At 52.0% G+C, this 123,354-nt stretch overlaps 3 protein-coding genes and 5 long non-coding RNA genes across 12 annotated transcripts; 3 read left to right on the top strand and 5 right to left on the bottom strand.

The window, feature by feature from the left end:
• The first annotated feature begins 7,561 nt into the window (after positions 1–7,561).
• On the top strand, positions 7,562–20,986 carry LOC120407611 (ras-related protein Rab-17-like). The gene is given in 7 exon segments (XM_039543357.1): positions 7,562–7,761; positions 11,312–11,395; positions 11,398–11,462; positions 12,844–12,969; positions 17,763–17,856; positions 20,544–20,688; positions 20,834–20,986. Coding segments are annotated over 6 exon segments (549 nt in total). The 5' UTR covers positions 7,562–7,601; the 3' UTR covers positions 20,564–20,688; positions 20,834–20,986.
• Positions 20,987–25,836: 4,850 nt separating this feature from the next.
• Positions 25,837–108,194, bottom strand: LOC120407614 (prolactin-releasing peptide-like). 4 transcript variants are annotated; one of them, XM_039543361.1, is made up of 3 exons: positions 106,883–108,194; positions 28,418–28,578; positions 25,837–26,351 (listed from the first exon to the last, which is right to left on the bottom strand). In XM_039543361.1, the coding sequence occupies exons 1-3, from the start codon at positions 106,963–106,965 to the stop codon at positions 26,188–26,190; spliced, it is 408 nt and encodes a 135-aa protein (XP_039399295.1). In that variant the 5' UTR covers positions 106,966–108,194; the 3' UTR covers positions 25,837–26,187. The 4 variants fall into 4 exon arrangements, with proteins under 4 accessions (XP_039399295.1, XP_039399298.1, XP_039399296.1 ...); XM_039543364.1 differs by lacking the exon at positions 106,883–108,194 and adding an exon at positions 35,166–35,448; XM_039543362.1 differs by lacking the exon at positions 106,883–108,194 and adding an exon at positions 30,493–30,759.
• LOC120407620 lies at positions 53,728–54,672 on the top strand. Its single transcript, XR_005600141.1, has 3 exons — positions 53,728–53,961; positions 54,322–54,464; positions 54,550–54,672. It is a non-coding gene; the product is annotated as an uncharacterized LOC120407620 (long non-coding RNA).
• On the bottom strand, positions 56,808–59,950 carry LOC120407619. The gene is made up of 3 exons (XR_005600140.1): positions 59,921–59,950; positions 58,921–59,061; positions 56,808–57,179 (listed from the first exon to the last, which is right to left on the bottom strand). It is a non-coding gene; the product is annotated as an uncharacterized LOC120407619 (long non-coding RNA).
• LOC120407617 lies at positions 61,555–63,187 on the bottom strand. Its single transcript, XR_005600138.1, has 3 exons — positions 63,128–63,187; positions 61,786–61,974; positions 61,555–61,614 (listed from the first exon to the last, which is right to left on the bottom strand). It is a non-coding gene; the product is annotated as an uncharacterized LOC120407617 (long non-coding RNA).
• On the bottom strand, positions 64,007–65,136 carry LOC120407618. The gene is made up of 3 exons (XR_005600139.1): positions 65,074–65,136; positions 64,525–64,630; positions 64,007–64,066 (listed from the first exon to the last, which is right to left on the bottom strand). It is a non-coding gene; the product is annotated as an uncharacterized LOC120407618 (long non-coding RNA).
• On the top strand, positions 83,846–97,416 carry LOC120407616. 2 transcript variants are annotated; one of them, XR_005600137.1, is made up of 4 exons: positions 83,846–83,991; positions 94,329–94,514; positions 96,984–97,128; positions 97,264–97,416. It is a non-coding gene; the product is annotated as an uncharacterized LOC120407616 (long non-coding RNA). The 2 variants fall into 2 exon arrangements; XR_005600136.1 differs by lacking the exon at positions 83,846–83,991 and having other exon boundaries at positions 93,770–94,514.
• LOC120407615 (prolactin-releasing peptide-like) lies at positions 102,380–104,907 on the bottom strand. Its single transcript, XM_039543366.1, has 2 exons — positions 104,799–104,907; positions 102,380–102,772 (listed from the first exon to the last, which is right to left on the bottom strand). The coding sequence occupies exons 1-2, from the start codon at positions 104,896–104,898 to the stop codon at positions 102,609–102,611; spliced, it is 264 nt and encodes an 87-aa protein (XP_039399300.1). The 5' UTR covers positions 104,899–104,907; the 3' UTR covers positions 102,380–102,608.
• Positions 108,195–123,354: the final 15,160 nt, after the last annotated feature.

The following is a 123,354-nucleotide window of genomic DNA, read 5'->3' as shown; positions in this document are numbered from 1 at the left end:
CTTCCCCATTCTGCAGGTGTGGCCTGCATGCTTTGCTGCTAGGTGTAGGACCTTTCCTTTGGTTCTTTTCAAACTTGTTTTCTTTGAATGGGTCCAGCTTATCACGGGATCCGATTGCTCTGCGTCACTGCCCTGTCCTCAGCATTAATTACCACTCTGCTAGTATTTGATCACCCACCCACGTTAGTGGCAGTGATTTTATATTGCGTTGCAGTTCACTGATATTTATTTTCAAGAATTAATCCTTGAGAGATGTTAGGGGGCTTATTCCTTCACCCTCTCACTTCCCTGGTCCTTCTCGCATGAACAGAGAGCAACAATACCCGAAGTCTGAAGGTGCAAACAATTTGATGTTTATTGGGGTCAACTTCCAGCAAGCATGATTCCAGTTTCCTTCCTTAGTGTCTCCCTTCCCAGCTCTGACACCACAGAGCCTTGCCTGTGTCCCTGTTCCTATTCCCTGTTCTCATTCCCCCCTTAGCAAAACATGATCCCAATTCCCCCACCCCCAGCCCCTGTTCCCATCCCCCCCTTACTTCCTGACTGACTGCAGACTACATAGAAAAACTTGAGTTCTGCTTAGCTAGACCTTAACCAGTCATTGTACTGACATTTAACTAACCAATCCTAACATACTGTAACATGGTTATTTAACCAATTATATCCCACCAGCCTCTCTATGGCTCCCTCTACACCAGTGGTTTTCAACGTATTTACCATTGTGAGCTGCACATGCAGCTCTCTGTGTTATGTGGGCGCATCCACACAACATATATACTACCTGAATGGCTCTGAGGATGTCACATGGGCTGCAGCTGTGTGCTGATTGGGCCCTGGGTTAAGAACTACTGCTCTACACTGAGAGATCTGGCTTGTTTCCAGGCCCCATTGCAAAACCCCAGTGTAAACAAGGTAATGCTGCTAATTGTCACCAGTGTAGCTTAGCCTGGTTTCATGCAGAGATAAGCTACACCAGTTCAACACACCATTTACCTTGTCTACAACGGGACTGTATTAGACCAGCTACACTGAAGACCGGAATCAGGGCAAAACCTCAGGATATGCTTTGCTCAGCTGGAAAAGCTGGATTCTAAAGGTCTTGGCTACAGTGGCAATAGACACAGATACTGCTAAACTAGTCACAGCGGGTGGGATATTCCCGCCAACGGAGCCTTGACGAGGAAATGTTACTTTATGGAAGCGCTTGTCCTGTTCCAGAATTGAAAGCGCACTGCAGCGTTGAGAGGCGAGGATGTTTCTCATGGAAATTACTGTGTAACTGTAGTTAAGCTGCATAAATCAGCCGTTGTGTCCCGCAATTTGTAAGCCAGTCGTTAAAGAAAAAATGACCACAGCCCTTCTGGTTTGTGCATCCAGGAATCCTTTCATGGTTTTCAACTTTACAGCTTGCCATTTTGAACAGCTCACCAGCTCAGCTGATGGGATTCACCATGAAACCTGCCTGCTTGCAAACTGCATGAGCCCGAATTAGATCACAGCATCGGAATGTGATTTGTTTGGTCTTTGCAGAGGTGTGGCCATTCAAATAAGCAAAGAACTTAATGCACCAATAAATCAAACCTTTTTTGTTGGGGTGGGGGCAGGGTTGTTCTAAAGAATTTCTCCTGTTCCTACTTCCTTTTATGCATCAATCCCATTTGTTAATCCGCGGATGTTCTGGTAGCTCCTGTGCTTAAAACACAACGGCACAGGCCCCAGATAACAAAATGCAGCCAATAGGGCATGTATGGTATGGGGCATTGTTTAATAAGTCTCCTCTGTAGCTCCTGAATGAGTGTGAAAACACAGGCCTGTGATCCATGCCAGGTTAATGAATGTATTTCTCTCCCCCCCCCGCCCCCCAATCCTCTGTTTCAACGCCACAGCTTCATTTCCTGTACTTTAACAATTGTATTTTGCAAATATGATGCAGTTGCACTGCCTGGTTAAGTGAGGAAAGTCAGCGGAGAGGCAAACAATTCTGCCGAGATCAAGAGGAGGAGCAGACGCAAAATGGGGTGCTAGGATCTCCTAACACAAAATCGGCTTTATTGTAAGACTTAACATATGTACAGATATATAGGGACAGAGGCAGATGAAAGCAGATAAATCAAAATGGCCTGAAAGCTAGAGTCTTATTTTACATTGCCGAGGTTTGTCATGAGATTCTGATAGACTGGTACTGAACTAAAGGGGGAACTGCGGGTGACGGTGAACCCCATAAGGCTTCATGGGAATATGCTTATGAATGTATACATGATATAACTGGAATATGTTTTATGCTACACATGCCATGTAATATATCTACGTAAAGGTTATGATCTACTGAATACACTCCTCCTATTTGTATGCATGTAGCATTTTGAAGTTAGGAATATTGGCTGTATACTTGCTTGATTTCTAAGTAGCCTCTGTAAAGCATTTGAGCAGCTTCTTGAGAAAGGAATGTGCAAGTTAAGTGCCCAATCAAGAAGCACTTAAGAGACAATGGATCTTGGGAGGCTCCAATCCACATAAGAAGTCTACACGAGGACGTTCAAGGTAGCAGGTAAGCCATGGCTGCTGCCTGTAAAACTTGAGTCATGCAGGGACATGTGACTTGCCCATGTGACTCCAAAGCTCCATCTTGGAGCTGGACTTTGTATAGGAGAGAGGAGGAGGCCTCCACCCACAAGAGACAGTCTACTTAAACCCCTGGGAGACCCCTCCATTTTGTCTTCAGCTGGCTAAAGAGAGAGCCTCTCCAAACCCAAGGATACCCGAAAGAAACTGGAACAAAGGACAGTAACTACAGGGGGGGTGAGTGATTGCTGGACCCAGACCAGAAGGAGACTAGTCTGTAAAAGGAAGCTTACTGGAACTGGTGAGGTTATAGCTGTATTCAGTTTCTTAGACATAGACTTGCGTGTTCTATTTTATTTTCCTTGGTAATTCACTTTGTTCTGTCTGTTACTACTTGGAACCACTTAAATCCTACTTTCTGTATTTAATAAAATCACTTTTTACTTATTAATTAACCCAGAGTATGTATTAATACCAGGGGGAGGGGCAAACAGCTGTGCATATTTCTCTATCAGTGTTATAGAGGGCAAACAATTTATGAGTTTACCTTGTATAAGCTTTATCCAGGGTAAAATGGATTTATTTGGGTTTAGACCCAATGGGTTTAGACCCCATTGGGAGTTGGGCATCTGAGTGTCCTCAGCTGGTATAAATCTGCATCATTGTATTGACTTCAACTGAGTTGCCTTACACCAGCTGAGGATCTGGGTCACTGGGTTATGCTTGATGTCAGCTCAGTGGTGAGATATATACACAACTGGTCATTTAATTGACTTGCAGGGTGCTGTGATGACATGGTTGTGGCTAGAAGTTGGTTTCTAACAGAGAGATAATTATACTGGTTTCTTGGAACAGCCTAGCCATATGCCAACTTAAAGAGAACTCAGGATCTCAGCTTGGACTATACTAGTGAGAATGGAAATGACTTCTAAAGGGTCATGAAGGGAATCTGAGCATTTAAGTAGCTTCTCCATGAATTATACTAAAAATGAGGCAGCAGCTGCGGAGAAGTCGCATTGGTTCATTTCAGCTATCGTGACCAAGAGAATAAGAACAGTAGGCTGATGATACAAATACCATTAGTTGGTCACAACTACAGCTAGTTGGAAAATTTTCATCAAAATTTGCTTTTTTTAACCCCCAAAATGCAAATTTTGTCAAATCAGAATGTTTTGAAAAACATGTCGATTTTGATGAATTTTTTCCACATCCCAAGAAGCATTTTAATAACATTGAAACATCCAATTTTGGCATATTGGGACTAAAACATTTTCATTTTTCAGTTCAAGATGACTTTTTAAAAAACAACAACTTTTTTATCTAAAAACATTTGAAAGTTTTGAGATCGAAATGGGAATTAAAGGTTTCAGTTTTATAGAAATGAAACGTTTTGATTGACCCCCAACCTTTTTTTGGAATTTGATTCCGCTGGAGATAAAATATTTTGTTTTTGTTCCATTTCAGAATGGTAAAAATGCCCCAAAGCACAGAATTTCCTGTGACGTGGTAACTCTGGGTCCAGCTCACTGCTATTGCAATGAAGTGACTGCAGGACGGATCTGCAGAGGTTCGGTGCTTCCGCTCGTGACCAAAGCCTAATGCAATGACATGTTACTCACACGAGGATTCACATGGATCATTCTTAAACTAGATGTTTCCATTTTAAAATACTGAGGTGGCCTCCAGCCCTCTTTTAGGAAGCTTCTGTCGCTCCTGCCCATGGGGGCGAGAGGGGCGAATGGAAAGAACTTGGAGAACTGCAGAGTGACCTTTGCAAACGTCTAGCCGCACAGTTTCAGAGTGTTGGGCTGGGTTTTAGGCACATGACGCTCATTCAAGGCAGTGGGGAGTGGGCACTTTAAATCCACTGCAAACTCTTGAACACTGCTGGGTCCAATCACTGACTTCTCTGCACCAACCCAAGAGGAAAGCAACTCACTCCACTGAAGCCACCAGAATTACACCCAGCATGTATCTGGCCCACTGAGTTAACCCTCCCAGCTCCCAGCCTTGACAACGCTGCTTTCAAATGCAGACAGACGCCCTGGTTTCACAACAATGGAGACTTGCGGAAGAGACAGAGTGGGTGTGTGCTGTAACAAAGAGCTGGGGCTGCTTTGCCAGACACTGTGGGCTGGAAATCCTGTCAGGAACAGGCAGCAAGTTTCTTTTCGGGACTTGATTGCTTGGGTAGCGAGGTGGAGCCGGAGCTCTGTAAGCACAACTCGGCAGGATTTCCCTGTCCCACGGGACTGCCTCCTCCTCTCTGTCCAGCCCTTCGGAGAATGTGTTGAGGGAAATAAAGATGAAGCTCTGAGCTGAGGCCAGGCATTGTTAGTAAAATTGCAGTGTCTTGAGTCTCCATTCAGGGTCGATGGGTCATCACAGGCTTCTGCAAGGCACCAAGACACTGAACTGAAAACCTCAGGGCTACAGGATCGAACACATGAATCTCATTCGCCCCGGGACTCGCACTGTTTGCTTTCCATTTCCCTTCTCCCAAGCTGCGTGCCTCTCCTCCTGCAATCTCCACTCGCCGTGGGCTGCCCTCGCTGCCCCTTCCAGAGCAGGAGATGAAGCCACCAGCATGGCTCCCGGGGGAGACGTACCCCTGGAAGATCCAACTGCCTCCTTTCATCATGCCCATGTCATGGTCTCGTGTGTGCTGCTGACTTAGGCACATGCCTTGAGATCGGCTCTGCACTCAACAGCTCCATTTCTTGCCTAGCAGGCTCCAGTGACTGCACACTGGCCAAGGGCGGGCAGGCTGAACCACACCACAGAGGAGTGGTTGCTGCTCTCTGGGCACCATTGGTGTCTCATAGGTTTCAGCAGTGGAGCCCCATGGAGGCACCATGCAGGGGAGCTGGGCGGTTCCCACAGGTTCCCAAGAACCGGTTGCTAAAATTAGACCTCCGTGGAGAGCCGGTTGTTAAAGGGCCAGGGGTGGGCAAAGATCTGTTGCTCCCAGGAGTCCCAGCTGGGGAGGCTGAGGCTCCCCCGGCCCTTCCCCCGCTTCCCCCCAGCTGCAGCATGGCCAGCCGCCGGCACCAGCTGGGCAGCTGAGCTCGGGAGTCGTCCTGCTGCCGCTTTTTGAGGCAGCAGGTGTGTGTGGGGGGGTCCTGCTGCAAGCTCCAGGGCTGGCCAGGGGGGAGGGGGCAAGTGGGTCCATTGGCCCAGGCCCTGCAGGGCCCCTGGCCCCATGAGGATGTCTCCCCTGGGCCTCCCCTGCTTCCCCCACCCCGCAGAGCTGCAGCACGGCCAGTAGCTGGGCAGCTCAGCTGAGCTCTGGGCTGCCGGCAAGGTAAGGGGGCTGCAAGCGCCAGGCCTGTGTTTGTGGGGGGGTAAGTGGACAATTTGCCCCAGGCCTCTGGCCCCATGAGGATGTCTCCTCCCAGACCCCCTAGACCCCCCCGCAGAGCTGCAGCATGGCCAGCAGCTGGGCAGCTCAGCTGAGATCCTGAGTCGTCCTGCTGCTTTGAGCTGCCAGCAAGGTAAGGGGGGAAGGGGCTGCAAGCTCTAGGGTTGCCGGGGGGGCGAGTGGGGCAATTTGCCCCAGGCCCTGCAGGGGCTCCTGGCCCCACGGGTATGTCTCCCCCTGCCCTGGCCCCTCCCCCATTCCCCCCTCTTAAATCAGAACTTTTTATAGGGAACCGGTTGTTAAGATTTTGGCAGGTCATCACTGGCACCATGTGTATCTTGACCAACATTAGAGGGGTGAAATACAGTTTGCTAAGACTTCTGTGCTAATTTATTGATGTAGCGAAATGCCCAGACCCTATATGGCCAATCAGCAAGAACTCTAAGCAACCCTCCGCTCCTAAAGTGCAGGACAGGACCCCCAGCTGCAGGAATGACCTCTTTGCACACCCCTCCCCCCCACACTCAGTTGGTGCACTGAGCTGAGCCAGACCAGAGACTGAATATAGCCTTGAAAATGTGGCCCATCTTCATAACACCAAGCACTAGAAACTGACTTCAAGAGAAGCTATTTGCTAGGGTTGAAAGTTCAGCCACTGATGCTTCCCCACCCCCCACACCCCCAGGCCTCTCACCATAGCCAGCCTGACCTGGCCTTTGAGACTCCTGAGAACCACAGGTATGGGGCCAGTGAGGTTTCTTGGTAAGGAAAAAGTCCGACTGATTCAGGGCTGTGCATCCGGACTGCCCCTTGTGAGCCTAGCGCTGGAAGCTTTGGGACCACCTGTATCAAGTTGGTTCCAAGAGCCCAAGCCAGTGTATTGACGGAAGAGCTCTCTCAGGAGGTCAGGTATTGGGGGGGAAACAGGTTGGAGCGCTATGACCAGTATTTAGGACAGGGAGTCTGGAGTTCACAGTGCTGCTATGAGAGGCCACCTGACATTGTGACTGTGGCCACAGCAGCTCAGGCTGTTGATGAGTCTATGGATTAGACTTGGTCTACACCTAAGTTAGGTCAGCACGTTGCCCTGTGGTTGGCCACACTCCTGCGTGACATTGCCATGGCAACCTAACCCGCACGGTGGCTGCAGCTGTGTTGACAGAAGAAGGCTTCCATCGCTGAAGCGCCTGTCTGTCGGGGAAGTGGTGGCCTACACTAAAGGAAACCCCATTTCTGTTGGTGTGGGCTGTGTCTATACCACGGCGTCATACTGGCCAATACAGTGACAGAGCTATGTTGGTACAGCCCCCTGTACTGTACATGTACCCGTAGGGTTAGACTCCCATTAGGATTCTTTTAAGCATGTTGAGCTTGAATGATTGGAACAGGGGTGCAGGGAGGATCATAGAATATCAGGGTTGGCAGGGATCTCAGGAGCTCAGCTAGTCCAACCCCCTGCTCAAAGCAGGACCAATTCCCAACTAAATCATACAGCATCATAGAATAGCAGATAGAATCATAGAATATCAGGGTTAAACTGGAGCCACGTCTCCTGCTACGCTGAGTGGGAAATCGAGGCCTGGGGCCTAACTCTTTAGAGTGTACGCAGCTAATCATCCGAGGGCCTGGAGCGCACTGTCAATGCCTTTTGAACAGGGTTCTCTCTTCTTTGCAGAATATGGCCCCGAGAAGAACGCAGCAGGTGGGGGCGGGGCCGTCCACGGAGCAAGCCTACATCTCCAAGGTGGTTCTGCTGGGGAGCGCGGCCGTGGGAAAGTCAAGCACAGCCTTCCGCCGTGTGAAAAACGACGTCAGGGAATCCGTGCCCACTGTGGGATGTGAGTGAGTGGCAGCAATGAACCAATCCTTTGGTGCAACACAAAGGGCCTGATCTGCGTCTCCCTTGTAGCAGGAGTGTCTCTGCTGAAGTCAGCGGAGCGACGCTAGCGTGAAGTCTGGTTTTGCTTAAGCTCTCAGGCCCAGCAGAGAAGCAGCAGGACGTCACTCAGCAGGCAGGGTTAGGGGCTCCAGCTGGCAGCTCTGGCGGCTAACGGAACGTGACCCAACAGACCCCCAACGGTACAGCCCGTGAGCACGGGGTTAGTTTGGTTTCTCAGCTCAGGCACAGGACTGACAACGGCGAGATCCGGAAAAGTCTGGTTAAGGCGGCGCAAGCTGTGCAGGCTGATGTGCCCATTTTAAAAGCTGGGCCTTGTCTGACGCTGCTCTTCAGAGCTGGATCTTTAGGCACCAACCTAAGAAGCACGTCTGAAAAAAGTCAGGCCTCAGCATCTCCTGCTCCACCGACACCAGTGGCAAAGGGCCTTTGGAGTTCACTGGCAGGGAGGCTCAGGCCACAGGCAGGACACATTTCTCTGCTGGGGTAGATTGGAGACAGGAAATCATGAACAGGGGACCAGCAACACAGCTGTGTTCATTGTGGAGTCAGAGTGACAGCTAGCGGTTCATTGCAGGTAGTGCAGCATTTAAATAGGTCACCTCAGCGGAGAGTTTTGGTCTACACCTGCCAGTTCTGAGTAACCCAAGAGAGTGTTCACCATTTACTATTAAATGTTATAGATTTTCCCCTCTGCGTTCTCTCCGTGCTCTCCCCCTAGTCCTGGCTCTCCCAGCTGCCCCCACAGAAATACTACCAATCGCACTGCATTATCTCTGGATGGGTGCCAGTCCCAGTCCCAGCGCTCACTGCGACATTGCACCACGTTCTTACTCTCGCTGCAGAAACTGACACAGGCGCATCCTGGAATCCCAGGAACTGCGCTTCAGAGTCCGATCTAGTGGGTTTGGGTTGGAACCACCCCTTGTAGAATTCCTGGGTGTCAGAAAAACAGACGTAACACTCTGTTCTGCCCTGTTTGTGACAGAGGACGTATGACAACGGAGCCTCCAACGGATGACATTTAAAAGGCTATCTTCCCAGACTCCCAGCAGCTCTGCCCATGATATCGCTCCAGTCACTCTAGTCAAAGCAGCCCATCTAGCCTCTCCAATGTGATCAGCAAACCTGCCTTTGACATTTTCCTGGTGTTTCAACAGACACCCACTCACACTAGAACTAGGTGAAATTTCAGCAGAACATTTTTTCTGAAAAAGCTGCAGATCCAGGGACACCACCACATTTTAGGAGTTCATGGTAACAGTGTTCATGTAGCCAGGTTGGTCCCAGAATATTGAAGAGACAAGGTAGGTGTTTTATTGGACCAATTTCTGTTGGTCGAGAGGACTAGGGTGACCAGATGTCTCAATTTTACAGGGACAGTCCCAATATTTGGGGCTTTATCTTATCTAGGTGCCTGTTACCCTCCACCCCCATTCCGATTTTTCACACTTGCTGTCTGGTCACCCTAGAGGGGACAAGCTTTTGAGCTTTACAGAGCTCTTCGGGGTCTGGGTAGGAAGCGGAGGATTTAGCTGTAACACTCCGGTTCCTTCCTCAGACCTGAAGAAGAGCTCTGTGTAGCATGAAAGTGTGTCCCTTCCCCCAACAGAGGTTGGTCCGAGATAAGATCTTATCTCACCCACCTTGTGAGTTCATGGTAGTTTCACTGAATTGTTTTTTAAAAAAATCACAATGTTTCATTTTTTTGGTTTGAAATGACTTTCAAAAATTCCTTTAGTCTTATTTTAAAAAAAATTATTTAGAATGGTCCAAGTTAAAATAAATGTTTCATTTGACCCAGAATAAAATTTCTCTCGACGTAGAGTCAAAATCTTTGAAACATTTCATGTGGTGTTGGACTTGCAATCAATTTTGTTTTGACTTTTCAAATTGCCAACAACAAAACCAAACCACCATTATTCACCCAGTTCTGCTACGCGCTCCCATCATCAGAAGCAAAAACATTCATCTCAGTAGGCAACATTGGTGGAAAACATGGCTTTAGTTTTTAGTGGAGATGTCAACACAAGGTCGGTTAAGTCTCTTTAGGAAGTTTTGCAAGCTTACAGACCCTGGTATGAGCTAGGGAGGCCATTGATGTTCATGGGACTGATCCCCACCTGTTAGATGTTGACTTCAATGGAGGCAAGGCCAATTTACATAAGCAAGGATCTGGCTCTGTGTCTTTACGTCAGAAATAGGCAGAAAGACCCTTTTCTTCCTGTTTTAAAGAAGGGCCCCGACCTTTGCCAGGAGAGTGGGGATGGAGGGCCCAAGGGGTCTCCCACGCTGCCACACACACCAGGCAGTCACAGTGCCTACACCAAGGAGTGTGGTGTCATTCGCCTACGTTACTTGGCACTCAGAGAAAGCTTCTGTCCCTCCCAGGGCTCTCTGGAGAGCTTTGGCTCTGTACTGCCCCCTTTACCTCAAGCCCGTGTATTTGTCAGACAATCTGGCCCTTAACAGATGGCTTCTGCCTGGCTACTGTGCACAGCCGCACATTTGAGCTGCTATAGCACTTTCAGACCAAGGATCTTCAAACATTTTGCAGACATTTGCTGGCTTTCGCAGCACTCCAGGGAGGTGGATTTTAATTAGACCCATTATCCATCTGGGCAAGCTGAGACAGGAAGGTTAGGGGCTAGGCTGGGACTTGGCCCACACATTTGCCTGGGGGAGTATGGGAGAGCAAAGGCCTCTGCCCCCCTTTACGCCTCTGGGCCAGGTGTGCAGGAGCAAACGTGCACCTCTCACTTCCCTAGAGCAGGGAGAGAGGGGAGCAGGCATGGCCTTGGTGTCACCCCCGCCCACTGGCCAGCAGAGCCCTGCCAGTTTGGGGGTGGGGCAGGTTTGCTGGCATGGGCTAAGAGCAAGAACAAGCAGTTGTAGCTCAGAAGCATCTGAGCACCTCCCCGGGGCTACTCCTGGGACAGCGCTGCTTCTGTATAATCAGGGCTGTGCTTAGGGGCCCACGTGAGCCTTAAGTGACTTGCCCAAGGTCATGCAAATCAGTGTCGGGGAGATTGCAGTATTTCTGTTACAGCAGCACCCAACAGGGGCCAGGCACTGTACAGCTGGATTAGAACTCAAGACTCCTAATTCCCACCCTGCCATCACATTTCCTCCAGCTAGACAGCTGCAAAACCAAAGCTTGCTAATGCCACTAATATTGATGGATTGAGCAAGAACCATTGTTCTCATTCCTCTTCCCCTCCCCATCTCCCAGCTACACCCTGCTGATGTGCATTGGTGTACTACCGGGCTGTGATTGGGTAAGACCAGTTCACCAGCCTGTTTGTTACATTGCTTTTGGTGGGGGAGGGGGTGTTTTAATTCTCTCTCTCTCATCCTCCCTCCCCCTGCAGCCCTTTCCAACCGAATCTCGACACCCATCTTTCACACAGATCACCGAGATGAAGGTTAACATTAATTAAGGTGCATGCTATGGCTTTCTCAAGGAGCTGTCCCATCTCTGTCACTTCCAGGTTCTTTCTTCACCCAGCTGGGATGTTTAGAGACTGCCACGATCAAGCTTGAGATCTGGGACACTGCAGGACAGGAGAAGTACCATGGGTTTGCCATCTTTATTACAGGGGGGCGAGTGCTGCCCTTCTTGTATTTGACATAGCCAGAAAGGTAAGAGCAGCGATGGCTTGTTCTCCTGCCTCTCTCCTCCAGAAGGGTTTGCCTTTATCTTTCTAAAATATCCCAACTGAATCTTGATCATGCAGCCACGCCGCTGGTAGGCTGCAATAGTTCTAGTGTAGGGTCGCTTCCCAATACGTCTCCAGACATTTCAACCAAGACTGCTTTTTCCTGCACACATCACGTAAGGGCTACACATCATGGGCAGGTTTATCCTTCTCTTCTGGTAAAGATGGGTGAAGACATGCAAGGAACTGGTACAGACATTTCACTGACAGTGGACAATAAATGCTCACGTTTCCCCATAAAAGCCAAGATTTCTCTATCTACCCCTGCCTCCCAGCCCAGTCCAGCTCACCAGCCAAGTAGGTAATGAGGGAACATCACTAAGTGCTCTTTGTTCCCCTACCCTCATGTAACCCCACACCTGGGTGTGGCGTCCTGTCCCATCTAGTGGCACCGACACCACTTAGAGCAGAGGTAGGCAACCTATGGCAAGGGTGCCGAAGGTGGCACGCACGCTCATTTTCAGTGGCACTCACACTGCCCGGGTCCTGGCCACCGGTCCGGGGGGCCCTGCATTTTAATTTAATTTTAAATGAAGCTTCTTAAACATTTTAAAAACCTTATTTACTTTACAGACAACAATAGTTTAGTTGACATATTATAGACTTATAGAAAGAGACCTTCTAAAAACATTAAAAGGTATGACTGGCATGCGAAACCTTAACTTAGAGTGAATAAATGAAGACTCGGCACAGCACTTCTGAAAGGTTGCCAAGCCCTGACTTAGAGAGAGATAAAATGAGTTACACTAATGTCTGTTTCTGATGGACTGTTCCAGGGGGACATGTCGCATGATCTCCCACTACGTTATGAAGGTTTTTTCCCTTTTACTGGTAATACGCAACACACAGGAACCGCAACACCGAGGGCCATATGTCTGTATTACTGCCATGGTAGTTACAGAAGGAGGAGACCATAGGCTGCTGACGAGTAACATCTCACAGTAACAGAGCTTTATTGAAGAGGTAGACCAAGCTACTAAGAATCCTTGCCCCATCACAAGAGAGCCCAATCACCTCAGCCCATCACCTGTAGGCTGGGTCTACGACCCACTGGGGATCCATGGTGGTTGGGTCATGTCTGATGGAGGAGAAGTCATCCTTGGCTTTGGGGAAGCAAGTATATTTAGAGCTGGTTCCATGCTGAGTAGTGCTCCTAGCATCACTATCTGTCAAGTGCATTACCCATTTGTTTCTACCATTTTTACCCCTCACCTGCCAATCTCCTTTGGGCCATGTGACAGCTGCTGAGTATCTGTTGGTTTAATGTTGGTGTGTGTGTGTGTCTCTCTCTCTCACCTTTCCAGGCAACTTTTGCGAGAGCAAAGCTATGGTTGAGGGAATTAGAGAAGGAATTTCTTCCCGATGAGCTCGTGATTGTTTTAGTCGGCAATAAGATAGATCTTGCTGCTCAGCGGGAATTCACCTTTGAGGTAAGTGCACTGCAGTAAGATCTCAGCACTTGGCAGATTCTCTCTTTCAAAAACACCACGGCAGCGTGTTTCCCAAGTGCTGCACTTCAGGCTTTCACACTGAACAGTTTATAAGTAAATGTTTACGTGAACGCCATTCTCCTAGCAGTGAGCAATATAGCAAGGCCCCACTGGCTGCCAGCGATGTTAGAGGTCATAAATCCCATTTTGCCATCTGTTTCAGCTGCTAACTTTCTTGGATCTTAGAGACTTTTCTGAGCTTTGGTGGGTTTGTTCAGAGGGTTCAGAGTGTGCATCGGTAGGTTTCCATGTCAGACAGAATGTTCCCAGATGTTGCTTCAAAACTTGCCATCGACGAGTCGATGCAAAGAAAAATATATAGAGGCTTTGAATTACATTAAAAAATTCAGCAGCCTCACTAGAAGCTGATGCTGCATCACTGACCACCAAGTTCAATGAATGAGAACTGCATGGGACAAAAGAAGCTCGAGGGTTTAACTCTCGGATCCGTGTCTGCACTCCTCTGTTCTTTCCTCTCACGTTGGCACCATGATCGTAGCCCTGACCTCTCATGTCAGCTATCGCAATTCCTGTATCTTCCAGCTTTTTAAGAAGCACATTTGTCATACCAGCTCCTGGAGTATCATCAATGTCAATAAATTCTAGAAAATGCTCTCTGACCGTCACCATTGCAAGGACATTTTCACTAGGTTCTTCTCTTGTTACAAAATGCACCATTAAAGTCATTTATTGCATATGGCTGATGTTAGGTGTGCAGCCCAGAAGTCAACTGCTGCAAATGGACCATTTTGAGTACCACTACAAATTCTTTTTCCCCTCTCCTGCTGGTAAAGGCTCACCTTAACTGATCACTCTCATTAGAGTGTGTATGGTAACACCCATTGTTTCAGGTTCTCTGTGTGTATATATAGCTTCCTCTTGTATTTTCCACTGCATGCATCCCATGAAGTGGGCTGTAGCCCACGAAAGCTTATGCTCAAATCAATTTGTTAGTCTCCAAGGTGCCACAAGTACTCCTGTTCTTTTTAGTAATATCTTGCTGACTTCAAATCTGCCACAATCTTCTGTTTGATTTTTGTTACCAGTAACTATATGATCTCATTTTGAATGGTTTTTCCAAGGTAGTGGTGTATGTACATTTCTTGAGTGGTGACTCTTCTTAGATGCTCCTGGAGTACAGCATCAAACTCAGCCATCATCAGCGCCACAGTTTTAAGGAAGTTTCCATTGTTTGGCCCAGACAGCTGATCTGAAGTGCTAGGTTTTGGGTCGGAAGCATTTTCAGAACATTTTGCCAGTACAGAGACTCTGATGCAATCTTCTCTTGATGCTGATCATCTAGGGTGGCCTTTAACCTTAGTCTCATCTCAAGCTCTTTCCACCTATGCAATGCTCTCTGGTGATTTGCTGCCTTCTCATGGCATGCCAGATTTCTTGCCAGATGTTTCCAGTCCTTTGTTTCTGTAGAACCCAATGAGGCTGGAACATTAGACTGGAAGAGTTTGCAACAAAAACAGTATGCAGCATTCTGGGTTTCTGAGTACATAAGCCGTGGCCTCTCCACTTTGTCACCATTGGGGATTTCACGCCAGTAATGTGTTGGATGGAAACTTCTATTTTCATTGTCTTTGGGGAACATGAAGTTTCACTTGCTGTGGGCCATGCAGAACAAGGAAGTCTCTCAGGCTACTGCTCAAGTGGGTCCATAATCCTGGATCATCTAGACTTAAGGAACTAAACTCAGCAGCAGCTGCTTCTTGTGCCTCCACCACACTCTTCTCTGATCTACGCTTTTCTTCAGGAATGTGCTTGGTTACATCCATTTGAGATGGGAGATATGGATGCTGCAGTAGCTGCCAGGTCACCTGCACTCTGACTAACTGGAAGATCAGGCATCTCCTCACCACTCACATCATCACTGGGGCCGGAAGGCTCACGGTGAACATTTGTGTCTATGTATCTCAGGAGAGCTCCTTCCTGCTTAGATAGAAAAGCTTCCTTTGCTTTCTTTCTTTTTCTGAATGCTGCCCCAGAGGGGCGTTTTCTTCTTTCACTCATGACTGCTGTTCTGTGCCAGCTAGAGTGGCTCTCAACACTCAATGGAAGAGGACAAATAAGCAGGCTGGTAGCAGGGCCTGAGTGAGGGAAGATATCAGCATCTTAAGGGCCTAACTGGCTCCTATTATGTCAGGTGACTGCCTGTTCTCCTCAAGCGGGTTCAGGGAAGCAGCAGGAAACAGGAAGCTCCCTAAGAAGCTGGTGTGAATCAGTCCAGGCTCCTGGGGGTGCTGGAGAGGTACATAAGAGGCGCCGCCTCCTCTCTTTCCCTGCAGCTCATGCTGCTTTCTGTTATTCCCTCTCACCTTTTCTCCTGCCTGCCTGTTAAGTCTCTTGTGCCCTCCTTCCTCCGGCACAGCACTCCACCAGCTCTGTGCATCTAGAGCAGGGAGAATACATATGCACCAGCACCAGACACATTTTCTACACTCTGGGTCCTAGTGGTGCCCGCCCACAGTCTGGCACCTGAGGCTGCCACCTCAGTTTGCCTCATGGTAAGGCCAGCCCTGGGAATGAATATCTGTGATTTCAGCTACAGAGTTCTTCCAAACATTTCACAGTGACGGTGCAATGTGGTGTTAAATTTCAAATGACATATTCCACATCACCTTTTAAATAAGTATCACTCACCACACTGGTGAGTATGTCATGCCCGACAAGAGTCGCTGACACAGAGTAACAAACCACTAGTGGGCCTCTGTGTCAAACATGGGTAGGTCTTCAGTGCCGTTAACCCCCCACCCATCCACACACAAACCCACCCACTTTGCAGCGAGGGTGCAGAATAAACGATTCCAGTGCTGATAGGCCTCCAGTGTCTTCCCACAATTCCCCTGGTGCGCCCAGAAGGAGAGTGCGTGGAGTTCTCCCACAATCCCCTGGGAAGGAATTAGAGTGGTTCAGCGTACTGCAGCAGACAGAACCACGGGCTGTGCCTCCAGAAGCCAGAGCAACACAAACGGGAGTGCGCAGCACCAGTGGGGACACAATTTGTTAGGGACTTGCCATGTGGCTGCTGCCAGCCAGGCTAGGCCAACTGAGGTGCCAGTCAACTGAGTTAGCTGCTTTGAAGACATACAAGGGTGAAATACAGCTGTAACCGCAGGCTGTGTGTCAGCTGGACACGTTATCAATAGCACGTGCCCTTGCCTAGCACCATTTGATCATGCAGACAAAGGTTGTTGTGATGCCTCTTCTCCAGGGCTCTGGTGGGAGTTAGGACTGGCTGGAAAACAAGACTTCCATTGTGTGAGAAACAGAGGCACCAGGCAGAGCAGGGATTCAAACCTGGGCTTCCCACACCCCCAGTGATCGCGCTACACACAGAGCTGTTGGCTAGTCTGGGCTGGGGGGAGGGGGAGAAATGGGTTCTCACCCCAACGCCAGCCTGGACTTGAAGAACATTCTTGAGGAAAGTTGTGGAAACGTGCGTGTTTGGCTTAAAACCACGTTTCTGCTTTGCCACACCAGCATTTTCCAATAGAAACACGTTGGCAAAGAATCCCTGACCAGCTCTAGTGGAGATTGGAGTAGGGTGAGCAGGGGGCAGGGAGGCTGTGCGCAGTAGCCTTATCTGCCAACTTCCTGGCTTGTGGGCTTCAAATCTCAGCCCAGGAGAGCCTGTTAGTGCATCTATGGTTGCAGTTGTGCTCCTGCTTTGACCCTGTGGTATTAATGTGTTGACACCTTTCTTCTCACCCCCCGCCCACACACTTTGGACAAGATCTCGCTCTGAATATGTCCAGTCCAAACCAAGCCGTCTGCAAGGCTAGTGCATCCAAACCCGGTGAGCCAGGGAGTTTGAACAGGGTCCAGTCAGAGAGCGGCTGCAATGCCTTGAGCTGTGCAAGAGAGAAAACAAGCGTTGCCTAAACAGTTCGGCTGCAACCGTGTGCCTGGAACAGAAGGAGCGTGAGCTGGGGAAATAGGAAGCTTTAGGCTTTGCAGCAGAATCTGCTGGAATGCAACGGTGGCTCTATCACCGGACACGCTGCTCTTCAGAAAGGTGGGGAACTAAAGTCAGTGTAAACTAAGAGCTTGTCTGCACGAGCGGGGGGCAAGGTCTAGGGTGCACTTGTGTGTTGTGCACTAACTGGCCCATAAGGACCTGCTGGCACGCACGGAGAGTTCCCTAGTGTGCGTCACTGCAGCACGCACAGGCCTGTTAGTGCACAACACACTGGAATGTGTCCCACTCCAGTGCAGACTAATGCACCATGCAGATGAGTTCTGAGCCTTAAGGCTCCTTGTACATCATTAGTCTGACAGTGCAAGCGCTGGAGCTAACGACGGGGGTACGAGGCCCTAAGGCAGTTTGCAGCATCCGGCTTGGAGATTTGTTCCAGAGCCACCCTTGCAAATAGCTGGAGATTTCTGCATGCTCCTCTTCCTACTTCTCAGCCACTAGTCAGGAGAACCACAACTTGCCCTGCTACACTAGTGTTTGTGTCCATTCCGAGATTGCTTCTCCAGGTTGGCACCCTGCAGCCCTGTCCACACTGGGCAGGGCCCTGTCACGCCTGCGGTGTCTAATCATACAGGGAGGAGCTGTGCCTCCCTGCCAGGCCTAAGGACAAGAGCCAATACCTTGTAAATGGAGCCCTTATTTCCACCACTTTCCAGGACATTTCCCAAGCTGGATGTGATTACCGTGCAGAACACACCTACGTCTACTTTGAAATAACCCTGGTTTTGTACCTTCCCCACCCAACTAGGAGGCGGAGGAGTTTGCAAAGAGTGAAAGCTTAATCTACATGGAAACATCGGCAAAATCCAACCACCAAGTGACCGAGGTGCTTATGGCCATAGGTAAGTTCCAAGTGAGAAGCCGCTGGACAGGTAACAGCACTAGAGAGGTCTGTGCCAGCTCTCTGCCTTGTGAGCGATAGCACAGCACCGCTTGTCTGCTCCCAGTTGCTCAGGGGCAATTAGGGTTGAGTCACTTGACCTGAAGAGGTCCAGGAACTGGAAAGTCTTTACTGTGACTGCAGCAGTGCCTTGCCTGTAGGCCTAGACAAGAGGTGACTGGTACACTCTGGCCTGTCAAGCCTCACAGCTGCCAAGAGCGAGCGAGACAGATCCAGAGCAGTGGCTTCCCCATTGCAAACACAGACAGGCTGCCCCCCTGCTGCCCCCCCCAACTTCTGAGACAAGCAAACTTCTGGAGTGGTTCTGCCTTTGCCGCCGGGGTGAGGGTGGAACCTGCTGAGCGCTGAATGGGGAGGAGGTTCACCCACCCTTTGGAACACCAGCCACTGGCCCTAGCAATGGGGAAGTGGGAATTTCTCCCCACTCCCCAGATTCCTCACTGTCACTCCCAGAGGATCTCTTCTCTCCGAGACCCATTCCCCTTGGCCCCAGTTAGGATCCCCAGACAAACCAAGCCATGTTTCCTTCATCCCTCAGGCCAGAGATCAGAGGCCTCACCCAGGCTGCAAAACAAGATCCCTGCATCCTTCTTCCTTAGGGGGTAGAATAAAGCCCTCGAACCGGCTAGGACAGTGGCTCTCAACCTTTCCAGATTACTGTCCCCCTTTCAGGAGCCTGATTTGTCTTGTGTACCCCAAGTTTCACCTCGCTTAAAAACTACTTGCTTGCAAAATCAAATATACAGCTGTGTCGCAGCACACAACTACTAAAAATTGCTTACTTTCTCTTTTACCATCATTAATTAGAATATAAATATTGTACTTACATTTCAGTGTATAGTGCACAGAGCAGCATAAACCAGTCATTGTCTGTATAAAATTGGAGTTTGTACTGACTTAGCTACTGCTTTTTAATGTGGCCTGTTGGAAACCTAGGCAAATATCTAGATGAGCTGATGTTCCCCCTGGAAGCCCTCTGCATATCGCTGGTTGAGAACCACGGGGCTAGGCAACAGAGCCAGAGGCTCAGCTAGACTGAGTCAGCCTCGCTCCACTGGACTGGCCCAGAGAGTCTTTGAGGTTTCTTCTTTCTTCAGAGGACAGACACATCCAGCCCCCTCCCAAGAACCAGTTATGCCCAGAGACAATCCCGAGTGGTCAGTCCTCCCTTCACACCAACGCCGACTACTGCCAAGCCCCAACGACGCTGGGTTCATGGGAGGCTAACCAGAACCAGCAGTTTGCAGACACTTCTGGCGAGCCGTTTCTTCCCCCCATGCAGGCCTGGAACCCTGGGGCTCTGTCCCACCCATCCCACTTCGCCTCCTGGGCCTCTGATACGTAGCTTACCCCACAGACGTTAGCCAGCTGACCCTGTATTGCCATATGGGGATTCAAACGTGGGGTATGCCTCCCGCTTGACCCTGCACTAGTGCACAAATGGCAAACCGCTGCCATTACCTTGGCAGTCCGTGAGATGGCACTAGAGTCTTCTCATGTTTGTTCCTATTAATGAAACCGCTTGGAGAAAGCTCTAGAATAATAGGACACAACTGCAGCAACAGATTCCACCTACAGCATATCATGAACCAATAATAAGCATTTACTACCCCATAGATATTCTTGGTCCTTAAGAATGCTAGCAGTTTGAGAGTGACAATTCATGAGACACCTAGCACCCATCTTATGCCAATTTCAAGTTAGGGTCTCCTACTTCTACTTCCTTTTTAAAAGAATTTCACTAAAGCTTATAGAGATGTGATTTGCACATCATCACCACCATTCTATCTGATAATGGGATTTCCTACAGACAACTTGGTGCAATACAACATTTGCTGTCCTGAGATGTTTTTAGGGGGATGTCCATGATGCAGGTGTGGTGGAATCTGTAGATGTTCTAGGGTGGGGAATGAAGAGGTGTATGGGAGAGTCCTGAGGGAGGGACCATTTTCCAGAAAGAACAAAGGAGCATGAGGAAAATTGTGGATGGAAGTTTGTTAAATAGTAAGTGCAGGAGTCCTAGGCCAAGAAACATATGGGTCTCAAGGTAAAAAAATAGGAAGTTAATAAAGTTAAAATGTAAACTTAACTTAAATCAACATTATAAATAAGAACATACCGGGTCAGACCAAAGGTCCATCTAGTCCAGTATCCAGTCTTCTGACAGTGGCCACTGCCAGGTGTCCCAGAGGGAATGAACAGAACAGGTAATCATCAAGTGATCCATCCCCTGTTGCTCATATTTAGATATTTTAAATCTTAATAAATTTAGAGGGGCAGATCCCCAGGCCTAGCCAAAAAGCTCATGAGGGATGGAGAAAGTGGCTCCTAAGGTTCCTTTTCCTCTCTCTCTTGCTTGTTGTGGGTCAGTCCTTGGCATAAATTGAAAGAGCCCTGGGGCTGCTCTAAGTTTCACCACCAGGAACCATTCTGCTGGTTGGGGATCGGGCCACACCCCAGCCCACTGCTGATGGGAGGGGGACACAGCAGGGGAACCTGTAGCTGCTCCATTAGTGGATGGAAACTTGCCCTAACAAAGTCAGAGCAGGCTCCGAGTATGTAGCACAAAATGGTACAATAGCTCAGCAGAGAAGGACCGAGAATTTCTTATTCTGAGTTTCTTCACAGCTCCCGAGTTATTGAAATAGGAACAACAGAAGGAACCAGCCCCTCAGCCTCAGCCCTGGAAGAAGTCACGCGTGGACCTGCGAGAGCCAAGCAATCACACTAAGAAGTGTTGCATGAACTAAAGGAAATGGCAGACTGACCTAAGGTTACCATCAAGTGTGTTTTTATTGGGGGGGGGGGAAAGGGGGGAAGGGAGGCTGGCCCTATGTATTGTGTGCAGGCAGCATGGTTCTAGGGGGCAGCTGGTGTGTCAGACCGTGATTATTGCTTTTATTTTTCATTATTGTCAGTGTTCGATTGAAGAACTGTACGAGAGGAGATATTGCCCAATGCAAGGAACCTGAAAAGCGCTGCAAGTCTCCTCTCGCTTGTGTTTGCTCAGTGTTATCATTATACAAGAATACAGTGCAAAGTAGCTTCACAAATAAAAACAGCAAAAAGGAGGAGTAGTCTCTCTCTCTCTCCCCCTCCCCTTCGCCTTTGCAAATTCTATAAAACTTTTACAGAGGCTGTTAACATTAAGGTCACCAAATCATTAAATGCAAGACATGGAATAGCCAGAACATGCAGCTCGAATTTAATATTGCCTTAAGAACTCATGATTTTGTCATGAGTCTTGTGATTTTTGGGGCGTTTCTTAAAGCTTCAGCTGCTGGAGTCAAATGATCACTTGGGAATCTTTAAACAAACAACAAATCCAAAACTAACATTTTCTGGCCCTCCTGGTTGTGGAAAAAACTGAGAACATGAAACAAGCACACCCTGAAGGTCCAGAAACCAGATTGTAAATAAGGAGACTCTGAACATTGTTTAAAAGTCTCATGAATTTCTGGGAGGAGATGGGGGCTGATTTCTCATTTGAGTACCTGGGATTGGCAATACTTCAATAGTATAGATTTATAGAAATAAACCAGGGCCTGATTCTCCTCAAACTTACACACTTGCAACACTAAAGCGAACAGCGTTAACTTACATTGGTGTAAATAAGAGAATCAGACCTTCTCACTTAGGCCACGTCCACACTAGAAACTCCATTTGGCACAGTGGTGCTGCATGTACACAGAAAGGGTTTGCCAGGATGCTACCCAAGCCCAGCAAACTTTTTCTGTTGCAGACTACGCAAAAAAATCAAATTTTGTCTTGCGCTTGTCAGGTAACCAGTTTACTAACATATCTAACCTTGTTAATTTCAGCACACTTAGTTGTGAACTGATCACCGATGCCTCAATGCTAAGGGCATGTCAAGATTCAAAGATCATCTACTTGTGAATTCAGCAAAGAGTCCTGTGGCTCCTTATAGACTAACAGACGTATTGGAGCATGAGCTCTCGTGGGTGAATACCCACTTCGTCGGATGCATGTGTATTCACCCACAAAGCTCATGCTCCAATACGTCTCTTAGTCTATAAGGTGCCACAGGACTCTTTGCCGCTTTTACAGATCCAGACTAACACGGCTCCCCCTCTGATACTTGGGAATTGTCCCTCTGAAGAGAGGCAGTAGTTTTAATGGTGTGTGGCGGGAGGGAGTTGATTCACTTATGTCTGAGGAGCACAAAAGAGCTGAAGGGACTTTGCTCAGGTTTACTGAATTTTTTACCTAAGTTCCAGTGGAGACCAAGCATGGAAAGCTTGATCTGAAAAGGCACAGGATCATGAGCTTGTGAAAACGGACTTTAACTGAAGCCATTTTACCACCTGAGCTACAGTATTTACACTGCAACCAACGTTGCAAGATAAAGCCAGGGTGAGATGTACTGTTGACAGGAGCACTGCACATGCAGCGAGAAAGCATCCCAGCTGAGCGTCTACAGGGCATTTGCTATAACCAGTGCTCAAGACTCAGTGAATTGGTTCAATGACCCCACATTTGGGAAGTGCAGGGGCTCATTTCACTGCAGCTGTAGCAGCCACCAGCCAGTCTCTGCTATTTCAGGAGGGTGAAGTCATCCTCCTGTACACATGTGCTTACAGCACGTCACATGATCTCACCGCTAAACTCCTGCTGTTGCTTATACACATCATCCCACCCCAGACAGACTCAGCCCGGGGGAACCGTTACAGAGTTCCATGGCTGAAGTATGCCACATTGACTCAGCTGGGGCTGAACCTAGCAACTTTGCTTGCACTGTGGTGGGTTCACCGCAATTAGTTACTGACAAACGGCCACACTCCTGCACTGAGGTGCTGCATCTTGCAGCTGGTTTTGAGCTTCATTGCTTTGCAAAGGTGTCAATTGTATACGAGCTTCTCCTCTAGACAGACAGTACGGAAAACTTCCCAGCTTGCTTCCCTATGTCAGGGTATAGGGAATTCAGAGGCCGTCACTGGCCTGTGTTGAGATACAGCAAGGGGGGCCACCTTGCTATTAGCATCAGACATCAACTCAAGTATTACAGACAAGTGCACTTAGCACCACATGGAGAAAGAGGAACCTCCCATCACCTGTGTTGAGGCCAGGACAGCTCCTAGCAGTGTGCAGGCTTGGTCCTGGATGTGTCACACAGGCATGTCAGGCGCCCCCATCCCCCTGGTGTATTTTCTCAAGGAGCCAGGGTGGATCTGTTTCGATGGTGGACTAAGCATGCTTCTCTCTTCCCCTCCTGCTTGGGTGGCACATTAGCCCCCCTTGCAGTGGGTTTTGTTGTAAAGACACATTTAGAGGCATGGGGCAGTTCACACCTCTCAGGGTGGTTGTTTCTGGCCATCTGCTGGCTCAAGCCAGGTCTACACTACAGCCTTCTGCCAGCATGGCTGGATCGGGGGGGTGACCCCTGTGTAACACACCTGTGCCTGCACCAAGCCTGGAGTGCCGATACACAGCAGAACTGCACTTCTACTGGGACAGCTTGTTTCCCCTGCGGTGGTGGGGAGAGTCTGGAATAATCCATGGGGGCAAAGCCTTTCAAGGGAGGGCCAGACCCCAGGCAGACATCGCCACGTTGGTTAGTCTCAGGTCACATTTTCCATCCACTGCCCTGCAGCCAGGAGGGTCAGAAGTGGGACCCCAGGCACTGAAGCCTTAGGCCTGGGTCTATAGTTTGTCTATGCACTGATCTGGCTCTGGGAAGTGAATCAGCCCTGCCTCCAGCATAGACCTGTCAGGCACAATCCATCACCCACATCCCAGGCAGCTCAAAACCAAAAGGGAATGGAGAGGCTTATCTGAAAGGGTCTTCAGGAGACAGGCCACCCTCCAGCAGGAGCAGATCACTGGCTGGGCTCTGGGTCACACAGAGAATCCAGGGGTTTGTCTAAGGGGCTTTCCTCTTAGGAACTCCTAGGCTGCTGCCTCTTCCTGCTTAAATACCTGCCCTGCTAAGCCCAGCTGGAAGCTGGCTGCCTCTAATTGGCAGGCTGAGCGGGGCCTCTGGGGCCTGGCTCCCTTTGCAGAACATTAACCCTTTTCCTCTCTGATTGAGCGTGGGACACATTCACCCCAGCGCTGACACACTCCAGAAGCCTTCTCAGCCCCTGGGCTGTCGTTCCATTTGCTTCCTGCCCAGCAGCCTCACTGTGCGCAAGGCTTGTGTCACTTTTGGAGGTGGAGAATTTCCCCCACCCGCTTCAGTGGAGTGACTCCTGAGTTACCCTGGGGGGAGAAAGGAGAATCCGGCCCCTAATTATGTAGTAGTTGCTGCTTTCCCCAGCAGCGGCTGTTCATGCTGCAGGAGCTCAGGGCTGGGCTTTCTCCCTGGGCTTCTGTTTCCCCGCAGGCTGCACGGTGGGGCTCTCCATGGTCAGTAGAAGCAGAGGCCAGTGGGCAGCTCTCAGCACCCAAGTTGCTCCCCCAGAGGACAGAGCAGCCTCCTGCCTCCTTCTGTGCTGCCTGCCCAGCAGCCCCCTTCCTCGCCCGCTCCAGCCCTCTCTGCCCCGGAGCCGCCTGAGGCGCAGCCAGGGAGCGCCGGCCGGCTGGGGGCAGCTCGTGTTCCTTCCCGCCCGGGAACGTTCTGTGCCTGCTGAGAGCCCCTTCCCCACTCGCCAGGGTCCCGCACGCTGTCTCCTGCCACAGCCCGCAAGCCAGGCTCTGCAAAGGGCTGCCTGCCGCCAAGCTGGTGCCTGCTGCCACGGGAGCCGCCACTTCAGGGCTGGGTAACAGGCTGCCACTACCCCCCCGCCCGCAGTAACCAGGCTGTTAGTGTCCGGTCACTACGTCTGACCGAACACGCCAGGTTCCCTTTTCAACTGGACTTTCCGGTCAGAAACCGCACACCTGGCAACCCTCATTTCTGATTCTGTGCTAGCGGCTGCGTATTGCTCCCACTGCCAAACGTGGTGCGCGACTCGTATCCCCCTTTTCCAGAGGCGCTTGCAGCCCCACTGAAGCCAATGGCGCTAGGCCGAGTTTCACCCGCAGCGGATCTGGCCTACTCCGCAGTGTTTCTCAAGTACCGTAGCGCAGCCTGGCACTCCGGGCTGGCTGCCAGTGGGCCGCAGACGGCAGGATAGCAGCGGGGAGCTCAGCCCAGCCAGCTCAGTGCGGGGCAGCAGGCATGCAGTGTTTAAAAGGAGAGCAGGGACATTGGACATGGCAGTTTGGTGGAAGGAGGAAGTCAGGCCTACGTGGATTCAGCAGAGGGTGACCAGATGTCCCGATTTGATAGGGACAGTCCCGATATTTGGGGCTTTTTCTTATATAGGCTCCTATTACCCCCCACCCCCATCCCGATTGTTCACACTTGCTGTCTGGTCACCCTAAGTCAGCATCTTCTAGACTTTTAAGCCAGAAGGGACCATTAGATCATCTGGTCTGACCTGACTAATAGGCAAATCTCATGCAGAGCGGCAGGGGTGGCCCGCAGTGAGTGACTAACAGAGCTGGGAATTAGAGACGCCAGCTCAGGCCTCAGCAGAGCAGTAAGTGTTTGTTGTCCTAGGAGGTGGGTGGAACTGCACAGATGCGCAATGGCAAGATGGCTGCCATCTGGACTGCTGCAGAGCCAGCTGTGTGGGGCCTGCTGAAATGGTCATCTTGATTCGCCAGCGTATTACTCCTGCTGGCATGACACATTGGTCAGGGGAGTAGGGCCAGTTATATTCCACCTGCTTTCAGATGGATTCAGAATCCAGACTAAAACGCTGGCTCCTCTGCCCGGTGATCACGTCAAAAGACTTTATTGTGTGGAAGAGAAATTGTTCAGGAAAAGAGACGCAATCTCAGGGGAAAGTGACGCCACTCAGTTCTAAAGATCCTAGTGCCCAGGAGAGTTGAGACAAGTCTGATACGTTTCAAGTCACAGCAGAGACATGCAGGGCTCGGTTTCTCAATTTTTGTAATTATTTTTTTGGTTTGTATAAAAGAGCCCATGTTCTAGGAAGATAATTAACATGGGAATTTGTATTTCTTTCCCCCAGCAATTTTCTGGCACAAATCACGTTAGATTTAAGAGCAAAAGCCAGAGATGGGGACAAATGGGGAACAGGGGAGAGAAAAAGAAAAAACAGACAAGAGGGAAATTGTCTGCAAAAATACTGGAGTTATCAACTGCTCTTTGGTTTCTATCATTTATAGCCACAAAGATACTGTACATTGAAATGAGACCAAACATTTTCATGTGCCTAGAAGAGAGGCTGGGATGTGGAAGGGAGAGAGGAGAAGGGTCTTTTCTTATCATCATTCAAATTCATTCTTTGTCTTGGCCATTTCATTCATCTTGAAGGGATTCACTGCTTTCTTCTAGAGGGAAGCAAGCTTGCCTGTGTCCATAGCCCGACTTCCGGGAGCTCTCCACGACAGCTCTCCTCTGGCCAAACCGTCCCACGGGGCTGATCCCACGCCCCGTGTACCAGGAAGGGTCGATATCAGGGTCTAGAAGGCAAAGGCCAGGAAGTCTTTAGAACGTGAGGCTGAGGACTAATTCTCCTGAGCATGTGTCACAGCCACCTGCTTGGGATGGAGAAGGATGGACTGGTCCAGCTGGAGTTAAAGCTCCCAAGCTCTAGGCTGTGATCGCTCATATCCTCTGTGGCTCAGGCCCCGACCTGTAACATACACTTGCCAGTGGTTGCACCTGCCTTGTCATTGCCAGTGGTGAGCAGGTGGCGTGGCCTTCGCTTATTTTAAAATGACAATGTCTTTTGCATAGTAATGAAGGAGGGAAGGGGGTAGCCATACAGAGGAGGGACTGGGTGACTCAGGGCACTGGGAATGGGGTGCAACCCTCTTCCCCTGTCTGGTTCCCGTTGTGCCAGGCCTATGGAGAAGCACAGGACTCGATTCTCCGGGGACTGCCGTCCAGCCCCTTTCACAACCACCGCTGAAAACCAACAGCAGGCACCCTGAGCCACGCAGCGCAAACAGGGCCCTGCTGGGGTGACGGGAACCAAGGGCCACATTCTCGGCTTGGAGCAGATCCGTTGAAATCAGTGGGGCTCCGCTGATTCACAGCCGCTGAGGATCTGGCCCATGTGCTTAGTTCTCTGGCTCTGCAGTGACTCACTTGCTGACATGCGACCTGTGCGTCCTCGCGGCAGTTAGAACATGGGCTTTGTGCTATGAGCACGTGGGGCCCTGTCATCCTGAGACTGCCGACAGCCCGGTGTGTGTATAGGCTGCCCCACCACCAGAGCACCAGGCAACTCCATTGCCCAAGCTAATTCAGGTGGGCTGGGGAGTCAGGAGAGCTGGGTTCTAACCCTGCCTGTGACCTCGAGAAAGTCACCGCCCCAGTGTCTGGTGTGTTTATATTGCAAACTCCTTCAGGAAGGGCTGTTACTGCCAGGGGTGTGCCTGGCGCTTAGCACAGAGCGGCCTGATCGCGTCGGGTGCCACCGGGTGCTGCCGTGACACACGTTGTAGGAAGAGATTTGCTGGACAGGCTGATTAAAAACTGCAAGTTTTTGAGTTCTGCTGTCTGGAAAGTTCCTCTAGACTTTTCCTGGCTCATGGAATCTGCAACGCGGCTGGGCCAGGAAACTCCGTCTGTCGGCCCTTTGTAGGCCTTGCTGGGGAGAACGGCCTTCGGGGTGGGCGGGAGGAAGGGGGTGAAAAGATGTAAGGAATTGTTTTAGAGTGTCTGAAGTCCCTCGAAAGGACCGTTTTGAAGTCCAGCTCCTGGACTGAGCCAGAGCGGAGTGGCTGGGTGAGGGGGAGGATGGATTGGGTTGCAGAAGATGAGAGGGAAAATGCAGAGGCAGGAGGGGGAAGCTATGGGGAGCAAGAGGGGGATTCTGGAGGGAGAAGAACAAAGCCTAGATAATGAAAGGACAGAAAGCTCAGCCATCTCACGCTGCAGCCTCTAGCCTGGCAGTGACCCGCAATGTTGCACGTTCACCGGCAGAGGGCGCTGCTACACAGGCCCGAGCACACTGTGGCTAGCAATGACAGCCTTAACCCAGAGGCCTTTTCAAAAACTTTTGCTGAATTTGAACAACCCCACGTGTTTGGGGTCAGGTTGGGACAAGTCCTTACACAGGCGTGTGCGTGTGTGCAAGGAGACCCTGCTCCTGCCATGCCAGGCCCACGCCCGGCTGCGGTCAGTGTGCACGGGGAGGTACAGGGAGGAGGCAGAGCGGCTTGAGCTGCTCTGAGTGCGGGCAGGCTTCATACGCGCACAGCGCTGCTCCTGCACCTCGGCACTACACCCTGTTCAACGCCTGGGCGCTCTGGAGACTCTCCACCCTGTGACTAAACCAGGCTCTGAACATAGGCTACCATGGGAGAGAGACAGGAGAAGCCTCTCTATTAAACACTGACCCTGCCATGCCACCCACTGATACCGTCACCGACCTCCTAGGCTCTTCTGTGCTGGGTCCAATTATCTGGGGAGGGCAGAGATAACGGGGGTGGGGGGCAGCAGAGCCATTTGGGGTGGCTCTGTGCCAGTCTGCACCAGCTGAGGAGCTGGCCTGGCTGCTGCAGTTACAGGGACTTACTCCTGATTTCCATGGATCGCTCGTGGAGTCGGCATTCGGCTTTGGGCAGGGCCAGACAGGTGAGCAGCAGGTACATGAAGCAGGCAGCCAGCAGTTTCATTCCCTTCAGCTCCCCCAAGGCTTGTGGCTGGTGCCGGAATTTAGCAAGGTGTGAGTCCAGCCTGCAGAAACAGAGACCAGGAGAGTTAATGAGACGTCATCTTGGGTGGGGGTGGGGGGAGCAAATCAATCCACTCTCTGGAGAGACACCCAATGAATAACAGGAATTACAGCTGTTCCCGGGAAACTGGAGCAAACATGGAAGTGCCAACGTTCTGAAACGGGTTTTTGTTCCAAATTGGACTGAAAAGCTGAAATTTCCCACAAAATAAATTCCAAAAATTTAAATTTGGAACCATTAAAATGTTTTGTTTAGTTAATGTCAAAACAATACACACTATTAAACTATCAATCTTAATTACATTAAAATTAATGGTTTAATATAAAAGTCAAAGCAAACGAATCAAAATGAGGAGATTCAAAGCGCTGTGTTTTGACTCTATCAAAATGAACCACTTCAACATTATCGAAACAAAACCAGAAAGTCAAAGCGGTTCATTTTGGTTCTTTATGCATCAAAATGTTGTCAGAATTGACACATTCCATAAAACAGCTAGACTTTGACAAAACTGCATTTTCCAATGGAAAAAAGGTTCCCCTGAAAGTGTTTTGCCCAGCACCAGTGGGAACGGATGCATGATCAGCATTGTCAACCACACCTTAGCCATTCTAAAGTCATGAGTCAGGTCCCCCCAGTTATGAGATGATGATATATATATATATATATATATATATATATATATATATATACACGTTTGTTTTTATTTGCCAGTCTGGTTTCTGAGCTGCTACAGTGCACATGGGTTATATTTTCAAGCTTTTCTCCTCAGCCAGTAGAGCGAAAAACCATTTTTGATGAAAGCCAAGACTCTCGTGCAATCTCTGGATTCTGAAAACTGGATAAAACATCTCGAGAGTTGGCATCACTCTCAGCAGTGAGTGAGTAGCTGCCTTTTTGGAGCTGCAACTAAACCTGAGACCTAAACTTACCTGTGAAACCACACACAGGTGCACACCTGAGCGTCTCCTCTGTGGGCATGTAACAGGGCGGCTTGCCTGGGTTCTGGAGTCTGGGCTAAGCCAGGCCGGAGTACAAGAGGAGCCTCACCTGAGTGGATGCAGGTGATTTAACATAAGAGGCAGGTGTGTGGCTGGCTGAGAGGGAGGAAGGAGCAGGAGGGCAAGCAAAGGAGCCACAGGGCTGAGACCCGGCGGCTTTGGGTACAAGACTCTCTGGGGTGCTTAAGGGGCCCATAAGGGGCTGCTAGAGGCAAGACACTGCAGAGGCATCCCTGGCCACAAGGGGGCGCTTCGGCGGCAGCAACACTCTAGGGCAGCAAAGGGCAGTGAAAGGGCTGCAAGCCGTACCACCAGAGTGACACGGGCACCGATGCCTTGAGCTGGTAACTGCATCTGTGACATGGGTCCAAGGAGCTGGCTGGGGTAGAGGCAGGCAGTGGGGGGGGGCAAAGGGGGCAGTGGGCAGGCCAGCATTGTCCCACCCATTTGCATTGCTCATGGCAGAGATGTAACACAGCCAGGGCTAATACGTTTCTGCTGCCCATCCATCCGTAAAGCCGCGGTGTAGCTGCTCCCTTTGGAAGTCCTGGCAGTGCAGCCACTGGGGAGATCCGTGACCTTTGCTCCCTCCATCAGGGGTGTTGGTGCGAGTGAATGCCCTGGGCCCAGAGTTTTGAGAGTACTCTGCCCTGGAGATGATTGAGCCCTGCACCAAAAGCTACATATTTTGAAGGCACCAAGGACCATAAAAACTCTCTGAGCCCTCGTCATCTCTGGCCTCGATCCTGCAACCTCCTTTCCAGGCCTCCCCGACAGCCAGGTCAAGCCCCTCCCTCCTGTCTGACGGCTGGGATTGTCTTCTGACCTTGTAGCTATGACCACGTCACCCTGCTTCCCTGCAGTCGATTAAACATCTTGTTCTCACTGTTAATATCTTTCATGGCTCGGCTCCTTACCTGCGCTTCTTTTTGTCTGAGCCTACTGCTTCCACTCTGCCGACGATGCCGACCTTGTCGGCCTGTCTGTCCACTTCTCCCATGCTTCCCCGGTGCAGAGAGTTCCTGTCCCAACTAGCCCTCAGAACTGCCACCCCAGGCCTCCTTCTCCTCAAGGCCTACTTGTGTGTCACGAAGCCACTGGTGGTGACAACTGCTAATGGCTCATTAATGGACTGTGGGGATCGCACAGAGTATTTTGTGCATTTGTTTGCATCTCAAAATTTATTTGATCTTGTAAGACTCAGACCCATCTACAGTGCACATTCATCGGCTATGCATCCTTCGGTCACCTTATCTGTTGTTCCATCACCTCATTCCCTCACATTGTTTACTACGCCTGCTCGATTGCTTTTGACTTTCTCTGGTGTGTCTTGTCGTAAGTTGGGCCCTTACCCTGCAAGCGGCTGTGTGTGACCAGAACCCTGCATTGCGTGGCCAGGGTCAGGACCTCAGACCGAGTTCATCGGGGCCTGGTCTGTCTTTTACCGTGTGTTTGCCATAAGACATTGTAAGAAAGGAATTGCTTTGAAAAGCTTCTTGGTCTATTACTTCTGTTCATTGTTATTTTCTATCCAAGTTACTGACCTGCTTAAAACACTGAAGTGGTTCAGAAATAGACAGAGGTCTTCAGCCTAGGAAATAAATGACCAAGTCATCTGGCTGCGTGAGCGTCAACACAAGTGTAAGTGTTCATTGTAACCTCCAGTCTCAGTGGCAAGTCCTACTACCTTGTTAATTCTTTCCCTAGCACATCAGAGAGGGCGTTTTGGAAGCCATTTCTTATTGATGTGAATAAAAAGGAAACTTGTGCTGGGGAGTGTGTGTGGAGCGGAAGGCCGACTGTCATTTAATGAAGCAATGGTTAGAAAAATATAGGGAAGCTGTAGGGGATCAAGCTCTGGCCCAATGAGCCCACGTGCATGACTAAGGCCAGCAGAACCTCAAGCTGGATGGGCTAGTGGTGAGACCATTGGGCTGGGGCCCAGAACTGGTAGATTTCTGGTTCTGGTTCTATCGCTGACCCTTGCCAGGCCCTTACTCTCTTTAGTCCTCACTTTCCTGTCTGTCAAACAGGCATCACAATACTTCCCGACAGCAGGTTCTGAGGCCTAATGAACGTTTGTTAAGCAGGCTGAGATCCTTGGGGGGTGGGCGGGGCTGTACACCCGCAAACTATTGGTCTGAATCATGCTAGGAAATCCATGTAATTGGATGATGCCATGAAGGTGTTCGGTGGGGACGGCTACCTACTGAAAGCTGTGCCTGGGGAAGGAGCCACGCAGTTCCCAGTGACACCGAAGGCAACTGTCAGACTGACTCCTCCTGCACCCCTACGTCTGACACTGCAGACACTGGAGCTCTCGGGCCCAGCCCAAAGCCCACTGGGAGTCTTTCCATGGATGGCAGCAGGCCCTTAGCGGGCATCCTAAGAAGGGTTTCAGGTGTCTTAGTGAAGGGCTGGAAGTCAGGTGCTTTAGGACTTGTCTGCACTTGAAATGCTACAGCAGCACAGTTGTTGCGCCGCTGTAGCGCTTTGGTGTAGATGCTCCCGATGCTGACAGGAGAGATTCTCCCATCGGTGTAGTTAATCCACCTCCCTGAGAGGTGGTAGCTAGGTTGATGGTTCCAGCAACCTAGCACTGGCTACACGGGAACTTAGGTCAGCTTAACTACCCGCGGAAGGGTGTGCATTTTTCATACCCTTGAGCAACGTAAATTTTCTAGTTTAGACTAGCCCTTAGTTGCCACCTCCTTATTTCTCTGAATCGCAAACCATTAATTCCTATGAGCTGCAGGAGCACCCCTTTGGGAGAGCAGGAGGAGTCCCGTGACAGAGCCGCACAAGCCCTGACTCTCACACCTGTAACTGGCCGAGCCGTCAGTGGATGGCGGCCCTAGGCTGGATTTGCGTTTACTCCGATGCCTCCCACCACCGAGCTGGTGTGTGGCTTCAATTTGTCAGCGTGATTTACTCTGACAAAGTCACATAGCCCTTCCCCTTGCCGGGAATCACCCTGGGACTCCAGGTAGAAATGAAGTGACTCTGTTTGGCAATCTCTTACCAGAAAGGCCAGCTGATTGCAGTTATAGCGCTGCCTGCAGGCTGCTGAGTTTGAACCTTATAGCAGCAAATATCCAATGGAAGGAAATGTGCTAATCGTTAGAGAACCTTCTGTCCATCCACACCTGTTCTTTTCCCCTGGGCTGTATCACCATTGATCGCCTCCTTTTTAGCACTCACGGTTTCTCTCCTGCATGCGGCGATAACTGTACATGAAGTTATGCACCCGCCGCTGGGTGCACTCCATTTTAAAATGTGAAATTCTGTGCTACAGATAACAGATGCATTCTGGCACCTTGGGAGAGACGGACTCTGAGCACTGAGGCTTCTTCACACCCCTTATGGCACAATTTACACTGTGCTTCTTACGTTCTCGTTTAAAGTGATGGCAACCATGCAGCCGAACATACCGGGCATGGGAGTCAAAACTCCTCACCAGTGCTTCCCCGTGCAACTGGCACGCTCTCACTGCATTGCCCTCACCATTCAAATGGAGTATGGACATTTAAAAGACGGCCACTGGAGCCGATGCACTAGGAATGAGAGTGGGATCTGGCTGCATGTTCTGCTGCATTTGTCCATTGCCCCATTTGGACAAAGACAGACTTTTGGGCAGTCCACACCCCACTGCTGCAGGACATGGCCCGGGGACACCAGTTAACGTGCAGATGTTTAGGTGGTAACTCTGAGTATCAGTGGAAGAACAGCATTCCCACCCAGCCCATTTCTAGTTCCTACGGCTCCTGGGAGGCTCAAGTGTCATATAGTTGACCTCCCAATGACAGTGATGCCACCTGTGGCTGTTCTAGCTTGAGCAGAGTGCTCAGTTCAATCAAAAGGCCGTTTCCCCCTGCAAAGTGTGAGACCTGAACGTCCAAGCCAGGCTCTGAAAATCAAAGGGCTTTTTACATGAGCAATAAAGATTCTGCCATCAGGACGTCCAGAATTTGGCAATTCTGCCGCTGATGCAACAGACAGAAGAGACTCCACCTTGCTTTTCCAGAGCTGGCTCAATCTGCAGTGGGAACTTCATGCAAAAACTGGGTCAGCGAAGGAAGCAGGTGTGACCTAAGACACACAGGGCAGTTTTTAAAACCGAGTGCACCCAGCTGCGGGTGCATAACTTCATGCACAATCAACACCCTTGCGGGTGATAATATGATCCAAACTGAACACATCATTTTAATCTTTTCTGGCTTCCCCACTTTTTTTTCCAGTTGGGTTTTACTAGAGGTTTCATGGGTCTTAAACAATGAGGTTAATATCTGAGTATAAATGCACAGGCTAGATGCCTAACATGTCCAGTGTTGTTTTCTTCCACCACCTGGAATTCAGGAGCTAACCGAGCATGTAAAACCTACAAGGGATGAGAGGTATTGTTTCAGAAGTTCTTAGCATCGGCTGCAGACTCAGACAAAGTCAGTTTTCCTTTGCAGGCCTTTTGAAAATTCTAAGGCTCTGAACTGAATCGACAGAAAATACCTTTTTTCCCATGCAAACAACATTGTAGTAGTGGTTATAGTTCAGTCACGGGAAAACAGAATTAGAACCCATTTGGATATAAGCTCAAAGGCTCGCACTGTGTATGGACACTTGCCTTTCGTTGCAGGCTTCATGTACTTTCAGCAAAGAGCACTTTATGGGAAATACTGTTTGCTGAACGTGTAACACTGCTCACATGGATGGATAGGACACAGACATTCATGTGCAGAAAAACTCACACCAAAAACTTCAAACATGCGAACAAGCACATTGCCACAGCACACAAGGGTCACTGCATGAAAACACCTAGCTGCGTCCCCAAGATAACGCATCACACAAGCAAACAAAGAGTGGAGGGAAAAACCAGTGGATTCAAATAAGGTGCAGTTCCAACCCCTTCCAGTTTACCTCTGGCTGCGAGTGTGTGGCTGGCACACAGACATGCTAAAGTACTTACTGTGTGTCAAGCAGGAGTTCTGGAGTGCGATGCTGCTTCCTTCCTCCGATGATTGGACTCTGTGAGCCAAAGAGCCCCTGTTTGCCTGTTTTATGCCTTGCCTTAGTGCTGATGTCACAGACAAAGCCAGCCCTGGACAAAGCCAGGGCATTTTCACATCAGCTCCCCTCCCCATAACCCATTATGTTAATTTGTATCAAATCAAGAAATGGATTTTCATGACTCATGAGGGCGCCTATTTTATCTTGGGATTCGAATATTTTCTTCATTTGGACAAATCAGATAGCTTGGAAATACGCTAATCTTTCCCCCACGTGGGCCATTATTTCCCACGTAAGGAGCTGGACCTCATCAGGGAATGTATGTTGTGCAGACGCATTCCAGAAGGCGCGCACTGGTACGTATCTGCATGTGGTTGCTGAATTAAGCTAAGGTGGTGTAAATCCCACTTGGTGCTTCTATGTTAGGAGTTTGTATCAGTGTCAATTTCTTTACTGCCGACAAGCCTGTACAGTTCCTCCATCCCAAACCTAGGCCCAGGCCCGTCCACTCCATTGGGGGTCAGCCCAGCTCCCTGAGGGGCTCTCAAAGTGTCCAGTTCAGGTACTGACCAGCCCCAAATTTTGTCACCTCCTACCCATCTGGAGCTCCTCAGTCTGGGGCACGGTCGCTGGCTTAGCAGATTTCCCTCTGTCTCTGTGTCCAGTTCAGTCAGTCCATCTCTCTCAGGCTTTCATCTCCCAAAGGGGTGGGGGTGGGGAGGAATCCACGTCCCTGCTGCTGGAGAAACCCTCACAAAGCTGTTGCCGCTCCTGGCAAAGCTCTCAGCACCAGCCTTGTAGCCTGGTGCCACATGCAGCTCATTCCCCCTTCCCCTCGGCTACCGGTGTCCTTTTAAATTCTTCCTCCGCTGGGAGCAGGCCCTGCACCTGTTGAGGGGCAGGGCACCTAGTCCAATACTGGATCAGTGAGGGGCCCGTACACCCCATCACCGTGAACAGCGTATCCCCCCTTCCTCCTCCGCAAATCAGCCTGGGCTGACAAAAGCCAAGAGAGTAACATGCCGTAAGAACAGCTGGTCCAGGGGAGGAAGCTCATTCAGCCCTGAGACAGAGCCTGCTGGGACTTTTAAGAATCTGTTCTGATAGCATTGAACAGCTTAATCTTTAGCAGAATGCTGCGTGTCTAAGGAATGGCAGAGTAGTGATGCTTAGTGCTACAGAGTAACCACCTTTGTGAGGCCAATAAAAGATAAAGTAGCTACAAAGCTAGAAGCAACTGATTTGAACTAACCCCAAACCTGGGAGGGGAGTTAACATGGAAATAGGGTGACCAGATGTCCTGATATTATAGGGACAGTCCCGATATTTCGGCTTTGTCTTATATAGCGCCTATTACCCCTTACCCCGTCCCAATTTTTCACACTTGCTGTCAGGTCACCCTACCTGGTAATGAGAAATGTCTAAGAAAAGCTTAACAAAAGGGATCAATACATTTGCGAAACCAGCGGAAGCTGAAGCTGCATTGTCCGGCACTGGAGGCAAGTGTGTGAAATCACTGCGTGTTTTGCCGTTATCAGGATCTGTTAGACCTATTGGCTGAGTAAGTGAATGTCTCTATCCAACAAGCGGAAAACATGCTGGAGAAGGAGGCCTGTTCGTGTATGTAGCGGCGGGACAAAATGACATGGCTGGGATATTGACCGCCTTTGGAAATCTGTCTTCAGCAAGAGAGACAATGAGAAGATGTTTGGGCAATTAATAAGAAATGGCGACATGTTAGAAACCTAAACAGCAGGTCCTACTTAGCATCAAAGTGGGTCCAAATAGTTAAAATTGCTCCTGCCAGCGAGGCCAGTCCTGCCGTCTGCAATAATGATTTTTCTGTTTGGTTTGCTGATTTTTTTGTGTGTGCGCAAAACTGCCAGTGAAGCAAAAAGTCAGTTATTTGCCCAATACTAAGTGCAACTAAATAGGCTCCAGTGGTGAGAGTATCAATTTCCAAGGAGCAATTCCTTTCCTTTCATAACAACCATGGCTATTCTGGTCCGGTAACAGTCAGTATGGACGTGACTGACATCCATGCCTAAGAGCTATTAAAGTTGCTGGGCATCTGGATCCTGAATCCCCACTGCAGCTTGAGATCCCTTCCGCTCTTGCCGCCTGCCCCAGAGCATTTCCCCTCACAGCACCATTTGGCTTTCACTCTTCAGTTGAGTTTCCCGCCACTTTCTCCAGGCTTCTGCCCTTACACTGGTTTTACTTTATTTTTTCTCTTTTATTCTTTCATTTCTTTCCCCCGGTTGGGTAAACCTACCCTGTACTTGACCCTCCACACCCTCTAACCGCTTCCCACTAGAGCCTCCCTTCTCTCATGACTTGTAGGTCACACTCTGCAGTTTCTGGGTCTCCCTCTCCCAGGCTCCCTGCTCCTGGGAGCCTCAGCTTCTCCCCAAACCCCAACTCCTAATGCATTCTGTGTCCCTGCCACCGCCACATCTGCCTGTCCCCAGCCCGGCTGTCAAGTCTCCTCCTCAACCCTCCCATCACTTCTGTCCCAGCCCCTCCTCAGTTCTGCCCCTGCAGCCCCACGTCTGCCCTCAGGGCCCCTCTGCTCCTGTTGTGGGGGCAGGGGCTGCAAGGTGGAAGTTTTGCCTAGGCGCAAAATATCCTTGCACCGGCCCTGCTGCTTGGGCTGCTCCATCCTCAGCGGCAGAGACACAGCAATGAAGGGCCAGAAGCTTTTGGTGAGGAGGGATCAGAAGAGGCAGGTACCAGCTTTAAACCCCAGAGGAAGCTCCCTCCCCTAATGCAGCCTCAACGCCCAGGCCAGGAAACAGAGACTTATTGGTACTGTTTGAAGACAGGATACTGGACTATGTGGACCTTTGATCTGACCACTCGGGCCATTCTGATGTTCTTATAACTAACCGAGCTGTATCTGCCCCCCACTGTAACCCACTAGACCCCAGTCCCCTCCTAGAGCTGGGATCAGACCCAGGACTCCTGGCAGGGTCTCTCCGACAGAGTTAGTAATAAAGGAAGAATATACAGTCACATTTTAACCAGTGTCCCTACAGTGATTTTCAGACCACATTAGTATTAGAGCTCAGTGGGTCTAATATCGATTTAATTTTCTTTCTTTTATAAAGGAATTAGATACAGGGCTCCTGCCAGCTCATTGCTAACTTCCCTGCCAAAACACTGGAGTTTTCAGGTGCGCAAGTAGCCCCTGGAATCATGGTTAAATTACCCTCCCCCCCACCATTTGAAATGGGGCTCCTGTGTGCACAGTCCCCTACCGTGCTCCCCCAGAAGAGCTGCATTAACAGGCAACTCTGCAATTGACCCCCAGGCCTCTCTAGTTCCTTGGCCACATGTATCCTGTCCCTATTCTGGCGGCTAATCCGGAAAAAGAGCTCGCCCCTGCTCCCACCTGAGGACGTGTTGGGTTGAGATCACCTGATCCAAGCAGGCAGTAGGGACAGAATCTGAACTTGAAGCTCCTAGAGTGACCTCTTACCTTTATAGACCTGCCCTTCAGCCATCCCCAGCTATTTTCAAGTGTAACGTGATCGTAACAAGACCCATTTGAAACCCTTCACCACACAAGACAAAGCCTGTAGGATTCCTCATTAACTATTTATTTCTCCTCCCCTGGCTCCCTACAGCCACTAGCCACCTTCGAGCTTTCCCTCTTCTCTCCCAGGCTCTGCTCACTTGATTGCAGCAGCTCAGCGGATGGTCCAGCTTTGCTCTTTCACTTCCATTCTTCACTTCTTTGGGTGGCTGCATTTGCAACCGAGCAGCCTGATGGAAATCCCTGAGTCCTCTGTCTCGGCAGGCAGGCCAAGCAGCCACGGGCGGTGAGCCTGAACTGTCAGGAGTGGAGGCTTGGCCCATAGGGTAGGGTTACCATATTGGAACTGTCAAAAAAGAGGACACTCCATGGGTGGGGAGGGTTTAAATGCTCCAGACAGGCGCCTCGCAGGTAGGGTTGGGGCGTGTAAGAGTCGGTGTGGGGGCTCGGCCCTCTCGGGTGTGGCCGGGAGCCAGGCAGCGTCACTGCACGGCCTAAATCAGCAGTTCAGTCTCCGAAGGTCAAGGGCTCAGACCCTCAGGCAGGGCTGAGCAGAAATAAACAGTCAACGAAGCCCAAGCCCTCAGTCAGGGTGGGGCAGCAAACAGCAGTTCTAGGCTCAGACCTTCAGGCAGGAGCTGAGCACCCAGAGTCAGTAAAGCCCTAGCCCTAGTCAGGGCGGGGCAATAAGCAGTAGTTCAAGGGGCTCAGATCTTTAAGCAGGAGCTGAGCAAACAACAATAGTTCAGGGCTCAGGTCCTCGAAGCAGGAGCTGAGCAGCAACAATAGGTGAGTCCAGACTTCTGGGTCTGAGCTCCAATGTGAGGGGGAGACTGCCACCCGTGAGGCGGTGGCAGGGGGGGACACAGGCCCACCCACTCCACTGTGTCCCAGACCCAGTTAGTCTGCTGCTGTGTCGGTGGGGTCCTGACCGCAACACACCGACATCGGCTCGAAATCTGCAGTAGCCAGACTGGGGTCGGCTACCCCCGGGCTACATCCCATCTCCCCCTCCATGGGTACCTGCTCATCGCGGGTGTCCGCAGCGGGGTCCCATACCATGGGCTCCTCGTCGTGCTGAGGGCTGGCTAGGTCGGGCTGCTCCTCAGGACACGGGTCGGGGGGACGCTCGGGCAGCTCCTTGGGGTAACGGGCTCGGGGCAGGCTCGGCCAGTTCTCCTCGGGGTACCGGGCTCGGGGCAGGCTCGGCCAGTTCTCCTCAGGGTACCGGGCTCGGGGAAGGCTCGGCCAGTTCTCCTCTCGATACCGGGCTCGGGGAAGGCTCGGCCAGTTCTCCTCTCGATACCGGGCTCGGGGCAGGCTCGGCCAGTTCTCCTCAGGGTACCGGGCTCGGGGCAGGCTCGGCCAGTTCTCCTCAGGGTACCGGGCTCGGGGCAGGCTCGGCCAGTTCTCCTCAGGGTACCGGGCTCGGGGCAGGCTCGGCCAGTCCTCCTCAGGGTACCGGGCTCGGGGAAGGCTCGGCCAGTCTTCTTCAGGGTACCGGGCTTGGGGCAGGCTCGGTCCAGCAGGAGCTCGGTCAGGAGCGTCTGTCCTCTCCGGCTGCCGGGCTGCAACTGAGCGCTGGGCCGGGGCTTTTATACTTCCTGTCCCGCCCCTTGACTTCCGGGGGGCGGGGACAGGTGGCAGTGGCTCCGCCCACTGTGGCAGCTGTTCTGGCTCCTCCCTCTCGGGTGCGGCCGGGAGCCAGGCCGCCTCACTACACGGCCCCCCCCTCAAGGCTGGCTCCCGTGCAGCGGGGCCAGCCTTCCATACCCCCAGCCGGGAGAGGAAGTCCGCGTTAGCATGGTCCTTCCCAGCCCGATGACGCACAGTGAAGGCATAGGGCTGCAGGGCCAAGTACCACCGCTGCAGCCGCATATTATGGTCCTTCATGCGAGCCAACCACTGGAGGGGAATGGTCGGTGACCAAGGTGAAGGGGGCTCCCAGGATGTAATACCTCAGGGCTTCACAGGCCCACTTCACAGCGAGGGCTTCCTTTTCGACCACCGCGTAGTTTTCTCTCGGGGAACAGCTTCCGGCTGATGTAAAGAACGGATGCTCTTCCCCTCTACTTCTTGGAAAGGACGGCCCGAGTCCCACTTCCGGCGTCTGTCTGTAAAACAAATGTCGGTGGAAATCAGGACTATACAAGACTGGCTCGCTGCAGAGGCTCGTCTTGAGTGTCTGAAAGGCCTCGTCGCACTCATGGTCCATTTCACCTGCCGCGGGCTATCCTTTGTCAGGAGCCCGGTAAGGGGCTGCAATTGCCCCGAATTGAGGAATAAATCGTCTGTAATACCCTGCCAGCCCCAGAAACTGGCGCACCTGGCGCTTCGTGGCTGGCGGGGGGCAGGTTGCGATGGCCTGGACCTTGCCGACAAGAGGTTTTACCTTCCATGCCCGATAGTATACCCCAGGTACGTGGTCTCTTGTCAGCCGATCGACATTTCTTAGGGTTGGCTGTTAACCCGGCCTTCCGCGAGGACCTCAGGGCGGCTGCAACCCTTTCTAGGTGGTTCTCCCACCGAGGACTGTAAATGACCACATCATCTAGATAGGCGGCCTCGTAGTCCTGATGTGGCTGGAGGAGGCGGTCCATTAGGCGCTGAAAGGTGGCCGGGCGCCATGGAGGCGAAGGGCATCCGGGTAAACTGGTATAGGCCCGTGGGTGTGGCGAGCAGTCTTCTCATTGGAGGCTGGTTCCAGGGGGATCTGCCAGTACCCTTTGCTTAGATCAAGGGTGGTGATATAGCGGGCCTCCCCTAAGCGGGCCAACAGCTCATCTATCCGAGGCATGGGATAGGCATCGAACTTGGAGATAGCATTAACGTGCCTAAAGTCGATACAGAATCTCTGTGAGCCGTCGGGCTACGGTACCAGCACTACAGGGCTGCGCCATTCACTTTGCGATGGTTCAATCACCCCTAGATCCAGCATAGCTCGTACCTCCTCCTCAACGACCTGCCTCCTGTGATACGGCAAGGGCCTGGTCGCGCCCCGGATCACCACCCCAGGCTCTGTCTGGATCCTATGGTATACCAGGGTGGTGTATCCCGGTTGGCCCGTAAAGGTGCGGGAAAAGGCTTGCAGGAGGCACCGGGTCTGCTTGAGTTGGTCGTCTGTTAGGGTCTCCCCGAGCTGGGGTTCCCCGGGGTCCTCGGTATGGGCTACCTGGGGTCCTAGCTCAGGTTCTGGCGGGTAGGGGTTGATCAGGAGACCTTCACATTTCCGCCAGGGCCAGGGAGGTTGACATGGTACCGTTGGGTCTTCTTTTTCGGTCCGGCTGATTGATTTCATAATTAACCGGGCCCACCTTCGAACCACCTCATATGGCCTTTGCCACCGGGCCAGGATCTTGATTCACTGGAGGAAGAAGGAGTAATACCGGTCTCGGGATGAAAGTCCAGTCTGGGCGTCCCGGTTATAAGTCTGGGCCTGCGTGTCCTGGGCGGCTTTCAAGTTCTCCTGCGCCAGGGCCCCCGCCTGCTTAAGGCGCTCCTGAAGCTGGAGTACGTGCTTTAAGAGGCCCTGGGCTGGCGATTGGGCTTGCTCCCAGGTTTCCCTCATGAGATCCAGCAGGCCCCGAGGTCGCCGACCGTACAGCAACTCACAGGGTGAGAACTGGGTTGAAGACTGGGGGACTTCCCGCACCGCCAGGATCAGGGGTGGAAGGAGCTGGTCCCATCGGCGAAGGTCCTCCTGGGGGAACCTCTGCAACATCTCTTTCAGCGTCCGATTGAATCTGTCAACCAGCCCATCTGTCTGGGGATGGTAAGCGGGCGTCGGGTTGCTTTATCCCCAGAGTTCGCACACCTCCTGGACCAGCCGTGACGTAAAGATGGTCCCCTGAACCGAGAGGATCTCCGGGAGCAGGCCGACACGGGCGAAGACCTTCACCAGCTCAGCTGTGATGGTGCGGGCTGTGATGGTCGGAGAGGATTGCTTGGGAACCTGGTAGCATAGTCCATTATCACCAAAATGTATTGGAACCCTGCGCTGCTCTTAGGGAGGCCCCACCAGGTCCATGGCCACACGTTCAAGGGGTCTCAATCAGAGGCATCGGGACCAGCGGTGCCTTGGGAGTTCGTGCTGGGGCAGCCAACTGGCATTCCGGGCAAGAGTTGCAATAATTCTTTACCTCCTGGTGTACCCCTGGCCAGAAGAAGCGCCCCAGGATCCGAGCCAGGGTCTTCTCGTGACCGAGGTGCCCGGCCGCGGGGATGTCGCGGGCCAGTTTCATGACCGCCCGGCGGTGACACGAGGCACGAGGAGTTGTGTCGGGTATCCCACTTGCGGGGTCCCTCTCGGCGCGATACAGGCGCTCCTGCCGCAACTCAAAGTGCGGCCACTGCGCGCTTCGATGGGGGTCGAGGACTGTCCCATCCACGGAGGCCAGCTGGTCGTATGTCCGCGTGAGTGTAGGGTCGGCCTGTTGATCCCGGCAAAAGTCTGTGGGCGCCGAGGGATCCTCCCCCACTCCGGGGGGAGGATCTTCACGTCCTTCCGTCGGGTTGGTGTGGTCGGGGGCTTTCACCTCGTCTTCCTCAGTCTCTGGGGCCTCCCCTTCCAAGGCTGGCGTGACCTGCGGGCTGCCCTCGGCGTGGCGGCGTAGTACGGCGGGGAACTCGGGCCAGTCCCGACCCAGGATCACGGGTGCGCCAGCCGTGGGCGAGTCCCACTGTCATCAGCTGGGTGACCCCATCAATAGTCAGTTGGGCCCTGGTACTTGGGTAGGGCCGTATATCCCCGTGGATACACTGCAGCTGAATCTTCCCCAGGCGGTTGTCAGCCTGCGGGCCCATGGTTTGGCAGACCAGTGTCTGGCGCAGCCTGAATCGAGGAGGACCACCGTCGGGCGCCCCTCAGCGACCACGGGCACGGTGATCTTGGCGCTTGCCAGCGCCGGGCACGGCCTTCCCCTGAGTAAACCTGGCCAACGGTACACTCCAGTCCTGGGCAGTCCCGCTGTAAATGGCCATACTCTCCACAGGAGAAACAGGGCCCCAGGTCTGCTCGTCCCATCCGTGACCAGGTCCCGGGGTTACCTCAGGCGGGTTCGGTAGTCCCCTCTCGCTGCGGGAACCGGGGTCGGCGGGTCTCCCGGAGGGCGTGGCGGTGCGGGTCGGGCCTCCGCTCCACGGGAGAAACTTGTGCGTCTGTGAGGTGGGTGCACCCTTCTTTTCTGGGTTGGGGTGCTCCGTCCGGGCGGGCGGTCCGGCCAGCCGAGCCCAGCGGGGTTTCAGCCGCGAAGTCCTCCATTAATGTAATGGCCGCGGCCACTGTCGCGGCCTATGGCGGAGGACCCAGGCTCTTCCTCGTGGCGGGAGTACATGGGCAAACTGCTCCAATACTACCTGCTCCATCAGCTCCTCTGATGTCGGCGTTCGGGCTGTAGCCACTTTGCAGGTCTCTCAGCTCCTGGGCCACTATCCGAGTCGGGCCCCTGGAGGATCGCCAGGCTTCTAAACCGCTGTCGGTAGGTCTCTGGACTCACATCCAGGGCGTCTAGGATAGCGGCTTTCACCTGGCTGTAGTCCTGGGCTGCCTCCACAGACAAGCCTCGATAGACCGTCTGAGCAGTCCCCGTTCAGTATGGGGCCAGGATGGTGGCCCATTGGTCCTGGGCCCAGCCCGCGGCGGCGGCCACCGGCTCGAATGTGGCGAGAAGGCTTGGGGTCGTCGCCGGGCCCCATCTTCGTCAGCGAATTGGGGCTGGGCCGCGGGGCCCCTGCAGCATCTCCTGGCTGGGGTTCCCCCGGTCGAGTCAGCACCGCTGCGAGCTGCTGGACACATTGCCGCTGGAAGTCCTGGTGCTGGGTAACCAGGTCTTGAATGAGCTGCCGTTGTTGCGAACCTGGCTGCTCGGCGACGAGCTGCTGCTGCTGTTGCGACTGGGCCGCCTGTTGTCGCTCCTGGCTCTCCATCATGAGGGCAGGAGCTGGGACAGATCCATCTCTCTGGCGGGAGGCCTCTCTCCCGCGGCCCCCTTTTCACCAGCGTCAAGAGCTCGCGCCCACATCCTGGGCGAGAGGTCCTCAGAGAAGGCACCACGTGTAAGAGTCGGTGTGGGGCTCGGCCCTCTCGGGTGTGGCCGGGAGCCAGGCCGCGTCACTACACGGCCTAAATCAGCAGTTCAGTCTCCGAAGGTCCAAGGGCTCAGACCCTCAGGCAGGGCTGAGCAGAAATAAACAGTCAACGAAGCCCAAGCCCTCAGTCAGGGTGGGGCAGCAAACAGCAGTTCTAGGCTCAGACCCTCAGGCAGGGGCTGAGCACCCAGAGTCAGTAAAGCCCTAGCCCTAGTCAGGGCGGGGCAATAAGCAGTAGTTCAAGGGGCTCAGCTCCTTAAGCAGGAGCTGAGCAAATAACAATAGTTCAGGGCTCAGATCTTTAAGCAGGAGCTGAGCAAACAACAATAGTTCAGGGCTCAGATCTTTAAGCAGGAGCTGAGCAAACAACAATAGTTCAGGGCTCAGGTCCTTAAGCAGGAGCTGAGCAGCAATAATAGTTCAGGGCTCAGGTCCTTAAAGCAGGAGCTGAGCAGCAACAACAATAGTTCAGGGCTCAGGTCCTTAAGCAGGAGCTGAGCAGCAATAATAGTTCAGGGCTCAGGTCCTTAAAGCAGGAGCTGAGCAGCAATAATAGTTCAGGGCTCAGGTCCTTGGCAGGAGCTGAGCAGTGATAATAGTTCAGGGCTCAGGTCCTTAAAGCAGGAGCTGAGCAGCAGCAACAATAGTTCAGGGCTCAGGTCCTTAAGCAGGAGCTGAGAAGCAACAACAATAGTTCAGGGCTCAGGTCCTTAAGCAGGAGCTGAGCAGCAATAATAGTTCAGGGCTCAGGTCCTTAAAGCAGGAGCTGAGCAGCAACAATAGGTGAGTCAGACTTCTGGATCTGAGCTCTGATGTGAGGGAGACTGCCACCCGTGAGGCGGTGGATGGGGACACAGGCCCACCCACTCCACTGTGTCCCAGCCGGGGCCTAACAGCAGCAGTTAGTCTGCTGCTGTGTCGGTGAGTCCTGACCGCAACACACCGACATCGGCTCGAAATCTGCAGTAGCCAGACTGGGGTCAGCTACCCCCGGGCTACTTCCCATCTCCCCCTCCATGGGTACCTGCTCATCGCAGGTGTCCGCAGCGGGGTCCCATACCATGGGCTCCTCGTCGTGCTGAGGGCTGGCTAGGTCGGGCTGCTCCTCAGGACACGGGTCGGGGGGACGCTCTGGCAGCTCCTCAGGGTACCGGGCTCGGGGCAGGCTCGGCCAGTTCTCCTCAGGGTACCGGGCTCGGGGCAGGCTCGGCCAGTTCTCCTCAGGGTACCGGGCTCGGGGAAGGCTCGGCCAGTCTTCTTCAGGGTACGGGGCTTGGGGCAGGCTCGGTCCAGCAAGAGCTCGGTCAGGAGCATCTGTCCTCTCCGGCCACCGGGCTGCAGCTGCTGGGCGGGGCTTTTATACTTCCTGTCCCGCCCCTTGACTTCCGGGGGGCGGGGACAGGGGCAGTGGCTCCGCCCACTGTGGCAGCTGTTCTGGCTCCTCCCTCTCGGGTGCGGCCGGGAGCCAGGCCGCCTCACTACAGGGCCGTACTGTCGCAAGAGGTGGGAGGAGAAGAACACCCCATTTTGGACCTGAGCCACAAGCTGTTCCCCAGAGAGAACCGGTATTCCACCACAGAGCGGGAGGCCCTGGGAGTGAAATGGGCATTCGTGGCGCTGAGGTACTGTGATGTTCGTCCATCGTTGTCGATGAAGACCTCAACAACTCATTCGTTCCATGACCGGACTGTGTGAGTCCGGAGATGACTGATCAGTCCGATTCGGGCATGGAACGTCCTGCCACACGTTGGACAGACATGTGATGGCACTGTCGATGATGAGCGGGCAGCTCTGGACTCGCGCAGCTCACGCTTTCTTTCAGACTCAGCAGTACGCCTTGCCTCAGAGGTATTACTGCCTGTGTGAATGAGGCTGCGCCATGCTGGACGGTTCAGTGCGAGGGTTTCCCATGTGGCGGTGTTGATCTCGAGGGAGTTCAGAGAGGTCTTCAGCGTGTCCTTGAACCGCTTCTTTTGTACTCCATGGGGGCGCTTTCCCTGGTGAGTTCTCCGTAGAAGAGCTGTTTAGAAATGCGCTCCTCTGACATTCTCACGACATGTCCAGCCCATCTGGTCTGGGATCTCATCAGCAGTGTGTGAACTGACGGCAGACTGGCTCTGGTAAGGACTTCAGTATCGGGCACTTTGTCCTGCCATCTGATTTTTAGAAGCTTTACTTGAACAGGAAATGTGGAAGTGATTGAGCCTTCGTGCATGACTCTGATAGACAGTCCACGTCTCGCAGGCCTACAGCAGAGTTGGAAGCACCACTGCTCGGTTGGAGCGCAATTGGCCAAATGCAGAGCTGGCTTTAGCAATTCTGCCGTTTACTTCATCATCGACTGACACTGCTTGGGAAAGGGTACTGCCCAGGTATGTGAAGTGCTCCACTGCCTGGAGTCTCTGTCCATTTACAGTGATGGACGGTTCTGAGTACGGAGCGTGGGGAGCTGGCTGGTGCATGACCTCAGTCTTCTTGATGTTAACGGTGAGACCGAAGTTGTTACATGCAGATGAAAACTTGTCCATATTGGCTTTCATTTGTGGCTCTGTACTCGCATTCAGAGCACAATCATCGGCAAAGAGAAAGTCTCGAAGTACAGTTTCCTTCACCTTGGTAATGGCACGCAGTCGCCTTGGATTGAATAGTTTCCTGTCAGTTCTGTATTTCAGGCCTACTTCTTCAGTGCAGTATTGAAAGGCATCAGTCAGAGTGGCAGAGAATATCATGCTGAACAAAGTGGGTGCTAAAACACACCCTTGCTTGATGCCATTGGTGACTGGGAAGGCCTCAGATGTTTCATTGTCATCCAGGACACGAGCCATCATACCGTGATGAAATTGACGTACCATTGGTACGAAGCTGTCTGGACAGCTGAATTTCGACATGATCCTCCACAGGCCCTGGCGACTGACAGAGTCGAACGCTTTCGTGAGGTCCACAAAAGTTGTGTAGAGTTCACAATTCTGTTCTTGACATTTCTCCTGTAGCTGACATGCAGCGAAGATCATGTCAATAGTCCCACGTCCCTTGCGGAAGCCGCACTGTGATTCTGGCAGTAAGCCCTGCTCCAGGTGAGTGATCAATCGGTTCAACAGAACCCGTGCAAGAATTTTCCACACTGTAGAGAGCAGCGAGATTCCATGGTGATTGTTGCATACCTGGCGATTGCCCTTCCTCTTATAGAGGTGCACCATGGACACATCTCTAAATTCCTGTGGAATGGATCCCTGCTTCCAGAAGGACTGAAACAGCTCAGTGACTTTCCGTAGCAGCACGGGTCCACTGACTTTGTACACCTCTGCTGGTATGGCATCTGACCCTGGGGCTTTGCCACTTGACAGCTGGTTGATGGCTTCCTTCACTTCATCCTCTTTTGGTGAAGCATCCATGGAGTCATGGACTGCAACCTGGGGCATCTTGTCAATGGCCTCATCACTGATGACTGAGGGGCAGTTGAGAACTGCTTCAAAATGTTCAGCCCATCTCTGGAGAATCTGCATCTTCTCTGTAAGGAGCACAGTGCCATCAGAGCTCAGGAGGGGAAAGCTCCCAGAAGACTGTGGACCATAGACTCTCCCTCACTTTAATCCAATTCACGCGCAAGTCTCGACATCATAACATATCAAGTCCTGTGGTGATGGGCAAGCGACGAAGCAGCAGGTGTGGATACACTGGGAGCTGTTGCCGCGGACCTGCACACAGGCGGCTCAGGTATAATGGTCGTTCCTCACTGACCGAAGCAGCAGTGGGCGCGGCATCTTCTTGAGCGACTGAGCAGCCCTATTCAGGACTGCACTGCTCACTTGGCTAGAAAAGGTGCCTAAACATTGCCTGCTTCACCTTACCTGGCCAGCATACGCGGCTGGTGGGGATCCCATCAAAGCGGTTGAACAAAAACAAAACTTAGAGTGACACGATCCCCATTGGCACATGGACTGTGGGCGCGCTACTGGACAACATCACGGCAGACAGACCGGAGAGAAGAACAGCACTTGTCACCAGAGAGCTGCATGCGCTACAACATTGACATTGCAGCCCTTAGCGAAACTCGCCTTGCTAATGAAGGACAGCTGTCCGAGTCAGGCAGAGGCTATACATTCTTCTGGAGTGGCGCAGCAGTGATGAGCGTCGCGAATCTGGAGTTGGCTTCGCCATCAAGAATCATCTTGTTCGGAAACTTGCCAGTTCCCCCAAGGGTGTGAATGACCGACTCATGAGAATGCAGCTTCCGCTTCAAAAAGGAAAACAAGCTACTTTGATCAGCACATACACTCCCACAATGACCAACCCAGAGAATGTGAAGGATAAATTCTACGAAGAACTAGGTGCTCTGTTATCATCAGTGCACCGCAGAGACAAGCTGATCCTGCTTGGCGATTTTATCGCAAAGAGTCGGATGCGATGCGCAGCCTGGGAAGGAGTCATCGGGAAACACGGGTGGGAAAGTGTAACAGCAATGGCCTGTTACTGCTGAAAACTTGTGCAGCACATGACTTTCTGATCACGTCACGGTCTTCCACCTCCGTACCCGCAACAGGACTTGGTGGATGCATCCCCGTTCCAAGCACTGGCATCTGATCGACTATGTCGTCATCAGGAGAAGGGACAGACAAGATGTCAGGGTTACAAAAGCTATGTGCGGCGGTGACTGTTGGACGGATCACAGGCTCATAGTATCCAAAATGAAGCTCCGTATCATGCCGAAGAGACGACCACAAGGCTGTAAGGCTCTCAAAAGGATCAACGTGTGAAGCTGAAGAATAGCCGCATCGCTGAAAATCTAGCGGAAGACCTAGAGAATGAGCTTGCTGATCTTCGTATTGAGGATGACGCTGAGAAAGACTGGGAGCCATTCCGCAACACTGTCCATACAGCTGCATCGAAGGTATTGGGGCCCTCCACACGCAGGCGACAAGGCTGGATTGTGAAAATGATGCAGAAATCCAGGTCCTACTTGCTGAGAAGCATCGCCTGCATCGTGCACATCAGAGCGACCCATCCTCAGCGGCAAAGAAGGCGGCCTTTATCAGCGCTCGCAGAACAGTACAGCACCGACTGCACAAAATGCGGGACTTGTGGCTGAGCGCCAAAGCAGATGAAATACAGGCATATGCGGACAGGAATGACTATAAGCAGTTCTATGAAGCCCTCCTTCTCCTTGGTAATAGAACACGCACCCCTCAGGTGGATTAACAGCATGAAGGACTCAAACACACGGATCATGTGGTGGTACATGTCCCTCCAACCCTATTCCTTCCAGTGTTACACCGGCCAGGAAAGGCTCATGCGGATGCAGATTTCTTTTCACAAGTTGTGGGGCGGTAGGGGGTAGGGGAAGGGAGGAGGCGACTAAGGTTCAGCCGGCGCAGGCGAGTGTCTTAAGGGGGAGGGTGTGTGACGGGGCAGAGTGGACCCACACTGGTATAGCAGGGGTTAACCCTTCCTCCCTGGCAGAGAAGCCCCGCCCCAGAAGTTCTGCTGGGCATGCTCCAACTGGAGCTCAGATATAAAAGCCTGCACATCAGCTCAGTCTGGGCTGACAGCCAGAGGAAGGACGCACGCTGTTAGCTCCTGCAGAGAGGGCCTGCGAGCCACGATCTGGATGTCAGCATTGCAGAGGCACCACCGGAGACCCTGACGGAGGACGACCCAGGGGCGGAACAGACCGGAGGACCCCTCGCTGCAGAAGCACTGCCATTCCCAGGGAAAGTAGAGATAAGCGGTGTTAAAGCTGTATTAGCACTCGGCGTGTTGCGGGCAGATCCCTGCCGGCGGCGGCAAGTAGAGCTTGCAGCTATCAGGGCCCTGGCAGGGCTCAGAGGAGAGGTGGGCCCGAGTCCAACCGTGAAGGATTATGTGGACTCTGGCGCTACCCGCCTGAAAGGGGATTATATCAGGCCCGCACAACTCGTAGCGGCGAGGGCCACATTCCTCCAAAGAAAACAGCCGAGGGCCGAAACCTCCCGGCCCCGCAGAAACACCCCGCCCCAGGGCCGCCCAGCCCTGCGGAAACAAACCCTCCTTCCCCAGCGCCGCCCCACCAAAACTGCTGTGGGCCAAAAAGGAAGGTTGGGGGTGGGGAGGTGATACTTTATTTTAAATCAACCAGGGTCTCCCAGCTGAAGAGGTGGCTGGGAGCCCTCAGGGTCAAATTAAAGGGCCCAGGGCTCCGGTGGCTGGGGGAACCTGGCAGGGTCAGCTCTAGGTGTTTTGCTGCCCCAAGCAAAAAAAAAACTTGGCTGCCCCCCGTCCCAGCCCTGGGCTCCCCCCTGTACCCTCCTGCTGCCCCAATCCTGGGCTCTCCCCCCACTGACCCACACCCCCTGCCGCCCCAGCGCTGGGCTTCCCCCTTTCCTCCCCACCAGTGCCCTCCCTCCACCCTGCTGCTGCCCCAGCCCTGGGCTCCCCCCACCAGTGCCTCCCCCCCACACACCTCCTGCCTCCCCAGCCCTGGGTCACTAGTAACGCTCCCAGGGCAGGTCATTCAGCAGGAATTTTGGATGTGCACAAAACACAGACAGGATTGGTTCCCATATGGTTACAGAGCTGCAGTAAAGTGGAACAATTTTCAGCTTGTGTGATTGGAGGATATCTGGATGCATATTATAAGACTGTCCTCCATAAATGAGGAAAAGTTGAGGTGCCTTTATTATTCTTTTGTTCCACTCTTTCTTTCTATGGGGAATTTGCCTATGCAATATCACTGTCTTCCTTAAACAAACAAAAAGGCAATGGCTGCTGAAAATAGCAATTCCAGTCCTAATAAGCATTTCTTGCTCAATTTTATCCTGCTTTTTCTACAGCAAGTTACAGTGGATCAGTATATTTGATTTGGGAGAAATGAAGTAACAGCTGCCCAAACTGAGCTTGAGCACTCCTGAATCCTGAGGTGTTCAAGTCTGGAAGGCAGGTGCTGGAGGGGGGGGGCTGTGGGCTCCACGGGGGAGTATGGCAGCAATGTGTCTGGAGCTGCATGGAGCCAGACACGCTGGTCTGAGTGGCACAGTAAGTGGGCTGGAGGTTGGAGAAGGGGTAGGGAGTTCCCAGGGGCCGCCCGGGGACAGGGCGCTGGGGGGGCGGGATGGGGCAGCGGTTCAGGGGGGCAGTCAGGGGACAGGCAGCAGTAGGATAGGCATGGGAGTCCCAGGGGTTTATCAGGGGACAGGTAGGGAGTGGGGTCCTGGGGAAAGTTGGGGAGTCTCAGGAGGGGCAGTTGGGGACATGGAGATGGGCGGCTTAGATCGGGGGGGGGGTCCCATGGGGCAGTTGGCGCAGGGGTCTTGGGAGGGAGCAATTGGGGGACAAGGAGCAGCGGCTTTTAGATAGGGGGTGGGGTCCAGGGGGGCAGTTGGGGGGGGGAGTCCCAGGAGAGGGTATCAGGGGACAAGGACCAGTGGTGTTAGATAGGGGTGGGGTTCTGGGGGCAGTTGGGAGGGTGCAAACAGCGGTCGCGTGCCGGGATTCAAACCACTCTGGGCTGCTGGCAGCCGCGAGAGCCCTGAGCCCTTTAAATCCCAGCCGCAGCCGGGAATCTGTGGGCAGCCCAGAGCCCTCTGACTCCCGACTCTGGCTGAGATTTAAAGGGCTCTGCGCTCCCCGCGGCTGCGGGCAGCCCAGAGCCCTCTGATTTCCGGCCGCGGCTGGGATTTAAAGGGCTCTGGGCTCCCCGCCGCTGTGGGCAGCCCAGAGCCGTTTGATTCCTGGCCCATGGCTGGGATTTAAAGGGCTCTGGGCTCCCGGCTGAGATTTAAAGGGCTCTGGGCTCCCCGTGGCTGCGGGCAGCCAAGAGCCATCTGACTCCTGGCTGCGGCTGGGATTTAAAGGGCTCTGGGCTCCCCGAAGCTGCGGGCAACCTAGAGCCTTTTGATTCGCCGCCATGGCTGGGATTTAAAGGGCTCTGGGCTCCCCGCGGCTGCCGGCAGCCCAGAGCCTTTTGATTCCCGGCTGCGGCTGGGATTTAAAGGGCTCTGGGCTCCTCATGGCTGCGGGCAACCCAGAGCCTTTTGATTCCCCGCTGCGGCTGGGATTTAAAGGGCTCTGGGCTCTCCGCCGCTGTGGGCAACCCAGAGCCCTCTGCTTCCTGGCCGCGGCTGGGATTCAAAGGGCTCTGGGCTCTCCGCAGCTGCCGGCAGCCCAGAGCCCTCTGACTCCCAGCCGGCTGAGATTCAGAGGGCTCTGGGCTGCCCAGAGCTCGTGGGCCGCACAGTGAGGCTCCGCGGGCCTTATGTTGTGCAGGCCTGGATTATATGAGCGTTGGCGCTAGGCTGTTCTACCCTGCTGCAAGAGGATTATATGGACTTTGTCCACTAGGCGTGCTACCCCACCCTCAAGTCCTCAAATAATGGTTTCAAGACTTTAAGGTGCAGAGACTCCTCCAGCAAGTGAACCAGGCCCTGTACTGCAGAGGAAGGTGAAAAGCCCAGCTATGGCGATCAGCTAAACCCTGAGCATGTGGGCAAGACTCACCTCGACCCAAGAAGAGCAGGCCTGGGCAGAGCAGGTCTGTACCAGGGAAAGGAGAGTGCTTTCCCCTGGGCGGCACAGCCTGGGGCTTAGCCAAATTGATTACAGAATGAGTCCTACCTCCGAGGGACCATGTATTGGCCCCGAAAGAACCAGACTGCAGCGGCGATAAAGCCTAGCTGGGCTATGCACTGGAATGAGAACTAGGTAGGAAGTTGAAAGCAGCAAGGAAAGCCTAGAAGGGAACTTGAGAAGAGAGGTAGGATGTGCCCAGGGAAACCTGCAGCAAAGAGAAAAGAGCAGACCTAGCTGTTGAGCACAGAGCCCTGGGCTGCTACCAGGTTCAGGATGGGACCGGGTTCCTCTACTGACCCCAAAGAAGGGGGCATAAATGCACCCAGAGAGGTTACCAAGCCCAGCAAGGGGGCTGCAGGCTGAGCCAGAGCCCCAGTGAGAGGAGAAGAACTTTTATCTCTGGGAAGACCTTTTTGGACTTTTACTGTGTCACAAACTGAGCCCCAGAAGCGGTGACTAAAAGTAGTGAGCCGGCCAGAGGGCCGAATTACCAGGCAGAGAGACTGCCATGGTGCTGGAGTGACAGTCGATGGAGGACCAGAGGCACCTAACAATGAGTAGATTCATTGATTATTGGCATCGTCAGCATGGCTCATGGAAGTCTTGGATACTGAAGGAAGGTCCATCCCCACAAGTGGGAATCCCATTTGAGTTCCAGGGACTGGTTAAGCAGGCAAAGCAGGGCTCGGGGTTTCTCCAGCAGCTCCTAGAAACTCCCCAGAAGCAGAAGGAAGTGCAGGCAGAGCTGCAGATGCAGCTGGTAATCTTGAAGGAGCAGCAGCAAGACCTGTCAGAGATCCTACAAAGGGAAATGAACCTGCTACGCCCATGGACAAACAGAGCAGCCTCGGATCTAGTGGCCAGTGAACTCTGGTACAAAGCTGCTTCCATTATGGAAACAGCCTGGTACTGGCGAGTGGGTGGGGAGACCAGGGAGATGGGAGGGCTTACTGAGGCTGGGGTGGGGAAGAAGCTGTGGGGCTGGGAGGGGAAGGACATGGCCCAGCTTGTGGGAAGGATCCTGCTGGCTGTGTCTGGAGCACTGTGCAGCCTCTTCTGTGGGAAGTTCCCATGGGTCAGTGTGGCCTGAATCTCTCCTGCTCCTTTGTTCTCTTTGGGCTTCACAGGAGATGTCTGGTGAACTGCCTGTGGACTCTGTGCCCCGCACCGCTCCGAAATTATTCGCTACCTTGAAAGAAACAGGGCACAGCTCAGCCTGGTAGGTAGGCTGGAGACTCACACTTCACTCACACACACAACACTGAGGGGCTTTGGGAAGCACAGTAACAAAGAAGAGATTTAAGTGATACTAAGCAAGAGAAAGAGACAAATTTCAAACAGACAAAAAAAACAAAACACACTTTGTAGTGACTCAAACTGAATCATAAGAGTCACAATTGTGGCCTTAGCAGTTTCCAGACTAACATCTCCGCTTTCCTAACAGACCTTATTTGATGTACCTGTCCGGTACAAAAATTCTCTGTCGAATCTGCTGATTTGATTGCTTAGCCTTTTGGTTTCAGACCCTCTGTTCTCTTTCTGGGGTGCCTGGATCCTGACTGCAACATCTCTCTTCCAGTCTCTGGCCCAGCCTCTTCCACAGACGTATGCTGCAGCCAGCCCAGCTCAGAGAGCAGTGGGGACACATGATCTCATCCTGTCAAACCAAGCAACATGGGTCCCATTGAGGCTTAGATGGAAGATCCCAGGTATCTCGTGGAGGTAAAAACCATTCACTCTTCTGGGCACTTTGGGCTTCCTGTTCCATAGCCTAGTTGTCATCATGACTTTGTTTTTTTATTCTCAGAGGACGTGTCTGGGATCCTGGAGACTGTTTCCTGCTGGAGGTTTGAGCGGGGAGAGATCACTCAGAAGATCACTCGGGTCTGCAGGGTTCATGGGAGCAGCCACACTCCAGCAGGCCATCTGGAAGCCTATTAAAAACTGCTTACCTACGACTTACAAAGTCAGACCCAGTTTGAGGCTCCATCCCTGAGGCCTATTGGCAAAGTCCCAGAGCAGCTAATCGGCCCCCGGGACCTCCTTAAACCAACAGCAGGAACAAGAAGCTGTCTGCTCACCGGGGCTCCCCTGTCTTCTGGACCATGTGACTCGCTGTGGCTCATCAGTTTGAGGTCTGAACACAATTTGGTCTTTTGCTTCTGCTCTTCCAGTATCCTGACCCAGCTGACTCTCGACTCCTGTCTTCTGAGTGTAGACTCTGCCTCTGAGCACTAGGTCTGGCTGCTCATGACCCGGCCATGACACTGACTTTTCTACAATTCCTCCAATGCCCTTTTCTGCTCTCCAGCTCTGCTCTCCCAGCAAGACACACCAATCCCCTGGCTCCCAAAGTCCTAGTTGCTGCTATTCAAGGGCTCAGGGATAGTGCTTGTGTGCCCCCCCGCACCACAGCTGCTTTTCCTATGAGAATCTCCCTAGCGCAGAGGAGAAATCCGCTCTTCTCTTAGAATCAGTCCTGGCAGCAATTCAGGAAGTCATAGAAGGGACGGTCTGCTAAGCTCCCTCTGCAATGCCACTGTCAGAGACCATTACTGGTGGGTGCCAAGTGAGTGCGCAGGCAGCTCCTTGAGAGACTCCTAGGCGCAGGGTAGTCGTGTTTCACGGTGACCTCTGAAAGCCATGCAAAGAGTGCAGCATTGAAGAGACTCTCCTGCGGTAACAAAGGGTTTCTGTTCTCCTACATAGTCAGCCAGTGAGGCCAGTTTGCAGCATGTGGAAGAGCTGTTTGGTGCCTTGTTGGAGGATTCACCATATAGCTGGCAGCAGCTTCAGATCCTGGAGTCCCTATGATATGGTTACCATGCATCCGGATTTTCCAAGACATGTCCAGCTTTTGTTTTTAAATAGCCGTCGGGAGGAATTTGTAAAAATCTAAAGGTCCGTGATTTCCTCCCAATGCCGGGCCACCCAGAGGAGCAAGTGGGGCAATTTGCCCCAGGCCCTGGGCCCGCAGGGCCCTCACGAGAGTCTCTGGGGGCCTCTGGAGAAGGGTCTGTCACTCGCGCCGGGGGCCCCAGAAAACTCTCACGGGGCCGGGCCCGGAGCTTCTTCTGCTCTGGCTCTTCAGCGGCAATTCAGCGGTGGGGGGGTCCTTCCGCTCCGGGTCCCGCCGCCAAAGACCCGGGACCCCTGAATCCTCTGGCGGCCCCACCCAATGCAGAGTGTGACTCAGCTGAAACGGCGGCCAGGCCCGATTGAGCCACTCACATCCGGGCCTCCAGTAGTCAGAGCCCCTCCCCTGGTCTCCCCCTCCCCTGGCCTCCCTCTCCCCCCTGCAGCCAAAGTCCATTTAATCCTCCTTTGCAGGTGGGGTAGCGCGGCCTAGCGAGCAGAGTCTATAAAATCCCCCCTTGCAGGCGGGGGAGCATGGCCTAGTGGCCAGAGTCCATATAATCCCCCAGTACACATGGGGTAGCACGGCCTAACAGCCAGAGTCCATATAATCCTTCACGGTTCAGGGTGGGGGGGGTAGGTGGACTCGGGCCCACCCTCTCCACAGAGCCCTAAGCCAGGGCCCTGGTAGCGGCAAGCTCTACTTGCCGCTTGCTCAGCAGGGATCCGACTGCAACACGCCTAGTAGTAATACAGCATTAACACCGTTTATCTCTACTTTCCCCTGGGAATGGCAGTGCTTCTGCGGCGAGGGGTCCTCCGGTCTGTTCCTCCCCTGGGTCATCCTCCGTCAGAGTCTCCGGTGGAGCCTCGACAGGGCTGACGCCCAGATCCTGGCTCGCAGCCCCTCTCTCTGCAGGAGCTAACAGCGTGTGTCCTTCCCCTCTGGCGGTCAGCCCAGACTGAGCTGATGTGCAGGCTTTTATATCTGAGCTCCAGTTGGAGCATGCCCAGCAGAGCTTCCGGGGCGGGGCTTCCTCTGCCAGGGAGGAAGGGTTAACCCCTGCTATGCCAGTGCGGGGCCGCTCTGCCCCATCACACACTCTCCCCCTTAAGACAGTCCCCTGGGCAGCCTGACCCTTGGTCGTCTCCTCCCCTTCCCCCTGCCCCTCCGACCGCCCCCCATCTCGGGAAAAGAAATCTGCATCCGCATGAGCCTTTCCCGGCCGGTGTAACACTCGAAAGGAATAGGGTTGGAGGGACATGTACCACCACATGATCCGTGTGTGTGAGTCCTTCATGCTGTTAATCCACCTGAGGGGTGCGTGGTCTGTTACCAAGGAGAAGGGGTTCCCTATTAGATAGAACAGCTTGTGGCTCAGATACCAAAGACCGTATTTTCCCTCGGCCCACCGTATAGCCCGGGTAGATCAGTTCTTTCTGGCCCAGGTGACATTTGGTTCGGTTTGCGGTGAGTCCTGCTCTGCCCAGCGCCCGCAGCTGGAGCTGTTCCTTCCAGTTGGCACTGTAGATGATGATGTCCGTCAGTGTCTCCTGCAGCAAGCCGACCCGTTTGAAGATCTGCAAGAGTTCATTGGCGATAACTGGAGCCGTGGCAGACCATAGTGGTACCACCTCTGGATACCGTGTGGCATAGTCAACCACAACCTGATATACTTATGGCCGGAGCTACTCTTCTCCAAAGGCCCCACTAAGTCCAAGCCCATCCGTTCAAAGGGTGTCCCTCCTGCTCACCCACAAGGGGGCCGTGCCCAGGAGTCATGCCCCATCCAGCCCCCATGTTCCTTGGCGCCTCCCCAGGACCCCTGACCCATCCACCCCCTTCCCTGTCCCCTGACTGCCCCCTTGCCATCCCATCAACCCCTCCTCTCATTCCTGATGGCCCCCCAGGACCCCTGCCCCATCCAACCACCCCTTCTCTCTGTCCCGACTGCCCCCCATCGTCTCATCTAACCCCTGCTCCTTCCTGACTGCCCCCCTGGAAACCTTGCTCCCATTCGATCCCCCTGGTCCCTGCCCTCTGACCACCCCAACCCTATCCACCCCACAACCCACGAACTCCCTGCCCTCTTCCAACCCCTCCCTGCTTCCTGCCCCTTACCACACTGCCTGGGGCCGGGCCGGGAGCCAGGTCCGCTTGGCCAGGAGCGGGTCTGGTGCCGTGGGGCCCGACTCCACAGGCTGGGCCGAGCCAGGCCGGAGCTGGTCAGTCAGGACCAGGACCGGCGCGCGGGCCCCACTCCTGGGCTGGGCCGGGCAGGAGCCGCTCATCCGGGACCAGCACTGGCGCCACGGGGCGAGCCGGGCCGGGCCACTGGGGCCAGAGCCGGGGTGCTTGGCCGACTGGGCTGGGCCGCTCGGCCGGCGCCAGTCCAGGGCCAGGGGAAGCCGCTCAGATGGAGCCAGACAGGGCCGCGCTGTGCCTCCCTGGAGCTGTACTCGCACCCCCCAGCCCCAGCCTACCTGCCTGCTGCTTGTTTCAGGCTTCCAGCGAACATCTGATTCGCGGGACGCAGGGGAGGGGAGGAGAAGGAGGCGGAGCGTTCAGGAGGTGGGGGTGGTGCGCTGGGGCGGGGGCGGGAGGGACGGCTGCCCGAGCTTTTGTTAAATGGAAAAGCTTTTTCAGAACCGGTTGTCCTGGAACAGCTGGTTCTAAAAGGGTTTCTAAATTTAACAACCAGTTCCTGCGAACCGCTCCAGCTCACCACTGCCAGCGGCCCAAAGCAGTCAATGGCTCTTACCTCCACGAGGGAGCGGGGTCTCCCTCTCAGCCTCTCTGAGAACTTGCACTGCTTGGTTTCCTAGGACAAGGTGACCTGTCCCCACTGCTCCCTGAGGTGGCCCATCTGGGAGGCTGTCACACACCCCAGGGCCTAGCAGACAGGTGGGGAGGAGGTTCCCGTTCATGTCACCCTCTGAGAGCCCACAGAAGGGCCAAAGGAAGAATTAAGGGCAAGAGGTGAAGCAGGCCCTGAGCCTCTGTCCCATCCTCACCTCCTCAAATGTGGAGCTTCCTGAGCTTCAGTTGGGCAGGCGGAAAATGTAGCTCTGGCACAAAGGTGCTTCTGCACCATCTGGGGCAGGGAGAGCTCTGCCTGGGAGCCCGGGGAATGGGATGGGGGTGAGAGCAAGGAAAGAGGGAGGGTATGGGAGTGAGGAAGAGCTCATGCCCCAGGTGAAGGACGTTTGGGGTCAGAGGAAGGACCCTGCTCCACAGAGAGGGGAGAGAGTTTCTGTCAGTGACAGGGGCCTCCATTTCCCCTTCCACTAGCCCCCCATTTCCAGGGAGACAGAGCAGTACCTGCAGCAGGGAGCGGGAGTTGCTGAGGGGGGACCTTTAAGGGCATCAGGTGAGGCTCAGCCCTTGCAGCACCTCAGGCACCTGGTGCAGCTGCCGGATGCTGCGGAGCTGACCCATCAGCTTGGCGGTGGTGTCCTCCAGCTGCAGGGGAAGGAGAACATGTCAGAGACTGAGACACTGCCCAGGAATCAGGGAGGATTAAGGGCACCTGGAACCAGCACCATTTCCACCCAGCAGCTGCTCATGTCTGAGTGGTGGATTCACCCTCCTGATCCTCAGGATGGAGGCTTCTTGTCCTCTCTAGTGACCTCCAGTGCCAGCCCCCCTCCTTGTAGGGTTAGCTCCTGCCGCCTCCCCCTCAGTGCCCCTGACAGCTGTTCCACCTCCAACCCACCTGGGGACACCGCTCAAGTTGGTAGAACCCTCTCCTCCACCCCTGCCTCCATCCCCACCCAGGTAGGGCAGGAGGGATTCTGACAGCAGTGAAGTGGCCTGCGGGGAGGTTGAGACCTTTCCCAAGTCACCCCAGTGACAAATGCTGAAGCCAGAGGATGGCAGCCCTGGTGAGCAGGGCAGGTCAGCAGCCCCTGCTGGCTGAATCCTCCCATTCTCTCTAGGCGGGTCCAGCCCTGCCAGCAGCAGGACAAGCTTCCCCACCCATGTGCCTCAGAACTGCCTGGCGGTCGCCATCACCCATCAGTCCTTGGCCTCCCAGGCTGCCAGTGATGGGAGCAACTCTGGGTGGTGGCTGGGGTGACATGGACACTAGGCCATGGGAAATAGGTGCAGCTCTGTGGGGCAGGAAAGGTTCACACAGGGCACTTAGGGGACTCTCCTGCCCTTCCCAGGAGTGAGAGCAGAGCATCACATCCTAAGAACACAAGTCCATGAAGTCCACAAGTCCCCACTAGGCTCCTTGCTCCCAGGCCAGCAAATGGTGATAGGATGGGAATGAGGCCTGGGCCCGCTCCAATCTCCTGAGTCGAATGCAGCTGCTTACCGTGTACCCCAGCAGTTGCTCGGCTTCCCCAGGATGGCGTACGTGAGAGAAGCCCAGCCTGGCTAATGCACAGCAGGGGTTGTAGATCGCTGGCACGGCTGTCTTGAGGAAGCATTTCCTCTGCCCGCAGAGAAGAATTTTCCAAAGACCTAAAACCAACAGGACAGGAGGCTGTAGCAGATTGCCCAGAGCCAGCCTCCAAGCCCTGGAGATAGAATGGCCTCAGTGTCTGGTGCCCCAAAGGAAGGGTAAGAGAGCTGCTGTAGCCAAGGCCGTTCATTCCCCAGGAGGCTTTCAGGGTCCCATGGCTCAGGGAAGCCCCTTTATGAAAAGATGGCAGATGCTTAGGGACCAAAGCCTCCAGTGGCTCTTTCTGGAGGGCAATTGATCGCAGGGGCCATGATGGGCTGGAAATAGATCTCTAATGTGGGTGAGCAGGGCCCACTCTGCTGTGCAGCGCACCGAGATGATAGGGGACCCTGTATTGCTTCCAGCAGAGAGATCTCCTGCACTTCAGTGGCTAGAGGAGTGTGCGTGGGGGGGGGGGGGGGAGGGGTTGGGGCGGACAGCACCAAGGTCTATTGCCCCAAATTAGTGATTTCTCTAGTAGCTGGGTATGGCCTCGGCAGCTCCTTGGTTTCTGCCAAAGGGAATCCAATCTGCAACCTGACCAGGATAAGGAGACTCATGTCCCAGTCCCCATCACAGACACTCCTAGGAAACTTTTCTTCTGCTGCAGCAATTCAGCTTGTGGGAGGCAGGACAAGCTCACAGAGTCTCTCTCACGTGGCGTCTATAGGGCAGCATTCTGTAGATGCACTTGGAGATCCAGGAGCCATTCCAAGGCCTCCTCTGTGATGTTGTGGAAATCACCCATTTCACCTTTGACTCCAATCTGGGGGCACTGGGTTATGGTGTGTTCCAAGGTTTGGATGTTCTCAGCACAGGTGTGAGACAGGGGGCCGGGAGGTCTTTGATTTTCTACTTGTGCAGCAAGTAGTCGCAACTTGGGTCAGTGACAATGTGCTTCTTTGGCACAGTGGCTGAGGTCCAGATACTCTGCCATTCCCTGGCCGGGACTGGAGACATGAGGAGGCGCATGTGGTGCATATTGGCTCTGGAGCTCACTGTGTCCCCTCCCAGTTCTCGGCAGGGCATTCTGCTTCCTGACTGGCAATGGACTTGGGCAAACCCCACCTCCTTTCTCTGCTTCTACAGGGTGCAGGGAAGTAAACAAGGGTCTGCTCAAGCACTAGTGACTGACGGACCCAGTGCTCTTCTCTCAGACACTTGGGGATCAGCCAGGGGACAAGGAGCAGAGAGACACCCAGAGCCATAATCCTCTATTAACTCACCCACCCTGGGATTCGCCTTATGCCACGTAGCAACGGCTCCATGGAAGACACTCAAATCACAGCAACTAGCGAGGTTCCAATGTGGGACCTTTAGCACCAGCCTGTCCCACTGGGTGCTGGGTGAGGAACTCTGAGCTGGAAATAAGGAGTGGGCTCTTGTCCTGTCTCCAGGAGGCATCCACTGCAGGGACCCCAGCCAGCCCCACTCCCTGAGCTGTGTCCTACCCTGCCACAGTGTCCTTACCTCTCCCACCCTGGCTGTGTTTTTATAGCCCAGGAGCCTGCTGTCCTGGTACCAGTTGTGGCACCACAGATCCTCCACCTCGTGTATGCTCAGCCCTGGAAGAGAGAGAGAGAGAGAGACACTTTGATCATTCTGGTTGCAGTTTCTGTGTCCTTCCAATCCCATTGGTGGCTGCCCAGTGGAGTGGAGAAGAACAGAGGTGGAGAGAGACTTGTTCTCCAGCTGGGGTCAGGCTGAGGGAAATTGTCTGGGGTCCCATTATCCACCTGTGGTCCCTTTCAGTCCCCTGATGGGTTCCGTGTCCCAGTGGGTTCCTTACCCCTCTGTTCGAGCAGCAGCTGGTACAGCCGGTAAGTCCCCTCCCTGGCCTGCCGGCTGATGTCCTGGTCTGGGTAACTCACAAACAGAGCCAGCTGGGCCACGTGCTGACCCAGCCTAGGGAACTCTGCTGAGATCTAATGGAAGGGAGAGGAGAGGAGACTCCATCAGCATTTTCCTGTCAGCTCCCTGTCCCCCCTGGGCCAGAAGGCTCCTTCTGCAGGAGATGCTGGGGGAGAGGAGCCTGAGACAGACCCTTCATTTGCTCTGCTGCCAAGGGAGCCAGGAGCTGCTTTGGGATGCCAAGCAGGGGCTGGAACATGGTCCCTGTCAAGGTTCCTTCCCACTCTGAACTCTAGGGTACAGATGTGGGGACCTGCATGAGAACCTCTAAGCTTAATTACCAGCTTAGATCTGGTTTTTCTGCCACCACCCAAAGCATTTAAGAGTTATTTGGGAAACTCTGTCGACCTCCCCCCTAGAATATCTCCCTCCCAAATACTAGAACCCTTCCCTGGGTAGCCTTGAGAGACTCCTCCACCAATTTCCTGGTGAACACTGATCCAAACCCTTGGATCTTCAAACATGGAAAAATCAATCAGGTTCTTAAAAAGAAGGCTTTTCATTAAAGAAAGAAAGGTAAAAATCATCTCTGTAAAATCAGGATGGAAAATAACTTTACAGGGTCATCAGATTCAAGGAGCCCAGAGAACCCCCTCTAGCCTTAGGTTCAAAGTTGCAGCAAACAAGTTGAGAAAACAAAGAGAAACCTAACATGCCTTGCCTGGCTGGTACTTACAAGTTTGAAATATGAGAGACTGGTTCAGAAAGATTTGGAGAGCCTGGATTGATGGCTGGTCCCTCTCAGTCCCAAGAGCGAACAACCCCCATCACAAAGAGCGCACAAACAAAGCCTCCCCTCCACCAAGATTTGAAAGTATCCTGTCCCTTATTGGTCCTTTGGGTCAGGTGTCAGCCAGATTACCTGAGCTTCTTCACCCTTTACAGGAAAAGGATTTTGGTGTCTCTGGCCAGGAGGGATTGGATAGTATTGTACACAGGAGGGCTGTTCCTTCCCTTTATAGTTATGACAATCCCCTTCAAGGCCCAGGGCGACACTTGACCAGGACAAGAAGAACTTGACTCAAGCCTATCTCATTCCCTGCTCTGACTCTGCCTCCCAAGAGGAACACTGCGAACCCACAGCCCCTGCAGCAGCAGATCCTACAGCCCGGTGGAGCCAGCCCGCCTGCGCCTGGAGTCAGGAAGCTGGGGTCAGAGGTCACTTACGTCAAACTCGGGGAGGGTGACTGCAAATCTCAGCAGGGCCGTGCTGCTCTTAATGGCCCTGGCTCTCTCCTGGGGCACCCTGGACACGATCCAGCGGTTGACATGCTGTGGGGAAAGGAGGCAGGTCAGGATGAATGGGCAGGTGGTGCTTTGCAAATGAGCCCCACCCCCCGCCCCAGCCCCAGGGGCCCGAGACATTATGCGCAGAGAGAATAGCTGAGTCATTGATCACAGAGCTTTAGAAGGGGATTCTTTCCCCCAGGACGTATCCTGCAGGTCACAACTTGTCAGGGTCTCTATAGATTGGTCCCATCCTCCCAGAGCTCCTGATTCCTGAAGAGTTCACCAGAAAGGAGACTGAATCCTCGCCCTTCCCTGCCACTAAAATCCTTGGTGGGATGTAAGGAGTCACTGAGAGCACAATCCCCCCAGGAATTTCAGAGCATATCAGAGAGAAGGGCTGATTCCCTGGGTTCCTCCTGTTTCTCTAGGAAGGAGCGTGTGCCTCTTCTCTGAGAACCATCTCTGGAAACTCGTGGGGTGTGTGTGTTGGGGGGGCGGGGGAAGGGGGGGTTTCAGACTCTCACTCCCCAAGACAACCAGGGGCCCTGTGATTAGTGTTCAACAGAAGCAGGCAGAGCTCTGGCTTGATGTCCCAGCTCCTTCCTCTGTCCCTCAAGAAAGCAGGACCTGACACTGCATTGCACTGACCTCCCCAGCCAAGGACGCCCCAATGGGGACCCAGCTAGGAGGACAGAATAGAAACTGGATCTGCCAGTCTCTCCTTACCAGCCCCAAAGAGTTAAGGTAAAATTGGTTCCCACCCCTCCTTATGGGACTCACCTCCAAGATGAAGTGGAGCCTGCCTGCGTCTGGGGACTCTGCCAGCAGGTTCCCCAGCACAGCATCCAGGAGCTCTGGCATGACTTTGTGTAGAGCCTGCAAAGCATGGGTCAGAGTTAGGGAAACTGGGCCGACCCCTGCCACAGGATGGGAAGAGGGGTCTCTGGGAAGCACTGGTGAGACTCCCAAACACATCTCCTGGCCTCGCTCATTCATGTCCCACTGCAGGCAATTAGCAAGGATTGATGACACCTGGATCTTTGATCCATGAGCTTAGCAGGTCTCTGCAGATGGCCTTGTAGGCGGAAGAGTAGGATACAGCCAAGTTGCTATGGATGGAAGCTGGGCTGCTGGGCAAAACACGGCATATGGAAGAGAAAGAAAGAAAGAAAGAAAGAAAGAAAGAAAGAAAGAAAGAAGGGGGTAATCCTCTGGAGGGAAGGATCCAACCCTACAGCTTGTTCCATCTCTGCCTACCCCACCCCTAAATCTGGAGCTCCAGCGAATCAAGGGAGCAGGGACAAGGACCACTCTGGAAGAGGAGGAGGATGTACCTGGATGTCGGTGGCGTCCGTCTCCGTGCCCAGGGTGAAGACCGAGCCAAGGGCAGCTTGCAAGAGGCGGGACTCTAGCTCAGGCTCAAGGGCTGGTTTCATGGTGCTGGCAAGAGAGAGGAGCTGGTATTAGACTGCGCAGTGCGGGGGTGGGACTGTCGCCAACACGGACACGAAACCACAGGGCTACAGGCACAGGCTGGCGAGAATGGAAACTGAGGCACTGAGCTAGGGAATGACAAGGCCGAGGCGTCACAGACAGACAGTGGCAGGGCAGGAATAGCGCCTGGTCCCTGGAGCCTGCTGCCCCTCCTGTATCTGAGCCAGGGTGAGCCCTCCCAAGGCCCCTGCAATGTTAGTGGGGTGAAAGAAGAGCCCAGCCAGGACAGAGTGACCCTTCCCGCCCCACCAGCTCTGCCAGAGGAGCCACTCCTGGGAGGTGAGCGACCTGGGAGTGGGAGGGACAGTCTCCCAGCCTTGGGCCTGAGCAGCACTGGGGTTAGGGAGCCAGCGGGGGCAGGTGGGGGGGGAGGAGGGCTGTCTCGGTACCTGAGGTTGCCCACAGCAGCCAGGCAGCTGGCGAGGATCTCGCTGGGTGGAGAGTCTTTAGGAAGCTCCTCAATGAGCTCCTGTGAGGCCGAAGGAGACAAAGGAGCATGAGTTCGGGCCCTGCTGACACCTCCCAGTGAGGAGATGACACAGCCAGTGCCCCACATGGCCAGCAGGATCCCCACTACCTCCGCTCCTCCCATTTCTTCCTGCCCAGCAAACTGGGCCCCTTCAGGATTCCTGCCCAGCTCAGTCCCAATCCCCTTCTTCCCTCCTCCCTGTCAAACCTGCCCCCATTCAGCACCATCCCCACGACAGAGCTGGGACCATGTGATTCCTTGTCCCCAGTCACAGCTGCCCTCCAGCCCCACAATTCCCCACTGCCCAATCTCACAATTCTCCTTCTCTTCTCCCGCCTTCAGCCCCAGCAATCCCTGCCCTCTGCTGCCCCACCACACCCCCAGCCCCACCCATTAGCCCGGCCATACCCGGCCAATCCCGTCTCTGTCTCCCCCTCCAGCTGCCGGATGACGGGTCTCACTCACCACAATCCTCTCCACCACAGCCGCCTTGCAGCAGTGCGGCTCCAGCGTGTCCTGCCCTCTGTCCTGTGCAGCAAGACACGCGGGTAGATGGCCCGCAGGAACCTGAGCTGCTGCCCTCATCCTGTACCCACTGGGAGTGGGGATAGCGAGAGAGAACCTGTTAGCTAGGGACCTTCCTCCCACACACCAGCTCCAGGGCTCAGGCCTCAGTGGGGATTGTGGGAGCCGCCTAGTGTCAAATCCCCCGACTCCTACACAAGCAGGACTGGGAACTGGGACAGTGCCTGTGGGGAGAGACCTCGGCTGTTGTGGGACAAACACCCCATCTTGGGGTCCCACATCAGGATGTACATGGGCCCCATTGGGGTGGTGGATCATCAGGGACAAGACCCTCGGCAGGGGGTGGGGATGCTGGGAAGGGACAGGACAATCTTGGTTCCAGCCCAGGTGGGAACATTTGTACCTTGTCTCTGCCCTGGAGCTGCTCTCCGATGACCTTGAGCAGCTTCCTCTGTAGTCATCTCCAGCCATTCCTCCGCCGCTGACTCCGTGGGGTCCTGCACCGGGAGAGAGAACAGGGGATGTCTGCTGCCCCTTGGGGAAGGACAGGGGTGTGGTGGGGCGCAGGATGGGACCCCCTTCCCACCTCAGGCACCCAGGGCAGATCGGGCCCACACCTCCCTCTCAGGGCTGCCTTCAGCCCAACCCGCCAACAGCTTCAGAAGCCCATAGCAGAGCCCCCCCTCTGTCCAGGACTCCACGGGAGGTGCCGACTCCAGCCCGGAGCATCAAGGGACAAAGTGGCAGCAGCTCTTGATGCCCCCACCCCCAGCTCCCTTGCTGCAGGGGCAGCTGTGTGACTGCTGCTGGTGTCAGTGGGGTTCACGTGGCTCAGGCCAGACACCTGGGCTGGGGACACCCCCGCCATATCACTGGGAGAGTGTCTGGGCCCAGGGTGTTGTCCCCGTCCTCACCCCTCCTCAGCCCAGCCTGGCTCCTCACCTGGAACAAAGCAGCAGCGGAGTGGGGAGATAACTTGAAGAACCTATTAGCTAGGACCTTCTCCCCACCCATAGCTCAGGGCTCCAGGCCTCAGTGGGGGGGATTGTGGAGACGCCTAGTGTCAAATCACCTGACTCCTACACCAAGCAGGACTGGGAACTGGGACAGTGCTTGTGGGGAGGAGACCTCCGGCTCATTGTGGGAGAAACACACCATCTTGGGGTCCCATCAAGGATGTACAAAGGGCCATTAGGAGTCAGTGAGGATCATCGAGGAGAGAAGACCCTCGGCAGGGGTGGGGGATGTAAGGAAGGACAGGACAATCTTGGTTCAGCCCAGGTGGTTTATTTGTACCTTGTCTCTGCCTGGAGCCTTCTCCGGAAGTGACTGAGGCAGCACCTCATTCAGTCATCTCCAGCCATTCCTCCACTTGCTGACTCCAGTGGGGTCCCTGCACCCAGGAGAGAACAGGGGATGTCTGTGCCCCTTAGGGAAGGACAGGGGTGTGGTGGGGCGCGGGATTGAGACCCCCTTCCTCAGGCACCCAGGGCAGATCGGACCCACGCCTCTCCAGGGCTGGTGGGGATAGTGAGAGAGAGAACCTGTTAGCTAGGACCTTCCTCCCCACCCACACCAGCTCCAGGGCTCAGGCCTCAATGGGGGATTGTGGGAGCCGCCTAGTGTCCAAATCCCCGACTCCTACACAAGCAGGACTGGGAACTGGGACAGTGCCTGTGGGGGGAGGAGACCTCGGCTGTTGTGGGACAAACACCCCCATCTTGGGGTCCCCACATCAGGGATGTACAAGGGGCCCATTAGGGGTGGTGGATCATCAGGGACAAGACCCTCGGCAGGGGTGGGGATGCTGGGAAGGGACAGGACAATCTTGGTTCCAGCCCAGGTGGGGAACATTTGTACCTTGTCTCTGCCTGGAGCTGCTCTCCGATGACCTTGAGAGCAGCTTCCTCTGTGGTCATCTCCAGCCATTCCTCCGCCGCTGACTCCGTGGGGTCCCTGCGGGAGAGAAGGGAACAGGGGATGTCTGCTGCCCTTGGGGAAGGACAGGGGTGTGTGGTGGGAGCGCAGGATAAAGGACCCCTTCCCACCTCAGGCACCCAGGGCAGATCGGGCCCCACCTCCCTCTCAGGGCTGCCTTCACACTGTCCAGGACTCCACGGGAGGTGCCGACTCCCCAGCCCGGAGCATCAAGGGACAAAGTGGCAGCAGCTCTTGATGCCCCACCCCAGCTCCCTTGCTGCAGGGCTGCAGGGGCAGCTGTGTGACTGCTGCTCGTGTCAGTGGGGTTCACGTGGCTCAGGCCAGACACCTGGGCTGGGGACTCCCCCCCCCGCCATATCACTGGGAGAGTGTCTGGGCCCAGGGTGTTCATCCCCGTCCTCACCCTCCTCAGCCCAGCCTGGCTCCTCACCTGGAACAAAGCAGCAGCGCCCAGAGGCGCTGCTGCTGGAGCCCCAGGCACTGCTGCTGTCCCGTGCTGAGCTGATGGTGCTGGGATCTTCTAGCTCCTGGTCTGAGGGGGCTGAAAGATCCTCAGAGCCCGGGCAGGGCGATGCCCCCTGCTGGGAATGACGGCTGGGCTCCTGGGGCCGCTGCTGCCCACATAACAGGCCCCAGAGCCTCCCTGCCCGGCGCCCCTCCTGGGCTGGGTCCTGTCCGCAAAACCTCATCCTGAGCCAACTCCACCTGGGCTTGGTCGGGGCCTCTCCCAGGTCGGCGCCTGCGCCGGAGCTGGTTTGTTCTCCAGAAGGCTGGGAACTTCCGCCTTCTGGCCTGGATGGGAGCTGCTTCCGCCAGCGGGACGGAGAGGTGGCTCTGCCCCTGGGAAGATGGCCGCTCCCGAAGGCTCTGGGGGCACCTGCAGAGCCTTCCTCCTGAACCTCCGCAGGAGCTTGGCCATCCTGGAATCGAGCGGGAACAGGTGTGAGTCTGGGGTCACTCCTGGGCCTTTTGGTCCCTCCTCAGCCCTGCTCCAACCAGAGCAGCCCCTTCTCCCCCCATAGGAGCGCAGGGAGTGCAAGCTACACACACTGGCAGGAGTTCATTGCGTGATCTGCTCCCCCTCAACGTTCCCCCTCGTCATCCCTGCTGCTGCTGCTAGATCCAGGAAGTCTCATCCATTTAGAGCAATGGGGTCAGTCCCAAAGACCATCGGTTACTCTGGACAAGCAGCTCCTCCAGGATCCTGACATGCCAGCACTTTACACACCTTCCTGCAGCCTCCCAACCCCATGGCCTGTAGCCATGGGACCCGACCCTACTGATGGCAAACAGGCCTCAGCTACTGGCTCAGGGTCACACCGAGTGTCAGAGCCATGGATGGACCCTTCCCTAACCACTGCTGCACACTCCCTCCCACAGCTGGCAATCGCAACCAGGCCCTAGTGTCCGCTCCCCCTGCCTTTGAGAGGGAGTGTCACTCCTGGCTCCATTGCTGCCTATTGATCTGTGGGACTGGGCTCTCTGGGCCTCACATCCCCGAATGGGCTTTAAAGAAGACAATGGTTAAAGTTTGGCCCCAACTCTTTCTTGTTTCTTTACACTTGCCATTTTAGCAAAGTTTAGAATTCTTGACGTTCAACACCTGGAAACATCCCTTTCTCCTTCGCAGACAGCTTGAGCATCCCTCCTCACCCAGGCTCACTGCTGCCAGGAGTTAGAGAATCCACCCTATTCCCCTTGGACCTACCCAAGAAGTCCCACAGCAAAGTGGGGACAGAGCCAGAAAGAGAAGCCAACAGTCCTGACTCCTGTTCTAACTAACAGACAACAACCCCCACAGAGGCAGGGAGAGAGCCCAGGAAATAATCACTCAATTAGGAATCTTTTCTGCACCCTCTCTAATATTTTAACATAATATTCAAAATGTGGACACAAGAACTGGATTCAACATTCCAGTTTCAGGCTCACCAATGCTGGATCACTTCCCTTTCCATACTCACTACTCTATCCAGCCAAGAATGGTTTTAACCTTTTTTACCACAGTTTCACATTGACAGATTATGGTGAGCAGCTCATCCACTATGGCCCCCAAATCCTTTTCAGAGTCACAGCTTTCCAGCGGACTGTCCCCCATTCTGTAGGGTGCTGCCTGACTCCTCTGTTACTGGCAGGCTGGCTTTGCATGTGGCTTTATTAAAAGCTAATGATTCAGTAAGTAGTTTAGAAGAACTAGCCCATTAGAGAGAGAATCATGAATTGCTCAAAGACAACGAATGGAGAAAAGCAGCAAGAGCAAACAAACACGTTTGGTTCTGGCTTATTTCCTTGGTCTTAAAAGAGAGTAACAAGGACCTGAGTCTCCTCCCTCACAATAGCCCCATGCTCAGCCCAATCAGCATTGAGACTCTGAGACTCAGAAAGCGGAGAGGTCTCACCAGCTGTCGCAGGTCACCACCGGAGGGAGTCCCTCGTAGAGCACTATTCCAGCCACATCTTTGGGAGGGCCTCCCGCAAGGAGAGTTGGAGCGCAACCCCCCACCCCTGCCCCCCACTCCACATGCGCACACAGGTCCTGGTGGTGAAAGGAGAGCAGGGGGAAAGGACAAAGATGCAAGAGAAGAAGAGAAAGGAGGGAGAGACAGGAAAAGGGAAAACAAAAAGGAGAAACCCCAATGTCCCCAGTGATTCTAAGGGACAAAGTCCTAGGTCAGAAATAAAATGCTGCCCCCACAATCTAGTGTTTTCCTTTCCTAAAAATCAGCCGGCACCTGATGGATCAGACTGAACAGGTTCCAAATCTTTCAGAGGCTCTTACCTTCTATATAGGGACGTCTGTTTTCTGGCAAAATCAATAATTGAAGAAGAGAAAACTCTGAAGAGGGTCCTCGTTACGCTCACGTAGGTAAAAGTGAATTATCTCGGTACTCAAGGAGAGACCTCGAGATGGAGACGCGCTGAAGCAAAGCCACAGGGATCTCCAAGGTTGCCCCTGTCATGCACCCCTGTCCTGCCTGGATGATGTCAAGAGCTCTCTGTGAGATCATCGCCTCCCACCACCTTTGTCCAATAGGCTGAGGTCCTGCCAAAGGCCCTTGTGATGTCACTGCCACACCCACCCCTCCCCCGCAGTGCTGATGTCCTGCCCCTGTCCAGCCACATTGGATGTTTGTGCTGCTTTCCCTGGATCACCCCACTCAATGACTCTTCATTGTGGGGATGACACCGACTATACAGTAGAACACGAGACGCTCTTCCCCATGCTACGCTCAGTTGTTCATAAATTAGTAGACTTTATGGACAGAAGAGACAATTAGACCATGGAATCTGACACCCTGCATATCACTTGCTTTCTGTATAGCATAGTAGCTAGTTTTGACTAAACACGTTCCAGAAAGGCATCTAGTCTTCATTAGAAGACCTCAAGAAATGGGAATTCCCACCACTTCCCTTTCTAGTTTATTCCTTTGGTGATTCATCCTCACTGTTGACTATTTGTGCCCTATTTCTAATATGAATTGGTCTCTTTGAGTTTCCAGCCACTGGGACTTGTTATGCTTTTCTCTGCTAGATTAATGAGCCCTTTAATATCAGCTATTTTCTCTCCATGAAGTCACTTCAACACTTCAATGACATCACCTCCTGATCTTTTTGATAATCTAAACATGCTGAGCTCTTTCAGTAGTTCACTAGCAGGCATTTTTCTCCAGCCCTCAAAACGTTTCATTGCTTTTTGCTGCCCCATCTCCAATATTTCAAAATCTTTTTCAAAGGCGGACGCCAAAACTGGATGCAGTATTCCAGGATCAGTCTTACCGATGGTGCGTCACCTCCCTGTGCTCCTCACTGCTCTTTTCATCCAGCCAATGATGGCGTTAGCCCTGGGCACCACAGCATCACACTGGGTGCTCATGTTGAATGGCTTGCCCAGCATGGCCTCTCAATCCTCTTCACAGTTAGTGCTTTCCTGGATACACTTCCCCATTCTGCAGGTGTGGCCTGCATGCTTTGCTGCTAGGTGTAGGACCTTTCCTTTGGTTCTTTTCAAACTTGTTTTCTTTGAATGGGTCCAGCTTATCACGGGATCCGATTGCTCTGCGTCACTGCCCTGTCCTCAGCATTAATTACCGCTCTGCTAGTATTTGATCACCCACCCACGTTAGTGGCAGTGATTTTATATTGCGTTGCAGTTCACTGATATTTATTTTCAAGAATTAATCCTTGAGAAATGTTAGGGGGCTTATTCCTTCACCCTCTCACTTCCCTAGTCCTTCTCGCATGAACAGAGAGCAACAATACCCGAAGTCTGAAGGTGCAAACAATTTGATGTTTATTGGGGTCAACTTCCAGCAAGCATGATTCCAGTTTCCTTCCTTAGTGTCTCCCTTCCCAGCTCTGACACCACCGAGCCTTGCCTCTGTCCCTGTTCCTAGTCCCTGTTCTCAGTCCCCCCTTAGCAAAACATGATCCCAATTCCCCCACCCCCAGTTCCCATCCCCCCCTTACTTCCTGACTGACTGCAGACTACATAGAAAAACTTGAGTTCTGCTTAGCTAGACCTTAACCAGTCATTGTACTGACATTTAACTAACCAATCCTAACATACTGTAACATGGTTATTTAACCAATTATATCCCACCAGCCTCTCTATGGCTCCTCTTCACCAGTGGTTTTCAACGTATTTACATTGTGAGCTGCACATGCAGCTCTCTGTGTTATGTGGGCCGCATCCACACAACATATATACTACCTGAATGGCTCTGAGGATGTCACATGGGCTGCAGCTGTGTGCTGATTGGGCCCTGGGTTAAGAACTACTGCTCTACACTGAGAGATCTGGCTTGTTTCAGGCCCCATTGCAAAACCCCAGTGTAAACAAGGTAATGCTGCTAATTGTCACCAGTGTAGCTTAGCCTGGTTTCATGCAGAGATAAGCTACACCAGTTCAACACACCATTTACCTTGTCTACAACGGGACTGTATTAGACCAGCTACACTGAAGACCGGAATCAGGGCAAAACCTCAGGATATGCTTTGCTCAGCTGGAAAAGCTGGATTCTAAAGGTCTTGGCTACAGTGGCAATAGACACAGATACTGCTAAACTAGTCATAGCGGATGGGATATTCCCGCCAACGGAGCCTTGACGAGGAAATGTTACTTTATGGAAGCGCTTGTCCTGTTCCAGAATTGAAAGTGCACTGCAGCGTTGAGAGGCGAGGATGTTTCTCATGGAAATTACTGTGTAACTGTAGTTAAGCTGCATAAATCAGCCGTTGTGTCCCGCAATTTGTAAGCCAGTCGTTAAAGAAAAAATGACCACAGCCCTTCTGGTTTGTGTATCCAGGAATCCTTTCATGGTTTTCAACTTTACAGCTTGCCATTTTGAACAGCTCACCAGCTCAGCTGATGGGATTCACCATGAAACCTGCCTGCTTGCAAACTGCATGAACCCGAATTAGATCACAGCATCGGAATGTGATTTGTTTGGTCTTTGCAGAGGTGTGGCCATTCAAATAAGCAAAGAACTTAATGCACCAATAAATCAAACCTTTTTTGTTGGGGTGGGGGCAGGGTTGTTCTAAAGAATTTCTCCTGTTCCTACTTCCTTTTATGCATCAATCCCATTTGTTAATCCGCGGATGTTCTGGTAGCTCCTGTGCTTAAAACACAACGGCACAGGCCCCAGATAACAAAATGCAGCCCATAGGGCATGTATGGTATGGGGCATTGTTTAATAAGTCTCCTCTGTAGCTCCTGAATGAGTGTGAAAACACAGGCCTGTGATCCATGCCAAGTTAATGAATGTATTTCTCTCCCCCCCGCCCCCCAATCCTCTGTTTCAACGCCACAGCTTCATTTCCTGTACTTTAACAATTGTATTTTGCAAATATGATGCAGTTGCACTGCCTGGTTAAGTGAGGAAAGTCAGCGGAGAGGCAAACAATTCTGACGAGATCAAGAGGGAGGAACGCAGACGCAAAATGGGGTGCTAGGATCTCCTAACACAAAATCGGCTTAACATATGTACAGATATATAGGGACAGAGGCGGATGAAAGCAGATAAATAAAAATGGCCTGAAAGCTAGAGTCTTATTTTACATTGCCGAGGTTTGTCAGGAGATTCTGATAGACTGGTACTGAACTAAAGGGGGAACTGCGGGTGACGGTGAACCCCATAAGGCTTCATGGGAATATGCTTATGAATGTATACATGATATAACTGGAATATGTTTTATGCTACACATGCCATGTAATATATCTACGTAAAGGTTATGATCTACTCAATACACCCCTCCTATTTGTATGCATGTAGCATTTTTGTACTTGAAGTTAGCAATATTGGCTGTATACTTGCTTGATTTCTAAGTAGCCTCTGTAAAGCATTTGAGCAGCTTCTTGAGAAAGGAATGTGCAAGTTAAGTGCCCAATCAAGAAGCACTTAAGAGACAATGGATCTTGGGAGGCTCCAATCCACATAAGAAGTCTACACGAGGACGTTCAAGGTAGCAGGTAAGCCATGGCTGCTGCCTGTAAAAATTGAGTCATGCAGGGACATGTGACTTGCCCATGTGACTCCAAAGCTCCATCTTGGAGCTGGACTTTGTATAGGAGAGAGGAGGAGGCCTCCACCCACAAGAGACAGTCTACTTAAACCTCTGGGAGACCCCTCCATTTTGTCTTCAGCTGGCAAAAGAGAGAGCCTCCAAACCCAAGGATACCCGAAAGAAACTGGAACAAAGGACAGTAACTACAGGGGGGGTGAGTGATTGCTGGACCCAGACCAGAAGGAGACTAGACTGTAAAGGAAGCTTACTGGAACTGGTGAGGTTATAGCTGTATTCAGTTTCTTAGACATAGACTTGCGTGTTCTATTTTATTTTCCTTGGTAATTCACTTTGTTCTGTCTGTTACTACTTGGAACCACTTAAATCCTACTTTCTGTATTTAATAAAATCACTTTTTACTTATTAATTAACCCAGAGTATGTATTAATACCAGGGGGAGGGGCAAACAGCTGTGCATATTTCTCTATCAGCGTTATAGAGGGCAAACAATTTAGGAGTTTACCTTGTATAAGCTTTATCCAGGATAAAATGGATTTATTTGGGTTTAGACCCAATGGGTTTAGACCCCATTGGGAGTTGGGCATCTGAGTGTCCTCAGCTGGTATAAATCTGCATCATTGTATTGACTTCAACTGAGTTGCCTTACACCAGCTGAGGATCTGGGTCACTGGGTTATGCTTGATGTCAGCTCAGTGGTGAGATATATACACAACTGGTCATTTAATTGACTTGCAGGGGGCTGTGATGACATGGTTGTGGCTAGAAGTTGGTTTCTAACAGAGAGATAATTATATTCAGTTCTTGGAACAGCCTAGCCATATGCCAACTTAAAGAGAACTCAAGATCTCAGCTTGGACTATACTAGTGAGAATGGAAATGACTTCTAAAGGGTCATGAAGGGAATCTGAGCATTTAAGTAGCTTCTCCATGAATTATACTAAAAATGAGGCAGCAGCTGCGGAGAAGTCGCATTGGTTCATTTCAGCTATCATGACCAAGAGAATAAGAACAGTAGGCTGATGATACAAATACCATTAGTTGGTTACAACTACAGCTAGTTGGAAAATTTTCATCAAAATTTGCTTTTTTTAACCCCCAAAATGCAAATTTTGTCAAATCAGAATGTTTTGAAAAACATGTTGATTTTGATGAATTTTCTCCACATCCTAAGAAGCATTTTAATAACATTGAAACATCCAATTTTGACATATTGGGACTAGAACAGTTTCATTTTTCAGTTCAAGATGACTTTTTCAAAAAAAACCCTATTTTATCTAAAAACATTTGAAAGTTTTGAGATCGAAATGGGAATTAAAGGTTTCAGTTTTATTAAAATGAAACGTTTTGATTGACCCCCAACCTTTTTTTGGAATTTGATTCCGCTGGAGATAAAATATTTTGTTTTTGTTCCATTTCAGAACGGTAAAAATGCCCCAAAGCACAGAATTTCCTGTGACGTGGTAACTCTGGGTCCAGCTCACTGCTATTGCAATGAAGTGACTGCAGGACGGATCTGCAGAGGTTCGGTGCTTCCGCTCGTGACCAAAGCCTAATGCAATGACATGTTACTCACACGAGGATTCACATGGATCATTCTTAAACTAGATGTTTCCATTTTGAAATACTGAGGTGGCCTCCAGCCCTCTTTTAGGAAGCTTCTGTCGCTCCTGCCCATGGGGGGGGTGGGAGAGGGGCGAATGGAAAGAACTTGGAGAACTGCAAGAGAACTTGGAGAGTGACCTTTGCAAACGTCTAGCCGCACAGTTTCAGAGTGTTGGGCTGGGTTTTAGGCATGTGACGCCCATTCAAGGCAGTGGGGAGTGGGCACTTTAAATCCACTGCAAACTCTTGAACACTGCTGGGTCCAATCACTGACTTCTCTGCACCAACCCAAGAGGAAAGCAACTCACTCCACTGAAGCCACCAGAATTACACCCAGCATGTATCTGGCCCACTGAGTTAACCCTCCCAGCTCCCAGCCTTGACAACGCTGCTTTCAAATGCAGACAGACATTTGACTGGTTTCACAACAATGGAGACTTGCGGAAGAGACAGACAGAGTGGGTGTGTGCTGTAAAAGAGCTGGGGCTGCTGCTGCTTGCTGTGGGCTGGAAATCCTGTCAGGAACAGGCAGCAAGTTTCTTTTGACTTGATTGCTTGGGTAGAGGTGGGGAGCTCTGTAAGCACAACTCGGCAGGATTTCCCTGTCCCACGGGACTGCCTCCTCCTCTCTGTCCAGCCCTTCGGAGAATGTGTTGAGGGAAATAAAGGTGAAGCTCTGAGCTGAGGCCAGGCATTGTTAGTAAAATTGCAGTGTCTTGAGGCTCCATCTTCTTCAGGGTCGATGGGTCATCACAGGCTTCTTCAAGGCACCAAGACACTGAATTGAAAACCTCAGGGCTACAGGATCGAACACATGAATCTCATTCGCCCCGGGACTCGCACTGTTTGCTTTCCATTTCCCTTCTCCCAAGCTGTGTGCCTCTCCTCCAGGGGGGAGCTGGAGCCGGTTCCCACAGGTTCCCAAGAACCGGTTGCTAAAATTAGACCTCCGTGGAGAGCCTGTTGTTAAAGGGCCAGGTGTGGGCAAAGATCTGTTGCTCCCAGGAGTCCCAGCTGGGGAGGCTGAGGCTCCCCCGGCCCTTCCCCCGCTTCCCCCCAGCTGCAGCATGGCCAGCCGCCGGCACCAGCTGGGCAGCTGAGCTTGGGAGTCGTCCTGCTGCCGCTTTTTGAGGCAGCAGGTGTGTGTGGGGGGGTCCTGCTGCAAGCTCCAGGGCTGGCCAGGAGGGAGGGGGCAAGTGGGTCCATTGGCCCAGGCCCTGCAGGGCCCCTGGCCCCATGAGGATGTCTCCTCCCAGCCCCCTTACCGCCCGCCCCCACCCCCACACAGCTGCAGCATGGCCAGCAGCTGGGCAGCTCAGCTGTGATCCTGAGTCGTCCTGCTGCTTTGAGCTGCCAGCAAGGTAAGGGGGAAGGGCTGCAAGCTCTAGGGTTGCCGGGGCGAGGGGGCAATTTGCCCCAGGCCCTGCAGGGGCTCCTGGCCCCACGGGTATGTCTCCCCTGCCCTGGCCTCCCCGTTCCCCCCTCTTAAATCAGAACTTTTTATAGGAAACCAGTTGTTAAGATTTTGGCAGGTCATCACTGGCACCATGTGTATCTCGACCAACATTAGAGGGGTGAAATACAGTTTGCTAAGACTTCTGTGCTAATTTATTGCTGTAGCGAAATGCCCAGACCCTATATGGCCAATCAGCAAGAACTCTAAGCAACCCTCCGCTCCTAAAGTGCAGGACAGGACCCCCAGCTGCAGGAATGACCTCTTTGCACACCCCTCCCCCCCACACTCAGTTGGTGCACTGAGCTGAGCCAGACCAGAGACTGAATATAGCCTTGAAAATGTGGCCCATCTTCATAACACCAAGCACTAGAAACTGACTTCAAGAGAACCTATTTGTTAGGGTTGAAAGTTCAGCCACTGATGGTTCCCCACCCCCTACCCCCAGGCCTCCCACCATAGCCAGCCTCACCTGGCCTTTGAGACTCCTGAGAACCACAGGGATAGGGCCAGTGAGGTTTCTTGGTAAGGAACAAGTCCGACGGATTCAGGGCTGTGCATCCGGACTGCCCCTTGTGAGCCTAGCGCTGGAAGCTTTGGGACCACCTGTATCAAGTTGGTTCCAAGAGCCCAAGCCAGTGTATTGATGGAAGAGCTCTCTCAGGAGGTCAGGTATTGGGGGGGAAACAGGTTGGAGCGCTATGACCAGTATTTAGGATCGGGACTCTGGAGTTCACAGTGCTGCTACGAGAGGCCACCTGACATTGTGACTGTGGCCACAGCAGCTCAGACTGTTGATGAGTCTATGGATGAGACTTGGTCTACACCTAAGTTAGGTCAGCACGTTGCCCTGTGGTTGGCCACACTCCTGCGTGACATTGCCATGGCAACCTAACCTGCACGGTGGATGCACCTGTGTTGACAGAAGAAGGCTTCCATCGCTGAAGCGCCTGTCTGTCGGGAAGTGGTGGCCTACACTAAAGGAAACCCCATTTCTGTTGGTGTGGGCTGTGTCTATACCACGGCCATACTGGCCAATACAGTGACAGAGCTCTGTTGGTACAGCCCCCCTGTACTGTACATGTACCCGTAGGGTTAGACTCCCATTAGGATTCTTTTAAGCATGTTGAGCTTGAATGATTGGAACGGGGGTGCAGGAAGGATCATAGAATATCAGGGTTGGCAGGGATCTCAGGAGCTCAGCTAGTCCAACCCCCTGCTCAAAGCAGGACCAATTCCCAACTAAATCATACAGCATCATAGAATAGCAGATAGAATCACAGAATATCAGGGTTAAACTGGAGCCACGTCTCCTGCTACGCTGAGTGGGAAATCGAGGACTTGGGCCTAACTCTTTAGAGTGTACGCAGCTAATCATCCGAGGGCCTTGGAGCGCACTGTCAATGCCTTTTGAACAGGGTTCTCTCTTCTTTGCAGAATATGGCCCCGAGAAGAACGCAGCAGGTGGGGGCGGGGCCGTCCACGGAGCAAGCCTACATCTCCAAGGTGGTTCTGCTGGGGAGCGCGGCCGTGGGAAAGTCAAGCACAGCCTTCCGCCATGTGAAAAAGGACGTCAGGGAATCCGTGCCCACTGTGGGATGTGAGTGAGTGGCAGCAATGAACTAATCCTTTGGTGCAACACAAAGGGCCTGATCTGCATCTCCCTTGTAGCAGGAGTGTCTCTGCTGAAGTCAGCGGAGCGACGCTAGCGTGACGTTTGGTTTTGCTTAAGCTCTCAGGCCCAGCAGAGCAGCAGCAGGACGTCACTCAGCAGGCAGGGTTAGGGGCTCCAGCTGGCAGCTCTGGCGGCTAACGGAACGTGACCCAACAGACCCCCAACGGTACAGCCCGTGAGCGCGGGGTTAGTTTGGTTTCTCCGCTCAGGCACAGGACTGACAACGGCGAGATCCGGAAAAGTCTGGTTAAGGCGGCACAAGCTGTGCAGGCTGATGTGCCCATTTTAAAAGCTGGGCCTTGTCTGACGCTGCTCTTCAGAGCTGGATCTTTAGGCACCAACCTAAGAAGCACGTCTGAAAAAAGTCAGGCCTCAGCATCTCCTGCTCCACCGACACCAGTGGCAAAGGGCCTTTGGAGTTCACTGGCAGGGAGGCTCAGGCCCCAGGCAGGACACATTTCTCTGCTGGGGTAGATTGGAGACAGGAAATCATGAACAGGGGACCAGCAACACAGCTGTGTTCATTGTAGAGTCAGAGTGACAGCTAGCGGTTCATTGCAGGTAGTGCAGCATTTAAATAGGTCACCTCAGCGGAGCGTTTTGGTCTACACCTGCCAGTTCTGAGTAACCCAAGAGAGTGTTCACCATTTACTATTCAATGTTATAGATTTTCCCCTCTGCGTTCTCTCCGTGCTCTCCCCCTAGTCCTGGCTCTCCCAGCTGCCCCCACAGAAATACTACCAATCGCACTGTATTATCTCTGGATGGGTGCCAGTCCCAGTCCCAGCGCTCACTGCGACATTGCACCACGTTCTTACTCTCGCTGCACAAACTGACACAGGCGCATCCTGGAATCCCAGGAACTGCGCTTCAGAGTCCGATCTAGTGGGTTTGGGTTGGAACCACCCCTTGTAGAATTCCTGGGTGTCAGAAAAACAGACGTAACACTCTGTTCTGCCCTGTTTGTGACAGAGGACGTATGACAACGGAGCCTCCAACGGATGACATTTAAAAGGCTATCTTCCCAGACTCCCAGCAGCTCTGCCCATGATATCGCTCCAGTCACTCTAGTCAAAGCAGCCCATCTAGACTCTCCAATGTGATCAGCAAACCTGCCTTTGACATTTTCCTGCTGTTTCAACAGACACCCACTCTCACTAGAACTAGGTGAAATTTCAGCTGAACATTTTTTCTGAAAAAGCTGCAGATCCAGGGACACGACCACATTTTAGGAGTTCATGGTAACAGTGTTCATGTAGCCAGGTTGGTCCCAGAATATTGAAGAGACAAGGTAGGTGTTTTATTGGACCAATTTCTGTTGGTCGAGAGGACTAGGGTGACCAGATGTCTCAATTTTACAGGGACAGTCCCAATATTTGGGGCTTTATCTTATCTAGGTGCCTGTTACCCTCCACCCCCATTCCGATTTTTCACACTTGCTGTCTGGTCACCCTAGAGGGGACAAGCTTTTGAGCTTTACAGAGCTCTTCGGGCTCTGGGTAGGAAGCAGAGGATTTAGCTGAAACACTCCGGTTCCTTCCTCAGACCTGAAGAAGAGCTCTGTGTAGCATGAAAGTGTGTCGCTTCCCCCAACAGAGGTTGGTCGAGATAAGATCTTATCTCACCCACCTTGTGAGTTCATGGTAGTTTCACTGAATTGTTTTTTAAAAAAAATCACAATGTTTCATTTTTTTGGTTTGAAATGACTTTCAAAAATTCCTTTAGTCTTATTTTATAATAATTATTTAGAATGGTCAAAATTAAAATAAATGTTTCATTTGACCCAGAATAAAATTTCTCTCGACGTAGAGTCAAAATGTTTGAAACATTTCATGTGGTGTTGGACTTGCAATCCATTTTGTTTTGACTTTTCAAATTGCCAACAACAAAACCAAACCACCATTATTCACCCAGTTCTGCTACGCGCTCCCATCATCAGAAGCAAAAACATTCATCTCAGTAGGCAACATTGGTGGAAAACATGGCTTTAGTTTTTATTGGAGATGTCAACCCAAGGTCGGTTAAGTCTCTTTAGGAAGTTTTGCAAGCTTACAGACCCTGGTATGAGCTAGGGAGGCCATTGATGTTCATGGGACTGATCCCCACCTGTTAGATGTTGACTTCAATGGAGGCAAGGCCAATTTACATAAGCAAGGATCTGGCTCGGTGTCTTTACGTCAGAAATAGGCAGAAAGACCCTTTTCTTCCTGTTTTAAAGAAGGGCCCCGACCTTTGCCAGGAGAGTGGGGATGGAGGGCCCAAGGGGTCTCCCACGCTGCCACACACACCAGGCAGTCACAGTGCCTACACCAAGGAGTGTGGTGTCATTCGCCTACATTACTTGCCACTCAGAGAAAGCTTCTGTCCCTCCCAGGGCTCTCTGGAGAGCTTTGGCTCTGTACTGCCTCCTTTACCTCAAGCCCATGTATTTGTCAGACAATCTGGCCCTTAACCGATGGCTTCTGCCTGTCTACTGTGCACAGCCGCACATTTGAGCTGCTATAGCATTTTCAGACCAAGGATCTTCAAACATTTTGCAGACATTTGCTGGCTTTCGCAGCACTCCAGGGAGGTGGATTTTAATTAGACCCATTTTCCATCTGGGCAAGCTGAGACAGAAAGGTTAGGGGCTAGGCTGGGACTTGGCCCACACATTTGCCTGGGGGAGTATGGGAGAGCAAAGGCCTCTGCCCCCCTTTACGCCTCTGGGCCAGGTGTGCAGGAGCAAACGTGCACCTCTCACTTCCCTAGAGCAGGGAGAGAGGAGCAGGCATGGCCTTGGTGTCACCCCGCCCACTGGCCAGCAGAGCCCTGCCAGTTTGGGGTGGGGCAGGTTTGCTGGCATGGGCTAAGAGCAAGAACAAGCAGTTGTAGCTCAGAAGCATCTGAGCACCTCCCCGGGGCTACTCCTGGGACAGCGCTGCTTCTGTATAATCAGGGCTGTGCTTAGGGGCCCACGCGAGTCTTAAGTGACTTGCCCAAGGTCATGCAAATCAGTGTCGGGGAGACAGTAGTATTTCTGTTACAGCAGCACCCAACAGGGGCCAGGCACTGTACAGCTGGATTAGAACTCAAGACTCCTAATTCCCACCCTGCCATCACATTTCCTCCAGCTAGACAGCTGCAAAACCAAAGCTTGCTAATGCCACTAATATTGATGGATTGAGCAAGAACCATTGTTCTCATTCCTCTTCCCCTCCCCATCTCCCAGCTACACCCTGCTGATGTGCATTGGTGCACTACCGGGCTGTGATTGGGTAAGACCAGTTCACCAGCGTGTTTGTTACATTGCTTTTGGGGGGGAGTGTTTTAATTCTCTCTCTCTCATCCTCCCTCCCCCTGCAGCCCTTTCCAACCCAATCTCAACACCCATCTTTCACACAGATCACCGAGATGAAGGTTAACATTAATTAAGGTGCATGCTATGGCTTTCTCAAGGAGCTGTCCCATCTCTGCGCTTCCAGGTTCTTTCTTTACCCAGCTGGTATGTTTAGAGACTGCCACGATCAAGCTTGTGATCTGGGACACTGCAGGACAGGAGAAGTACCATGGTGTTTGCCATCTTTATTACAGGGGGCGAGGGCTGCCCTTCTTGTATTTGACATAGCCAGAAAGGTAAGAGCAGCGATGGCTTGTTCTCCTGCCTCTCTCCTCCAGAAGGGTTTGCCTTTATCTTTCTAAAATATCCCAACTGAATCTTGATCATGCAGCCACGCCGCTGGTAGGCTGCAATAGTTCTAGTGTAGGGTCGCTTCCCAATACGTCTCCAGACATTTCAACCAAGACTGCTTTTTCCTGCACACATCACGTAAGGGCTACACATCATGGGCAGGTTTATCCTTCTCTTCTGGTAAAGGTGGGTGAAGACATGCAAGGAACTGGTACAGACATTTCACTGACAGTGGACAATAAATGCTCACGCTTTCCCCCTCAAAGCCAAGATTTCTCTGTCTACCCCTGCCTCCCAGCCCAGTCCAGCTCACCAGCCAAGTAGGTAATGAGGGAGCATCACTAAGTGCTCTTTGTTCCCCTACCCTCATGTAACCCCACACCTGGGTGTGGTGTCCTGTCCCATCTAGTGGCACCGACACCACTTAGAGCAGAGGTAGGCAACCTATGGCAAGGGTGCCGAAGGTGGCACGCAAGCTCATTTTCAGTGGCACTCACACTGCCCGGGTCCTGGCCACCGGTCCGGGGGGCCCTGCATTTTAATTTAATTTTAAATGAAGCTTCTTCAACATTTTAAAAACTTTATTTACTTTACAGACAACAATAGTTTAGTTTATATATTATAGACTTATAGAAAGAGACCTTCTAAAAACATTAAAAGGTATGACTGGCACACAAAACGTTAACTTAGAGTGAATAAATGAAGACTCGGCACAGCACTTCTGAAAGGTTGCCAAGCCCTGACTTAGAGAGAGATAAAATGAGTTACACTAATGTCTGTTTCTGATGGACTGTTCTAGGGGGACATGTCGCATGATCTCCCACTACGTTATGAAGGTTTTTTCCCTTTTACTAGTAATATGCAACACACAGGAACCGCAACACCAAGGGCCATATGTCTGTATTACTGCCATGGTAGTTACAGAAGGAGGAGACCATAGGCTGCTGACGAGTAACATCTCACAGTAACAGAGCTTTATTGAAGAGGTAGACCAAGCTTCTAAGAATCCTTGCCCCATCACAAGAGAGCCCAATCACCTCAGCCCATCACCTGTAGGCTGGGTCTACGACCCACTGGGGATCCATGGTGGTTGGGTCATGTCTGATGGAGGAGAAGTCATCCTTGGCTTTGGGGAAGCAAGTATATTTAGAGCTGGTTCCATGCTGAGTAGTGCTCCTAGCATCACTATCTGTCAAGTGCATTACCCATTTGTTTCTACCATTTTTACCCCTCACCTGCCAATCTCCTTTGGGCCATGTGACAGCTGCTGAGTATCTGTTGGTTTAATGTCGGTGTGTGTGTCTCTCTCTCACCTTTCCAGGCAACTTTTGCGAGAGCAAAGCTATGGTTGAGGGAATTAGAGAAGGAATTTCTTCCCGATGAGCTCGTGATTGTTTTAGTCGGCAATAAGATAGATCTTGCTGCTCAGCGGGAATTCACCTTTGAGGTAAGTGCACTGCAGTAAAATCTCAGCACTTGGCAGATTCTCTCTTTCAAAAACACCACGGCAGCGTGTTTCCCAAGTGCTGCACTTCAGGCTTTCACACTGAACAGTTTATAAGTAAATGTTTATGTGAACGCCATTCTCCTAGCAGTGAGCAATATAGCAAGGCCCCACTGGCTGCCAGTGATGTTAGAGGTCATAAATCCCATTTTGCCATCTGTTTCAGCTGCTAACTTTCTTGGATCTTCGAGACTTTTCTGAGCTTTGGTGGGTTTGTTCAGAGGGTTCAGAGTGTGCATCGGTAGGTTTCCATGTCAGACAGAATGTTCCCAGATGTTGCTTCAAAACTTGCCATCGACGAGTCAATGCAGAGAAAAATACATAGATGCTTTGAATTATATTTAAAAAATTCAGCAGCCTCACTAGAAGCTGATGCTGCATCACTGACCACCAAGTTCAATGAATGAGAACTGCATGGGACAAAAGAAGCTCGAGGGTTTAACTCTCGGATCCGTGTCTGCACTCCTCTGTTCTTTCCTCTCACGTTGGCACCATGATCGTAGCCCTGACCTCTCATGTCAGCTGTGGAAGCCAGTAAATAATTAACAAGGATTTGAAGAGATCTTAATGAATGTTAGTTAGCAAGAGTCAGGCCATACTGTAACCTTAATGACGTAAGATTTGTAGGAGCAAAGATAGTGCGATGCGACAGGACAGGAACTGTGTACAAAGTTATTATGACCTTGCAATCACTAACCAAAATGCAGGCTTGCTTTTCTTAGGATTGAGACAAATAAGATAAGCCTTTTTGCTATGTATAAACAAAATGTAGTTGTTGCTTTTTACTGTCTGTATTATTGTTAGAAATTGTCTGTAAAAGGTATAAAGGCTTGCTGTGATTGTTTACCAGTTGAGAGACCTGTCCAGGACCCTGTGTCCTATGGCACTCTCTCCCTCCATGGTAATTACTGGAGAAATAATAAAGAATTTGATTTTGCTGCACCCAAACAAAAAGTGAGAACTGAGTTTTCTTCGACAATTTGGGGGCTCGTCCGGGATGGCAACGCCCACGGACCCACAGACAACTACTACGGATCATTCCCCTTCGAACCCCATGGCGCCACATGAGAGGTATGAGACCTTTTGAAATCTCTATTGGGGTATCGGAGGAGGACTTTCCATGAGGACGTCTGTCTCTCTGTTGGGCTCACGCCATCTGAACTTATTGACTGTGCAGCAGGATCAGATGCAAAGTGGTATTGGGGAGAGGCCCCGATAAGGTTAGTTTATAGCAGTACTGGGAACTGCTGAGTTGGCCAAGGAAATGCATAAGGTAATGCATAAGGTAATGCATAGGTAAATGCATTAGAATGCACCGGTGCTGAGGGGTTTTTACCGCCTCAAGAGGGGTTGTCATACCGCCTCATGGTATTGGTCCGGACCAGGTAAAGATGCATCATGGTTTAAAAAAAAAAAAAAAGATAAAAAGGTTGAAAAAAGGTTAAAAAGAAAAAGAAAAAGGAAGAAAAGGAGGCCTTGGTGTGTGTGTGTGTACACCAGTGTGAGTGGCTGTTACCGGGCTAGCCCGGTAACTAGTGGATCTTTAGGAGATCCGACCCACGGTGGGCTGACTCAGCCTGGCATAGTCCGGCGAGGAAGCTGCCTAGGTCTAGGAGTGTGTGAACCCATCTTCCCTCCCCTTTCCTTGTGAGTCTCTCCTGTGTGAGTGGAAAATGGGTAAGGGACTGTCTAAATATTCCACCTTACCCCCTAAGGGTGCCCCAGCATATTACATGTACGTACATTATGGTCCTAAAACCTGCAGGTATTTAAATGATTGGAATCTGTACACGCGTGAAAATTCATTTAAACAATGCCCATTAGAAGGTACCTTCAATCTAGATAAGATCATATATCTCAGTGGAGCTTTAATCACAGAGGAAAACCTCTGTCACAGTGTGAGCAATTTGTCTAGGAACGGGTTAATTTGAAATTCGGCTTAGCCCTGAGATAAAGGAGAAGTTGTTTTGTGTTCAAGGTCATGAATTAGTGCGGACTATGCTAAGTGCTAAGTAAAACTGCTTCAGCCCCAGCTGGTTGTGGAAAATAAAAAAAAGGCAAACCAAAAAGCAGTATAAGTTACAAAACTGAGATTGCATTTGCAAAGCTTAACGGTTCAGTGAGATCCAACAGTTTTTGCAACCCTGAAGCCGGACAGGCAGCTGACCTGAACTGGAATCTCTGAAAGAGACGCGCAGGAGATTCCAGGGTGTAAAAGAACAGCCATCCCAAGAGTGGAAGCATGTTGGAAATGCTGGACAAGCTGTATACAGGATAATCTCCCGTCCACCTATTTCCCTTCTCTGAACATTATATACAGACATGCCAGTCTGGATATGTGTAAGTATTAAAGTGGCTTAAGGCTTGGGGCATTCATATTTTTCCTGAGTGATGTGGGAGTGTTCCCAATACTCTCCATTGTTGTTTTATTATTTTTAATGAAGCTTTAAAATTTGATTGTATGCTCTGTCGGTCTGATCACCTGACATGAGGGATAAATTAGTAACAGGAATTTGTCACAGTTTGGTGAGCAATTAAGAATGGGGGGCATTGCAGAATTTACACCATCTATCTGTTTTACCCTTGTTAGTTTATGTTTGCTTTGTTTGGTACTGTTGGTGTTATGTGTTAAGAATAGCATGATTATAGGTGAGCTCTAATAGAATAAGGAAACACTATTTGGTTTTGGTGCACTATTTAGCTTTGGCTCTGTTTTGTTTAACCGGTTACTGATGTTTTTCTGCTCTGTTCATTTGGGCGATGGGTGTGTGAGCGGAACTGAACTTCTCGTTCGTAATTCCTCACGGTGGAAGCCATGTGTGCGATGAAGCTCTGAGGTTGTCCTGAGATTTTTACAGTCCCGCCCCCCCCGTAGCGGACAATATAATAGAAGTAGAAAAATTTGGCTTAGACTGTAATTTTCTTTGCTTTTTGTGTAATTTTCTTTTCTGTTTAAGTGTCAGCAGACAAATGGGTGGGTCTCTGGGTAGACCCCCAAAGGGGTTTGGATTATGTGTTAAGTGAATGGCCATGTATTTTTGCCCAGGTGGCAAGCCTTAATAGGGAGGACTCAGGTAGTCTTGTGAGTAGAAATGTTTTGGGGACAAGACCAGAAGGGTGGGGGCTAGTTGAGTAGCCCACCCTCCTAGCTAAGAACTGGTTGTGGAACAAGTTCGTGTCCATGGACGGGACGATTCAGTGAGGAAAAAAGGATTGGGCCCAGACGGGCAGGCAACAGACAGAGAGATTGGAAAACAGGTTGGAAACTTTTGAGGGTGTAGTGGAAAGAAGGAGTAAGTGAATATAAGCATGAGGATTTCAAATACTCAGAAGGATATTTGGAATGGTGAGTTGAAGAATGTATACAGTGCTATGTAATGAAATTTTATTAGGCCCTACAGGCACTATACGTGGGGATGTATTCTTTCAGTGTTTAAAAGCAGGAGTTAACAGTAAAAAAAAAAAAAAAAGCAAGCCGGAGAGCATCTGTGTTAATGCAAATTAACTAACTGATAAGGTAGAGGCCGCTGAACCAGGGCTGTCTAAGAAGCACATACGAGAAAATATGGGGTAATTCCTCTGTTTTGCCTAGAATCAACAAGAGTATTTGTATATTTTAAGTATTTAATTGCCCAGACGGGGTGGACCTCTGTTTTTGTCTTTCAGATAATCAAAGAAAACTAATGCCAGCTGCACAGCATTCAACGTACCTTGATTTACTGGCACAGTAAAAAAAATTATGTTGTGTGTTCTATGTTCTGTTTTGTGGTGTTTTGTCTCGTGGGAAAAAAAATTGTTGTGTTTAATATTTTCATGAGATGGTCTGATTTGACATCAAGCGAAAATGTTGCATTGCAATGCAGATACTTGTTTTGTTCAACTTAGAATACAAAGTGTTTGGTTACATCAGAAAAATGTGATATACTAAAGTCTAATACATTTTCTTCAGTAAGAGAAAGAAACTACATTGGCCAAATCTTTTAATTGAGAATTGTTGTTAAGATCATACTGACAGTCTTTGGAAGCAAGGACATGAAAAGTTAACCCACTCCCCATATTGTACAAGGGATCCTTCTGGCTACCTCAGACTTTTAGCCAGAGGGCTGGGGATGGTGGATAGCTATTGGACTAGAAGTTATATTAAGTGAACTTCTCAAAGTGGGTGTGCTTGTCCTGGCTTGTTCTTCCAAAGTTCTGTAATAAGGTTATTTTAGTGAAAGGGTATATGTGGCATACATTGAATGATAATACTTCTGTACTGTATAACAGTACTGTTTATGTGTTCATGGTATGAAAAAGGTGTATAATTGAAGAGTAAAAGTTTCCTTTGTAGGTTAAATGGAAAAAACAACCAGAGAATGGCTAACATGCGCTGGCCCCAGTCAAGGACACCGCTTGGCTGCCTACCAAGGGAAGGGAAGGGGGGAATGGTTGCTGCAATTACACGAGATTGGTGTGCAGCGGCCAGCCCACTCTCCTCCTTGGGACCTTTTGTAAATATTCAGATTGATTTTATTCAAATGTCTAAATGTTGTGGTTATGAATATGTATTAGTTTTAGTTGATGTATTTACCACTTGGGTTGAAGCTTTTCCCTGCAGGACAGTAGATGTCTTTGCTTACAGATTTTGTACCACGTTTTGGCATCCCTGTGACTATCAACAGTGGTCGTGGAACTCACTTTACTGGACAGATTGTAAAGGAGTTATGTGCAACTCACTGCCCTCACCACCCAGAATCTGCTGGGACAGTGGAACGCCAGAACGGGATTTTAAAGAATAAACTGGCCAGGATTTGTGCTGAGACACACTTAAAGTGGCCAGATGCCCTTCCTTTGGCACTGATGTGTATGAGAACCATTCCCAATCGAACGACTGGACTCAGCCCTCATGAAATTTGACAGGACACCCAATGCTGACTACCAACTGCACCCCCACTGACCCCAGCTCAGATGGACATTCATTTGCTGGATAACATAATGCTTAAATATTGTCAGGCACTAATGAAATGTGTTAAGTCTTTTTATACACAGGTGATGGAACCACTACCAAAGGATCCTGTGCAACCTTGCCACTCGTTGGAACCAGGAGCCTGGGTCTACATAAAGATCCATCAGCGAAAGACTGCCTTGGCTCCATGCTGGAAAGGCCCTTTCCAAGTCCTGCTGACTACCGACACCGCTGTGAAGTGCCACAGACTGACTGCTTGGACCCAGGATTCTCACTGCAAAAAGACCCCTCCACATCTGGAGAATTTTCCTATTGATGATTAGCCTATTCTTTCTTCTAGTTCTACTGTGCTTCTGGACAGCAGGGAAAAAGCTCCCTTGTCCACTGACAGACCAACTGTGCCTTTAGACTTTTCTAGAAAAAAGCACAGCTATTACAGGGTGATATGTGCTGGAAACCTCTCCCCTGTAGGATGCTAAACCTCGATTGTTTTGGGAAAGAAGAAGACACACTCACTCCACTGACATTGCCAAAGTCCAGGAATTCCTGACTGAAAAGGACATTGAGAACTGACCCTGGTGAAGAAACAAAGAATTGTACACTGGCAGGAGGAAATTTGTGGGACCCATGCTTGGGACTGTGGTATTAATTGGATTTTGGGGTTTATTCTACAGGCTGCGCCCTGTGTTTTGGATAAATCCTTCAGTATGTATTGCCCTCCCTAATTGGATTTTACCTGACATTGCCCTTATCCAGTTTTCTACATACCCAGATTGCTCACAAGGGGCTGCCATTAGATTAGCACAACAAAAGGCCTGGGTTATTTCCTCTGGACAAAAAGGGAATTGACCAGATCCCTGTGGGCTGGAGCCAATAGTGTAGTAGCCATTTGGACTACTCTTCCAGGCCAAGAACATGATAAGAAATTGGGGCAACTAGAAAAGGCCACTAGTCTTATTTTTGAAGCTCAGCTATCTTCAGTACAGGCTGGAGTTGGTGAGTTACATGTCATTTCCACCCTTAGTTCTATGACCCAGAAGGAGACTGACAGAGATGGTATTGAATATCACTGAAGCTGGGAAGGCATTGCAGTGGGATCTGGACCAGACTTGGCCCACTGCCCTTACAGACACGTCAGGAGTACCATCTGATCTGTGGTCATGAAGACATACTTGGACACTTTCTGGATGGAAGTGTGGACATTCACAGTGCTCCTTCCAAGCATATGGACCGGTTAGGGTGGGTGTGGGCTCCCACATACCGAATCCTGCTGGGTCCATGGGGAGGATGCCTGTGGGACTGTAATTATTTACCGAGACATCTGGGGAAATTAGACCACCTGGTATCTCCAACTGATTTCTAGACAGTACCCCTAGAATGACACCTGACATTTTGGATAAGAATAGAGCGTCAATGGACATTTTGGCCGTTAGAACCACCACAGCTCAGTGTATCTATAAACTGAAGCTAGGGGAAGTTGTCACTGTTTATGACAATATTTGTTGAGAGGGTGGAGGTCAAGGAACTACCCTGACGGGACACCCATTTTTTTCGAGCTAATGATAGCTGTGTGTGCGTTAATGCCACCACTTTACAAGATATACATATTGATCTTACCACTGCTGCAGGCAATTATATCATTTACTGGCCTGCAGATAGAATGCAGATAGAATATTGCAAGTAGCTTTTAGATTTTAGGTATATTTTGATTGGACTAGAATAGTGCCTGATCAGTTTCAAAATTTGCTTTCATTGTTACCAAAGGTTCAAAGAATCTCTGAATTGCAAGGGCAAATTCCCATGCTTTAGAATATATATCAAGCTGGAAGGAATGCCTTTCATACAGCTTATAGAGTGTTTACTTTATGTACTAGGTATGATGTTTTGTGCTTTGTGTTCACGATTGTACAACAGTCCCATTATGTTATTCCTATAGGATTGTTATTATTTGTAGTGTTGTTAGTTAATTTAGGATTATATTGTTGTTGTTGTTGTAAATAATGTAAGAATAGCAATACCTTTCATGTTCATGCTAATTATGCATTGTCATTACGTCCCCTGACGGTTGACATGTTTGCTGTAGAATCTGAAGTCCATGGTTTCATGCGAATTGAGATTTGAAATTGTTTGTTGTACTAGAAGTACAAAAGGGGGGAGTGTGGAAGCCAGTAAATAATTAACAAGGATTTGAAGAGATCTTAATGAATGTTAGTTAGCAAGAGTCAGGCCATACTGTAACCTTAATGACGTAAGATTTGTAGGAGCAAAGATAGTGCGAGGCGACAGGACAGGAACTGTGTACAAAGTTATTATGACCTTGCAATCACTAACCAAAATGCAGGCTTGCTTTTCTTAGGATTGAGACAAATAAGATAAGCCTTTTTGCTATGTATAAACAAAATGTAGTTGTTGCTTTTTACTGTCTGTATTATTGTTAGAAATTGTCTGTAAAAGGTATAAAGGCTTGCTGTGATTGTTTACCAGTTGAGAGACCTGTCCAGGACCCTGTGTCCTATGGCACTCTCTCCCTCCATGGTAATTACTGGAGAAATAATAAAGAATTTGATTTTGCTGCACCCAAACAAAAAAGTGAGAACTGAGTTTTTCTTCGACACAGCTATCGCAATTCCTGTATCTTCCAGCTTTTTAAGAAGCACATTTGTCATACCAGCTTCTGTAGTATCATCAATGTCAATAAATTCTAGAAAATGCTCTCTGACCGTCACCATTGCAAGGACATTTTCACTAGGTTCTTCTCTTGTTACAAAATGCACCATTAAAGTCATTTATTGCATATGGCTGATGTTAGGTGTGCAGCCCAGAAGTCAACTGCTGCAAATGGACCATTTTGAGTACCACTACAAATTCTTTTTCCCCTCTCCTGCTGGTAAAGGCTCACCTTAACTGATCACTCTCATTAGAGTGTGTATGGTAACACCCATTGTTTCAGGTTCTCTGTGTATATATAGCTTCCTCTTGTATTTTCCACTGCATGCATCCGATGAAGTGGGCTGTAGCCCACAAAAGCTTATGCTCAAATCAATTTGTTAGTCTCCAAGGTGCCACAAGTACACCTGTTCTTTTTAGTAATACCTTGCTGACTTCAAATCTGCCACAATCTTCTGTTTGATTTTTGTTACCAGTAACTATATGATCTCATTTTGAATGGTTTTTCCAAGGTAGTGGTGTATGTACATTTCTTGAGTGGTGACTCTTCTTAGATGCTCCTGGAGTACAGCATCAAACTCAGCCATTAGCGCCACAGTTTTAAGGAAGTTTCCATTGTTTGGCCCAGACAGCTGATCTGAAGTGCTAGGTTTTGGGTCGGAAGCATTTTCAGAACATTTTGCCAGTACAGAGACTCTGATGCAATCTTCTCTTGATGCTGATCATCTAGGGTGGCCTTTAACCTTAGTCTCATCTCAAGCTCTTTCCACCTATGCAATGCTCTCTGGTGATTTGCTGCCTTCTCATGGCATGCCAGATTTCTTGCCAGATGTTTCCAGTCCTTTGTTTCTGTAGAACCCAATGTGGCTGGAACATTAGACTGGAAGAGTTTGCAACAAAAACAGTATGCAGCATTCTGGGTTTCTGAGTACATAAGCCGTGGCCTCTCCACTTTGTCACCATTGGGGATTTCACACCAGTAATGTGTTGGATGGAAACTTCTATTTTCATTGTCTTTGGGGAACATGAAGTTTCACTTGCTGTGGCCCATGCAGAACAAGGAAGTCCCTCAGGCTACTGCTCAAGTGGGTCCACAGTCCTGGATCATCTAGACTTAAGGAACTAAACTCAGCAGCAGCTGCTTCTTGTGCCTCCACCACACTCTTCTCTGATCTACGCTTTTCTTCAGGAATGTGCTTGGTTACATCCATTTGAGATGGGGAGATATGGATGCTGCAGTAGCTGCCAGGTCACCTGCACTCTGACTAACTGGAAGATCAGGCATCTCCTCACCACTCACATCATCACTGGGGCCGGAAGGCTCACGGTGAACATTTGTGTCTATGTATCTCAGGAGAGCTCCTTCCTGCTTAGATACAAAAGCTTCCTTGCTTTCTTCTTTTTTGAATGCTGCCCCCAGAGGGCGTTTTCTTCTTTCACTCATGACTGCTGTTCTGTGCCAGCTAGAGTGGCTCTCAACACTCAGTTGAAGGGGACAAATAAGCAGGCTGGTAGCAGGGCCTGAGTGAGGGAAGATATCAGCATCTTAAGGCCTAACTGGCTCCTATTATGTCAGTTGACTGCCTGTTCTCCTCAAGCGGGTTCAGGGAAGCAGCAGGAAACAGGAAGCTCCCTAAGAAGCTTTAAATCTCAGCCCAGGAGAGCCTGTTAGTGCATCTATGGTTGCAGTTGTGCTCCTGCTTTGACCCTGTGGTATTAATGTATTGACACCTTTCTTTTCACCCCCTCCCCTCCACTTTGGACAAGATCTCGCTCTGAATATGTCCAGTCCAAACCAAGCCGTCTGCAAGGCTAGTGCATCCAAACCCGGTGAGCCAGGGAGTTTTAACAGGTTCCAGTCAGAGAGCGGCTGCAATGCCTTGAGCTGTGCAAGAGAGAAAACAAGTGTTGCCTAAACAGTTCGGCTGCAACCGTGTGCCTGGAACAGAAGGAGCGTGAGCTGGGGAAATAGGAAGCTTTAGGCTGCAGCAGAATCTGCTGGAATGCAACGGTGGCTCTATCACCGACACGCTGCTCTTCAGAAAGGTGGGGAACTAAAGTCAGTGTAAACTAAGAGCTTGTCTGCACGAGCGGGGGGCCCAAGGTCTAGGGTGCACTTGTGTGTTGTGCACTAACTGGCCCATAAGGACCTGCTGGCATGCACGGAGAGTTCCCTAGTGTGCATCACTGCAGCACGCACAGGCCTGTTAGTGCGCAACACACTGGAATGTGTCCCACTCCAGTGCAGACTAATGCACCATGCAGATGAGTTCTGAGCCTTAAGGCTCCTTGTACATCATTAGTCTGACAGTGCAAGCGCTGGAGCTAACGACGGGGGTACGAGGCCCTAAGGCAGTTTGCAGCATCCGGCTTGGAGATTTGTTCCAGAGCCACCCTTGCAAATAGCTGGAGATTTCTGCATGCTCCTCTTCCTACTTCTCAGCCACTAGTCAGAAGAACCGCAACTTGCCCTGCTACACTAGTGTTTGTGTCCATTCCGAGATTGCTTCTCCAGGTTGGCACCCTGCAGCCCTGTCCACACTGGGCAGGGCCCTGTAACGCCTGAGGTGTCTGATCATACAGGGAGGAGCTGTGCCTCCCTGCCAGGCCTAAGGACAAGAGCCAATACCTTGTAAATGGAGCCCTTATTTCCACCACTTTCCAGGACATTTCCCAAGCTGGATGTGATTACCGTGCAGAACACACCTACGTCTACTTTGAAATAACCCTGGTTTTGTACCTTCCCCGCCCAACTAGGAGGCGGAGGAGTTTGCAAAGAGTGAAAGCTTAATCTACATGGAAACGTTGGCAAAATCCAACCACCAAGTGACCGAGGTGCTTATGGCCATAGGTAAGTTCCAAGTGAGAAGCCGCTGGACAGGTAACAGCACTAGAGAGGTCTGTGCCAGCTCTCTGCCTTGTGAGCGATAGCACTGCACCGCTTGTCTGCTCCCAGTTGCTCAGGGGCAATTAGGGTTGAGTCACTTGACCTGAAGAGGTCCAGGAACTGGAAAGTCTTTACTGTGACTGCAGCAGTGCCTTGCCTGTAGGCCTAGACAAGAGGTGACTGGTACACTCTGGCCTGTCAAGCCTCACAGCTGCCAAGAGCGAGCGAGACAGATCCAGAGCAGTGGCTTCCCCATTGCAAACACAGACAGGCTGCCCCCCCTGCTGCCCCCCCCAACTTCTGAGACAAGCAAACTTCTGGAGTGGTTCTGCCTTTGCCGCCGGGGTGAGGGTGGAACCTGCTGAGCGCTGAATGGGGAGGAGGTTCACCCACCCTTTGGAACACCAGCCACAGGCTAGCAATGGGGAAGTGGGAATTTCTCCCCACTCCCCAGATTCCTCACTGTCACTCCCAGAGGAGCTCTTCTCTCCGAGACCCATTCCCCTTGGCCCCAGTTATGATCCCCAGACAAACCAAGCCATGTTTCCTTCATCCCTCAGGCCAGAGATCAGAGGCCTCACCCAGGCTGCAAAACAAGATCCCTGCATCCTTCTTCCTTAGGGGGTAGAATAAAGCCCTCGAACCGGCTAGGACAGTGGCTCTCAACCTTTCCAGATCACTGTCCCCCTTTCAGGAGCCTGATTTGTCTTGCGTACCCCAAGTTTCACCTCGCTGAAAACTACTTGCTTGTAAAATCAAATATACAGCTGTGTCGCAGCACACAACTACTAAAAATTGCTTACTTTCTCTTTTACCATCATTAATTAGAATATAAATATTGTACTTACATTTCAGTGTATAGCGCACAGAGCAGCATAAACAAGTCATTGTCTGTATAAAATTGGAGTTTGTACTGACTTAGCTACTGCTTTTTAATGTGGCCTGTTGGAAACGTAGGCAAATATCTAGATGAGCTGATGTTCCCCCTGGAAGCCCTCTGCATATCGCTGGTTGAGAACCACGGGGCTAGGCAACAGAGCCAGAGGCTCAGCTAGACTGAGTCAGCCTCGCTCCACTGGACTGGCCCAGGCCTGGAACCCTGGGGCTCTGTCCCACCCATCCCACTTCGCCTCCTGGGCCTCTGATACGTAGCTTACCCCACAGACGTTAGCCAGCTGACCCTGTATTGCCATATGGGGATTCAAACGTGGGGTATGCCTCCGCTTGACCCTGCACTAGTGCACAAATGGCAAACCGCTGCCATTACCTTGGCAGTCCGTGAGATGGCACTAGAGTCTTCTCATGTTTGTTCCTATTAATGAAACCGCTTGGAGAAAGCTCTAGAATAATAGGACACAACGGCAGCAACAGATTCCACCTACAGCATATCATGAACCAATAATAAGCATTTACTACCCCATAGATATTCTTGGTCCTTAAGAATGCTAGCAGTTTGAGAGTGACAATTCATGAGTCACCTAGCACCCATCTTATGCCAGTTTCAAGTTAGGGTCTCCTACTTCTACTTCCTTTTAAAAAGAATTTCACTAAAGCTTATAGAGATGTGATTTGCACATCATCACCACCATTCTATCTGATAATGGGATTTCCTACAGACAACTTGGTGCAATACAACATTTGCTGTCCTGGGATGTTTTTAGGGGGATGTCCATGATGCAGGTGCGGTGGAATCTGTAGATGTTCTAGGGTGGGGAATGAAGAGGTGTATGGGAGAGTCCTGAGGGAGGGACCATTTTCCAGAAAGAACAAAGGAGCATGAGGAAAATTGTGGATGGAAGTTTGTTAAATAGTAAATGCAGGAGTCCTAGGCCAAGAACCATATGGGTCTCAAGGTAAAAAAATAGGAAGTTAATAAAGTTAAAATGTAAACTTAACTTAAATCAACATTATAAATAAGAACATACCGGTCAGACCAAAGGTCCATCTAGTCCAGTATCCAGTCTTCTGACAGTGGCCACTGCCAGGCGTCCCAAAGGGAATGAACAGAACAGGTAATCATCAAGTGATCCATCCCCTGTTGCTCATATTTAGATATTTTAAATCTTAATAAATTTAGAGGGGCAGATCCCCAGGCCTAGCCAAAAAGCACATGAGGGATGGAGAAAGTGGCTCCTAAGGTTCCTTTTCCTCTCTCTCTTGCTTGTTGTGGGTCAGTCCTTGGCATAAATTGAAAGAGCCCTGGGGCTGCTCTAAGTTTCACCACCAGGAACCATTCTGCTGGTTGGGGATTGGGCCACACCCCAGCCCACTGCTGATGGGAGGGGGACACAGCAGGGGAACCCGTAGCTGCTCCATTAGCGGATGGAAAGTTGCCCTAACAAAGTCAGAGCAGGGTCCGAGTATGTAGCACAAAATGTTACAATAGCTCAGCAGAGAAGGACCGAGAATTTCTTATTCTGAGTTTCTTCACAGCTCCCGAGTTATTGAAATAGGAACAACAGAAGGAACCAGCCCCTCAGCCTCAGCCCTGGAAGAAGTCACGCGTGGACCTGCGAGAGCCAAGCAATCACACTAAGAAGTGTTGCATGAACTAAAGGAAATGGCAGACTGACCTAAGGTTACCATCAAGTGTGTTTTTATTGGGGAGGGGGGAAGGGAGGCTCGCCCTATGTATTGTGTGCAGGCAGCATGGTTCTAGGGGGCAGCTGGTGTGTCAGACCGTGATTATTGCTTTTATTTTCATTATTGTCAGTGTTCGATTGAAGAACTGTACGAGAGGAGATATTGCCCAATGCAAGGAACCTGAAAAGCGCTGCAAGTCTCCTCTCGCTTGTGTTTGCTCAGTGTTATCATTATACAAGAATACAGTGCAAAATAGCTTCACAAATAAAAACAGCAAAAAGGAGGAGTAATCTCTCTCTCTCTCTCCCCCCTCCTTCACCTTTGCAAATTCTATAAAACTTTTACAGAGGCTGTTAACATTAAGGTCACCAAATCTTAAATGCAAGACATGGAATAGCCAGAACATGCAGCTCGAATTTAATATTGCCTTAAGAACTCATGATTTTGTCATGAGTCTTGTGATTTTTGGCGTTTCTTAAAGCTTCAGCTGCTGGAGTCAAATGATCACTTGGGAATCTTTAAACAAACAACAAATCCAAAACTAACATTTTCTGGCCCTCCTGGTTGTGGAAAAAACTGAGAACATGAAACAAGCACACCCTGAAGGTCCAGAAACCAGATTGTAAATAAGGAGACTCTGAACATTATTTAAAAGTCTCATGAATTTCTGGGAGGAGATGGGGGCTGATTTCTCAATTGAGTACCTGGGATTGGCAATACTTCAATAGTATAGATTTATAGAAATAAACCAGGGCCTGATTCTGCTCAAACTTACACACTTGCAACACTAAAGCGAACGGCGTTAACTTACATTGGTGTAAATAAGAGAATCAGACCTTCTCACTTAGGCCACGTCCACACTAGAAACTCCAGCTGGCACAGTGGTGCTGCATCTACACAAAAAGGGTTTGCCAGGATGCTACCCAAGCCCAGCAAACTTTTTCTGTTGCAGACTACGCAAAAAAATCAAATTTTGTCTTGCGCTTGTCAAGTAACCAGTTTACTAACATATCTAACCTTGTTAATTTCAGCACACTTAGTTGTGAACTGATCACCGATGCCTCAATGCTAAGGGCATGTCAAGATTCAAAGATCATCTACTTGTGAATTCAGCAAAGAGTCCTGTGGCTCCTTATAGACTAACAGACGTATTGGAGCATGAGCTCTCGTGGGTGAATACCCACTTCGCCGAATGTATGATGTATTCATCCACAAAGCTCATGCTCCAATACGTCTCTTAGTCTATAAGGTGCCACAGGACTCTTTGCCGCTTTTACAGATCCAGACTAACACGGCTCCCCTCTGATACTTGGGAATTGTCCCTCTGAAGAGAGGCAGTAGTTTTAATGGTGTGTGGCGGGAGGGAGTTGATTCACTTATGTCTGAGGAGCACGAAAGAGCTGAAGGGACTTTGCTCAGGTTTACTGAATTTTTTACCTAAGTTCCAGTGGAGACCAAGCATGGAAAGCTTGATCTGAAAAGGCACAGGATCATGAGCTTGTGAAAACGGACTTTAACTGAAGCCATTTTACCATCTGAGCTACAGTATTTACACTGCAGCCAACGTTGCAAGATAAAGCCAGGGTGAGATGTACTGTCAATAGGAGCACTGCACATGCAGCGAGAAAACACCCCTGGAAGGGGTCACAGCTGAGGGTCTACAGGGCATTTGCTATAACCAGTGCTCAAGACTCAGTGAATTGGTTCAATGACCCCACATTTGGGAAGTGCAGGGCTCATTTCACTGCAGCTGTAGCAGCCACCAGCCAGTCTCTGCTATTTCAGGAGGGTGAAGTCATCCTCCTGTGCACATGTGCTTACAGCACGTCACATGATCTCACCGCTAAACTCCTGCTGTTGCTTATACACATCATCCCACCCCAGACAGACTCAGCCCGGGGAACCGTTACAGAGTTCCATGGCTGAAGTATGCCACATTGACTCAGCTGGGGCTGAACCTAGCAACTTTGCTTGCACTGTGGTGGGTTCACCGCAATTAGTTACTGACAAACGGCCACACTCCTACACTGAGGTGCTGCATCTTGCAGCTGGTTTTGAGCTTCATTGCTTTGCAAAGGTGTCAATTGTATACGAGCTTCTCCTCTAGACAGACAGTACGGAAAACTTCCCAGCTTGCTTCCCTATGTCAGGGTATAGGGAATTCAGAGGCCATCACTGGCCTGTGTTGAGATACAGCAAGGGGGGCCACCTTGCTATTAGCATCAGCCATCAACTCAAGTATTACAGACAAGTGCACTTAGCACCACATGGAGAAAGAGGAACCTCCCATCACCTGTGTTGAGGCCAGGACAGCTCCTAGCAGTGTGCAGGCTTGGTCCTGGATGTGTCACACAGGCATGTCAGGCGCCCCATCCCCCTGGTGTATTTTCTCAAGGAGCCAGGGTGGATCTGTTTCGATGGTGGACTAAGCATGCTTCTCTCTTCCCCTCCTGCTTGGGTGGCACATTAGCCCCCCTTGCAGTGGGTTTTGTTGTAAAGACACATTTAGAGGCATGGGGCAGTTCACACCTCTCAGGGTGGCTGTTTCTGGCCATCCGCTGGCTCAAGCCAGGTCATCACTACAGCCTTCTGCCAGCATGGCTGGATCGGGGGGGTGACCCCTGTGTAACACACCTGTGCCTGCACCAAGCCTGGAGTGCAGATACACAGCAGAACTGCACTGTTACTGGGACAGCTTGTTTCCCCTGCGGCGGCGGGGAGAGTCTGGAATAATCCATGGGGGCAAAGCCTTTCAAGGGAGGGCCAGACCCCAGGCAGACATCGCCACGTTGGTTAGTCTCAGGTCACATTTTCCATCCACTGCCCTGCAGCCAGGAGGGTCAGAAGTGGGATCCCAGGCACTGAAGCTTTAGGCCTGGGTCTATAGTTTGTCTATGCACTGATCTGGCTCTGGGAAGTGAATCAGCCCTGCCTCCAGCATAGACCTGTCAGGCACAATCCATCACCCACATCCCAGGCAGCTCAAAACCAAAAGGGAATGGAGAGGCTTATCTGAAAGGGTCTTTAGGAGACAGGCCACCCTCCAGCAGGAGCAGATCACTGGCTGGGCTCTGGGTCACACAGAGAATCCAGGGGTTTGTCTCAGGGCTTTCCTCTTAGGAACTCCTAGGCTGCTGCCTCTTCCTGCTTAAATACCTGCCCTGCTAAGCCCAGCTGGAAGCTGGCTGCCTCTAATTGGCAGGCTGAGCAGGGCCTCTGGGGCCTGGCTCCCTTTGCAGAACATTAACCCTTTTCCATCTGATTGAGCGTGGGACACATTCACCCCAGCGCTGACACACTCCAGAAGCCTTCTCAGCCCCTGGGCTGTCGTTCCATTTGCTTCCTGCCCAGCAGCCTCACTGTGCGCAAGGCTTGTGTCACTTTTGGAGGTGGAGAATTTCCCCCACCCGCTTCAGTGGAGTGACTCCTGAGTTACCCTGGGGGGGAGAAAGGAGAATCCGGGCCCCTAATTATGTAGCAGTTGCTGCTTTCCCCAGCAGCGGCTGTTCATGCTGCAGGAGCTCAGGGCTGGGCTTTCTCCCTGGGCTTTTGTTTCCCCGCAGGCTGCACGGTGGGGCTCTCCATGGTCATTAGAAGCAGAGGCCAGTGGGCAGCTCTCAGCACCCAAGTTGCTCCCCCAGAGGACAGAGCAGCCTCCTGCCTCCTTCTGTGCTGCCTGCCCAGCAGCCCCCTTCCTCGCCCGCTCCAGCCCTCTCTGCCCCGGGCCGCCTGAGGCGCAGCCAGGGAGCGCCCGGCCGGCTGGGGGCAGCTCGTGTTCCTTCCCTCCTGGGAACGTTCTGTGCCTGCTGAGAGCCCCTTCCCCACTCGCCAGGGGTCCCGCACGCTGTCTCCTGCCACAGCCCCACAAGCCAGGCTCTGCAAAGGGCTGCCTGCCGTAAGCTGGTGCCTGCTGCGCGGGGCCGCCACTTCAGGGCTGGGTAACAGGCTGCCACTACCCCCGCCCGCAGTAACCAGGCTGTTAGTGTCCGGTCACTCGTCTGACCGAACACGCCAGGTTCCCTTTTCAGCTGGACTTTCTGGTCAGAAACCGCACACCTGGCAACCCTCATTTCTGATTCTGTGCTAGCAGCTGCGTATTGCTCCCACTGCCAAACGTGGTGCGTGACTCGTATCCCCCTTTTCCAGAGGCGCTTGCAGCCCCACTGAAGCCAATGGCGCTAGGCCGAGTTTCACCCGCAGCGGATCTGGCCTACTCCGCAGTGTTTCTCAAGTACCGTAGCGCAGCCTGGCACTCCGGGCTGGCTGCCAGTGGGCGCGGGACGGCAGGATAGCAGCGGTGAGCTCAGCCCCGCCAGCTCAGTGCGGGGCAGCAGGCATGCAGTGTTTAAAGGAGAGCAGGGACATTGGACATGGCAGTTTGGTGGAAGGGGGAAGTCAGGCCTACGTGGATTCAGCAGAGGGTGACCAGATGTCCCGATTTTATAGGGACAGTCCCGATATTTGGGGCTTTTTCTTATATAGGCTCCTATTACCCCCATCCCCGTCCCGATTGTTCACACTTGCTGTCTGGTCACCCTAATTCAGCATCTTCTAGACTTTTAAGCCAGAAGGGACCATTAGATCATCTGGTCTGACCTGACTAATAGGCAAATCTCATGCAGAGCGGCAGGGGTGGCCCGCAGTGAGTGACTAACAGAGCTGGGAATTAGAGACGCCAGCTCAGGCCTCAGCAGAGCAATAAGTGTTTGTTGTCCTAGGAGGTGGGTGGAACTGCACAGATGCACAATGGCAAGATGGCTGCCATCTGGACTGCTGCAAAGCCAGCTGTGTGGGGCCTGCTGAAATGGTCATCTTGATTCGCCAGCGTATTACTCCTGCTGGCATGACACATTGGTCAGGGGAGTAGGGCCAGTTATATTCCACCTGCTTTCAGATGGATTCAGAATCCAGACTAAAACGCTGGCTCCTCTGCCCGGTGATCACGTCAAAAGACTTTATTGTGTGGAAGAGAAATTGTTCAGGAAGAGAGACTCAATCTCAGGGGAAAGTGACGCCACTCGGTTCTAAAGATCCTACGGCCCAGGAGAGTTGAGACAAGTCTGATACGTTTCAAGTCACAGCAGACACGTGCCGGGCTCGGTTTCTCAATTTTTTTAATTATTTTTTTGGTTTGTATAAAAGAGCCCATGTTCTAGGAAGATAATTAACATGGGAATTTGTATTTCTTTCCCCCAGCAATTTTCTGGCACAAATCATGTTAGATTTAAGAGCAAAAGCCAGAGATGGGGACAGGGGAGAGAAAAAGAAAAAACAGACAAGAGGGAAATTGTCTGCAAAAATACTGGAGTTAGCAACTGCTCTTTGGTTTCTATCATTTATAGCCACAAAGATACTTTACATTGAAATGAAACCAAACATTTTCATGTGCCTAGAAGAGAGGCTGGGATGTGGAAGGGAGAGAGGAGAAGGGTCTTTTCTTATCATCATTCAAATTCATTCTTTGTCTTGGCCATTTCATTCATCTTGAAGGGATTCACTGCTTTGTTCTAGAGGGAAGCAAGCTTGCCTGTGTCCATAGCCCGACTTCCGGGAGCTCTCCACGACAGCTCTCCTTCGGCCAAACCATCCCACGGGTCTGATTCCACACCCCGTGTACCAGGAAGGGTCGATATCAGGGTCTAGAAGGCAAAGGCCAGGAAGTCTTTAGAACGTGAGGCTGAGGACTAATTCTCCTGAGCATGTGTCACAGCCACCTGCTTGGGATGGAGAAGGAGGGACTTCCCGAGCTAAAACCATGGACTGGTCCAGCTGGAGTTAAAGCTCCCAAGCTCTAGGCTGTGATCGCTCATATCCTCTGTGGCTCAGGCTCAGGCCCCAACCTGTAACATACACTTGCCAGTGGTTGCACCTGCCTTGTCATTGCCGGTGGTGAGCAGGTGGCGTGGCCTTCGCTTATTTTAAAATGACAATGTCTTTTGCACAGTAATGCAGGAGGGAAGGGGGTAGCCATACAGAGGACTGGGTGACTCAGGGCACTGGGAATGGGGTGCAACCCTCTTCCCCTGTCTGGTTCCCGTTGTGCCAGGCCTATGGAGAAGCACAGGACTCGATTCTCCAGGGACTGCCGTCCAGCCCCTTTCACAACCACCGCTAAAAACCAACAGCAGGCACCCTGAGCCACGCAGCGCAAACAGGGCCCTGCTGGGGTGACGGGAACCAAGGGCCACATTCTTGGCTTGGAGCAGATCCTTTGAAATCAGTGGGGCTCTGCTGATTCACAGCCGCTGAGGATCTGGCCCATGTGCTTAGTTCTCTGGCTCTGCAGTGACTCACTTGCTGACATGCGACCTGTGCGTCCTCGCGGCAGTTAGAACATGGGCTTTGTGCTATGAGCACGTGGGGCCCTGTCATCCTGAGACTGCCGACAGCCCGGTGTGTGTATAGGCTGCCCCACCACCAGAGCACCAGGCAACTCCATTGCCCAAGCTAATTCAGGTGGGCTGGGGAGTCAGGAGAGCTGGGTTCTAACCCTGCCTGTCACCTCGAGAAAGTCACCGCCCCTGTGTCTGGTGTGTTTATATTGCAAACTCATTCAGGAAGGGCTGTTACTGCCAGGGGTGTGCCTGGCGCTTAGCACAGAGCGGCCTGATCGCGTCGGGTGCCACCGGGTGCTGCCGTGACACACGTTGTAGGAAGAGATTTGCTGGACAGGCTGATTAAAAACTGCAAGTTTTTGAGTTCTGCTGTCTGGAAAGTTCCTCTAGACTTTTCCTGGCTCATGGAATCTGCAACGCGGCTGGGCCAGGAAACTCCGTCTGTTGGCCCTTTGTAGGCCTTGCTGGGAGAACGGCCTTCGGGGTGGGCGGGAGGAAGGGGGTGAAAAGATGTAAGGAATTGTTTTAGAGTGTCTGAAGTCTCTCTAAAGGACCGTTTTGAAGTCCAGCTCCTGGACTGAGCCAGAGCAGAGTGGCTGGGTGAGGGAGGAGCAAGAGGGGGATTCTGGAAGGACAAGATCAAAGCCTAGATAATGAAAGGACAGAAAGCTCAGCCATCTCACGCTGCAGCCTCTAGCCTTGCAGTGACCCGCAATGTTGCACGTTCACCGGCAGAGGGCGCTGCTACACAGGCCCGAGCACACAGTAACTAGCAATGACAGCCTTAACCCAGAGGCCTTTTCAAAAACTTTTGCTGCATTTGAACAACTCCACGTGTTTGGGGTCAGGTTGGGACAAGTCCTTACACAGGTGTGTGCGTGCGTGCAAGGAGACCCTGCTCCTGCCATGCCAGGCCCATGCCCGGCTGCGGTCAGTGTGCACGGGGAGGTACAGGAGGAGGCAGAGTGGCTTGAGGTGCTCTGAGTGCGGGCAGACTTCATACGCGCACAGCGCTGCTCCTGCACCTCTGCACTACACCCTGTTCAACGCCTGGGCGCTCTGGAGACTCTCCACCCTGTGACTAAACCAGGCTCTGAACATAGGCTACCATGGGAGAGAGACAGGAGAAGCCTCTCTATTAAACACTGACCCTGCCATGCCACCCACTGATACCGTCACCGACCTCCTAGGCTCTTCTGTGCTGGGTCCAATTATCTGGGGAGGGCAGAGATAACGGGGGTGGGGGGGCAGCAGAGCCATTTGGGGTGGCTCTGCGCCAGTCTGCACCAGCTGAGGAGCTGGCCTGGCTGCTGCAGTTACAGGGACTTACTCCTGATTTCCATGGATCGCTCGTGGAGTCGGCATTCGGCTTTGGGCAGGGCCAGACAGATGAGCAGCAGGTACATGAAGCAGGCAGCCAGCAGTTTCATTCCCTTCCGCTCCCCCACGGGTGGGGGCTGGTGCGGTAATTTAGCACGGTGTGAGTCCAGCCTGCAGAAACAGAGACCAGGAGAGTTAATGAGACCTCATCTTGGGTGGGGGTGGGGTGAGCAAATCAATCCACTCTCTGGAGAGACACTCACTGAATAACAGGAATTACAGCTGTTCCCAGGAAACTGGAGGAAACATGGAAGTGCCAACGTTTTGAAACGGGTTTTGTTCCAAATTGGACTGAAAAGCTGAAATTGCCATAAAATAAAAAATTCCAAGATTTTTTTAAATTTGGAACCATTAAAATGTTTTGTTTAGTTAATGTCAAAGCAATACACACTATTAAACCATCAATCTTAAATACATTACAATTAACGGTTTAATATAAAAGTCAAAACGAAACAAATGAAAATGAGGAGATTCAAAACGCTGTGTTTTGACTCTATCAATATGAACCACTTCAACATTATCGAAACAAAACCAGAAAGTCAAAACGGTTCATTTTGGTTCTTTATGCATCTAAAATGTTGTCAGAATTGACACATTCCCGCAAAATAGTTGGACTTTGACAAAACTGCATTTTCCAATGGAAAAAAGGTTCCCCTGAAAGTGTTTTGCCAAGCACCAGTGGGAACGGATGCATGATCAGCATTGTCAACCACACCTTAGTCATTCAAAAGTCATGAGTCAGGTCCCCCCAATCATGAGATTATGATCATAATATACATATATATATATATATATATACACACACACACACATGTTTCTTTTTATTTGTCAGTCTGGTTTCTGAGCTGCTACAGTGCACTTGGGTTATATTTTCAAGCTTTTCTCCTCAGCCAGTAGATCGAAAAACCATTTTTGATGAAAGCCAAGACTCTCGTGCGATCTCTGGATTCCGAAAACTGGATAAAACATCTCGAGAGTTGGCATCACTCTAAGCAGTGAGTGAGTAGTTGCCTTTTTGGAGCTGCAACTAAACCTGAGACCTAAACTTACCTGTGAAACCACACACAGGTGCACACCTGAGCGTCTCCTCTGTGGGCATGTAACAGGGCGGCTTGCCTGGGTTCTGGAGTCTGGGCTAAGCCAGGCCGGAGTACAAGAGGAGCCTCACCTGAGCGGATGCAGGTGATTTAATATAAGAGGCAGCAGGATGCGGCAGGTGTGTGGCTGGCTGAGAGGGAGGAAGGAGCAGGAGGGCAAGCAAAGGAGCCAGAGGGCTGAGACCTGGCGGCTTTGGGTACAAGACTCTCTGGAGTGCTTAAGGGGCCCATAAGGGGCTGCTAGAGGCAAGACACTGCAGAGGCATCCCTGGCCACAAGGGGCGCTTCGGCCGCAGCAACACTCTAGGGCAGCAAAGGGCAGTGAAAGGGCTGCAAGCCGTACCACCAGAGTGACACAGGCACCGATGCCTTGAGCTGGTAACTGCATCTGTGACATGGGTCCAAGGAGCTGGCTGGGGGGGGGGGGGCAAAGGGGGCAGTGGGCAGGCCAGCATTGTCCCACCCATTTGCATTGCTCATGGCAGAGATGTAACACAGCCAGGGCTAATACGTTTCTGCTGCCCATCCATCCGTAAAGCCGCCGAGTAGCTGCTGGCTTTGGAAGTCCTGGCAGTGCAGCCACTGGGGAGATCCGTCACCTTTGCTCCCTCCATCAGGGGTGTTGGTGCGAGTGAATGCCCTGGGCCCAGAGTTTTGAGAGTACTCTGCCCTGGAGATGATTGAGCCCTGCACCAAAAGCTACATATTTTGAAGGCACCAAGGACCATAAAAACTCTCTGAGCCCTCGTCATCTCTGGCCTCGATCCTGCAACCTCCTTTCCAGGCCTCCCCGACAGCCAGGTCAAGCCCCTCCCTCCTGTCTGACGGCTGGGATTGTCTTCTGACCTTGTAGCTATGACCACGTCACCCTGCTTCCCTGCAGTCGGTTAAACGTCTTGTTCTCACTGTTAATGTCGTTCATGGCTCGGCTCCTTACCTGCGCTTCTTTTTGTCTGGGCCTACTGCCTCCACTCTGCCGACGATGCCGCCCTTGTCGGCCTGTCTGTCCACTTCTCCCATGCTTCCCAGGTGCAGAGAGTTCCTGTCCCAACTAGCCCTCACAACTGCCACCCCAGGCCTCCTTCTCCTCAAGGCCTACTTGTGTGTCACGAAGCCACTGGTGGTGACAACTGCTAATGGCTCATTAATGGACAGTGGGGATCGCACAGAGTAGAAGTGGGTATTCACCCACAAAAGCTCATGCTGCAAAACGTCTATTAGTCTATAAGGTGCCACAGGATTCTTTGCTGCTTTTACAGAACCAGACTAACACGGCTACCCCTCTGATACTTGACAGAGTATTTTGTGCATTTGTTTGCATCTCAAAATTTATTTGGACTTGTAAGAAGACTCAGACCCATCTACAGTGCACATTCATCAGCTGTGCACCCTTCGGTCACCTTATCTATTGTTCCATCACCTCATTCCCTCACATTGTTTGCTACGCTTGTTCGATTGCTTTTGACTTTCTCTGGTGTGTCTTGTCGTAAGTTGGGCCCTTACCCTGCAAGCGGCTGTGTGTGACCAGAACCCTGCATTGCGTGGCCAGGGTCAGGACCTCAGACCGAGTTCATCGGGGCCTGGTCTGTCTTTTACCGTGTGTTTGCCACAAAGGGGCTGTGATCTGATTGAGGGCCGTGGGCACATAAAGAATCCAAGACACCTCCTCTGAGCACAGTTAGAGGCATGTCAAGATCTTAAGGATCATAGAACAACTCTCCCCCTCCGTCCATCTCCTGATGTGCTACCTGGAAAAGCTTGAAGTCAAGGAACAACCGCAGCCACTATACTGTCCTAAGCAGACTGTCAATTCCCAGTGTGTGTAGACTCATAGACTTTAAGGCCAAAAGGATCATCTAGTCTGACCTCCTGCACATTGCAGGCCCCGCAACCTCACCCACCCAACTCCTGTAATATTTATGAAGCACCAACAAAGTGCTTTGCCTATAAATGAAATACTCCTGTCATCCTCCCTACCCCCTCCGCTGTTTATTTTTCTGCCTTCCTCTCTAGGAGCAAGGGGTGAACTCCTGCCCCTCTGGCCATGGTTACTGGAAATGGGAACAAAATTTTTTCCCCATCCTGACTCGGGATGAGAAGTCAAAATCTCAAAAATTTCCTAAACTGAAAATTTGAAAAAAAAAATCAGTTTGGGTCAATCAAAATGTTTCATTTTGATCATTTCAAAGTGTTTTATTTCAGTTTTGACTCTTAATTTCTTTAACTATCGCTAGCTGAAATTTTGAAATGAAAAGTTGTTTAGGAATCAGAACTTTTCATTTCAAAAAATGCTAAATGAAACATTCTGAACATTTTCAAAAAAAGTCAAGTAAAGAAATTAATCAAAACTGACCCTTTTGCATGAGAAATTTTGGTTTTTGATAAATCAGCATGTTCTGATGAGAAACACTGAGTAAAAACCATTCCCGACTAGCTCTGATTGCTCTTCCTTTTTGTATACTCCTTGGTGAATGACCATAAGACATTGTAAGAAAAGAATTGCTTTGAAAAGCTTCTTGGTCTATTACTTCTGTTCATTGTTATTTTCTATCCAAGTTACTGACCTGCTTAAAACACTGAAGTGGTTCAGAAATAGACAGATGTCTTCAGCCTAGGAAATAAATGACCAAGGAGTCATGCGTGAGGAGTCAACACAAGTGTAAGTGTTCATTGTAACCTACAGTCTCAGTGCGAAGTCCTACTACCTTGTTAATTCTTTCCCTAGCACATCAGAGAGGCGTTTTGGAAGACATTTCTTATTGGTGTGAATAAAAGGAAACTCGTGCTGAGGGGTGCGGGGGGAAGGCCGGCTGTCATTTAATGAAGCAATGGTTAGAAAAATATAGGGGAAGCTGTAGGGGATCCAAGCTCTGGCCCAATGAGCCCACGTGCATGACTAAGGCCAGCAGAACTTGAAGCTGGATTGGCTAGTGGTGAGACCATTGGGCTGGGGCCCAGAACTGGTAGATTTCTGGTTCTGGTTCTATCGCTGACCCTTGCCAGGCCCTTACTCTCTTTAGTCCTCACTTTCCTGTCTGTCAAACAGGCATCACAATACTTCCTGGCAGCAGGTTCTGAGGCCTAATGAATGTTTGTTAAGCAGGCTGAGATCCTTGGGGGGTGGGCGGGCTGTACACCCGCAAACTATTGGTCTGAATCATGCTAGGAAATCCATGTAATTGGATGATGCCATGAAGGTGTTCGTGGGGACGGCTACCTACTGAAAGCTGTGCCTGGGGAAGGAGCCACGCAGTTCCCAGTGACACCAAAGACAACTGTCAGACTGACTCCTCCTGCACCCCTACGTCTGACACTGCAGACACTGGAGCTCTCGGGCCCAGCTCAAAGCCCACTGGGAGTCTTTCCAGGGATGTCAGCAGGCCCTTAGCGGGCATCCTAAGAAGGGTTTCAGGTGCCTTAGTGAAGGGCTGGAAGTCAGGTGCTTTAGGACTTGTCTGCACTTGAAATGCTACAGCAGCACAGTTGTTGCGCCGCTGTAGCGCTTTGGTGTAGACGCTCCCGATGCTGACAGGAGAGATTCTCCCATCGGTGTAGTTAATCCACCTCCCTGAGAGGTGGTAGCTAGGTTGATGGTTCCAGCAACCTAGCACTGGCTACACCATTAATTCCTATGAACTGCAGGAGCACCCCTTTGGGAGAGCAGGATGAGTCCCATGACAGAGCCACACAAGCCCTGACTCTCACACCTGTAACTGGCCGAGCCGTCAGTGGATGGCGGTCCTAGGCTCGATTTGCGTTTACTCCGATGCCTCCCACCACCGAGCTGGTGTGTGGTTTCAATTTGTCAGCGTGATTTACTCTGACAAAGTCACATAGCCCTTCCCCTTGCTGGGAATCACCCTGGGACTCCAGGTAGAAACGAAGTGACTCTGTTTGGCAATCTCTTACCAGAAAGGCCAGCTGATTGCAGTTATAGCGCTGCCAGCAGGCTGCTGAGTTTGAACCTTATAGCAGCAAATATCCAACGGAAGGAAATGTGCTAATCGTTAGAGAACCTTCTGTCCATCCACACCTGTTCTTTTCCCCTGGGCTGTATCACCATTGATCGCCTCCTTTTTAGCCCTCACGGTTTCTCTCCTGCATGCGGCGATAATTGTACATGAAGTTATGCACCCGCCGCTGGGTGCACTCCATTTTAAAATGTGAAATTCTGTGCTACAGATAACAGATGCATTCTGGAACCTTGGGAGAGACGGACTCTGAGCACTGAGGCTTCTTCACACCCCTTATGGCACAATTTCCACCGTGCTTCTTACATTCTCGTTTAAATTGATGGCAACCATGCAGCCGAACATACCGGGCATGGGAGTCAAAACTCCTCACCAGTGCTTCCCCGTGCAACTGGCACACTCTCAATGCATCGCCCTCACCATTCAAGTGGAGTGTGGACATTTAAAAGACGGTCACTGGAGCCGATGCACTAGGAATGAGAGTGGGATCTGGCTGCAGGTTCTGCTGCATTTGTCCATTGCCCCATTTGGACAAAGACAGACTTTTGGGCAGTCCACACCCCACTGCTGCAGGACATGGCCCGGGGACACCAGTTAATGTGCAGATGTTTAGGTGGTAACTCTGAGTATCAGTGGAAGAACAGCATTCCCACCCAGCCCATTTCTAGTTCCTACGGCTCCTGGGAGGCTCAAGTGTCATGTAGTTGACCTCTCAATGACAGTGATGGCACCTGTGGCTGTTCTAGCTTGAGCAGAGTGCTCAGTTCAATCAAAAGGCCATTTCCCCCTGAAAAGTGCGAGACCTGAACATCCAAGCCAGGCTCTGAAAATCAAAGGGCTTTTTACATCAGCAATAAAGATTCTGCCATCAGGACGTCCAGAATTTGGCAATTCTGCTGCTGATACAACAGACAGAAGAGATTCCACCTTGCTTTTCCAGAGCTGGCTCAATCTGCAGTGGGAACTTCATGCAAAAACTGGGTCAGCGAAGGAAGCAGGTGTGACCTAAGACACACAGGGCACAGTTTTTAACACCGAGCGCACCCAGCTGCGGGTGCCTAACTTCATGCACAATCACCATCCTTGCGGGTGATAATACGATCAGAAACTGAACACATAATTTTACTCTTTCTGGCTTCCCCACTTTTTATTCCAATTGGGTTTTACTAGAGGTTTCATGGGTCTTAAACAATGAGGTTAATATCTGAGTATAAATGCACAGGCTAGATGCCTAACATGTCCAATGTTGTTTTCTTCAACCGCCTGGAATTCAGGAGCTAACCGAGCATGTACAACCTACAAGGGATGAGAGGTATTGTTTCAGATGTTCTTAGCATCGGCAGCAGACTCAGACAAAGTCAGTTTTCCTTTGCAGGCCTTTTGAAAATTCTAAGGCTCTGAACTCAATCGACAGAAAATACCTGTTTTGCCATGCAAACAACATTGTAGTAGCGGTTATAGTTCAGTCACGGGAAAACAGAATTAGAAGCCATTTGGATATAAGCTCAAAGGCTCGCACTGTGTATGGACACTTGCCTTTCGTTGCAGGCTTCATGTACTTTCAGCAAAGAGCACTTTATGGGAAATACTGTTTGCTGAACGTGTAACACTGCTCACATGGATGGATAGTACACAGACATTCATGTGCAGAAAAACTCACACCAAAAACTTCAAACATGCGAACAAGCACATTGCCACAGCACACAAGGGTCACTGCATGAAAACACCTGGCTGCGTCCCCAAGATAACGCATCACACAAGCAAACAAAGAGTGGAGGAAAAACCAGTGGATTCAAATAAGGTGCAGTTCCAACCCCTTCCAGTTTACCTCTGGCTGCGAGTGTGTGGCTGGCACACAGACATGCTAAAGTACTTACTGTGTGTCAAGCAGGAGTTCTGGAGTGCGATGCTGCTTCCTTCCTCCGATGATTGGACTCTGTGAGCCAAAGAGCCCCTGTTTGCCTGTTTTATGCCTTGCCTTAGTGCTGATGTCACAGACAAAGCCAGCCCTGGACAAAGCCAGGGCATTTTCACGTCAGCTCCCCTCCCCATAACCCATTATGTTAATTTGTATCAAATCAAGAAAGGGATTTTCATGACTCATGAGGGCGCCTATTTTATCTTGGGATTCTAATATTTTCTTCATTTGGACAAATCAGATAGCTTGGAAATACGCTAATCTTTCCCCCTTGTGGGCCATTATTTCCCACGTAAGGAGCTGGACCTCATCAGGGAATGTATGTTGTGCAGACGCATTCCACAAGGTGCACACTGGTACGTATCTGCATGTGGTTGCTGAATTAAGCTACAATGGTGTAAATCCCACTTGGTGCTTCTATGTTAGGAGTTTGTATCAGTGTCAATTTCTTTACTGCCGACAAGCCTGTACAGTTCCTACATCCCAAACCTAGGCCCAGGCCCGTCCACTCCATTGGGGTCAGCTCAGCTCCTGAGGGGCTCTCAAAGTGTCCAGTTCAGGTACTGACCAGCCCCAAATTTTGTCACCTCCTACCCATCTGGAGCTCCTCAGTCTGGGGCACGGTCGCTGGCTTAGCAGATTGCCCTCTGTCTCTGTGTCCAGTTCAGTCAGTCCATCTCTCTCAGGCTTTCATCTCCCAAAGGGGTGGGGTGGGGAGGAATCCCGTCCCTGCTGCTGGAGAAACCCTCACAAAGATGTTGCCGCTCCTGGCAAGCTCTCAGCACCAGCCTTGTAGCCTGGTGCCACATGCAGTTCATTCCCCTTCCCTCGGCTACCGGTGTCCTTTTAAATTCTTCCTCCGCTGGGAGCAGGCCCTGCACCTGTTGAGGGCAGGGCACCCTAGTCCAATACTGGATCAGTGAGGGGCCCATACACCCCATCACCGTGAACAGCGTATCCCCCCTTCCTCCTCCGCAAATCAGCCTGGGCTGACAAAAGCCAAGAGAGTAACATGCCGTAAGAACAGCTGGTCCAGGGGAGGAAGCTCATTTAGCCCTGAGACAGAGCCTGCTGGGACTTTTAAGAATCTGTTCTGATAGCATTGAACAGCTTAATCTTTAGCAGAATGCTGCGTGTCTAAGGTATGGCAGAGTAGTGATGCTTAGTGCTACAGAGTAACCACCTTTGTGAGGCCAATAAAAGATAAAGTAGCTACAAAGCTAGAAGCAACTGATTTGAACTAACCCCAAACCTGGGAGGGGAGTTAACATGGAAATAGGGTGACCAGATGTCCTGATATTATAGGGACAGTCCCGATATTTCGGGCTTTGTCTTATATAGGCACCTATTACCGCTTACCCCCGTCCCAATTTTTCACACTTGCCGTCAGGTCACCCTACCTGGTAATGAGAAATGTCTAAGAAAAGCTTAACAAAGGGATCAATACATTTGCGAAACCAACGGAAGCTGAAGCTGCATTGTCCGGCACTGGAGGCAAGTGTGACGAAATCACTGCGTGTTTTGCCGTTATCAGGATCTGTTAGACCTACTGGCTGAGTAAGTGAATGTCTCTATCCAACAAGCGGAAAACATGCTGGAGAAGGAGGCCTGTTCGTGTATGTAGCGGCGGGACAAAATGACATGGCTGGGATATTGACCGCCTTTGGAAATCTGTCTTCAGCAAGAGAGACAATGAGAAGATGTTTGGGCAATTAATAAGAAATGGCGACATGTTAGAAACCTAAACAGCAGGTCCTACTTAGCATCAAAGTGGGTCCAAATAGTTAAAATTGCTCCTGCCAGCGAGGCCAGTCCTGCCGTCTGCAATAATGATTTTTCTGTTTGGTTTGCTGATTTTTGTGTGTGTGTGCAAAACTGCCAGTGAAGCAAAAAGTCAGTTATTTGCCCAATACTAAGTGCAACTAAATAGGCTCCAGTGGTGAGAGTATCAATTTCAAGGAGCAATTCCTTTCCTTTCATAACAACCATGGCTATTCTGGTCCGGTAACAGTCAGTATGGACGTGACTGACATCCATGCCTAAGAGCTATTAAAGTTGCTGGGCATCTGGATCCTGAATCCCCACTGCAGCTTGAGATCCCTTCCGCTCTTGCCGCCTGCCCCAGAGCATTTCCCCTCACAGCACCATTTGGCTTTCACTCTTCAGTTGAGTTTCCCGCCACTTTCTCCAGGCTTCTACCCTTACACTGGTTTTACTTTATTTTTTCTCTTTTATTCTTTCATTTCTTTCCCCCGGTTTGGGTAAACCTACCCTGTACTTGACCCTCCACACCCTCTAACCACTTCCCACTAGAGCCTCCCTTCTCTCATGACTTGTAGGTCACACTCTGCAGTTTCTGGGTCTCCCTCTCCCAGGCTCCCTGCTCCTGGGGAGCCTCCAGCTTCTCCCCCAAACCCCAAATCCTAATTCATTCTGTGTCCCTGCCACCCCCACATCTGCCTGTCCCCAGCCCGGCTGTTAATTCTCCTCCTCAACCCTCCCATCACTTCTGCCCCAGCCCCTCCCTCAGTTCTGCCCCTGCAGCCCCACGTCTGCCCTCAGGGCCCCTCTGCTCCTGTTGTGGGGGGAGGGGGCTGCAAGGTGGAAGTTTTGCCTAGGGCGCAAAATCTCCTTGCACCGGCCCTGCTGCTTGGGCTGCTCCATCCCCAGCGGCAGAGACACAGCAATGAAGGGGCCAGAAGCTTTTGGTGAGGAGGGATCAGAAGAGGCAGGTACCAGCTTTAAACCCCAGAGGAAGCTCCTCCCTAATGCAGCCTCAACGCCCAGGCCAGGAAACAGAGACTTATTGGTACTGTTTGAAGACAGGATACTGGACTATGTGGACCTTTGATCTGACCACTCGGACCATTCTGATGTTCTTATAACTAACCGAGCTGTATCTGCCCCCCACTGTAACCCACTAGACCCCAGTCCCCTCCTAGAGCTGGGATCGAACCCAGGACTCCTGGCAGGGTCTCTCCCGACAGAGTTAGTAACAAAGTAGGGATATACAGTCACATTTTAACCAGTGTCCCTACAGTGATTTTCCACAAGATGTCAGACCACGTTAGTATTAGAGCTCAGTGGGTCTAATATCGATTTAATTTTCTTTCTTTTATAAAGGAATTAGATACAGGGCTCCTGCCAGCTCATTGCTAACTTCCCTGCCAAAACACTGGAGTTTTCAGGTGCGCAAGTAGCCCCTGGAATCATGGTTAAATTACCCTCCCCCCACCATTTGAAATGGGGCTCCTGTGTGCACAGTCCCCTACCGTGCTCCCCCAGAAGAGCTGCATTAACAGGCAACTCTGCAATTGACCCCCAGGCCTCTCTAGTTCCTTGGCCACATGTATCCTGTCCCTATTCTGGCGGCTACTCCGGAAAAAGAGCTCGCCCCTGCTCCCACCTGAGGGACGTGTTGGGTTGAGATCAGCTGATCCAAGCAGGCAGTAGGGACAGAATCTGAGACTTGAAGCTCCTAGAGTGACCTCTTACCTTTATAGACCTGCCCTTCAGCCATCCCCAGCTATTTTCAAGTGTAACGTGATCATAACTAGACCCATTTGAAACCCTTCACCACACAAGACAAAGCCCGTAGGATTCCTCATTAACTATTTATTTCTCCTCCCCTGGCTCCCTACAGCCACTAGCCACCTTCGAGCTTTCCCTCTTCTCTCCCAGGCTCTGCTCACTTGATTGCAGCAGCTCAGCGGATGGTCCAGCTTTGCTCTTTCACTTCCATTCTTCACTTCTTTGGGGGGCTGCATTTGCAACCGAGCAGCCTGATGGAAATCCCTGAGTCCTCTGTCTCGGCAGGCAGGCCAAGCAGCCAAGGGAGGTTAGCCTGAACTGTCAGGAGTGGAGGCTTGGCCCATAGGGTAGGGTTACCATATTGGAACTGTCAAAAAAGAGGACACTCCATGGGCGGGGGAGTGGTTTAAATGCTCCAGACAGATGCTTCGCAGGTAGGGTTGGGGGCGTGTAAGAGTCCGGTGTGGGGGCTCGGCCCTCTCGGGTGTGGCCGGGAGCCAGGCTGCGTCACTACACGGCCTAAATCAGCAGTTCAGTCTCCGAAGGTCCAAGGGCTCAGACCCTCAGGCAGGGCTGAGCACCCAGAGTCAGTAAAGCCCTAGCCCTAGTCAGGGCGGGGCAATAAACAGTAGTTCAAGGGGCTCAGCTACTTAAGCAGGAGCTGAGCAAACAATAGTTCAGGGCTCAGATCTTTAAGCAGGAGCTGAGCAGCAATAATAGTTCAGGGCTCAGGTCCTTAAAGCAGGAGCTGAGCAGCAACAATAGGTGAGTCCAGACTTCTGGGTCTGAGCTCTGATGTGAGGGGGAGACTGCCACCCATGAGGCGGTGGCATGGGGGGACACAGGCCCACCCACTCCACTGTGTCCCAGACCCAGTTAGTCTGCTGCTGTGTCGGTGGGGTCCTGACCGCAACACACCGACATCGGCTCGAAATCTGCAGTAGCCAGACTGGGGTCAGCTACCCCCGGGCTACTTCCCATCTCCCCCTCCATGGGTACCTGCTCATCGCGGGTGTCCGCAGCGGGGTCCCAGACCATGGGCTCCTCGTCGTGCTGAGGGCTGACTAGGTCGGGCTGCTCCTCAGGACACGGGTCGGGGGGATGCTCGGGCAGCTCCTCGGGGTAATGGGCTCGGGGCAGGCTCGGCCAGTTCTCCTCAGGGTACCGGGCTCGGGGCAGGCTCGGCCAGTTCTCCTCTGGATACCGGGCTCGGGGCAGGCTCGGCCAGTTCTCCTCTGGATACCGGGCTCGGGGCAGGCTCGGCCAGTCCTCCTCAGGGTACCGGGCTCGGGGCAGGCTCGGCCAGTCCTCCTCAGGAGCACGGGGCTCGGGAAGGCTCGGCCAGTTCTCCTCAGGGTACCGGGCTCGGGCAGGCTCGGCCAGTTCTCCTCAGGAGTGCACGGGCTCGGGGCAGGCTCGGCCAGTCCTCCTCAGGAGTGCACGGGCTCGGGCAGGCTCGGCCAATCCTCCTCAGGGTACCGGGCTTGGGGCAGGCTCGGTCCAGCAGGAGCTCGGTCAGGAGCGTCTGTCCTCTCCAGCCGCCGGGCTGCAACTGAGTGCTGGGCCAGGGCTTTTATACTTCCTGTCCCGCCCCTTGACTTCCGGGGGGGCGGGGACAGGTGGCAGTGGCTCCGCCCACTGTGGCAGCTGTTCTGGCTCCTCCCTCTCGGGTGCGGCTGGGAGCCAGGCTGCCTCACTACACGGCCCCCCCCTCAAGGCTGGCTCCCGTGCAGCGGGGTCAGCCCCTTCCATACCCCCCAGCCGGGAGAGGAAGTCCGCGTTAGCATGGTCCTTCCCGGCCCGATGACGCACAGTGAAGGCATAGGACTGCAGGGCCAAGTACCACCGCTGCAGCCGCATATTATGGTCCTTCATGCGAGCCAACCACTGGAGGGCGGAATGGTCGGTGACCAAGGTGAATGTTGCTCCCAGGATTTAATACCTCAGGGCTTCACATGCCCACTTAACAGCGAGGGCTTACTTTTCGACCAACACGTAGTTTTTCTCTCGGGGAACAGCTTCCGCTGATGTAAAGAACCGGATGCTCTTCCCCCTCTACTTCTTGGGAAAGGACAGCCCCGAGTCCCACTTCCGAGGCGTCTGTCTGTAAAACAAATGTCTGGTGGAAATCAGGACTATACAAGACCGACTCGCTGCAGAGGCTCGTCTTGAGTGTCTGAAAGGCCTCGTCGCAGTCGTGGGTCCATTTCACCTGCCGCGGGCTATCCTTTGTCAGAAGGGAGCGGCAATTGCCGCGAATTGAGGAATAAATCATCTGTAATACCCTGCCAGCCCCAGAAACTGGCACACCTGGCGCTTCGTGGCTGGCGGGGGGCAGGTTGCGATGGCCTGGACCTTGCCGACAAGAGGTTTTACCTGTCCATGCCCGATAGTATACCCCAGGTACGTGGTCTCTTCTCAGCCGATGCGACATTTCTTAGGGTTGGCTGTTAACCCGGCCTTCCGCAGGGACCTCAGGACGGCTGCGACCCTTTCTAGGTGGTTCTCCCACCGAGGACTGTAAATGACCACGTCATCTAGATAGGCGGCCTCGTAGTCCTGATGTGGCTGGAGGAGGCGGTCCATTAGGCGTTGAAAGGTGGCCGGAGCCCCATGGAGGCCGAAGGGCATCCGGGTAAACTGGTATAGGCCAGTGGGTGTGGCGAACGCAGTCTTCTCCCTGGAGGCTGGTTCCAGGGGGATCTGCCAGTACCCTTTGCTTAGATCAAGGGTGGTGATATAGCGGGCCTCCCCTAAGCGGGCCAACAGCTCATCTATCCGAGGCATGGGATAGGCATCGAACTTGGAGATAGCATTAACGCACCTAAAGTCGATACAGAATCTCTGTGAGCCGTCGGGCTTCGGTACCAGCACTACAGGGCTGCGCCACTCATGTTGCGATGGTTCAATCACCCCTAGATCCAGCATAGCTCGTACCACCTCCTCAACGACCTGCCTCCTGTGATACGGCAAGGGCCTGGTCGCGCCCCGGATCACCACCCCAGGCTCCGTCTGGATCCTATGGTATACCAGGGTGGTGTATCCCGGTTGGCCCGTAAAGGTGTGGGAAAAGGCTTGCAAGAGGCACCGGGTCTGCTTGAGTTGGTCGTCTGTTAGGGTCTCCCCGAGCTGGGGTTCCCCGGGGTCCTCTGTATGGGCTACCTGGGGTCCTAGCTCAGGTTCTGGCGGGTAGGGGTTGATCGGGAGACCTTCATGTTCCTGCCAGGGCTTGAGGAGGTTGACATGGTACCGTTGGGTCTTCTTTTTCCGGTCCGGCTGATTGATTTCATAATTAACCGGGCCCACCTTCCGAACCACCTCATATGGCCCTTGCCACCGGGCCAGGATCTTCGATTCACTGGAGGGAAGGAGGAGTAATACCCGGTCTCCGGGATGAAAGTCCCGAGTCTGGGCGTCCCAGTTATAAGTCTGGGCCTGCGTGTCTTGGGTGGCTTTCAAGTTCTCCTGCGCCAGGGCCCCCGCCTGCTTAAGGCGCTCCTGAAGCTGGAGTACGTACTTTAAGAGGCCCTGGGCCGGCGATGGGGCTTGCTCCCAGGTTTCCCTCATGAGATCCAGCAGGCCCCGAGGTCGCCGACCGTACAGCAACTCAAAGGGTGAGAACTTGGTTGAAGACTGGGGGACTTCCCGCACCGCCAGGAGCAGGGGTGGAAGGAGCTGGTCCCATCGGCGAAGGTCCTCCTGGGGGAACCTACGCAACAGCTCTTTCAGCGTCCGATTGAATCTTTCAACCAGCCCATCTGTCTGGGGATGGTAAACGGACGTCCAGAGTTGCTTTATCCCCAAGAGTTCGCACACCTGCTGGAGCAGCCGTGACGTAAAGTTGGTCCCCTGATCCATGAGGATCTCCCGGGGCAGGCCGACACGGGCGAAGACCTTCACCAGCTCAGCTGCGATGGTGCGGGCCGTGATGGTCCGGAGAGGGATTGCTTCGGGGAACCTGGTAGCATAGTCCATTATCACCAAAATGTATTGGAACCCTGCGCTGCTCTTAGGGAGAGGCCCCACCAGGTCCATGGCCACCCGCTCAAAGGAGGTCTCAATCAGAGGCATCGGGACCAGCGGTGCCTTGGGAGTTCGTGCTGGGGCAGCCAACTGGCATTCCGGACAAGAGTTGCAATAATTCTTTACCTCCTGGTGTACCCCTGGCCAGAAGAAGCACCCCAGGATCCGAGCCAGGGTCTTCTCGTGACCGAGGTGCCCGGCCGCAGGGATGTCGTGGGCCAGTTTCATGACCGCCCGGCGGTGACACCGAGGCACGAGGAGTTGTGTCCTGGTATCCCCCGTGCGGGGGTCCCTCTCGACGCGATACAGGTGCTCCTGCCGCAATTCAAAGTGCGGCCACTGCGCCGCTCGATGGGGGTCGAGGACCGTCCCATCCAGGGAGGCCAGCTGGTCGTATGTCCGCGTGAGTGTACGGTCGGCCCGTTGATCCCGGCAAAAGTCCGTGGGCGCCGAGGGATCCTCCCCCACTCCGGGGGGAGGATCTTCACGTCCTTCCATCGGGTTGGTGTGGTCGGGGGCTTCCACCTCGTCTTCCTCAGTCTCTGGGGCCTCCCCTTCCAAGGCTGGCGTGACCTGCGGGCTGCCCTCGGCGTGGCGGCGTAGTACGGCAGGGAACTCGGGCCAGTCCCGACCCAGGATCACCGGGTACGCCAGCCGTGGAGCGAGTCCCACTGTCATCAGCCGGGTGACCCCATCAATAGTCAGTTGGGCCCTGGTACTTGGGTAGGGCCGTATATCCCCGTGGATACACTGCAGCTGAATGTTCCCCAGGCGGTTGTAAGCCTGCGGGCCCATGGTTTGGCAGACCAGTGTCTGGCCGCAGCCTGAATCGAGGAGGGCCACCGTCGGGCGCCCCTCAACGACCACGGGCACGGTGATCTTGGCCGCTTGCCAACGCCGGGCACGGCCTTCCCCTGAGTAAACCTGGCCAAAGGTACACTCCAGTCCTCGGCAGTCCCACTGTAAATGGCCATACTCTCCACAGGAGAAACAGGGCCCCAGGTCTGCTCGTCCCGTCCGTGACCGGGTCCCGGGGTTACCTCCAGGCAGGTTCCGGTAGTCCCCTCTCGCCACGGGAACCGGGGTCCGAGCGGCTCTCCCGGAGGACGTGGCGGTACGGGTCCGGGCCTCCGCTCCACGGGAGGAAACTTGTACGTCTGTGAGGGTGGGCGCCCCCTTCTTTTCTGGGTTGGGGCGCTCCGTCCGGGGCGGGGCTGTCCGGCCAGCCGAGCCCAGCGGGGTTTCAGCCGCAAGGAAGTCCTCCATTAACGTAACGGCCGCGGCCACTGTCGCCGGCCTATGGCGGAGGACCCAGGCTCTTCCTCGCGGCGGGAGTACATGGGCGAACTGCTCCAATACTACCACTCGAAGCTCCTGGGCCACTATCCGAGGTCGGGCCCCTGGAGGATACGCCAGGCTTCTAAACCGCTGTCGGTAGGTCTCTGGACTCACATCCAGGGCGTCTAGGATAGCGGCTTTCACCTGGCTGTAGTCCTGGACTGCCTCCACAGACAAGCCTCGATAGACCGTCTGAGCAGTCCCCGTTAAGTATGGGGCCAGGATGGTGGCCCATTGGTCCTGGGCCCAGCCCGCGACGACGGCCACCCGCTTCAATGTGACGAGAAAAGCTTCGTCGCCGGGCCCCATCTTCGTCAGCCGAATTGGGGGGCTGGGCCGCGGGGCCCCTGCAGCATCTCCTGGATGGGGTTCCCCCGGTCGAGTCAGCACCGCTGCGAGCTGCTGGACACATTGCCGCTGGAAGTCCTGGTGCTGGGTAACCAGGTCTTGAATGAGCTGCCGTTGTTGCGAACCTAGCTGCTCGACGAGCTGCTGCTGCTGTTGCGACCGGGCCGCCTGTTGTCGCTCCTGGCTCTCCGTCATGAGGGCAGGAGCTGGGACAGATCCATCTCTCTGGCGGGAGGCCTCTCCCGCGGCCCCCTTTTCACCGGCGTCAAGAGCTCGCGCCCACATCCTGGGCGAGAGGTCCTCAGAGAAGGCACCACGTGTAAGAGTCCGGTGTGGGGGCTCGGCCCTCTCGGGTGTGGCCGGGAGCCAGGCCGCGTCACTACACGGCCTAAATCAGCAGTTCAGTCTCCGAAGGTCCAAGGGCTCAGACCCTCAGGCAGGGCTGAGCAGAAATAAACAGTCAACGAAGCCCAAGCCCTCAGTCAGGGCGGGGCAGCAAACAGCAGTTCTAGGCTCAGACCCTCAGGCAGGGGCTGAGCACCCAGAGTCAGTAAAGCCCTAGCCCTAGTCAGGGCGGGGCAATAAGCAGTAGTTCAAGGGGCTCAGGTCCTTAAGCAGGAGCTGAGCAAACAACAATAGTTCAATGCTCAGCTCCTTAAGCAGGAGCTGAGCAAACAACAATAGTTCAGGGCTCAGGTCCTTAAAGCAGGAGCTGAGCAGCAACAATAGTTCAGGGCTCAGGTCCTTAAAGCAGGAGCTGAGCAGCAACAATAGTTCAGGGCTCAGGTCCTTAAAGCAGGAGCTGAGCAGCAACAATAGTTCAGGGCTCAGGTCCTTAAAGCAGGAGCTGAGCAGCAACAATAGTTCAGGGCTCAGGTCCTTAAGCAGGAGCTGAGCAGCAATAATAGTTCAGGGCTCAGGTCCTTAAGCAGGAGCTGAGCAACAACAATAGTTCAGGGCTCAGGTCCTTAAGCAGGAGCTGAGCAAACAACAATAGTTCAGGGCTCAGGTCCTTAAGCAGGAGCTGAGCAGCAATAATAGTTCAGGGCTCAGGTCCTTAAAGCAGGAGCTGAGCAGCAACAACAATAGTTCAGGGCTCAGGTACTTAAGCAGGAGCTGAGCAAACAACAATAGTTCAGGGCTCAGGTCCTTAAGCAGGAGCTGAGCAGCAATAATAGTTCAGGGCTCAGGTCCTTAAAGCAGGAGCTGAGCAGCAACAACAATAGTTCAGGGCTCAGGTCCTTAAAGCAGGAGCTGAGCAAACAACAATAGTTCAGGGCTCAGGTCCTTAAGCAGGAGCTGAGCAGCAATAATAGTTCAGGGCTCAGGTCCTTAAAGCAGGAGCTGAGCAGCAACAACAATAGTTCAGGGCTCAGGTCCTTAAAGCAGGAGCTGAGCAGCAATAATAGTTCAGGGCTCAGGTCCTTAAAGCAGGAGCTGAGCAGCAATAATAGTTCAGGGCTCAGGTCCTCGAAGCAGGAGCTGAGCAGCAACAATAGGTCAGTCCAGACTTCTGGGTCTGAGCTCTGATGTGAGGGGGAGACTGCCACCCGTGAGGCGGTGGCAGGGGGGACACAGGCCCACCCACTCCACTGTGTCCCAGCCCGGGGCCCTAACAGCAGCAGTTAGTCTGCTGCTGTGTCGGTGGGGTCCTGACCGCAACACACCGACATCGGCTCGAAATCTGCAGTAGCCAGACTGGGGTCAGCTACCCCCGGGCTACTTCCCATCTCCCCCTCCATGGGTACCTGCTCATCGCGGGTGTCCGCAGCGGGGTCCCATACCATGGGCTCCTCGTCGTGCTGAGGGCTGGCTAGGTCAGGCTGCTCCTCAGGACACGGGTCGGGGGGACGCTCGGGCAGCTCCTCGGGGTAACGGGCTCGGGGCAGGCTCGGCCAGTTCTCCTCAGGGTACCGGGCTCGGGGAAGGCTCGGCCAGTCCTCCTCAGGGTACCGGGCTCGGGGAAGGCTCGGCCAGTCCTCCTCAGGGTACCGGGCTTGGGGCAGGCTCGGTCCAGCAAGAGCTCGGTCAGGAGCGTCTGTCCTCTCCGGCCGCTGGGCTGCAACTGAGCGCTGGGCCGGGGCTTTTATACTTCCTGTCCCGCCCCTTGACTTCCGGGGGCGGGGACAGGCGGCAGTGGCTCCGCCCACTGTGGCAGCTGTTCTGGCTCCTCCCTCTCGGGTGCGGCCGGGAGCCAGGCCGCCTCACTACAGGGCCGTACTGTTGCAAGAGGTGGGAGGAGAAGAACACCCCATTTTGGACCTGAGCCACAAGCTGTTC

The sequence above is a fragment of the Mauremys reevesii genome, linkage group 6, assembly GCF_016161935.1.
Source record: "Mauremys reevesii isolate NIE-2019 linkage group 6, ASM1616193v1, whole genome shotgun sequence".
Lineage (NCBI taxonomy): Eukaryota > Metazoa > Chordata > Testudines > Geoemydidae > Mauremys > Mauremys reevesii.
The sequence above is the reverse complement of the archived record's forward strand: the minus strand, read 5'-3'. Positions and strand labels throughout refer to the sequence as shown.

Coding starts and splice junctions, on each gene's coding strand:
- LOC120407615 (XM_039543366.1), bottom strand. CDS start 104,898: ATGAAACTGCTGGCTGCCTGCTTCATGTACCTGCTGCTCATCTGTCTG. Junction 102,773..104,798: donor GCGATCCATGGAAATCAGGA/GTAAGTCCCTGT, acceptor TTTGCCTTCTAG/ACCCTGATATCGACCCTTCC.
- LOC120407614 (XM_039543361.1), bottom strand. CDS start 106,965: ATGGGAGAAGTGGACAGACAGGCCGACAAGGGCGGCATCGTCGGCAGA. Junction 28,579..106,882: donor CCAGACAAAAAGAAGCGCAG/GTAAGGAGCCGA, acceptor CTGTTTCTGCAG/GCTGGACTCACACCTTGCTA. Junction 26,352..28,417: donor GCGATCCATGGAAATCAGGA/GTAAGTCCCTGT, acceptor TTTGCCTTCTAG/ACCCTGATATCGACCCTTCC.